At 49.0% G+C, this 144,179-nt stretch overlaps 2 protein-coding genes and 1 pseudogene across 2 annotated transcripts; 1 reads left to right on the top strand and 2 right to left on the bottom strand.

The window, feature by feature from the left end:
• Positions 1–10,065: 10,065 nt before the first annotated feature.
• On the bottom strand, positions 10,066–24,338 carry LOC131273556 (histone-binding protein RBBP4 pseudogene; annotated as a pseudogene).
• A 22,947-nt stretch (positions 24,339–47,285) lies between these two features.
• Positions 47,286–59,538, top strand: RFXAP (regulatory factor X associated protein). Its single transcript, XM_004453309.5, has 3 exons — positions 47,286–51,835; positions 56,028–56,135; positions 58,118–59,538. The coding sequence occupies exons 1-3, from the start codon at positions 51,452–51,454 to the stop codon at positions 58,226–58,228; spliced, it is 603 nt and encodes a 200-aa protein (XP_004453366.2). The 5' UTR covers positions 47,286–51,451; the 3' UTR covers positions 58,229–59,538.
• Positions 59,539–69,127: 9,589 nt separating this feature from the next.
• SMAD9 (SMAD family member 9) lies at positions 69,128–143,129 on the bottom strand. The gene is given in 7 exon segments (XM_058276939.1): positions 69,128–74,251; positions 77,976–78,232; positions 86,997–87,218; positions 90,770–90,909; positions 90,911–90,989; positions 96,418–96,954; positions 143,009–143,129. Coding segments are annotated over 6 exon segments (1,254 nt in total). The 5' UTR covers positions 96,830–96,954; positions 143,009–143,129; the 3' UTR covers positions 69,128–74,107.
• Between the last annotated feature and the right edge of the window lie 1,050 nt (positions 143,130–144,179).

Genomic DNA, 144,179 nt, shown 5'->3' with positions numbered 1-144,179 from the left:
TTCCTCAGAGTGCCCTGGGGGAAAGCTGCTTCCTTCTCCACCTGTGTGGGGAAAGGCTCCTTAGCATGGCCAGAACTCCTTAGGGGGGGTCACTGTCAGCAGCTCACAATACTTCAGGGCCTGTGACGAGGGACACAAAGTCCCCACTTCGCCTGGTCAACCTGCAGTCTCCTCCCTTAACCCCTGTCCCCACTGAGCCCCTACCCGGGCTCCCCCTGGGCGCGTGGCCGGGGCGCAGCCCCTGCCTGGAGGAGCCCGCCCTGCCCAGGGCCCCCGTGCCCGCCCGGCCTCACCTCTGCGCAGCGGGCTCTAAATGCCGCCAGCGGCCGCTGCAGGGTCACCTCGCCAAGGCAGGGGTACTGAAGGTCAGAGGCCTGGAGGGAGGGGGCCCTGGAGACACCTGCTCCCCCCGCCCCGAAACGCGCAGCCAGTTCAGGTCGCCAAGGGCGGGGCAGTGACCCGCTTCCTCATGGAAGGGAAGTTTTTGGGGCGAGGGGGTGCTGGTGCTGGGCTGCCCTGGCCATGCAGACACGGGAGGCATCTCCTCCCACAGCGTCTCCTCTTCCCCCAGCATCTCCTCCTCCTGCATCTCCTCCTCCTCCTGCATCTCCTCCTCCAGCATTTCCTCCTCCTCCAGCATCTCCTCCACTGCAGCATCTCCTCCTCCTCCAGCATCTCCTCTTCCAGCATCTCCTCCTCCACAGATTCTCCTCCTCCTCCAGCATCTCCTCTTCCAGCATCTCCTCCTCCACAGATTCTCCTCCTCCTGCAGCATCTCCTCCTGCAGCATCTCCTCCTCCACAGCATCTCCTCCTCCTCCAGGATCTCCTCCTCCTGCATCTCTTCCTCCTCCAGCATCTCCTCCTCCACAGCATCTCCTCTTCCAGCATCTCCTCCTTCACAGATTGTCCTCCTCCTGCAGCATCTCCTCCTCCACAGCATCTCCTCCTCCTCCAGGAGTTCCTCCTCCACAGCATCTCCTCCTCCTCCAGGATCTCCTCCTCCAGCATCTCCTCCTCCACGGCATCTCCTCCTCCCACAGGGCTCGTTCTCCTTTTAGTTCTGGTTTTCTGTTCCTGCTCTGTTCCCTGCCTCACAGTTGACTCCGGGAGAAGCTGATCTTCCTTGTAGAGATGCTTGGTGGGCAGTGCCAGCCCCTGCCAAGTGGGAGGCTGCACGTCGCACAGCAGGGCTGGCTGGCCCAAGGCCCTGGCTTCAGGACTTAGGAGCTGGGGTGCGGCGTGTACTGCACCCAGATGAGGCCCCTACCCTAAGGGGGAGCCGCCAGCTGCACCCCGTTCCCACAGGGCTGCAAACACCACTGCCACACCACTCTGCTCACATTCACCTGCGAGGCTGTGTGCAAAACTCACGATCACCAAGACGCAAGAAGAAAGAAGGGCAGTGATTTTCTGGAATCACAGACGACAAGGTCTGCTTTTCACTTGCTCACCTGGTGGATTTCACTTTTCCCCTTCAGCTTAATAGAATTCCAGAGTCAAATCTAAGAGTCGCCCTCGCCTCCGTGCCCTTCGCCCATCCACTCCACACGGCTCGTGGTGGTGGGAATCGGGCTCTCCGGCGTGGAGGCGGGACCTTCGGTGGGGTGCGAGCGCCTGCGCCATGTGCTTCCCTTCCCCAAGAGGATGCCACCCGCCTGGTCTGAGAGCCCGGAAGTGGAGAGCTAGGCCCTGGGCCAGGCCTGTCCTCCCCGAGAAGGCGGTCAGCTTTGGTGTTATGAGATATTATATTAATATTAAAAAGGCTCTTGCTGCTAAGAGCTTTACATATAGTATCTGATTAAATCCTTCAGCAACAACAAAAAAGTCCACGTTTCGCCCTCACTCCCCCCTACATGTACTCAGTTGCAGGAATCTGAAGGGGCTAGATACCTAAAGTGTGAAACAGTTTTGAAAAAGCAGACTACATCCCTGAGACTCAGCCTCTGCAGTTTTGCCTGAAGAGAGACGTGCTTTAATTACCTAGTGGCAAAGCAAGCCTCAAAAAGGTCTCGGCTTCATGAGATTACAATGAACGACCAAGACCAAACAAGAGAGTCTAAGAACATCTCTGAGTAAGGGTTCTTAAGAGCCATGAGTGATATTTTCAGTGAGGAATATTTCGGTTGCCTCAGGATAGGTAATAAAGAGAGAGCTAGTGCTAAACCAGTGCACAGGAAACCACTGTTCTGAGTGGTAACTGCATCGAGATCCAGCCCAGGCACTGTCTGCCTCTATTTCAGCACAAAATCGAACCAGACTTGCTTCTTTAAATCCAGTTTGGCTGCATTTTCCCAGGATGAGGCATGCTGGGGCCATTAATCCCAATTAATTCTACCTTGTTTGCAGAATGCTCTGATTTTGCCTCATTTTATTTTTAAGTGTTTCATCTTGTTAGGGTCAAGAACATCACTCTGTTCAGCCCACCACAGGTGTGGAGGGCTCACTCTGAGCAGAGCCCTGGGCTGGTGAAATGGACACCCAGGAAGACGCGGGTGTGCTGCCTTCCCTCCGAGGAGTCACGGGTGTGCCACGGCAGTAACTCAGGTCCGTAAAAACCGCCATGTAGGGCAGCAAACCATGAAGGCCAGAACCGCGCATGGAGTAGAGAGGGCAGAGGTTCCGGGGAGGGTTTGGAGGCAGTTAGCAGGGCCTGGAAGCACATTCCGAGACCAGAGAGAAGGCTGAGGAGCCGGAGGACACAGGCAGAGCTGAGGACCACCTGGGGCTCGAGTGGTGCTTGGGTGGGGGAGAACCAAGACTGGACAGGTGGACTGAGACCAGCTGGGATGGTCCTGAAAAGCACCCACGACTTGGACTTGACTCCCTCGGCCTCTGGGCTATTGATTAGGTGAGTGCCATGATTGGGCTACTCCTGGAAGTTGCTCTTGTGGAACCATGCCAGAAGTTCTGGACTAAGAGGTGAAGTAGTGATAACGGACCTCTTAGAAGAGAGTGGTTTAATTGTGCTGTACTAGGTAAGTGCCTAGACGAGTTAACTAACCGGAGAGATAGATGATTGAGAGGTCATCATAGATAGATCGGTAGGTAGACAGGTGGACGGAGAGATGATGGGAATGGAGAGGACAGGACAGGCACCAGGAGCCCTGGGGAGGTACTCTTGACTGGACTTGGCTGGCAGAGGGAGACTCCAAAGATGGGTCCAGGCCATGCGTGGCATGAAAGATGGTGGTGTTTGCGACAGAAATGAGGACCGGGGAGGGGGAACACATCTGGGAAAGGTAGGTACGGGCAGTTTTCAACCTACTGGATGTGATGTGCTGGAAGACCCATAAATGATGATGAAATTCAGGAAGCAAGAAATGGGGGGTGGGCCTCAGGAGAGAGGCCAGAGCTGTAGGTGATGGGCACCACAGATGCAAGGGCTGCAGCCGGGAGATGGCGGGAACCATGAGCGCATCGGCTGGTGGAGCAGCGTTCTCAAGCGGGAGGCAAAGTAGAGGGCATGTCCCTGTGGCGTCTAACAGAACCACCTAGAAGGAGTCCTCTAAGACATGCCTCTGGGAGTCGCTGGGTCACTGATGCCTCCTCAGTGTGTGGAGGGGGAAGACCGAGAAGGAACCGTGTAGGCAGGGACCCCAGGCTGCACGCCAGCGGCTCAGAGCCTTGAGGGGACTGCAGGCCCACCCAAGCTTCAGGAGAGACCAGTCACCAGCAGCTTCAGCTGCAGCTGCTTGGCGGGCGGCCCCACAGAGTGGGATCTGATGGTGTGCCCTGTGGAACGGAAGCCATGCGTTTCCATGGTGAACTTCAAGTATTTGAAGACACCATCATTTAAAATGTCTTGATTGGGAATTGCATATAGCCATTCAAGCATAAAACTTGCTATAAAGAAGTTATGTTCACAGAAGCAAACAAGCTTCTTAACAAAAAGTTTGATAAATGTTTATTTGGGAGCTCTTCATTTGATTTTTCTTGCTCTAGTTATATAACATGAAAACAGAAAACGTTTTTCACCAACTTCCCATATATTCACCCCCAAATCCTGTCTGGTTTACCCCCACTGAGTCTTATAATTTTTCTGTGTGTACCACGATATAAAAAGGTTGAGAGACACTGAGGTATTAGGTGGGCTACGAACAGATCTTTTTGCAGGATTGGAGGCAGTGAAGGAGAGGCAGAGAGGAAGAATCTGGCATTTGGAAGACATACAATGGAAAATTCCAAGTAAAGGAAGTGAGTTTAGATGCCGGGTAGCCAAAACAGATGGTAATTGTCTACCACAGGTGAATAGTGTCACATGATACAGAGAAACTGCCGGGGTTTGAAGCCGTAAGTGCCCCAGAAAGGCATTTAAATTTCACTTATTTCTGAGGTTATGGACACATTGTAACTAGGGCCTTTTGACAAGGTGACTTCACTTAAGGTGTGGCCCATCTCATTTAGAATGGTCTTAATCCTCTTACTGGAGTCCTTTATAAATGGAATGGAGAGAGAGAGAGAAAGAGAGAGAGCCACTAAAGCAAGACGCTGAGAGCAACAAAACCCAGGAAGAGAAGGGAGAGGCCAGCAGATGCCACCACGTACCTCGTCATGGGGCAGAGGAGTCAAGGATCGCTGGCAGCCAGTCTTTGGGGAGAAAGCATGGCCTTGATGATACCTTGATTTGGACATTTTTCTCAGCCTCCAAACTGTCAGCTAATAAATTCCCATTGTTAAACCATCCCATTTTGTGGTGTCTTAATTTGCCACGGGGCTGCAGGTGCAAAGTACCAGAAATGGGTTGGTTTCTGTAATGGAGATTTTATTTAGGAGAAGCTTACAGTTCCGAGGCCATGAAATGTCCCACTCAAAGCACCATCAGAGACGCTTTCTCACCAAAGTCAGCTACTGGTGACCCTGGGTCCTGCCGCACGGCGAAGGTGGCGGCCGATCTCCGCTGAGGTCCCTGCCTTCCCCTCCAGAAGCTCCCGTCTCCCGGAGCTCAGCTGTGGCACCCAGGCCCAGGGCTTGTCTCTTTCCAGGCCTCCTCTCTCAGTCTCTACTGCTCCACTACCTTCCCAAGCTCAGCTGAGGGCAATCAGGCACGAGGCTCGTCTCCTCAGCCTTGAGCTGCTCCAGGGCCCAGCCTCTTGGGGGCCTCAGGCTTCAGCTTTGGCTGCTAGTGATCCTCCAGTCCTCTCTCACATGGCAGGGTCAAAATCAGCACCTTCCAAAAGATGGAAACCACCCAGGGGTCCAATGATGAATGGATAAAAAAACTGTGGGGTGTAGATATGATGGACTATTATGCAGTGGTAAGAAGTGAAGTTGTGAAGCATAGGACAGCATGGATGAACCTGGAGGACACTATGTTGAGTGAAGCAAGCGGACACAGAGGGGCAAATGCTGTGTGACTGAGCTACTATGAGCTAAATATACTGTGCAAACTCATCGAGTTAATAACTAGAATACAGGCCACCAGAAAATAGAATGAGGGTAGAGAATGGACAGCCGAGGCTTACTCTGTGCAGAATTGGTAAAAAAGGTTGTTCATACTTCTTAGGAAATAAATAGAAATGGTGAAAGCACATAATGTTTATAACCAGGAGTGCTAATATATGGGTATGACAGTGGTTGAAAGGGAAGTCTAAGGTCATGTGTATTACTAGAAGGGAAGTTTTAAAAAGTAACATGGGACTGTATAACATAATGAAACCTCATGTGAAATATGAGTTTGGGTAATATTGCATATATAAGACTGTTTTTCTTTGAATGTGAACAACTGTATATCAATGTCAATTATCAGGCAAAAATACAAGCAAAGCAAACTATGGACAGTAGTGTATAGCAATATATTAATAACCTTCCATTAAGGGTTAAAAAAAGAAATACACTAAATGGAAAAAACTAGACAAAAGGTAATACATAGTGTTTGACTCCATCTATACAAAATACAAATGCAAATAAATCAGAGAGATATAAACAAAATAGCAGCTGGATGGAGGATAGAGATTGAGAGGTGATTATTAAGGGGTAGAGTATTTTTGTTTGCTTATTATTATTATTATTATTAGTGAAGAAATGAAAATATTCTAATGATTGAAGTGATGAATGCACAACTATGTGATTATACCAAACACCACTGATTGTACCTTTGAATGGGTTGTATGCTTTATGAACACGTATCAGTAAAATTGATTTAAAAAGGGGAAAAAAATGGCAGCTTCCTTTCCTCTGTGCATCTGTCTCCATTTATATGAAGCTCCAGTAAGAGGGCAGAGACCCTACCTGAATCTCACCTCCCTGCCACAGTCCAATCAAAAGGGCCCCACACCCACAGGGCCTGATTAGTTCAAGACCTGAATCTTTCTTTTTGGGATTCGTAAAAGAATTTCCAGTGGTCGTACGTGGTATCTGCTTTCAGCAGCCTGCGAAACTGAAACACACATGAAGACTGAAGGGCAGCCAGCGATCTGAGCATCAGTAATGCTCCCAAGAGCAGGAACAGAGGACCCCCAGGCACGCGTGAGCGGGAGGAGGAGTTGCTTTTTTGAGAAGGTCATACTGGTGGCAAAGAGAAAAACTACTGGAAAGTGGAGGGGACAAAGGGTCAGGAGACCTTTGCAGAGGTGTCATATTGAGTGAGTTTATACCTGTAAGGTAAGTAACCAGCGCAGGAGAGTTTGAGGATGCAGCACTGAAAACTGCAATTGAAGGCATACACTTGATGAAGAAAGTTGCTGAAGTAGCTGGAGGGGGAGACCGAGCCCAGGTGAAAAGCCTGGCCTTGGACAGGCATGCGGTTTAAAAAAAGCAGGCAAGGGTGGAGCAAATTATTTTACCAGCTGGAAACATGGAAGTTCAGGTGGCTCTTGCCTGGAGCGTCTCTTTTTTCTATTCCCCTGGGGTATAGACTGAGACATATTAGAAATGGCAAAAGGCCACTGGATCTGGCAAATGGAAGGTCATTTGTGACCTCCGCAAGGGCTGTTTCAGTGCTTCATTCGGTCAGCAGGTGTTTATCAGACTGGTGAATGGAACGCTCTTCAGAAGACTGAATTCTAGATTGAGCTCTGCACCAAATTAGCTCTGCCTGTGAAGGCACTTCTCTGGGCACATATTCCCCAAAAGTTAAGGAGTTGGATGAAATGATAGCCACGGCCACGTCCACCACTTAGATCTGTTATCTATAATGTCCAAGACAAAGAGTGCCATGAGAGGAAATAAAAGGTGTGATAAGAGGCTACTACTGGGACCTCAAGGAAATAACAGTCTCCATAAGCAACTGATTCCTGGTAAAAAGTTATGCTGGAGTGTTCCTTCCTGGGCCAAGGTCAATTGTCAGGGCAGAAAGTTGAAAATGTATATTTCAGGGGGAAGGTTCACCCATTTCTGGTAAAATTTGAGACACAATTCCTCAGTGTCAAATTTGAACTGACATTTTCAATCCTTTTGACAACTGAGAAATCTGAGAAAAGGATGTGCCACACATTTAGAGACTTATTGTGTTGACTCTTGTGGTGTTTTGTGAGTCTGTCCCTCGGGATGTTTATTACCACACACTAGGTGGAAAGTTATGACTGCACATATATTTTTTTAATAGAATTCACATTTTGCCAACTCGAGATAGATGAAAGGAAAATACAAGCACAGATAATGAAGACTGTAGAAATTTGACATAAAAAAGGCCTATTATGTTGTCTGATATATCTTCCCATCAAAATGTTCATTATAATGCATTCTTTTGTACTATGTTTTTCAAAATTTCTGTCTGTTTGACACTGATTTTACACCTCCCACTGCAAGGCTCTGAAACACTGACGAGCATCTTCCTGTCCTCTAGAGCGAAGCCGACTGAGGAGCGGGACACTTCCATGGCTTCGGTCTCGTGTAACTGCCCGCCTTGGAGTCCTGTCGCCCCTTTGAATATCCTGATGAGCGGGCTGGGCTCCGGCTCCTGAAAGGCATCCGTGGGGAGCTCTGACGAGGCTGCGCTCCTTGCAAGGAGGAGTTTGTTAGCAGGAGTGTGAACTGTTCATTCCAGAGGAGCGTGGACGCCGTTGCTGTCCACCGGCGAGTTCCTCTGCGGGCACTTCCCCTCTCATCCCAGGGCCCTGCCTCCGCCTCGGCCACCCTCTGCTCCTCTCCAAGGGGATGGACGGACGCTCGCTCCTTTAACTTCTCACGCTGACAGCACAGTGGGCGGCAGCACGCAGCCAGCTGGCCATGGGCCTTGGGGCTCAGAAGATGCGGCCACAGCCCTCCTGCCCTTTGTCAGCTGGGTGATGCTGCGCAGGCAGTCAGGTTCCTCTGGTAAAGAAAGAGAACCCGGCCTGCCCGCCTGCTCTCGGCAGGTGAGCAGAGGGCACTTTGCAGACCGCCCTGTGCCCTGGCAGCTGTGGAGGGGAGGCGGCAGGAGCAGCCCTCCTGCTGGGGCTGCAGCGCCCAGAGCCTGTGCGGGCAGCGGGAGCCCACGCCAGCCCTGCCTCTGCCCGGCCATCTGGACATTCTGGGGCGCAGAACGGGGCTCACTGATGCTCGGGCTCTTTTTAGGGCACGGCTCCAAACCACTGTTCTGGAGCCTTCCATTCCAGAATTATCGACTTTGGAACAATGGTCATTTTAAACAGACTTTTATCTTCTATCACAAGAAATCATGGGTGTTCAAATCCACCAAAAATATGACCTTTTACTATCTCCCTGCACGACCGAAAGACTCCCATGTCTGTCCATGTGCGTCTCTAGTGACCAGTGCACGATGCAGTCCCATCCTGGGAGCTGAGCTGAGGCCAGTCTGGTGGGAGCAGCACAGTGGAGCAGGACAGGCTATGATCCGGAAGGTTCCTGGCCGGATCAGTCTCTGCTGTTCCTCTGGGTAATCTGGGAAGCGTCCAGGAAAGCTCCTGCAGTCAAGCCTTGTGCCTTCTGGCCACGCCAGCCCTCCGCTCCGTCAGGACTCGCGCGTGGATTTCCCGCGCCAGCCACCACTGCTCTGACTGTGCGTCTGTCCCTGGAGGCTGGGATCGCGACCGCAGCTCCAGCACCCGAGCGCACTGCTGAGCTGTGGCTACACAGGGGAAGACCTCTCATCTCGGAAGCCAGCGTTTCTTTCTGTCAGGAACTAGCCTAACACTAACCTTTTCTCGTAAAAAATGAGCACCACTGTTGCCGCCTTTCTCCGCCCCTCCTCCCCTTTCAGCCCCCGCCGTCCTTCCCGCCAGTCCCGCCCTTATTGCCAACCTACAATCTGCCCTCTTCCCCAGTAACTGCTTACGGCAGACCACCACAGATCTGCCTGCCTGCCTCAGCCTATCTACAACCGCCCCGTAGCCTGCCCTCCCTTCATCACACTCCTCCCTCGACCCAACCCTATATAACTGAGTGTACTTCCGCAATAAAGCAGATCTGTTCTTGCGCTCAAGCGGTCTCCGTGGTTTTTCCTCAACCGCGCGTCCCCCACGCCTGGAGAACCGGTGCTCCTTCTTGGAGCACCCCCCGCCGGCTGCCTGGCAGGAGCAAGCCCCCCCGACTCTTGGGCCTGAGCGAGGACGAGACCCTCACGCTCAGCCGCACACCACATTGCAGGAGTCAGTTACCTCTGTTAAAAGCATTTTTATTTTCTCTCCATTTCACGTTCACCAGATGATTCAAAGTAAATGTCATTCGCGAGTAAAGTGTTGTCATCAGCTACCACTTCCTTTGAGTCTCAGATTCTGTCCCCGTCTTCTGTTGATTGACTGAATCAGCCAACAAATAAGCTTGAGGTGACTTGCCTGGGCTTGAAGGGCTGGAAGATGAGACTTCAGCCTGTGACTGCTCTCCCCTGCTCTCCCCTGCTCCCCACTGCTCAGAGCACAGGAGACGTTCAAGCTGCTGGTCACCTCCTTAGATTTGTAAGTGCACGATCACACTTCCTCTCAAGTGTGGAAATACCCATTCCAGATCCCCAGGAAGCGTTCATTACGATCAAAACCTAGGAACTCCTTTCTCTTTCTCCACGTATAAGCCAAAGAAGGTTTAAATTTTGTTTTATATAGACAAAAGAATTGACTGTTTTTATTTATATAAGAATTTTATTTATATAAAATATTTTATACAAACAAAAGAATTGTTGTTTCCTTGTTCCATTCCTGATGCTCAGCTTTGAGAATTCTAAGAAATCAGATGTAGGTGTGAGCTTGTGGGCTCAGCAAGGAGCAGAGCAGGGGACTGCAATCTCACACAACTAGTCTGAAGTCAATGCATTATGATATACAGATTGCACATCTTTTTTTCAGATCTAATGTAAGAGGGAAAATATGGTGACCACAGAGCAAAGAGGCGTCACTCTTCTTCCACGGAGAGAAGATGTAAGAAGTGCCGAGGAGCAGAAGGCCGGGCAAGGCCCAGGGCTCACATCTCCACCCCACTGCAGGTGCGATCGCTGCAGGCTCCGCGCACAGGCTCAAGTGGCAAGGCGCCCAGCCCTCCTCCCCATGGCCCTTCTCCCGCAGAATGAGGCCCCTTCTCCTCTGGTACTGAGGTCAGGAGAATCAGAAGGCAGTGCATTGCTGCTAAGCTGGCACCCAGAGCCGCACTTCATGCACACCTGTTTACTGATGGGCATTAGAAGCAGGTAAAAAGAAAAAGCAAAAAAAAAAAAGAGAAACACATACACACAAAAAGAAGCAGGTAAGCTTTTACCCTTTGACAGGAAAGACAATCTACAACTTGTTAAGCCAGCAGGCTGCTGAGACGGTTCTTGACTTCTGTGGCCCTGCTTCAGTGTGGCCTGTCCCCACAGCCACACCTGAGGATGGTGTGCAGAGCACGGGGACATGACAGACAGGTCTGGCCTTGCCCGGGTCCTCCAACCCCCCCACCTTTATGTAGTTCTTGTCACAAATCACATGGTAATGCATTATGAGTCCAAAACTGCCAATTATTATTATACTTTATGCATTTCCCTTTTAGATCCTGTAGGAAGTAAAAAGTGGAGTTACAAGGCAAAAATACACACTCCTGGCATTTATATTTACCCATGTCGTCTCCCTTCCTGGACAACCTCAGTTCTTCATGTGCCTTCAGTCTACTGCCTGGTGTCCTTTCCTTCCGACCTGCAGAACTCTCTTTAGCATCTCTTGTAGGACAGGTCTAGTGGTGACGAACTCCCTCAGTTTTTGTTTCTCTGGGAATGTCTTAATTTCTCCCTCATTTTTGAAAGCCAGTTTTGACAGATAGAGAATTCTTGGTTGGTGTGGGGACCCAGTGCCCCACAAGTCCTCAGCACAGAGCCGCCTGCATGACCTAGACATAAGTTAAAGGTTAACGACCTCCCCAGAACGGAGAGCGTGTATAGCTGGTATCAAAACTATAATCTTCCCAAAGCAGTGGCTGTCCTTCCTACGAGCACAGTGAGAACACCCTCAGACCCCACAGGTATGCTTCGTGGGGCCCGAGCAGGAGCTCTGTTCTCACACCCCGTGAAATGTCCTTGTTCTGACACCCCTTACGTCACACCTCATTTTCCCGCCTCTTTGTGGAGTGCTATCTTCACTCTTCAATCAGCCGTCATTGGAGATTCTCCCCTGTTCATAAGTCCCAATAAAGCTTATGCCTGACTCAGTGCCAGGTGCATTCTTTGATCCTGCAGCCACCCCAACTCCTGCCCTTCAGGAGTTGGCTTGGAACAGTTGGCAATTTTTTGCTTTCAATACTTTAAATATGCCTCTCCACTGTTTTCTTGCCTCCATGGTTTCTGATAAGAAAATGTTCCATAATATTCTTGAGGTGCCCTTTTACATAGCACATTGCTTCTTTCTTGTAGCTTTCAGATTTTATCTTTATCCCTGGCATTTGAGAGTTTGATTATGTTTCACAGTGTGGGTCTCTTTGGATTTATATATTTATATTTTTGGAGTTCATTGAGCATCTTGGATATGTATATTCATGTCTTTCATTAAGTTTGGGAAGTTTCAGCCATTATTTCTTTGAATATGCTCTCTGTTCCTTTCTCTCTTCTCCTTCTTAAACTCCCACAATGTGTATATTGGTGTGCTTGATGGTGTCTCTGCCTTTGTTCACTTTTCTTTACTTTTTCCCCTTTCTGCTCCTTAGACTGGATGAGTTCCATTTCAGTTGCCTTATCTTCAAGTTCTCTGACTCTTCTGCCAGCTCCAATCTGCTTTTTTTTTAAAGATTTATTTATTTATTTAATTCCCCCCCCTCCCCTGGTTGTCTGTTCTTGGTGTCTATTTGTTGCGTCTTGTTTCTTTGTCTGCTTTTGTTTCTTTGTCTGCTTCTGTTGTCATCAGCGCACGGGAAGTGTGGGCGGCGCCATTCCTGGGCAGGCTGCACTTTCTTTTCACGCTGGGCGGCTCTCCTCACGGGCGCACTCCTTGCGCGTGGGGCTCCCCCACGCGGGGGACACCCTTGCGTGGCACGGCACTCCTTGCGCGCATCAGCACTGCGCATGGCCAGCTCCACACGGGTCGAGGAGGCCCGGGGTTTGAACTGCGGACCTCCCATATGGTAGACGGACGCCCTAACCACTGGGCCAAAGTCCGTTTCCCTGTTTCCAATTTTACTTAAATCGCAGATGTAAATCTATGATCAGTACACTGGAAGCCAAAATAGTTTCATTGTGAGGTGACCACTGAGCCTGGAATACTTCATGCTTAGGTGATTCAAAGGAATGTAGCTTGAGTTTCAGATTTCTTGGGTTCCCAAAGGCAACAGTCTTGTCAGCCGATCCTGTGGCATTATAAAAACTGAAAGAGGGACAGCAGTATGAGCGCCAACTGCATGGTTTGGTTTCGAATTATTGTTTGAATGAATAGCCCAGATCCTAAGTTTCTGACCATTAGCAACTGACCCAAACAGAGATTCATGGAGCAGATGCCAGAAAACATCTTCTACTATTTTCCTTCCTTTGCAACAGCACTGATGTCCCATAAGCAGATGGTGTGGTCATCACAAGCACTAAGTGCCCACTGAGACTTGGGTTCCAAGAAAGTCACAGCAAGTCTGGGCTGCACTCTCCAGAAAGGTCTGCTTTAAAAGGGTGTCTCATGTGGTCAAAAACAAGAACATCATGGATGGAATCTTTGTTCCAACAATGCACAACGGTTCTAGGGTAGATAATGAGCCTGTTCACATCTCCTTCAGGATTTATTTTGATTTCCATTTCATCTTTTCCACCAACTGAACCAAAACTTCCAAATTCTCCTTTCTCGCTTCTCCTTTCTCGCCGTCATAGTGTGACACATCAAACTGAGCACCATCATTAGGGAGCTGCATGGTTTTGTTCATCCCACATATTGCCCCCAAGACAAGGTGATGAATGCCAAAATCTTTTCCTGCTAGTCTGGTTACAACAGGAAGCCACTATGCAGTGAGAATGGGCCACTCCAGGGCATGGTCGTCACCAAATTATAAAGAAAAGGAGTGTTCTTTTCCCATGTTTTATACCCCTTGTTGATCACACATTCTTCCACTGTGTCATCAGAGGTTGCTTCCTTGTCAGCCTTGGCAGACAGACAAGGGGGTCCTGGAATTGAACTATGGGAAGGGCAGGGAGGCTGTGGGCACCTGCTCAGAGCTCACAGCCTCAGCCTCCAAGAACTTTTGATGGGGATCTTAAATGTCATTGTGAGAGTTGTACCTTTTTCATTTATGACTATACTAAAGTCCCTTATACTACTCTAAAGTTCCTTCCAACTCTTAAAATTCTGAATATTTTAATATATTTGAAATTCAGCAAGTTTTCACACTAGTGAATAAAAGCCAACTGCATTACTATTTCATAATCTGAACAAATAGCAAAGAAAAGCTAATTCCAGTCCAAGAAAGGCATTGCATCTGACTTGCTTAGAGGATCCCTCACCCATACTTGTGAATCACGGATGCAAAAACATGGACACAAAACCTGTCAGAAAATGCAAACGTCTTTAAAAACACTTGCTATGTGAGAAATCATTAACATAAGATGGTGAGGCATGAAGCAAAAATGAATTGCATAGATAATAACACCAGCAGCGTTAGTCTTACAATATCTATCTAGGATTTTCATTTGTGTAAAAGAGGAATCATGGCTAACACAGAATTCTTGCTTTGTAGCAGTATAGTTAGAGCCATTCTACTTTTATAATTCACTTCATTCTTGCAACAACCCTGTAAATGAAGAGCATCTCCACTTCTACAGAGGCACAGGAAGATTAACGTGCCCAAGTTTCCCCAGGGGGAAAGTGGTTGGGCCGGGTTTACAGCCAGGGCCTCCGGCTTGAGAGGCCATGCTTTTAACCCCTTGATGAAAAGACTAGGACTTGTTAAGCCTGTGGTGTCCAGAAGCTGAGGTGGAACCACCAGCACAGGTGCGAGTCTCAGTCTAGTCACTGACTGGGTGACTCCTCCTCTTTCCTCTGAGCTTCAACAGGACAGAGAAGGATTTCTGCATTTGGTTACTTAACATCTGAGAAGAAGAGAAAGTGGGAGAGAATCTTTGTCCCACAGGGGGTTAAATTCTAGAAAGAACTTTAACACAGATCCTAGACCTCTCATTTTTTACAGGAAAAAAAAGGGGAAAGAGAGAATGAAGATGACTCTTTACAATTGGTAACTAACTTGGTTATGTTTTCAACAACCTAAAGTCGTCTTGAGGCAGAAGACAGCCACTGGTCCAGAATGCCGAGCTAATTCAGGTCTGGCTGAAATAAGAAAATGGTTAAACATGGCAAAGACCACATTCTCAAACTCATGCCTGCTTTACAGGAGCAAATTGACGGAGAAAAAGAAAAGTAAAAAATTGGTGGCACATTTTCCTTATAAAACCAAGCAGAAGATTAAAGGAGGAAAGATGTCAACAGCTAAACTTTTCCCAGGGCATGTGGTGCTTCCAGCTAGGACTGCAGTCATTTATAGCAGTGGTTCTCAAAGTGTAGCTCCCAGCCCAGGCAGCTTGTTAGAAATGCTAATTCTCACTTCCCGCCCCGGCCTCCTGAGTCAGAAGCAGCGCTGTGGGCAGGGCGGGAGCTCTGCTCCAAGGAGCCCTCCAGGAGTTCTGCACAGGCTGAAGGCCACGTTAGCATGCAGCTCTACTGACACGAAGGGCCCCACCTGATGGCCAGCTGGTACGTGAAGCTCAAAAAGCCCCTTACTGAACTAAAGCCTCCCCTACAAGCATTTGAGTATTTGAGTCTCAAAAGAAAACAAGTGGCCTTCTCCTTATGCCCAGGATTGAGTAGCAGGCACTGGATTCACACTCCACCTGAAAAAAACAAAACCAGACAAATCACAAAAGCAACAGACAAAAAACGTTTCCTTTAGACACTGGACGTCAGACAGGAAAGACGACGATTCCTGAGAGACAGCAAACAAGGAGAGCCTTCCGACTGCCCCAGCGTCCTTCCCTGGGGGCTTTTAGGCCCCGGTCAAGAAGAGGAAGCCAAGGCACAGCCCAGCACGCTGTGACCCAGAATATATTTTTAAAAACTCACAAAACTTATAAGAAAGCAAACAACCCAATAATAAAATGGGAAAAGATCTGAACAGACACTTCACCAAAGGAACATATACAGGTGGCAAATAAGCACAAGAAAAGATGCTCGAAAAACTAGTTATTATGCAAATGCAAATTAGAACCACCACGAAACGTTGCCACATACCTATGAGAATGGTTAAAATTTAAAAACGAGACCATGCCCCGTGATGGTGAAGAGGGAGACCCACTGGGATTCTCCTTCGCGGCTGGTGGGGATGGAAGACGCTACTACCATCATGTGGAAAAGCCTGGAAGCGTCTTAAAAAATTAAAACATACGCCAATCATAGAACGAAGCCCTTCTATTCCTAGGAATTTACCCAAGAGAAGTAAAGCCTGTGTCCATCGAAAGACCTGAATTCAAGTGTTGGTGGGAGCTTTCTTTATATAACCAGAAACTGGACGGTGAACTCCCGTGTCCACTGACGCTGAAGGAACTACTGCCACACACAACAGTATGGATGAATCTCAAAATAATGACGCTCAACAAAGGAAGGGTGGCACTGTGTAATTACATTTATGGAAAGCTCTAGCAGAAGAAAACCTGTCTACAGTGACAGAAAGCAGGCCGCGGACTGCCGGCGACTCGTGGCGACTCCAGAGCCCCCAGACAGGGACCGCCTCGCCCGGTGGGCTCGGGCCCCTTGCGCCGACGGTGGCCTCCAGGTCCGGGAGAGAACACTTCCCTGTGTTTTAAGCCGCCAGGACTTGGTTACTCAGTGCTGGGGACTGAGGCAGAGAATCCCCATCCAGGGCTCCTCCAAGCGCTGGCCGGGCGGGCACGACTTCACACACAGAACATGCAAACCTGTGCAGGCAGCGGCATTAAAACGCAGCCCCACTCTGGATGCGCTAAACCACTGTGCCTGTCCACTGGAAAAGCGTGTCCCCGTTGTATTTTAAAATAATTGGTGGGGTTACAGTCTGAGTTTGAAGCTTGTAACATTGATTTTAAATGTTCTTCTTTCCTAATACAGGCTTTGAAAGATAAAACTTTCTTTACAAGAAATGATTAGGCTGCATCCTACAAAATTTGATACATTGTTTATTCATTATCATATAGTCTGAAAATTTTCAATTACCCTTAGTTTACTTTTGATCTGTGGATATTTCATAATATATTGTTTAATTTCCAAATATTTAGAAATTTTCTGGCTTACTCATTGTTACTGATTTCTAATTTAAATCCATTGTGGTCAGAGAGCATACTGTTTAATTTCAATTTTTTAAAAAATTTATTGAGACTTGTTTTATGGCCCAGTATATGACCTGGAGAAGACACCATGCTTACCTAAAAGAAATGTGTATTCTGAATTCTGTATTCATTGTGTATAGTGTTCTATAAGTGTTCATTGAGGGCAAGGTAGTTGACGGTGCTATTCAAATTATTTATATTCTGGTTGATTCTTTTCTTTTAATTCGATCAGTTACTAGAGAAAGCAGTTAAATCTGCAACTTGCATGGTCAATTGTTTATTTCTCCCTTTATTTCTTTTAATGTTTGCTTCTTGTCTTTTGGGGGTTTATTATTAGGAATATACAAATTTATGAATGTTATGAATTGACTCTTTATCTTTATAATACTCTTTGTCTTAAGGTTTAATTTGCCTGATGTTAATATAGACATTCTAACATTCTTATGCATAGTGTTCGCATAGTGTATCTTTTTCCATTCTTTTCCTTTCATTTTATCTGTGTTTTATATGTAAGTTCTGTGATGACATGTTTGCTGTTTAATCTTGTACCCATAATGCCTTGCACAATGCTTGGCATACAGTAGAGAGCTGATAAATATTTGATTGTAAGTGAATTAATGAATGCATTTCTACTTGTGCCCCGTACTCTGCAATAGAATATCAAAGACAAATACAAGGATGGCAAAAAAAAAAAAGGACTCTGGATGATCTCCATATATTCTTCATTCTGGGATAAAGTGATATCACTTCCCAGAAAAGTCTGTGGCAGCTTCTGGCCACGGCACCCGCCGCCTTCACGCTGCCTTGCGAGGTGAGGACGGGCAGTGCCTTGCGAGGTGAGGATGGGCAGTGCTTTGCGAGGTGAGAATGGGCAGTGCCTTGCGAGGTGAGGATGGGCAGCGCTTTGCGAGGTGAGGATGGGCAGTGCGGCCCAGCCAGGGCTACCGCAGGCTTCCGTCCTCAGTCTGGCTGCCACAGGAAGAACAGCGTAGGCCAGTGGTTCTCAAACGTGAGCGTGCAGAGGAACTCCCTGGATAGCTTGTTAAAACAAAGATTGGGGAAGCAGATGTACTCAAGTGGTTGAGCTCCCGCCAACCACATGGGAGGACCTGGGTTTGGTTTCCAGTGTCCTAAAGAAGACAAGCTGATGTGGCGAGCTGACGCAACAAGATGACACAAGAAGAGACACAAGGAGGAAAAACACAATGAGAGATACAACAAAGCAGGGAGTCGAGGTGGCTCAAATGATTAGGTACTTCCCTTCCACATGGGAGGTCCTGGGTTCAGTTCCTGGTGCCTCCTGAAAAGATGAGCAGACAACTAACAGATACAGTAAGTGCAAACAACGAGAGGGTGGGGAGAAATAAAGTAATCTGAAAAAATAAAATAAAATGAAAATTTTAATTATTAAAAAAAAAAAAAGATTGCTGGTTCCCACCCAGAGGTTAGTCCCTAAGTCGCCACAGGATTTGCAGGTCTAACAAGTTTCCAGGGGACGGTACTGCTCCTGGTCCAGAGATCAAACATGGAGAACCACAGCCACAGGCAAATGCTCGTCAAGCAAAATGCATCCAAAGCCCCAATATTCCTGGCACAGTTCTAGAAAAGAGCAAGTGACTTGGGAAAAGAACCCATTTCAAAATCACATATCAACACAGACAAATGCCTGCCAGGCACCAGGAGACTTGAGAGAGAAATCCTGTCCAGACCTAAGTGCCCAAAGACACTTTGTCTGCTGGCAAACACTGTGCCTCAATAAATATTTCCTCAACCAGGGAAAGTAAAATCATAAACAAATAGGTCAATGGAAATATTCAAAGACTGAAGTAGCCTGAAAGCTCCAGGGCATGGCACACCTCCAGAAGTGGCTCTCTGCAGGAAGCAGTCATAAATTTAGGTCAAGAGCTGCTCAGGGTCTCAACATACAGAAAATATGACCTTTATGGAAACTGAGCAAGAACCGTGGGGAAAGATCAGACTGCAGTAAAGGCCCAGATGACGTAGAGAAGGTTGAATAAGAGAAAAGTAAATAAAACCAAGAAGAGCAAAAATTAGATCCACTTTGAGGATGATAAAGTTCAGCATTTACACTGCAGAAAACTAAAGGTTACATGAAAAACAAACTCAAGAATGTCTCAAAATGCCGAGGAAAAGTACAAGATAAAAATGATGAGAGAAGATGACAGATACGCGAGGTGGGGATGAACTTATGTTGGTAGGTACTGACAAAAATCAGAAGAGATGAAACGGAAACAATAATCAAAGACACAATAGTATATAACAGATAATAGAGATGTCTATTTCCAGCAATGTGGTGGACTGGGTTTCCTGAGAAAAAAACTCTCTATAGAATATCTAGATATACCAGGTAAAACATAATAACTCTCCTTTTAAATGCATATCTCACCTTCCAAGAAAGTAAAGGTTTTTTGAAAGACCCCAAGAATGAAACAAGCTACAATTCCTTTGAGGTGCTCACAATCTGTGACTAAAATGTTTGGGTTTTGCCAGTGCTGGGGGCAGAAGATAAGTCTTCATGCCCATTCAATGTGTAATAAGGGACTTAGAATTCAGATACCATGGTAATTCCAACAAGTCAAAGAGTTACACCCTCAGAAAATATAAGGGAAAAGCTGCCCATCAGCAGTAGAAATTGATGTGGAAATTTGTATGGCTTAGCCTCTGAGTAGAGGAAAAATGTCTTTCTTGTAAAGTCATAATCTTTAGCCTTCCCTGTTGGTTTGGTTTTATTCTGAGACTATTTTCAGTCAGTTGATAAGTGTGTATTTGCTTGAAACAGAAATGCTAAAATAAAACTTTTTGTAACATATTTATTTAGTGTGTTGGATAAAAAAAAACAAGCTGAAGAAAAAAGAAGTCATCTGAAAAGCTGTATAATTTTTCAAAGGTTGTTAGGGCAAAAAAGACATGTGAGGATTGCCAAAAGATGGAAATAACCCAAGTGTCCATCCACCAATGAATGAACAAAATGTGGTATATGCATATGGTGGAATGCTATGCTACAGTAAGAAGAAATGAAATTGGGACACATGTGACAACACGGATGAATCTTGAAGACATTATACTAAGCAAAGTAAGCCAGACATAAAAGGACAAATATGGCATAGTCTCATTAATATGAACTAAATACAAATAATAAACACATGGAATTAAAACCCAGAGTATAGGTTATTAGGAGATAAGAGGAGGGTTGAGAAGAACTATGGATGCTTAATGTATGTAGAAGCTTTAATTAACTTGACTGTATAAGTGTGGAGATGGATAGAGTTGATAGTAACACATTATAGTGAGTAGCAACTGGTTTATAAATGGGATTGTGGCTGGAAAAGGTAGTTTTGGAAAGTAAATGTCAATAGAAAGAAAGCTAAAAAATAATCTAGGGAATGAGTAACACAGTGAACCCAGAAGTGGATAAGGATAGTTGTTAAGGGTATAAATGCAAGAGAGTCCTTCTGTGAGCTAGAACAGATGTACATCACTATTGTAGGGTGATGGGAATATGTAGAAGCATGGGAAAACTACAACTGGTGTGACCTGTAGACTGTGGTTAACAGCAATACTATAATATTCTTGCATCAATGCCAAAGCAATACTGTGTCGATACTGGAGGTGTATGGAAAAAGTGCGCCCAATGTATGCTATGGACCATGATTGGTGGTAACAGTCTGATGACACTGTTTCATAAACTGTAAGAAATATTCCACCATGGTGTGGAGTTATATGGGAAATCTACACATCTGTATGATTGTTTTGCAAGTTCACAATATCTGTAACAAAAATATATTTTTAAAAAATAGTATGGGTTGGGGAAAAATACACCAAATATAAGATAAGAACTATAGTTGGTAGTTATATTTTGATGATCCTCTTGCATAGTTTGTAACAAATGTTTCACAACAATGCAAAGAGTTGGTGGAGGGGTGATGTATGAGACCCTTGTGTGATATTATGTATGTTTATTTTGTAAGTTCACAGTCTTTACTATCCACTTATTGTTTATACGTGTTCATGTATGAATGATATATTTCAATTAAAAATTAAAAGAAAAAAAAGACATGTGAGGTAAATAAGTACTTGAAGGGCTAATGACCAAGACTTTTTCAAAGGTGATAAAAGATATAAATCATTGGCTTGGAAACCACAGTGATTCTCAGGCAAGACAAATAAAGGTAATCTACACTCAGACATTTCATCAGGAAACTAAAAAACAACAAAGGCAAAGAGAAAGCTTTAAAAGCCACCACAGAGAAAAGACAGGTTACTTACAAAAGCTAGATTGGCAACTGACTTCTCAATGGCAATAATGAATCCAGAAAACAGCACAATAATATTTTCCCAAGTGCTGAGAGAAAATAATTGCTAACCTAAAATTATATGCCCAATGTAGCAATTTGATAGTTTATGAATTCCAAAAATAGATATTGGATTATATTTGTAAATTGGTCTGTTCCTCTGGGCATATTAGATAATATTGCATTCAGAGGTTTCACTTTTACTTGATTAAATAATGATTAAGGCTTTGATTGGGCCACATCAGTAGGATGTTGAGTCCCCACCCCCTCGGTGGGCAGGAACTCACAGAGTAAAAGACATGGCAGAAGATAAAGTTTTGAGCTGGACCCCCAGGAAGTGAATACACAGAGAAGCAAATATGTGAGAAAAGAGAGAAGGCTCCATTAGACGCAGCAGAGGCCATGGAAAGAGAGACGAGCCATTAGCCTGACAATTTACAGTTGGCTTTGTGGAGTGAACAGAGCAGCTGAGCCCAGAGAGAACTGAGCCCCTGGTAAGAGACAAGACTGTTCCTAGCCTACAGCTGAGATTGGAAGAAGCTGGGACCATGGAGCCTTAAGAGGAAGAGGAAGGCTGGACCCTTGCAGACGTCAGCCGCCATCTTGCCCCAACATGTGGCAATAGACTTTGGTGAGGGAAGTAACTTAGGCTTTATGGCTTGTAACTGTAAGCTTCTACCCCAAATAAATACCCTTTGTAAAAGCCAACAGATTTTTTTGCATCAGCACCCCTTTGGCTAATACACCCAGCTAAGTCATTTTTTAACAATATGTGTAAAATAAAGACATTTTCAGACAAACAAAAACTGAGATTATTTTCTATTTATTCTCAATTTTAAAACTTCTAAAAGATATACTCCCAAAAAAGGAATATGAAATGCATGAAGGAATATTTTAAGAATTAATTGAATTTTTTATTTCTTTTGTATTCTTTCAAACATATTCATGCATTCATGGGTTAATATATTATTTGCTATCCTTATTTAATATAATATAATATATTATTGCTATCCCTTTTTGGTCCATGGACCCCTTTGCCAGGCAGGTGAAAACCATGGACCACTTACTAAGTATATTTACTGTGTATTATTTAATAAATATTTCACACCTGCACCAACATGTCCCCACAAGAATAATGTGGTTTTTAAAAAATTTCAATTCAGGCTCATGGACTCCTGTTAAGAACTCCTGATATACATATTCTTCTCCACCCCACCTTATCTACTTAACATTTTAACCTGGTAGTATTTTCATAGCTGTGTAAAAAGTTACTTCACAAGCACTTTAAGTCTATGATTGTGTCACGTTTGCTATTGTCCTTTAAGCATAGCAAGTTTTGTGATCATGCTCAGACAGAGTGGGAAGATTCACTCACACTGGGTAAAGGAAGACATGGACAATTTGAGGGTCATTGCTGAAACATTCCTCTACACTGGGCAACTCTTTGAAGGCCGCTGCTGAAACAGTCCGTTAATATATTGTACAACTCAGATCCCGTGATCTTGTCTCAGATACTGGGGTTCTGCAGGATTTGGACCAAAGGTTTGGGCACACAGCTACCTCTAGTGTTGCCCCTTCATTCCGTAAGGGTTGAGACAGCCCAGCAATTTCAAAAACATTCCAGTCTCTCCGCATATAGCCATAATGGGATGAACTATGTCTTAAGCTATCTGAAGCCCTTGGAGAAAGGCGGACGGAGTCAGACATATGGGTAACAATTTCTCAAATCATTTATAATTGGGGAGGGGGTTGGTGGGAGAGTATATCATCTAATGATGCTAATTGAATAAAAAATATTTCATTCTTTAAGGATAAAAAAGTATTGTGGGTAGATAAGCAGGAACTGCATGTCCTAGATGTTCCTTCCCTGCCTAGTTCCACATTAACATGAGTTAGAGAGAATTAGAAAGCAGAAGCACCGGCTGTCTTCTATGCTTAGAAGGTTGGGGCAGGGCAAGAGGAGCTGCTGCGGCTCGGGCACATTGTCTCACCTGGCTGGAGGGCAGCAGGCAGGCCCACACTCTCCAGTCCAGCTGGATCCCGCCTCAGCGTCTCCAGCTCCTGAACCAGGTGTTTAGCTCCGTAACAAAGGGTGCCAGCACTTCCTACAGAACACAAGAGCGACACGATCAGAGGCTCGCAGAGGGGAGGCCAGCACTCTAGCCCAGCCCCGCAGGCTCCAGCTGACACCAAACTGCCCGCCCTGTGCCCTGGGGGTCCCACACCAGCTGCAGAACCACTGAGTGTACACAATCTAATGGGCTCCCACAAGTATGTCAGGTCAATAGATTAGTTATCTATGGCCGGGCAACAAATTTCCTCAAAACATCAGTAAACATTTATTATTTCACACAGTTTCTGTGGGTTAAGATGTTGGCAGGGGCTGCACCAGCTACAGAAGGGTCTGCAAACTTTATCTACAAAGGCCAGGTAGTGAGTGTTAGGCCTTGTGGGCCACACGGTCCCTGTGACAATGATTCAACTCTGCCATTCAGACGATGGTAAATGAACGGCTGTGCCTGGGCTCCAATAAAACTTTATTTACAGAAACAGGCCGAGGCCGGCTGGGTGCAGGAGGGGTTGTCAGTGCTGACCCGAGCTGAAGGCTGGGGGACACCGGAGGGCTGGTTTCTGAGACGGCGCCCTTACCCGGGAAGCTGTACTCCGGCAGGAGGCAGTTCCCCGCCACGGGGGCCCTTGACAGGGTGGCTCGAGTGTCCCCACCGTGCAGCAGCAGACTTCCCCCGGGTGGGCTCCCCAAGAGAGGAAGGCAGGCGCGGCAAGATCTCTCACGCCCAGCCTCAGAGTCACACGTCACTCCCCCACACTCCACTGTCACCTGGACCGAGACCAAGCCACTGGGGCGCGGCCTGCCCAAGGAGGGGGTCACTGCGGGCCACTGCCCTAGTCAGGTGATGAAGCAAACATCCCTATTGGTTTTGCTTCTCTTATCTGCCCTGACTGATACAGGAGATCAAATAAATTTTATACACTGAAAAAACATTCCATCTGGAGAAATGGCTGGTGAGAGTCCAAGCAAATTCTCCATTAAGCCTAGTGCACCTGCTTTAGCTTCCCGGCTGCTACGACAAATCCCTACGACAGGCTGGCTGCAGCCCAGGGCCTGGCGGGCTCCCAGCGCCAGGGCCCAGGAGGCCGCCTCCTCCCTGCGCCAGGGCCCCTGGTGCGGGCCAGCCTCCGGGCCTGCTTCTGCCCCAGGGCAATGCACACGGTGGTGTCTTCTTTCTCCTCCGCACTTCCAGTTTCTTGCTCTTCCCAGGCTTCTCTCTGCAGCCCACCCCGCAGAGCCTCCAGGAGCGGTCTGAGGACCACGCTGCATCGTGGGCCACACCCAAACCGCAGCGACCGCATCCTGAGGCCATCGGGTTTGCACCACAGGAATGGGTCATAAAGACAAAGAACATGCTTTTCTGGGGAATGTAACTCCACGCCCACCACACATAACCTGAGAAAAAAAGAATTTCAAGAATATTTATAAAATCCTACAAATATCTGAGCAGGGAAAGGGAAGAACAACTTTCCTTCAAAAAGACAAAAATTAAGCTGCTTTCCTCAGACTTTTTTGCAACACCAACTTCCTAAGGAAAATGGAAATTTGTAAATATCTGAAGAGGAAAATGTAATTTAAAAATTCCATTCCTAGCCAAAGTGTTGTTCATGTGTTCTTGTGTGAAGACAAAGAGTTAGAAAATAAACTACTTGTGTACTCGTCCTAAAAAAAATATATGCAAAGATGTATTTCCCTAACTCATAGGGATTTAAAATTAAGAACTAAAGAAGAGGAAATTCAAAATCAATTACGTGTAAGGACTTTAGCATAAATAACTGCTATAAATATATTTACAAAATTCAGTTTAACCCAAATTTAAAAAGAAACTGTTGAAAATAAGGAAACAGGCTAAAGGGAATGAATAAGAAAATTAAGGGAAGCGGACTTGGCCCAGTGGTTAGGGCGTCTGTCTACCACATGGGAGGTCCAAGGTTCAAGCCCCGGGCCTCCTTGACCCGTGTGGAGCTGGCCATGCGCAGTGCTGATGCGCGCAAGGAGTGCCGCGCCACGCAGGGGTGTCCCCCACGTAGGGGAGCCCCACGTGCAAGGAGTGCGCCCCGTAAGGAGAGCCGCCCAGCGCGAAAGAAAGTGCAGCCTGCCCAGGAATGGCGCCGCCCACACTTCCCGTGCCGCTGACGACAACGGAAGCGGACAAAGAAACAAGACGCAGCAAATGGACACAGAGAACAGACAACCGGGGGGAGGGGGGGAAGGAGGGGAATTAAATAAATAAATAAATCTTTAAAAGAAAAAAGAAAATTAATATTTGTATATGCGTATTAGTTTCCTGTCACAGCTTTAACAAATCACCACCAACTGAGTGGCTTAGAAACGACAGATAGTTATTCTCACAGACTGCCGGAGGCCAGAAGTCCAAAATCAGGATGTTTCTAGGACCAAGCTCCCTCCAAGATGCCAGCAGAGGGTCCTTCCTGGCTGCTCCAGCTCTGGGAGCCCCGGGCATTCCCTGGCTTGTGGCAGTGTCACTCCAAACCCTGCCCCTCTCCACATGGCCATCTTCTCCCTGTCTCTGAGTCTCTTCTCTTCTCACAAAGACACCATCGTAGTGGATCAAGGACACCATCAACACCGTCATCGTGGATCAAGGACCCCGTCAACACCGTCATCGTGGATCAAGGACCCCGTCAACACCCTCATCGTGGATCAAGGACACTGTCAACACCGTCATCGTGGATCAAGGACCCCGTCAACACCGTCATCGTGGATCAAGGACCCCGTCAACACCGTCATAGTGGATCAAGGACACCGTCAACACCATCATCGTGGATCAAGGACCCCGTCAACACCGTCATCGTGGATCAAAGACCCCGTCAACACCCTCATTGTGGATCAAGGACCCCGTCAACACCGTCATCGTGGATCAAGGACCCCGTCAACACCGTCATCGTGGATCAAGGACACCGTCAACACCGTCATAGTGGATCAAGGACCCCGTCAACACCGTCATAGTGGATCAAGGACCCCGTCAACACCGTCATCGTGGATCAAGGACCCCGTCAACACCCTCATCGTGGATCAAGGACCCCGTCAACACTGTCATAGTGGATCAAGGACCCCGTCAACACCGTCATAGTGGACAAGGGCCCTGTCAACACCGTCATCGTGGATCAAGGACCCCGTCAACACCCTCATCGTGGATCAAGGACCCCGTCAACACCGTCATAGTGGATCAAGGACCCCGTCAACACCGTCATAGTGGACAAGGGCCCTGTCAACACCGTCATCGTGGATCAAGGACCCCGTCAACACCCTCATCGTGGATCAAGGACCCCGTCAACACTGTCATAGTGGATCAAGGACCCCGTCAACACCGTCATAGTGGACAAGGGCCCTGTCAACACCGTCATCGTGGATCAAGGACCCCGTCAACACCGTCATAGTGGACAAGGGCCCTGTCAACACCGTCATCGTGGATCAAGGACCCTGTCAACACCCTCATCGTGGATCAAGGACCCCGTCAACACCGTCATAGTGGACAAGGGCCCTGTCAACACCGTCATCGTGGATCAAGGACCCCGTCAACACCGTCATAGTGGACAAGGGCCCCGTCAACACTGTCATCGTGGATCAAGGACCCCGTCAACACCCTCATCGTGGATCAAGGACCCCGTCAACACTGTCATAGTGGATCAAGGACCCCGTCAACACCGTCATAGTGGACAAGGGCCCTGTCAACACTGTCATCGTGGATCAAGGACCCCGTCAACACCGTCATATTGGATTAAGCACCACCTGAATTCAATATGGCCTCATCTTAACTCAGTTACATCTGCAAAGATGCAAGCTCCAAATAAGGCCACTTGCAGGACAGGGTTAGGGCCTGACCCGTCTTCTTAGGGACACAGCTGCCCCATCCCCGTCAGTGAGATGGTCTGCACCCCTGGCTGAGCCGCCCAGCCTGGGGTGCAGGGAAGATGGTGATGGAGGTAAAGCCACATGCAATTCTGTCTCCTGAACAGGACAGGATGAGAATCATGACCTCCACACCGAGGCCGACGAGCAGGAGGAGCCGGCCGGGAGAATGGAGGGCCTTCGGGAGGCTACAACAGGAGCCACTCTGGCTGGAGCAAGTGGAGGGCGGTGTGTGAGAAGGATGTCAGCAGTTCCTGGAAGTAGAAGGGCAAGGGGGCCAGAAAGGCAAGTCCGCTGGAGACCTCGCCACAAGGTCAGCTCCACGGCCTTGTCAGAGGTAGGTGAGCACTAACCATCTTCCTGCCTCAACACGCGAAGGCCCTGAAAAAGAGTCAGGTGGAATCAACTCCAGCTGCTGCTGGCTAGAGGGGAGACTTTAAGTGATAGCCACAAAGACAGCACATGGAGGTAAAAAAAAATGGAGCTGCCGTGACAATAGCAGGAGGGTGGGTACCAAGGGTCCAGACAGCCAGTGCTCACTACAGCGGGGGGAGGAGGTCTGAGACAGGAGAGGGGAGCAGAAGCCACCAAGGAGCCTCCTAAGTCAGGCTGAGAAGGCTGGACACCTCCCACACGAAAACCGGAACAGCCCGTCTCAGAGCAGAAGCATAACTGGAGCTCCATTCTAGAGATTGCTACGGCGACAATGAGGAGAGGAAGCCGGACAGAATGAGCGGAGACGGCTGCAGTGATCCAGGTGTAACAAGGTGTGGGCTGACCCAAAGTAACAGCTGTGGCTTCTGGGGAAACATGTGCAGCCTCAACAGAACAAAGGGCCGAGAGTCTGTGGATGTGGGAAGCTAGCTGTGGGCACGGGGTGAGAGAGCTGACATATCATTATAGTAAAAGGCAATTTGATAGTGGGAAGGCTTTGTTCCCCACCCTCCAAACTACAGAACTGCTCTCTGCTCTCCATTAAAGAGAACCTCACAGATGACCATTTGACGCCGGGGCCTCATTCACGTCTCAGTCACAGCCGCGGGGTGGACTCTTGCTGCTTTGCAGCCTTCTTCTCCTTGACCCTCATCTTAACCAGCTGTATCTGTTGTTATAAACCTGCGGAATCCTTCATTGGAAAGGTGCCTAAAGACTATAACATTAGAAAACCAACCAATTGAAAACTCGTCTCCAAGTCCTCTCTCAACCCCGTGTCCCTGCCTTCCTAACTCCTCGGTGGCATCGTTTCCACTGGGCCTAAACCTGGACCTCTGCCTGTCCAGTGCCTCTTCCCACCTTCCCCTCCACTGCCACCTGCACTCAGTCATGTCACAAGGTTCAGCTCTCTTCCTCTTGCTTAAACGTTCCATTAGCCTCCTGACTAGTTTCTCCACAACTTCTAACCATGCAGTAGTCACCTTAAGTTCTGATTATTTCACTCCTCTGCATTAGAACTCCAGTGACTCCTCAGTGTCTAATAAATTGGGTACAAACCTTCATCCCAGCATTAAAAATCTCCTGTCAGTGTATTATAACATGAAAAGCAAGGCACAATTTTAGAATCTTCTCAAAGTGAACTATGTATTGTTGGGGCTGGAAAGGCTCCTTTGCTTCACTTTATGTTCTTTCTAGGTGGGAGACACGCCCCTGGCCTCTCATGTGGAGGGGAGGAACAGGAGTGAACTCTCCGTGGGGCAGGACTGGGAGCTGCAGCTCAGTGCCTTCCTCTCCCGTCCTCATCCTCTCTGGCTCTCCCACTGAGAGCCTGTGCGTGGGCCTCTGGGAGCCTTGGCACTGCCCTGTGGAGGGGAAGGGGCGGGCAGGGCTGTGGCTATCAGTCTGGCCCCTGCCCAGATGGCAAGCCAGCCTAGCTCTGTGGCTTAGGAATGCTACTGGCGCTACACTCCTAAACGAATCTGGGGACCAAAACTAGAGCCCATGGGGATGGAGCTGTCTGGAGGCTGGAAGAGTTGGTTGGTGTCATTTAAGCTTTGTGAGGGCTACGCCAAGCTCGAGCCACGCAGAGATGTTAAACCTCAGCTGGCCCCAGCCAATGTAAAGCACCCTGTCCCTGTTTTCACGAGGCTGGCTTTTAAGTTCTTCAGCGTGGGAGAGTCCAGTTAAGCCTCAGGTCACCATGAGATTTTGACCTGGTGTTTGTCACTGGCAAGGGGCTCTTTCTAAATAGGCTACAAGTGCAGGCGCCCCAGAGGCCTTATCAAAACAGCCGCACGGCCCTTCACAAGCAAAACTGGGTTGAGGTAGAAAATAACTTAGTCTGCGGGCAGCTGCAGATGATCTTGAATGAGACATACAGCTAGTCCTGTGGTTACAGAACTGACGCAGAGCCTGAATCATCGGAAGAGAGTCTTGGAGGCCCAGTGGAGTCTTACTTTGAAAGAAGCAGAGTTGCAGCAACATAACTTTCTGCCTTGGCTGTGGCTTCCCCCAGGTGTGTGAAGACTGCCAAGTTCCATACACGGGGCACAGAGCAAGGGCGTGCAAGAGCCCAGCTTTAAACTGGGGGTCAGACTCCAATGGCAGCAGCACATCCTACTGAGCAAATGCCAGCCTACACTCAGAGCCTAGGGAAAGCTGTAGGGGGATTAATTTTAAAAGCATGTGGCTTGTCAACAGGTTTGAATCACCCCTAACTATGCAAACTCAAGTTGGTTCTGGATGTGTTATTCCATGACTCAAGCCAAAGTTTAGATTTCAGAATCAAATAGTGCACTTAACCATAAAAGGGTGGCAGATTTTGTTAATAAACCAGTAAGACCAGTCCCCGCCCTGGTCAAAAAGCTTTGGACAACAGGTAAGAAGTGGGAGAAAGCTCTTGTCACAGGAAGAGCTATGAACCAAAGGGTACTTAGCAGCGGCGATATCTCGTGGCACCCTGGTGCCCCCCTCCAGCAGCCTGGCACCAGCGTGGACCCCTGGTCCCTGTTCTAGAGGAGAGAGTAGCCTTGTGTGCATGTGGGAATGTGCTGTCTGGCCTAATCTTTCCAGGGGGGCGGAGCCCTGAACCTGCCCTGCCAGTAGGAGGGCCAGCCAGCTCTCCTACAAACCACTGGGCGCAGACCGCTGGGTACAGACCACTGGGTACAGAGGCTGGGTACAGACCGCTGGGTACGGACTGCTGGGTACAGAGGCTGGGTATAGACCACCAGGTACGGACCACTGGGTACAGAGGCGGGGTATGAACTGCTGGGGACAGACCGCTGGGTACAGACCACTGGGTACAGAGGCTGGGTGCAGAGGCTGGGTACAGACCGCTGGGTACGGACTGCTAGGTACAGAGGCTGGGTATAGACCGCCAGGTACGGACTGCTGGGTACAGAGGCTGGGTATGAACTGCTGGGTACAGAGGCTGGGGACAGACCGCTGGGGAAAGCAGTCAAGTCATACTGCCTGGGCCAAGGGGCTGCTGGCTGTGGGACAAGCTGGGCAGTGCCCGGACTGGGAGGAACCTGTTCCCTGGGGAAGAGAGGACACTCCTATCCGGGTAAAAGGGGAATTCCTAGGGCCACACCTGCATGACCAGGACAAGAGGCAAGGGCAGAAGGGCCAGGGCAGCCCTGTGCTGTGGCCGGAGATCTTCTCTAAACTCACCGTGTGGCTAAGCCCTGAAGGCGAGCACTCGCTAGACCAGTCACAAAGACTGGGAAAGAAGGTGCTTCCTGTAATCCCCCTCCCCCTCGCCCTCTCCCTTCCCCCCTCCTCCTTTTTTGGTTAGTTCCTGGCAATCAATGAAAACGAAAGGTCTAACAATAGCTGGACACAAGCTTAAGGAATAGATGCCTCAGAGTCTGAATTCCAGAAAAAAAAAAACTTTAAAGTATCAAAATTTCCAGGGTTCAACAAAAGGTTACAAAACATACAAAGAAATAGGAAGTGGTGCTCAGACAAAGGGCCAGGCCTGGGACATTCCAGAGACTTAAAAAATGATCCTAAATATGCTCAAAGAGCTAAAGGAAAACATGGACAAAGAACTAAAGGAAATCAGGAAAATGGTAGATGAACACAAAGAGACTATCAATAGGGAGATGGAAAAAGGAACTAAACAGAGTTCAAGGACACAGTAACAAAAATTAAAAATACCCTTGAGGCATTCAACAGCAGACACGAGCAGGCAAAAGAAAGGATCCATGAACTCAAAGATAAGGCAATTGAAATCACCCAGGCTGAGAAGCAGAATGAGGAAAGAATGAAGAAAAGTGAGCAGGGACTAACGAACCCATGACCACACCAAGCATACCAGTATATGCATTGTGGAAATTCCGGAAGGAGGAGAGAGAGAGAAAGAGGCAGAAGGGATATTCAAAGACATAATGGCTGAAAACTTCCCAAATTTAATGAAAGATTTGAATATACACATCTAAGAAGCCCAACGAACTCCAAAACAGGGCAAATCCAAACACGCAACAAATTATAACCAAACGTTGAATGCCAAAGAGAATTCTGAAAGCAGCAAGGCAGAAGCAACATACACATACAAGGAGCCTCATGAGATTAAGTGCCCATTTCTCATTGGAAACCATGGAGGCAAGAGGCAGCGGGTTGACATGTAAAGTGCTGAAAGTAAAAAATTCTCAACCAAGAATTCCAGATCTTGCAAAACTGTCTTTTGAAAACAAGGAAGAGATTAGACATTCCCGGAGAAACAAAAGCTGAGGGAGTTTCTCACACTAGACCAGCACAAGAGACTCTAAAAAACTTCTGCAGATAAAAAAAAAAAGGGGACATTAGACAATAAATCTAAGTCACATGAAGAAATAAAGATCTCCAGTGAGGAGAGACTCAATGGGGCATACAAAAAATTTGAAATATAGACAGCATGTTTTATCAATGTTACATTTTCTGAACTCGATAACTGTACTTAGTATGGTTATATAAAGGTGAATATCCTTGTTCTCAGGAAATGTACATGGTATTAATAGTGTTCAAGGAGCCTAATGTGTATAATCTATACTCGAGTATTCAGGAAATGGAGAGGTAGAAAGAAAAACAGAGAGGGGAAAGAAAGAATAATATGCAAATGTTAAATTGGTGGATCTGGGAGTATAGGGGTATGCTGGTGCTCTCCGTATGGGGTCTGTATTATCTTTGCAACTGTAACTTCGAAAATATTTCAAAATCAAAAGTAAAACAACAGTAACCAAAGGAGTCATTTATTGCAGAACATGCCATCTTCTTAGGTGAGACTAGAGAAATAACTCAAAAACATTATAGCTGACCCAAAGGCAATTACCAAGGCTTTCGTCTTTAGGAAACATGATTGCTCAAAAGATCACAGAAAAGCTAAAGTGGTATGAAAACATGTGTCAGTCTTAATATCAGAACATAAGCCAAGGAAAAGTGAGAACAAAGTTGAGGAAACAGGGTAAGCTGGAGGAAAAAGGATTCCCTGGGGAGAAAGGCTGAAATCTTAAGGAACATACTCAAGAGAAATTAAACTAAAATGAGAGCTCAGCAGCCTAGAGACAGACACAGGGAAGGAAAGGGCATGAGGTCTCACTGGTACTAAGGAGGGTCCCGGGGAGATGTTGTGGCTATTACTAGATCAGAAACAGTGATTCCAAAAAAATCGAAATCTTCAAAAACATCTAAGAAAAAAAAGACTTTGCTGAAATAATACGAGAGGGCTAGGATCCGGAAACTGTTAAAAGGTGGATTAGGGAAGCGGACTTGGCCCAGTCGTTAGGGCGTCCGTCTACCACATGGGAGGTCCACAGTTCAAGCCCCGGGCCTCCTTGACCCGTGTGGAGCTGGTTCATGCGCAGTGCTGATGCGCGCAAGGAGTGCCCTGCCACGCAGAGGTGTCCCCCACTTAGGGGAGCCCGATGCACAAGGAGTGTGCCCCATAAGGAGAGCCGCCCAGCGCAAAAGAAAGCACAGCCTGCCCAAGAATGGTGCCACACACACGGAGAGCTGACACAGCAAGATGATGCAACAAAAGGAAACATAGATTCCCGGTGCCGCTGATAAGGATAGAAGTGGTCACATAAGGATAGAAGCAGTCACAGAACACACAGCAAATGGACACAGAGAGCAGACAACCAGGGAGCGGGGTGAGAAAGAAATAAAAATAAATCTTGGGAAACGGACTTTGGCCCAGTGGTTAGGGCGTCCGTCTACCACATGGGAGGTCCGCGGTTCAAGCCCCGGGCCTCCTTGACCCGTGTGGAGCTGGTTCATGCACAGTGCTGATGAACTCAAGGAGTGCCCTGCCACGCAGAGGTGTCCCCCACTTAGGGGAGCCCGATGCACAAGGAGTGCGCCCCGTAAGGAGAGCCGCCCAGCGCAAAAGAAAGCACAGTCTGCCCAAGAATGGTGCTACACACACAGAGAGCTGACACAGCAAGATGATGCAACAAAAGGAAACATAGATTGCCGGTGCTGCTGATAAGGATAGAAGTGGTCACATAAGGATAGAAGCAGTCACAGAACACACAGCAAATGGACACAGAGACCAGACAACCGGGGGGTGGGGTGAGAAAGAAATAAAAATAAATCTTAAAAAAAAAAAAGTGGATTAGTCTGTAGTATAAGCAATAGGGAACACTCCCCACCATGTCCCTTATGTATTGGGACAGCTGGCTAAATGGTTACCAAACCTGTGGGCCTATTAGAGAGAAACCCAGAAGAACTCAGTGAAGATCAAGGACATGAACTCTGGAGGGTAGGCAGGAGGACTGCCCGTGCCTAAGGAAACACATCCAAGGAAGCTGTGGGCTCCAGGCAGTCAGAAGGCGCTGTACTAAACAGGAGGCAGGCCGGAACACAGGGGGCGCAGGCCCGGGGAAAACTGGTCTGATGGGAAACTAGCTCCTAGCTAGGACTATCCAACTCTGAAAGTGAAGATGAAGAAGATTAGTTGAGCAATTAGTGATTTTTGTCAGTTTCAGCATCTCCTGATTTCACATCTATCACTATGGGAACAAATAAACAAGAAAGGGACAAAAGGACAGGAATGCAGGCAATCAACTCCAGAAGAAAGTTCCAGCTGCATGTGCAGTTACGAGGGAAAGGAACCAATTTAAGAAGGTTTCATTTAAAAAAAGAAAACCTCAATGAAGCCTTCCTGAAAGGGAAACAACGCAAAACAAAATGAATCATCCCCCACTATCCGACAAAAAAGATAGAGCAAAAAGAAATGCTAATCAAGGCTTGAAACATTCAAAAGCTGCCAAAAGTGGCTGGGAGAGCAAAAAGACCCAATTTTCAGAAAAATCACTGTGCCTCCAGTTCAAGAATCTCCAGGGGCATCAAATGTGGGCAAGAGGGAGAAAGCTGCCACCAGGAGAAGGTCTCCCTAACCATCTTGAAGACACAGAGGAACCCACCGCTCCCGGGGGATGTGGAAACCAGGTCTAGATGAGATCTCACACTGCAGAAACAGAATGGGGGGGTGAAGAGATGAAATCACAGGGTTTTTAACCGTCTGGGAGGAAAGAAAGTTCCCTGATTTCCAATGTGGTGCGGAGGACACCACCACCACAAATCCCTCAACTCTGAAGAAGGCAGCACTATTTCAAATGCACTGAGCAGTTGAAACATATTGGCCCAAATGCATTGGGCAGTTGACACATATTTAACTTCCCAAAAGTTAAAATGAGTTTGGCATTTCAAGAAAAACTGAAAAGTATGTCAATGATAAAATCTAAGATTTCAGGTGAATATTAGACTTTTGGAGAACTTATATCTGCCACCATAAACTTGATAGCTTCACAAAAACTTAAAGACTTTTCCAATGAGGTCAGTGGTGATTTAAGTGAGGACCATTTTTAAAATATATTGTATTAAAAAAAGTATTAACATTTGAAACATCTGCTTAACTCAGGGAACCAGTATTTTCCAATGACCAATTCATGATATCACAAAACAATGCGTGGTTAAAATATCCATTCAAAATACAATATAAGCCAATGAATTTTAATGTAAGAGCACAAAAATTTAATTGACATGATTTCTGATTCCACTAACATAAAAGAAACTCGCACTGGCCAAGTGTTCATATAGTATCAGAGAAATAACTACAATTATCTGAAAAAGCTATGAAAACACTCCTCCCTTTTCCAACTACATATTTGTGTGAGGTTGTATCACAGTGCTTGGAGAAGGCCACCTGGCCCGCCGCAGCCCTGCTGCTGGCCTGAGGCACCACCCAGCACTCCTGCAGCGGTCTGCCTCTGAACCACAGCCTTCATGGGATTCCAAGTAAATGTGCAAACGAAAAAGATGAAAGGAAATCCAAATTAAATAATGTGTTCTATTTCATTGCGCAAGACTGCTTTAAGAAGGCATTGTGAAGTGGCAAAAGATGTTGAAAACTGCATAATGCAAATAAATTGTTATTACAGTGGATGAAAATGTCCTGATCATGAACCTTTACCTTTTGCATACATAAAGTGTGAATGGACATCAAAAGTTGTAAAGAAAATACTGTTTTCAAAATTACTGACAGGAACACAAAGGAATTATCAAAGGTCTTAAAATCACTTAAAAGAAAAAAAATTCCCATTTCCTACATCATTGCTTGTTCAGCAGACAGGGCACTAGCAATGTAAGTTTACAGCCAATTTTAAAAAAGAAGCACCAGGTGTTTTAACAAGCATTACTCATCAGTAACACTTAATTACTAAGAATCTCAGAGAAAGAGCCCACAGATCAATGAATATTTAAAAGTAACCCGTTCAACCACTGATTTTTCATAATCTATCAAATGTCAGTCAGGAAGAGAGTGAATGCCTTGTCCAACTCACAAAAATTAGATGATTCTCCAAGGGAATTTTAAAAATAAGATTTGGCTCCATATGGACCTTTATGGAATTTTTAATATAACTGATGAAAATATAAATATCAAATTTGAAAAACTGCAAAATGATGAGGAATGCCTTTCAAACATATTTGAAAGGGTCCTTCTCTTTATTTATTCCAATGATAATTATTTTAATTTACATTTTGTACATTATTATGCATATTCTCAAATATACAGTAAAGTTGAAAGATTAGGAAAATAAACACACCCATATACCCTCCACTTAGATTCAGCAATTCTAAGGATTTTGCCATAATTGTTTCTAATTTATGTCTATTTTAGATGACACATTCAAAGTAAAATGCAGCTATCATGCCCCTTCATCCCTACATTCTTAAGTATGAATCTCCTAAAAATAAGGAAAGTCATTATCACATCGAAAAAAACTCACAATTATCTTATGTCATCTAATACTCAGTTCATCTTCAGATATCTGATTGTCCCCCAAATGCCTCTTATAATTGTGTTTGTTGTTGTTTTTAACTAAGTTTCAATCAAGATCCACACAGAATTTTTGCTATGGCGCTTTAGTCTCTTTTAATCTATATAATTTATCTTTTTTGTAAGATTGACTTTTCTCTGCCAACCCAGTTGTCTTCTAAAATGTCATGTTTTGGATTTTTCTGATTGTTTCCTCATGTTATGGTTTCATTCATCCTTCCCCCTCATTCCTTTAAACAGGAAATTAGTCTGTAGGCTTAATTAAATTCAATCTAAACACTTCTGGCAAGAATAAATCATACGTAATGCTTGGATTTCAAATTGTCTCATATCAGGAGGATGTCTAGCTATTACTACGGCTATCATATAGATAAGGAGAAGGCAGTCTGATCTCTCCATGGTAAAGGAGCATTTATAGTATACTCTCTGGAGGGCTACTAAATGAGTTCTTTAAACAGTTAGGAAAGGCGAGGCAATCTCATTACAATGAAGGAAATTACACTGGTTTTATAAGCAAACATAATATTTTTAAATGTCCTTGTTCACTGAGGATTTTTATGGTTTCCACCTTTGTAGAACAACCTAACATTAAAAGATTACTTTTTTTTATTATAGATTAAAATATACTGACTCAGAAATAGACTGCTCTCATTTGGATGCAAGGATAATTAAATTTAAAGCCCAGTTAAAATTTTACAATACCAGATTGGGTGGTTTTAAACAGATGTGGAAAAGGTTAGCCAGCATTTTTAAGAAAAGTTAATTGAGCTTCAAAAAGACTTTAAATTTGTATTTAATTAGTCTAATTAAAAAGGATTTGGATCAACAAACCTATTGAGACAGGAACCAATTGAGCAGGAAAGAACCAGGCATGGGCCAACCAGGCACGAAACAACTGGGCATGGACCTACCAGGTCTGAGCCAAACAGGTGTGAGCAACCAGGCATGGACCTACCAGGTGAGAGCCAAACAGGTGTGAGCAACCAGGCATGGACCTACCAGGTGAGAGCCAAACAGGTGTGAGCAACCAAGCATGGACCTACGCCGTGTGAGCCAGCCAGGCATGGGCCAACAAGGCACAGGCCAGCCAGGTATGAGCAGGCCAGGCACAGGTCAGCCAGGCATAGATCAACCAGGCACAGGCCGGCCAGGCAAGGGCCAATCAGACGTAAATTCTTACAAGTGGAACCTACACAGGCTCAAAACTGCGCTGAAGTCCAGTGCCTGATTAAAGAATTGGCTGCCTGTGGAAACATGCCAGATGCAGTGAAGTTAACAGCAACAGATTTGCTCAGGGATGGCTTTGGGGACAATCCCCTCTTCTACTCTGACTGGGGAAATACACAATTAACATAAACCATCAGGCAGTGTGACCCCTGGATTGGCAAGTTGCTTTACCTAGAGGACTTACATGTCACACAAGCTTATTACCAAGGACTAAGTATTGGAGCTGAAATGCTAAGGCAAATGGCCATTAAACCCAATGACCAAGGACTAAGTATTGGAGCTGAAATGCTAAGGCAAACGGCCATTAAACCCAATGACTGCAGGCACTTGTCACCTGGAGCTTCTGCTGCCTCCCACCCCAGTCAAGGGGCTGCAGGCCTTTCCTCCAAGGGCAGGCACCTGTTCAGGTTTAGCAGGGAAGAACCGATGGATATGGCCGGGGAAGAGTCAGAGGGCTCCCAACAGCCATCTCAACACACATCCCAACATTTGAACGTCATACAATACAGCAAGTAAGGATTTTAAAATAATGCTTTGGATCCAGTTAAAACTTTCACACTCGAGCTTCTTTGAAAACCTAAGTTATGGCAGCATTTTCTATGACATATAAAGTTGAGAATGGAATCAACGTGCTTAACACAAAAGTCATGAAAAAGAATTGCAAATATATATGACAGGAGATTCTAAACTAACTTTGACTTCATGCAAAATACTACGGCATATATGAAGCACAAACATCACACTGAATTGCAATGAGAGATGTTTACAAATATTTCATATTATTATAGTGCATATTGTTTAGAAATGTAAAACACCATGATGAAATATACATACACAGTGCAAATTACTTTTTTTGCGGTACTGGGTTCGGGGGATTGAACCTAGGACTTCCTATATGGGAAACCAGTGCTCAACCACTGAGCCACATCGGCTCCGCTGAGTTTTTTTTTTTCCTGTTTGCTTGTTGTTTTTTATTTGTAGGAGGCACCAGGGTCTGAACCCAGGAACTCCCGTGTGGGAGGCAGGGGCTCAACCACTTGAGCCATATCAGCTTCCTGCAAATTACATTTTGAAATTATGTATTTATTTTTTGGGCTGTTTTTTTTCCCCATTTTGCTCTGATACCGAGGGTCCTCAGGGGTCTAACCTGACCTCTCCATAGCCTCTCGCCTATTTCTTTCTCCGTTTTTTTTTTAAAGACTTATTTTTATTTCTCTCCCCTTCCCTGCTCCACGTTGTCTGCTCTCATGTCCATTTGCTGTGTGTTCTTCTGTGTCTGCTTGTATTCTCATCAGGTGGCACCAGGAATCTGTCTTTTTGTTGTGTCATCTTGCTGCCTCAGCTCTCCATGTATGTGGTGCCACTCCTGGGTGGGCTGCATTTCTCGCACTGGGCGGCTCTCCTTGCGCATGGGGGTCCCCTATGTGTGGCATGGCACTCCTTGTGCATGGGCAAGCTCACCACATGGGCCAGGAGGCCCTGGGTTCAAACTCTGAACCTCCTATATGGTAAGCAGATGCTCTATCAGTTGAGCCACATCTGCTTCCCCATCTGTTTTTTTTTTTTTTAAGACTTTAACTTTGATGTTTCTTTTTTTGTTTTTTTTGTATTTTTTTAATATTACATTAAAAATATATGAGGTCCCCATTTCCCCCATCCCCCTCACCCTACTCCTCCCCCTTCACGATCATCTATTAAAGAGAACTGTGTTCCATGTATGTTTAAATTTTAGAGGCTGAATGTGTGACTTATTATGTTATGGAATGTTAAGATGGAAATGTTATGAGATACCCTTATCAGTATCCCCTCAGACTATAGAAAACTATCTTAATCTTCATTTATAAATGATGTCCAGCTCATTCTTCATTTTCTCCCTTCAACGGCCTAAATTTTGTCATGGTACATTATCCCTACCTCAATTAAATGTGTCCCTCTTTCTCTTATATACAAATTGGTTTGGTTTGCTTCAGCTAATCAAAAATGCTTTCTATTCTATGGTGTCCACACAGGCCTTTGCTCCTTCCTTGTCCTGTACTTCTAAGGAGAGACTTCTAAGCATCTGACTATGCCATTATATTTTCTAGCATAATAGCACCCAACACTTACCATGTTGGATACACACATTATTTGATTATAAATCACTTCTTTTCCTTTATATTACCTTAAACACAATATTGATTTTTTAAATTATGTGCATCCGATTACACTGAATTTTCTTTGGGGATAAAGGAATTTTGTAAAGTATTTGCTAAAAACAAGGACGAGAGGAAGAGGACCATCTTTGGGTCTAATAGGGTGGCAGACTACTACTCAAATCTCCTTGAAGGAAGAGACTTAAGCTCAGTAAGTTAACTGAAAGAATGAATGACTGGATGCTACGTAAAAGACAGTCACAAAAGACCACATGTTGTATGATACCATTTAATGAAACATCCACATCCAGAACAGGCAAATCTACACAGAAAGAAAGCAGATCAGGGGTTGCCTAGGGCTTGAAAGAGAGAGAAGGGGAGAAGAGGAATGGGGAGCGGCTGCTAAGTGGTACACAGTTTCTTTTTAAATCGATGAGTATGTTCTAAAATTAGATTTTGATGATGATTGCACAACTCTGTAAATTATACTAAAATACACTGAACTGCATACTTTGAATGGGTGAAATTTATGGTGTATAAACTCAATCTCATTAAAGCTATTTCAAAAAAGAATGAGGGGAAGCAGACTTGGCCCAGTGGTTAGGGCGTCCGTCTACCACATGGGAGGTCCGCGGTTCAAACCCCGGGCCTTCTGACCCGTGTGGAGGTAGCCCATGCGCAGTGCTGATGAGCACAAGGAGTGCCCTGCCACGCAGGGGTGTCCCCCGCGTAGGGGAGCCCCACGCGCAAGGAGTGCGCCCCGTAAGGTGAGCTGCCCAGTGCGAAAGAAGCAGCCTGCCCAAGAATGGCGCTGCACACAAGGAGAGCTGACGCAGCAAGATGACACAACAACAGAGACACAGATTCCCGTGCCACTGACAACAACAGAAGCGGACAAGAACACGCAGCAAATGGACACAGAGAACAGATAACTGGGGGTGGGGGGGTGGGGAGGAGAAATAAATAAAATAAATCTTTAAAAAATAAAGAATGATTGGGTGAGTCCTAAAAACCTGGGGAGTGGATACAGCTCAGCGGCTGACCACCTGCTTCCCATGTACAAGGTCCTCGGTTCAATCCCCAACACCACCTAAAAAACAAAACAAAACAAAAAGACCTGTAGCTCCCATACTGAGCAAATTATCTAGGACTTCATCAAAAGCTCAGCCAATTTTGATTTTATACTTTCACTGGAAATGCCAGTTATTTGCAGAATATCAGATATACAATTACATTTTATACCAAAGTAAAATATAAATTCCTATTTTATTTAATGATTCAGAACAAACTTTATTCAGTACACCAACTCAGCAACCTAGTGTAAATTTTAGAGAACGGACATGTGGACTCATTTCCTCCTATAAAGATAACTTAATTAAACTTAAGAGCTGGCCTCCTTCAACACTCCATGGAAACCTGTTACAGCCAAATGAGGAAGGAATCAACCCTGGTTGATGGCAAGGATTGGACTCCAGGCTTTTGATCTCACCCACTTCACCAGCCACGCATGCTACGAATGCTGAGCTGGCACACAGGGCTAGAGCCAAACTTGTGTCGAGTTGCCTTTCTATTGGAAATCATCTTTTATGCCAGGGCGGGGGCTGATGCTTTTCTATGCTTGCAGTTCAAAGCCCCACAGCTCAGGGTTTCCCTTAAGTTCCTCTCCCACAGTCTGACATCTGGCCCTGCCAGCCACCGGAGAGCTGCCTCAGACTGCACAGGGCAACAGGGCTTCACTCACTTGCCAGTCCCCCACCTCCCCCGGCTAACGCCTTCTGGAAGGCGTGGCATTTGACATTCTGATGAGTATGTCTCAGAGTTGGTCTATTCAGATTTTTTCGGATTAAAATATGTTGTGCTTCTTGGACATGGATATCTTCGTCCTTCAATAGGGCTGGGAAATTTTATACCACTATTTCTTCAAATATTCCTTCTGCCCCCTCTCCCTTCTCATCTCATTCATGGCACGTATGTTTGCATGCTTTTTGCTGTCATTTAGTTCCCTGAGACCTTGTTCAATTTTTTCCATTCTTTTCTTTATCTGTTGTTTTGTGTGTTTTCAGAAGCCATTTCAAGTTCACCAATCCTTTCTTCTGCCTCCTTAAATGTTATTTTATGATTCCAATGTTTTTTAATTTATTGCACCTTTCATTCCCTTAAAATCTGCTATTTTTCTATGTATATTTTCGAATCGTCTTTGTGCTCATCCAGTGTCTTAATATCCTTGTTAGCCATCTCATTGAATTTATTAAGGAGATTTGTTTGAACATCTATGATTAGTTGTCTCAACTTCTTTATGTCATCTGGAGGCTTATCTTGTTCCTATAACTGGGCCATAGCTTCCTGTTTCTTGGTGTGGCTTATAATTTTTTGTCGGTGTCTTGGCATCTGGCTTACTATTTATTCTGGGTGCAGTTTTTCTCTTTCTTTTAGGGCTTCCTGCCCTTTCTCCCTTGCTGGCTGTGCAGTAGGAGTCAAGTATTTAGTTGGTGCTGTAAGCTGTGGAGGCTCAAGCTGCCCTCATTGCCCCAGGGACTGATGAAGCTTCTTTCAACTTCCTCCGTTGCCAGGGGTAGGTACAGAATCATAGCTGTGTGTAATAATCCAAGTCGTGCAGGCCTAGACTGTAGTTGCCCAGTGAGCCTGATCAAGCTTCCCCGCCCTCCCCGCCCTTTCTCCCCTGCCTGGGGTGGGGATGGAGCTGCAGGTGTGGGCAGCAATCTATGCAGTATAGGTCCAAGATGACTGTAGTTGTTCTTGTAGACTTCTGATTTTCAGTCTGTGCCAGCCAAAGGTAGGCAGTTACCTGATGCAGGGCCTACCACGCTTCTCCCTGCAAAAGATGCAGCTGAAGCCTAGTCTAGGGTTGCAGGCTGATTTGGGTGAAAGAATCTCGTTTCTACCATCATTGTGATTTTTGGTCCTGGCTTCCTCTGAGGCTGGGGGCGGAGTCAAATGGCAGCAACTGACTTCTTTCTGACTTGGGCAGATTCACACCCCAGCTGTAACCGGGGTTATATCTTAGCCAACCAAGTCTACCAATCAGTAGCCGAAATTAGCAGCCAAACTTCTCCTCCTCCCCTGTTTTTGGGAAATGGAGCTTCTAATTCCAACCACAGAATAGCTCCTGGGGTGGCTTATGCCACCAGAGTAGGATAATGACCAGCCTCCATGGGTTGGCCGGTAATTTCCTGGAGAGGCTGGCACAGGTCCCCCAAGCTTCCTCCCTGCTGGAGGTGGCACTGGGGCCTAGGCTAGAGCTGCAGTCTGACCTGGATGGGAAGAAGCCGGTCCCCACCAGCACTGGGATTATCAGTCCACCCCCCTTCCCCTCGTGCCAGGCTTGAAGTTAAGATGGCAGCTACTGGCCTATATCTGACTTGAACAGGCTCAAACTTCAGCTGTTCTCAGGATTCCCCCCTTCCACCCCTGTCCCCCCAACCCATGCCCTGCTGTTCTTGCTGTGTCCATTCACTGTGTGATCTTCTGTATCTATTTCTCTTTTTCGTCTTCTCTCCTCTGGGATTCATCAGCACTGGCTTGCTACACAGGCACGCTTTTTCTTCTTCTCTTTCACCAGCAGGCCCCAGGGATGAAACCCAGGTCCTCCCGCATGGTAGGCAGAAGCCCTATCACTTGAGCCACGTCCACTTGCCCTAATAGTACTTTAAACATGGCCATGAAGCTATTGCCCAACTGGAACTACTGTGACATTACTTTCCCTAGTTGGGCTTTTTTTTCCTTTCAGAAAAATAAAGTACTTCTGTTACTGATACATGATTAATAAAACTGGTCCTTTGATTTAATTCTTCTGCTGAATTTCAGTAGCACTTAAAAGGGAATATTCTCAATTTATTTTTGTTGTTTGTCCAGAGGATATGGCCCTGAAGTTATATCATTTTCATTTTTTTCCTCCTGACAATGTGAGACAACCATTATTTGAATGACTCCTTGATTAATTCAACGTGCTTTTAATAAATTCCTGTTCTCTGGGACTGCATTACAATCAGCCTTGAAAACACTTATGAGACAGACACTAAAGCTAACCACATACAACAGGAGTCAAATCATTCTACTGGCCATGGTCCCTCACTGGCCATGGTCAAAATCAAACTTTCTTAAGAGTCAACCAGCCTTTGCCACCAGATCTAAAACGACTTCACGCAGAGCCAGGTAAAAACCTTGTGGGTAAGCATAAAGGTACTCTTCCATAGTAAAACAAAAAAAGTAGCATTCGGAAGCTGTACACTAAAGTTCTAGAAATGAACTAAGCATACCAGTCAGAAATGTATCCATAATCACAGGAGAGTTTGTTCTAGAAGACATAGAATGCAGTCAACTGTGTTGCATTCTGAACACTTCAAAGGACAAGGTGAACCACTGGGACGGGTTGAGGTTCATTTAAGGAGCCACTAGATATCAAAGAACCTCTCATATCCCTATCTGGGATGACCCAGACTCTGGCCACATAATTTGTCATACCCCAATGGTACAGCCATTCCCACACAAAATAGGTGACCCATTCTTTTTTTTTTTTTTTTTTTTTTTTTTTTTTTTTTTTTTTTAATTTTTTTTTTTTATTGACTTTGTAATAATATTACATTAAAAATATATATGTGAGGTCCCATTCAACCCCACCCCCCCACCCCCCCTCTCCCCCCCCCCCCCAACAACACTCGTTCCCATCATCATGACACATCCATTGGATTTGGTAAGTACATCTTTGGGCACCTCTGCACCTCATATACATTGGTTCACATCATGGCCCATACTCTCCTCTATTTATCATGTAGGCCCTGTGAGGATTTACAATGTCCGGTGATTACCTCTGAAGCACCATCCAGGGCAGCTCCATGTCCCGAAGACGCCTCCACCTCTCATCTCTTCCTGCCTTTCCCCATACCCTTTGTCCATTATGTCCACTTTTCCCAATCCAATGCCACCTCTTCTATGTGGACACTGGATTGGTTGTGTCCATTGCACCTTTATGTCAAGAGGAGGCTCAGATTCCACCTGGATGCTGGATGCAATCCTCCCATTTTCAGTTGTAATCACTCTAGGCTCCATGGTGTGGTGGTTGTCCTTCACCTCCATCTTAGCTGAGTGTGGTAAGTCCAATAAATCAGATTGTAGGTGCTGGAGTCTGTTGAGGCTCAGGATCTGGCTATCACATTGTCAGTCCAGAGATTCAAATCCCCTAAATATATCTTAAACCCCAACATTAACTGCACCTCCAGCACATTAGCATGAAAGTCTTATGAAGGGAGATCCCATCTGAGTCCAGATTCATCACACATAAACACCATTTCCAAAGAGGGGCCATCTGCCCTGGTAGTTAACCCCATCGGCCATGACCATAACTCCCATGGGTCTCTTTAGCCCTCAAAGGAACCAATATCTGGGGGTTGTATCTGCTTTATCTGTCTCTCTGACTCTGCTCAGTTGTGCATGAGGGCAAACCTTCTGCCAGCCTCCAGACTCTTTTTTAGAAACTCGTAGCCATATAAACTCATTTCTCCTTTCCATTTCCCCCTTACTTTAGGTCAAACAGCATTTTAAAGTCATGGTATTTTATGTAGACATGGATATTCTGCTGATCCGCATTGAACCTTCCGTATAAGGTCATTTTCCAGTTGCATCATCAGTTGGTAGTTGATAGTGGTCCCTCGTTGCCAGGGAGGCTCATCCCCGGGTGTCATGTCCCACGCTGGGGGGAAGGCATTGCATTTACATGCTGAGTTTGGCTTCGAGACTGGCCACATTTGAGTAACATGAAGGCTGACAGAAGGAAATTCCCAGGCACAAAGTTGCTCTAGGCCTTGTTATTATTTTGGGTTTATCAGCTCACAAGCATAGTCATTAGTATCAGGGGCTCACTGTTGAACCCTCACTCCCTCCCGGTCCCCACCACTGTACCTGGGAGACTGTCGCTGCTCCCCTAGGGACCACGACAGAGCACCACTGGCCGGGAACCCAGTACCCCCCCTACTGTGGTTTTTAATTGTTGCCACTATGAGTATATCCAAACATTACCATGCACCCTGGACATATGTTCTGTACAGCTCCCTGTCAGTCATATATCATCTGAGGTGACCCATTCTATCACTACACACATGACAGAGAGACAGAGAGGCACCAAAATATACACCTCAAGAGGACTAACACCACAGGCTCCAGCCAAGAGATAGCCACCAATTACTGGCTTGATCCACAAAGCACAGAGGTAATAATAGTGGCTTCTTAGAGTTATTTTGCTCAAGATAATTTAAAAAGACTAATGTATAAAGAAAAAAAAGGATAATGCTACAAAACAAACTAAAAACATCTTCATGATACCCTGAGATGACGACAGCAATGGTGAGCCAATATATAAACGTCATTTCCCAAATTCCAGGCATTTCCCAATCCATCATCCAAAGACATACTGGTACTGCTTAGCTGCTTGTCTCTGTCTTCTCTGCCGTTGACCCCCACCTAGTGAGCCACAGGATGAAGGGGTTTCCCATGCTTCACAGGAGCTTGTTGTATTGTATTGTTGTGTTGTATTGTATTGAGTTGTATTTAGACTGAACAGAGTCTTCAGTGGCCTAAAAACATTGATAGTATGGAATCAGTGTCCATTATTTTGGCTTGTGGAGTTCAAGACCCATTTCTGTTTTCGGACAGATTGCAGGAGATTGTCCTTCTCTTTGCTCTCCAGACAGGCATTACTTCAATGGCTTAATTCAAGCCCTGCTCAGTCTTCCAGAGTAATGATGATGGCTTCTTATACCCTTCACAAGTCATTATTTGCTTGTTCCTAGATTCCTGACAATTTCTGTAAGTGATCTTTAATTGCCTTCATCTAAAAGCATCCTCTAATGCTCAGATCTCCTGAGACTCTTCAGAGCATTCACTGCATTTCAGCCTTTTTTTGGTCACGTCTACCTCCAGGGGGGGCCCATTATTCAGAGTCAGGGGGTCCCACTCCTAGTTTCAATTTGTTTCAACTGTGTCTCCAATCCAATTGCATATTCTCAGTTTTCCTCTTGAAATCCTTGTATCCACCACAAACTGCTTATAAGTCATTGCAGAACTTTGTAAAAGATAACTTCTTCCTCCTTGGAGATAAAGTCCTCCTCTTATTAAAGTCCTCCAACATGTAAACAAGTGAAGACATCTGGTATCCTGTGATGTAGTTTCCACGCTTAGCAAGTGAGGACTCTGTAACGGCAATGAGGGGCCTGAAATATTTTATTATATATTTTTTTATAGTGGTAACATACCATTCATTATTTGCCATTTTAACTACTTTTAAGTGTACACTTCAGAAACAGTAATGTCATTTACAATGTTGTGCTACCATCACCACCATGATGGTTTGAAACTGTATGTAGACCAGAAAATCACGTTCTTAAAGTTAATCTAGGCCTGGGGGTGTGGTCCCATTGTTAAGTACGATGTTTTGGTGAATGTGACCCACCTCATTCAGGGTGCATCTTAATCCTCTTACTGGAGTCCTTTATAAATGGTATAAATACATAGAGAAGAGAAAGCCACAGAAGCAAGAAGCTGAAAGCAACGAAATCCAGAAAAGGAGGTAAAGACCAGCAGGTGCCGCAATGTGCCTTGCCATGTGTCAAAGGAGTCAAAGCACTGCCAAGTGCCTTGATTTGGACAATTTTCTCAGCCTTGAAACTAAGCCTGTAAGCTAACAGATTCCTGTATTAGTCAGCCAAAGGGGTGCTGATGCAAAATACCAGAAATCAGTTGGTTTTTATAAAGGGTATTTATTTGGGGTAGGAGCTTATAGATACCAGGCTATAAAGCATAAGTTGCTTCCCTCACCAAAGTCTATTTCCACATGTTGGAGCAAGATGGCTGCCAACGTCTGTCAGGGTTCAGGCTTCCTGGGTTCCTCTCTTCCCAGGTCTTGCTTCTCTCTGGGCTCAGGGTTCCTCTCTTCCAAGGGTCTGCTTCTCTTTCCTCTGTGTGCTTACTTCCCAGGGCTCCAGCTTAAGACTTCAGCATCAAACTCCAACATTGAAAAACCCAACATCAAAAACCCCCGACTCTGTCCTTTGCAATGCCTTTTATCTGTGAGTCCCCACCCACCGAGGGGTGGGGACTCAACACCCTACTGTTATGGGCCCAACGAAAGCCTTAACCATAATTTAATCACACCCAGGTACACACCAGTTTATAAACATAATCCAATATCTATTTTTGGAATTCATAACTATATCCAACTGCTACAATTCCCATAATTAAAAGCCAATCCATTTTATGGCATCTGCTTTGAACAGCTTTAGCAAACTAAAACAACCACCATCTATTACTAAAACTTTTTAAGCATGTAAAACATTCTGTACCCATTTCCCATGTTTCCATCCCCCTTTCCCCCATTCTCTACCCCTGGCATCTTCTAACCTACTATTTCTTGAATTTGTTTATTCTAGAAATTTCATAGAATTGAAATCATACAATATTTGTCCTTTTGTGCCTGGTTCAATTTTACTTAGCCTGTTTTCAAGGTTCATCCATGTTGTTGCAAGTGTCACAATTTCATCCTATTAGATTTAATACTTATTTTAAAAATACTCTATTGTGTGTATAAAACACATTTCATTACCCTTTCATCTGTCACGGACACTTGGCTTGTTCCACCTTCAACTACTGTGAATAATGCTGCCATGAACACTCATGTACACTTATCTTTTTGAGACCCTACTTTCAATTCTTTGGGGTATATACCTACAGTGGAATTGCCAGGTTATATGGTAATTGCTTAAATTTCTAAGGAATTATCCAACTGTTTTTCCAGAGCAGCTACAAGAGTTTGCATTCCCACAGGCAACGCACAAGGGTTCCAATTTCCCCACATTCTTGCCAACTCTTATTTTTTGTTTTTTAAATAATAGCCATCCTAGCTGATATGAAATGATATCTTATTGTAGCTTTTACTTGCATTTCCCTGATGACCAATGACAATCATCTTTTCATATGCTTATTGGTCATTTGTATATCTTCTTTGGAAAAATGCCAATGCAAGTTCTTTGTCCCTTTTAACTGAGTTGTCTTTTGTTGTTGAGTTACAGCAGCTCTTTTTATATTCTGGATATAAAATTATTAGATATATAATTTCCAAATAGTTCTCCCTTTCTGCAGGTTGTCTTTTCACTGCCTTGATACTGTATTTTGATGCACAAACTTTTTTTAAAATTTTTTTTGAGGTACCAGGGCTGGGGACTGAACCTGGGACTTCATATGCAGGAGGCCGGTGCTCAACAGCTGAGCCACTTTGGCTCTCCTGAGTTGCTCTCTTGTCTGTTTGCTTGCTGTTTTGCTTGTATGGTCATTGTTTTACTTGTTGTTTTGCTCAGTTTGTTTTCTTTAGTAGGCACCAGGACCTGAACCTGGGACCTCCCATGTGGAAGGCAGGCACTCAACCGCTTTAGCCACATCTGCTCCCCTAAATTTTTAGTTTTGATGAAGTCAATTTATCTATATATTCTTCTGTACCTTATGTTTTTGATATCATATCTAAGAGTCCACTGCCTAAACAAGATCCTACAGTTTTCTCTGCATTCTTCTAAGAGTTTTAGCTCTTATATTTAGGTTGCTAACCCATTTTATTTTTGTATATGGCTTGAGAAAGGGTTCTATTTCATTCTTTCTCATATGGATAGCCAGTTTTTGCAGCGCCATTTAGAAAAAAAACTATTCTTTCCCTACGTAGTGGACTTGCTACCTTTACAGAAAATCAATGTCCATAAATAATGTGGGTTTACTTCTTGAAACATTCAGTTCTATTCCACTAGTCTATCATTTCCAGTACCACTTTTGATTGTGGCTTTGTTTGCGTAAGTTTTGAAATTAGGACATGTAAGTCTCCCACCTATGTTCTTTTTCAAAATTGAGAACCACAGAACTCATTTATACTGTGATTTGACTTCTGGCCTTGCACTTGCTTTTTTTTTTTTTTAAGGGAAACAGGAAGGAGATGTGGCTCAAATGACAAGGCCTCCGCCTACTAAATGGGAGGACCCAGGTTCTACCCTGGGATCTCCTGGTGAAAAGGAAGAGAAAGTGTGCCAGTGAGGTGAGCCAGTCAGTGCCCATATGGTGAGCTGGTGCCCATGTGAGTGCCAGTGTGATGAGCCAAGTGCCCTTGTAAGTGCTCACAGGTGAGCCAGTGCCTGCACAAGTGATTCATGCAGCAAGACGATAATGCAAAAGAGAGACTAAGGGGAGAGTCAAAGCAAAGTGCGGCACAGACCAGGAACTGAGGTGGTGCAGTTGACAGGGAACCGCTCTCCACTTCAGAGGTCCCCAGGATCTAATCCCAGTAAATTCTAGAGGAGAAAGATGAGAAGACAAAGAAGGACAGATACAGAAGATCACACAGCGAATGCACACAGCAAAAAAAAGGGCAGGGTGGGGGAGGGGGATAAATAAATCTTAAAAAAAAAAAAGCCCAGTGAGTCAGCACAGTGCTTGGTAGGAATCTTCGTGAAAGCCAGGGCTACACAAGCGGGGAGAGTCTGCTAGCAATCTCTGAACCATAAACAGAAGTGGCTGTGAACCACATAATATATCTCACTACACCCAAAATAAAGATATTCCAGCTCACCTTCCCTCTAACCAGATCCCCAAATACCTAGGGTTTCCAACACAAGAAGGGATGTGGCAGAAAAGAAGCCAAAGAGGAATGAGACAGTGGTCTCCACCAATTAAGGTTAAATGAAATTCTTTTGCACACTTTACAAAACATACGACCATGTCAACACATTGCTCACCCCTCCTCGCCTTGGCCAAGGCTGTGAAAGTATAGGGCCCTGGACCGCAAGCTTGACTGATCCACCTCTGGTTACATGTACTGTTTCCAAGCAAGGCGGTAGTACTGAAGGCTGGCGCTAATACTGCCTCTCAAAGATGAAACACTATTTGAGTTTAAACATCCACGTAGGGGGCCTGGATTTGGAATTCTCTAAAGAATGGGCCGTTGTTCAATTATTGAAAACATGATTGCGTTGCGTCCTCCTCAACGGAACTCATCTTCACTAGTTCATTCTTCCTACTGGGAGAAGCTGGCGGGGCGGTGAGGCGGGAAGCTGGAGGCGGGGGAAGAGGCTGGAGAGGGGCAAGGGGCGGAGGACAGACCCTCTCGTGGAGGTGCTCGCACTCCGCGGGCTTCTTTCCGGCGTTCCGCGGCTGAAGAGCAGCTCCGACCCGCACAGCTCGGCCGCGTCGTCCTCACGGCGGCCTGAGGCCACACGTCACACGACCGCTCGACAACAGTCGCAACTTACAATGTGAAAGTCCTGGTCAAAAAGGCTCGGAAACGTTCTGGTAGGAGCAGGTTCCAGCGAAAAAAGCGTCGTCCCGCGGAGCGTTTCAAGTCGTCGCCCTCAGTAGGCACGAGGTCGCGGGAACCAGGGCCGCACAGGCGCAGTCGGGGCGACGATTCGCCGCTCAGCCCCGCCCTTCGAGAGCCGCCTCTCGTCGTCGCCCGCAGACGTATAGATGTTCTCGCGTGGGTTGCAGTCGCACAGGCGCAGTCGGCCCCGCCAAATCCCAGCTCAGCTCCGCCCCTCGGGAGCCGCCTCTCGTCGCCCTCTGACGTAGGACGTTCCGTGTGCGCTTCCTCTGCGCAGGCGCAGGTGGCGCCTCGCGTCCCAACAGCCCCGCCCTTCGGGGGGGGGGGACGCCTCTCGTCGCCCGAAGCCAAACAGATGCTCTCGCGTGAGTTGGCGACCGCGCGGGCGCGTCGGGGGCCTGTGTGCCGCCGGCGCCCTTCCTCTCGCGCTTCGGGTCCTCGGCGCGCAGGTGCCCGTTGAACCGTAAGCGCCGGAGTGCGGGTCGTGGGCCCCGCGCCCGTCACGGCAGCACGGAGGCGCAGGGGGCCGCCGAGGGGCCGGGCCCGCCGCTCGCCCTGCTCGTGATGAGGCCCTGCGAGGCCGCGGCGGGGGCCCCGTGCGACGGCGCGGGCGGCGAGGACGAGGCGGGCGAGGACGAGGCGGAGCCGCTGGACGGCTCGGACCCGCCGGGCGGCGAGGGCGCGGCCAGTGCGGAGGAGCTGGAGGACGAGGAGGCCCCGGCGAGCGGCGAAGGCGGCGCGGGCCGGCGGCGGGGCGGGGGCGGCGCGGCCAGCAAGACGTGCACCTACGAGGGCTGCCGCGAGACCACGAGCCAGGTGGCCAAGCAGCGCAAGCCGTGGATGTGCAAGAAGCACCGCAACAAGATGTACAAGGACAAGTACAAGAAGAAGAAGAGCGACCAGGCCCTGGGCGGCGGCGCGGCGGCGGCGGGCGGCCTCAAGCTGGAGGTGCGGCCCGGGGCGGGGAGGGAGGCCCGGCGGCACGCGGGCCCGGTGACGGCGCACCTGCCGTGTGAGCGCTGGGGGGACACGTAGCGGGTGAGGGCGGTGTGGTCGCCCAGGGGCAGCCGAGAGGCTTCCCTTCGGTGGAACTGGGGCTTTGGAGAAGGCCATCGCTTCCTGTTTTCAGCATTCTCTCCGTTCTCAACACCCCAATCCTGTTACCCTGCTCTCACTACTGCTTGTTTTTTCAGTGTCCTTAGAGGGAAAAATTGAATGGTAACAGGTTATTTTGGATTGTTTGATTTAAGCTGTGCTGAAAGCGAAAGCAGCCCTTGCCTTGCTGCCTTTGTGGCCTTTCACATGCTCAGACTGTCTGCTCTTCAGCTTCATCTGTGACGTAGGACGCGCCTATGTCATGGTGATGCAGTGAAAGAAGTGAGATAAGCCATCGTGAATGCTTGCCAGTGTCCAGTGGGTATAAAATTAAACCTTTGCGTTGTTATCCTCGTTATTGGCAGTGTATTTTGAGGTTGTTACACATCAGCAGATAGTTCATGCTCTGTCTGAAAAAAGCTGTAATCCCTCTGCAGAGAGAAACTGTTGAATTTTGTTAAAAGTGATCCAGAAAATCATTTTTAGAACTGAAAGGTGTCCAAGGATATGTTCTAAAGTTTTTAAACTTAGTTTCAAGTTGAACTTGAGCAGCTGCCCCATTGCTAAAATTTTAAATTTTGGAATTGCTTACAAATTCCAAATATTCCTAAAACCTATGGATCACCAACATCTCATACTTAATTCACACTGGTTAAGGTGATGAGTTACTTCTTATTCTCTTTTATTTCATTGAATGTGGATCTGTTTGGGGTAAAGGACTCATTTGAGAATCTGATGAAACCTGTTGAATTCTTTTCTTGGAAGAATGCATGCAGGAATGTGTGTGTAAATTTGCATACTAATTCATGATACTCAGAACCTCTGTAGGTCTTAAATGAAAATCCTTCTCTGCCCATATAACAGAAAATATCTTTGGTGCATCTCACACTGGAGCATGCCTCCTCTCAAACCTTGAGTTTTCCTGTTTCTCAATAAACCCTTTACTTGCCTGCTTAAAATAATAATAATAATTTTTTTACTAAATCTTGGCTTACAAGCAATTATAGAAATAAGCATCTCACTTAAAAGAGAAAGAAAGTTAGTAAAGATGATCAAGCGTGTCCCTCTGTGTTCTGAAGGTACCCATTTCATGTCTGAATTCTGTTCAGAGAGAGAAGGTAGTACTTCTGTTCAAGCAGGAAGTATTTTAATTATGACTACTTTAGGAAAATGTGTAAAAGGCAAATAGACAATGAATTACTTTCTCGCCCCCCCCAAGTGCCATAATAATTTTCCTAATTTAGGGAAGTGGATGTGGCTCAACCAACAGAGCATCCGCCTACCATATAAGAGGTCCAAGATTCAAACCCAGAGCCTCCTGGCCTATGTGGTGAGCTGGCCCACACGCACATAGCCACGTGCAAGGAGTGCTATGACACCCAGGGGTGTCTCCTGCATGTGGGAGCCCCACGTGCAAGGAGTGTGCCCTGCAAGGAGAGCTGTCCTACACGAAAAAAGTGCAGCCTGCCCAGGAGTAGCGCCGCACACATGGAGAGCTGACACAGCAAGATGACACAACAAAAAGAGATACAGATTCCCAGTGCCGCCGAGAATTTTTCTAATTTTAAATATCTGTATGATTTTTCTAAGGAAGAGAATCAATTGTATAAGCAACAAATAATAGCTTCCTGTATCATTTGTCTTATATCGTGGGGTGTTTTGCCGTTTTCTGAGGCGGTTACACAGAGCTGTAAGTCTTTATCTTTGTTGAATTGATCATAAATGACTAGTAGTGCCAGTTTGGATATAATAAGGTCCAGATATATAGTACTACTTTAGTAATTTGGGGGGTTGGATCATGTAGTCTGAGATGTTCTAGGAGGCTTTGCAGAGGATATATAACTCAGCGTAAGCCAGAAAGAATGGTCAAGAGTTTAATCAGCTGAGTTTCTAACATGCCAGTCAGTGTGATAAACTAAATGGATGCTCACAGCCTTTCAGCAATGAGATAGGTCCTATAGTTTACATATGTAGAAACCAGGGCACAGAGAGGCCAACTAGCTTGGCCTAGTGTCTATAGTAGCAAGGACTCAAACCCAAGAAATCTGATTCTGGAACCTTCTGTCTTTATCCCACACTATTCTGCTTCTCTAGAATTCTGGTAAGTAAAAGGAAAGAGAAGAACATCTCAGTAAAGAAAGAAGAAATAGGGATGCAGAATATAGGTTTGGGAAGATAGCAATTGGACTGTTCTAGCTAAAGTGGAATCTTTGTGTGGAAAATTCATGAATGATAAATTTGGAAAGATAAGTTGAAGCCAATATTTGCATGATAATGAGTTTGGGTTTGGAGTCTTTAAGGGAGGGCTCCTAATTAGGGAGTAATGAGATCCCGTGTTTTGGGAGTCCTTGTCTGATGGGATGGATTAAAGTAGAGGGGAGCTATGAATTTAGACTCCTTAGGAGAGTCTCATGGCAAGACTGGTAGGTGCCAGGGTGTGAGCAGTAGATTAGAAATTAAAGTACCTAAAATCTATGTTTCTTACATAGATCATGTTAAATAAGGAATAAGTATATAATATTTAGTCTCTGTGTCTAGGAACTGTGCTATATGCAGGACAGGTAAAGGAAGTAGGGATAAAAGAATTGACTTGTGCAGGTTGTGATAATTATCATGAAATATCTAAAAGGCTGTTACTTGGAAGAAGCAGATTTATTTCACACAGTTCTGAAAGAACTTAGGACTCCTAGGTGAAAATTATCAGGATATATTAATATATTTCAGCTCAAGTTCCTGAGGTGTCAGAGCTATTCACAACCAAAAAGGAATGCCTCCAAAGTTGATCAGTCCCCAGGACAAAATTTCAAAAGATTTTGAAAAGGAATTTTAACATTTGTAGAATATTTGACTGGATCAGTCAAGGTCAGTCACTCAAGGTCATTTCAACTACAGGCTTCTAAGACTTTGGAAATTAACCTCCTGAGTTTATGTGGTGATTTGCCCAGGGTCCTAAGGGTTGCGAGCACTTGGCCAGCAAGTCAGCTTCTGCATTCCATTTATTTGTGCAGGTGAAAATGAAACTGTCCCATCAGGAAGGTTAACCCTGTTGGGGGGAGGGGAGAAAGAAATAACTCCCATTTTCTCTGGGTATTAGAATCCTCTTCTTACAATTTTTTACATAGTGGGGCCTACACTATTTAGGGCGGGACGTGCTTTTCAGCATCGTGTTGGTAGCCTTGTGCCGAGGGCGGTATGGGGTGTTCTCATAGCTCAGAGGGAGCAGAGAGGCCAAGAGCAGGGGAAAAGCAGCGTAGGTAATACCCTAAGTGAAAAACAAGGCGAAGAGCGTAAACTCAGACAAGTCATTGCTTCCTGGTAAAACATCTATAATTAAAGTATTTATTATTTCTGTCAGGTAACAGGATATATATACCTCCTAGTAAGCGCTGTTGATCCTGTTAGGTGAATATTTCTCCGGGGAATGATGTCACTTAGGGCCTACCATACTTATCTGTCTATACTATTAGTGGATTATTTTTAACAGTGATTTCCAGGCTGTTATTTACTACAGAGCTAGTTTGTCTTTTTTCTCCTGGTGACATCCAAATGTTGGAAGCTTTGTCTGTCAATTGTTCTTTTAAACCATACTTTAATCCCCATCCCCCATTTTTTTTTTCTGTTTATTGGGCAAAAATATGAATTCTTGTCTCAGCAGTCCATTGTCACTGAGTTGATGAAGTCCACCCATAGGCTGTCAGACTCAACTTTACGGGAGGGAAATGTCCAGATTCCACTTGGCATTTTTGTAATATTGAAAGTAGCTCACAGGTAACTCTTCTTTTCTGCCCCCCCCCTTATCCTTGCGGGTCTTCAAACTGAAGCGCCCAGCTTGGAAATCCTGTACTGATGCTCACAGAGCAGAAGAGGGAGGGAAGGAGTTGTATAAAATTTAACTGCCAGTACCTTCCCTCTGATGAAGTCCCACCAGGAAAGGGCAAGAAAAAAGAGGAGAAGCAGAAGCCAGTGCCCTCCGTCCTGGAGATGCCTGTAATGTGGGGTCCTTCTGCCACCACTAACCCACCTACATGTCTCTCACTTACCCCAGGAGAGTGCAGACAGCATCCTCGCCATCGTGAAGCAGAGAACCGGCTCTTTCGGCGATCGCCCTGCAAGACCTACTCTTCTAGAGCAAGTGCTGAATCAGAAGAGACTGGTAAGTACATACTTGTAAAGTACTTATAAATCTGTTAACAAGAGTTTTTTTCCTACAAATGGAAGAAGTATTAAGTTTGGGACTTGAAAACATTTTATACTGGTCTTTAAAATTGAATCGTGCCTCTTTGCCAGTAAACACTGGAATCCCAGTGCCCTTCCAAGACTAGGTGAACAAAAATCCAATTTCTTCATGGATGAAACTTTGCATAACTGAACAACATGAGATTTTAAAACAGATTCTCCATGAACTGAATTCTGTGGTTTACTAAATAATGCTTTCATAGTATTGGGTTATATTTAGATAAATATTGAATAAAGGTCCCTTATAAATTTGATAGCAGACATCAGAATTCATTCAGGAAAGGAGAGACTTCCATGAATACTAAAATAATCGCATAATAATTTGAGGGAAAAAAATAATTCATCACATCACACTAATACATCAGAATAAATTCTGCTAAACTAAAGAGTTTTAAAACTTGTCCAAGAAAAAGAGAGAGAGAATTGGAGCTTTATCTCAAAAAAATGTGGAACAAGAACTTTGCAGCTCAGGAAAGCAGATGTGACTCAAGTGATTGAGCTCCCACCTACCACACAGGCAGTCCCGGGTTCAGTTCCCAGTGCCTCCTGGAGAAAATAAGCAAGACAGAGTGCTGGTGTGACAGGCAGGCGTGGCAAACTGATGTCATGAGATGAACCAATAAGGAGACACAGAGGAAACAATGAAACTATGCAAAAGTGATTAGTTTGTCAAAAATAAGAATGCAAAATAAAATGGAAATATTTGCCACAAATATAAAAAACTGGTAACTATGGTTGATATTTTTATTACATAAAACATTCCATATAAATTAATGAAGGAAAAGATTTTTACCTCAGTACATCACAGGAGCTATAAACATATTCCTATGAAATGATAAGAAAAGGTATTCAGTTATCAGTAACAACACGTGAAAATGGTTTAAGCGGTTTGCACAGCCATGAGGGTTGGGGGAAATGGGCACGCTCCTTTTGCAGATGACACACTATCTTGGTGTGGCCCTTTTTAAAGCAGTTCTGCAGTGGGCGTTAGGAGCCTTTAGGGTGGTCATCCTCCGACGGAGAAGCCACAGGTGATGACACGAAAATAAGTCCTCATATGGCTGAGCTGGGGGTAAGGATGTTCCCTTGCACGATAAGGAGCAAAGTAGTTGAATCAACCTAAATGCCCAACATCTCTTTGCAGTTAAGTAGACTGTTTTACATTTACTTAATAGAACTTGGGGCAGCCTTTAAAAACTATATTTGAAAAAAACTAATAAAATAGAAAATGTGCTATGTTATAATGCTAAATTTAAAAATCAGTATTTACTAGTATTTTTCCTTTATTTAGTCCATCTTTTTCAATTTATTGGGTCAAAGATTTTTTTCCCCTCATCAATTTATATAGACATTTTATGTACTAAAAAGTATTAACTGTAGTCTGTTTTATGATTAAAACTATTTTAAAATGTACAAATTTATTTACAGCAGCTGTATTTTTTCTTTTCTGGAGTTTGGTAATGTGCTAATAGTACTTTATATATCACACACATATATACGTGTGTGTTTATATATACATAAATGGTCCCTTTTCTCTTTTTTCTTTTTTCTAAATTTCTATAATCCTGGGCCAGTGCTATTCTTGGCTATTTGCTCTTGTATTTCAGAGAGAGTGTGTGTGTATCTGTAATGTGTGCTGGCCTATTGTGTAAAGCATTTTCCTTTGTGCAGAATCACCGATAACATCATTTCACCCAATGTTTTTAGGTTTTAGTATTTTGGTCTGTCCTGTCCAATGTAATCGTAATTACCAGGTGCAAAGGTGAATTCTGTGCGGGCGTGTTTCTTTCTGTAAGTGTACTGTGCTCTGTGTGAGGACACTTCAGAGCACTTCCACGACCCCTGTGCAACCTAATCACAGAAGTAAACACCTGCTCTTGTTTCTGTTTTCTCTTTAAGTCCTTGCTACGAAGTCCTGAAGTGGTGCAGTTTTTACAGAAACAGCAACAGCTATTGAACCAGCAAGTTCTGGAGCAAAGACAGCAGCAGTTTCCAGGAGCTCCCCTGTGAGGGGCTCCCCAAGAACGTCGGCGTGTGTCTTACCTTACTGTAGTAGATGAGCCTATTTTTGTACTAAAGATAAATGGGGTAAGATGCCAATAGAACATAGTCATTTTCCTGTAAATGTATGTGTGCATTTGGGGATAAGTAAGTATTGCACTTTGTGCGTTAAGCATTTCACATCACCATGCGTTTAAAGAAATTGGCTTATCTTTCCAAAATGACATCTAGTTACAATGGTTTTTTAACAAAATGTTCCCCTTCAGTCATCGTTACTGAAGATAATGAAGCAGTTACTTTCTGTGGAAGTCATGAAGTTAATAGATACTAATCTTAAATCATCTGATTCGGTAGTTCTCGTCAAGGGGCAGTTGGAAATGTCTGGGCATGTTTTTTGATTGTCTCGGTGACCTTGACGACTGCTGGATTCTAGTGGGTGGGCCATCGACGGTGTCCGGGATAGTCGGGACAGCTCAGGGCCACCCGCGCTGGAGAGCACTGGCAGCTGCCTGTTGCAGTGGTGTGGAGCTGGGGCACCTAGACCTGGTTACAGTAACAACTTTTTCTTTGCAGTTAAGACTGGAGCTGTGGAGAGGTAAGCATATTTTCTATCTAAGGGAAGTGATCATTGTTAAATCTGTGAAATTAGGATTTGCTGGTAAAACTTAACAAGGATTAAGTCAGTGCACTGGAGTGAACACATCACCTAAAATTGAACCCTCTACTTCATGCTACTCACTAGTCTTTATTTCTCTTAAAGTAGACTCTCTTCTTTGCTGAATTTGTGAACAGTATAGATGTGCCTCAGTTATCCCTCCAATGCCAGATCAAAATTGTTTTTCTTAAAGTCATTTCCTTTTCAGAAAGAGATCCTGAAAATAAGGACAACACTTCAGCATTTTGTCAGTATTTTTCAGACTTGAGAAATTTTAAGACTGTGCTCTTCCTAAGTAACGTTCAAAGAATGATGGATGATCTAGAGAGATATGGTACCTTTTTCCTGTATTTTCTTCTAGGAAAACTTTAAAAAGGCAAATCTACCAATAAGCATAACACATAAATGTTAGGAGAGTAGTTCCAATATTAGATAATAAGCATTTGTGTCTTGAGTTTAACTATGCAGATACTTAAAAATTTGTTAGTTTCTTATAAATGGTTTTTAAGCCCTGAGTGTATTTATCAAGTTAAACTTCAGTGTGTCTGTTCGAAGAATTTACTTAAAGAAAGAATGTTCTTGTTCATTTTTTATGTGTGTTTTGAATGTCTGTGCAAAAACACTTTTACCCAAATTAATCATTAAAGTCCATTTGTTCACCCTTTGAGTTGCCTAATTCACTTACTCTTGTCTTCAGTTGCTTTCCTGCTCGAGGCCGTTCATTTACATTTGTTGTTAGTTTGTTCTCTTCCCATGTTGGCAGCATTTTGACCAAAGTTTATTGACTCCTTAGAGCTTTATACCTCTTTCTAGCCAGGGGCTGTCACCTTGTGCTTCTCGGAATGGCTGCAAGAGGACTGGGAAGGGAGCGCCAGCAGTGGGCGCTGAAGAAGAGAAGGGACTGAGTTACAGGTTCAGAAGAACTGGGTGAGGACTGTGGTTGCTGCACACTAGGGCGGGTAGCAGAGAGGCTCGGGGTCTTTTCCCAGGACACTAGACTGGTGCAGCTGACCCCGGGGACTTGGCCCGGAGGAAGAGCGCAGTTCTCCGCAGAACTGAACTACTCTCTGCCTTAGTCCTTTTTTTTTAATTTTTAAGACTGTCAATAAAATAATAAGGTCCTTGTTTATTTTGGGTAGATTTATTGCAGCGAGCCCAATTTTTCATCCCTCCACATAGTCCTGACTTTTCAGTGTAACTTTGCGGCAACTCTCGCCAGGAGGTTGTTTTTCTACCTACTCCTTAGATCTGGACGGGCCTTGTGGCTCGTTCGGGCGGGTAGAATGCTGGGAGGTAAGGTGCCAGTTCTGGGTAGACTGAGGTTCTGAACGCTTCGCTGGTTCTCTCGGAACGCTGCCCATCTACGCGATGGAGTGGGCCTGGGCTGCTGCTGACGAGCCGCCAGCACACAGCAGGGCACGGGAGCCAGCTGCGCTAGGCCACTGCCCCTTGCCAGCCTCCCGCTGCCGGCTGGAGTGTGGCCCCAGCTCGTGAGCAGCACGGGGCGGTCAGCCGCACCTGGTGAGGTGGTGCTGCGTGGCGCGTCACCAGGAGACTGAGGCTGAAGCAGCCACTGGCTGCTGCTTCTCCAGCTCAGGTGCGGCTGGGCTCGGGCGCTGCGCGTGCTCGGGCCAGCGTGGGCTGCGCTCAGTCATCGGAAAGGCCCACCCAGCCGGCTGGGGGCTGGGCTGGGGCAGCTGACCCAAGTGCCCCTGTGTGCTCCTGGTTTCCAAGAGGGCACATCCCAGGAGCAAGTGTTTCAAGAGGCAGAAGCTGCCAGCCAGGCGGAGGCGACACCGGGAATGGGGCAGCACCACTCGGGCTGTATTCTGCTAGAGCAGGCACAGCCTGCCGGGTGGAAGGGGCGGGACCGCGAGCTCCATTCCTCGGGTCACGAGCAGAGGAGCCGCCGCCTGCCACACCTCGCCTGGAAGCATCTGCACAGTGACTTAAAGTCACGGTGCTGTGTACAGTGTCCACCGTTAGCGTGAATCGTTCCACCTTGGAAGTTGATGTTCTAGAACATGGTTTAAACTCCACAAATTCAAGTAACGAGAACAAGGGTAAGGTTTAGGCTACAGGTGAGGTGGAGGCAAGCGAGGTTTGGAAAGGATGAATCCAGGAGTTCGTTAGGGAGGTGTGAAGGCCCGGGGGCACGAAACAGCTGTGGAGTTTGGGACTGCACTGAAGGCTGGGAACTGGCTAGGGAGGAGAGCCACTCAGGTGCTAGGTGTAAGCTTCCAGCCACTTCAGCGGAAGCAGAACACTAGTCCTTGGTGACTCTGCTACGCGCGCTGCATTTAGTGTGCAGTGTGGTCACAGCAGTCCTCAGGGGAGGGTATCTCACTTGGCATGTGAAGGAACACGGTACCCTCTTGGTCATAACCACCTGCAACTTAAGTGTCTTGCTATAAGAAGCTTAAATTTTTGTGTGTGCATAAAATTCTCTTGGGGAGCTTGTTTAAAAATATAGATTCCTGGAGAGCAGAGGTAGGTCGGTGGTAGAGTGCCTGCTTTCCACATATGAGGTTCCCAGATCAATCACCAGGATCTAAAAAAAAAGCACCCTGAGCGCAGCCCAGGCCTACGAATGAGAACGTAAGGACTGTGTTGTGACCCGGGATCTCACCTTCAGGAAGTTCCCTGAAAGGAGTCTCGGCCTCCAGCCACTGCAAAGCCTGCTCTCGGCCAGTGGCAGGCGGCACAAAACATGGTAACGGGCAGCCTCTCGGGTGGACACACTGTCTAGTAGGACACGGGTGCACCGTACACACTGGTCTGGGTGCCGTCAGTGTGATAGAGGATGTGGGTGCACCGTACACACCAGTCCACACGCCATCGCTGTCCTACAGGGTGTGGGCGCACCGCACACGCCAGTCCATACGTTACCCTGTTATAAAGCATGGTGCACCACACACGCCAGTCCATACACTTACCACTTTCTTATAGGACATGGGTGTACCATACACACCAGTCTACACTATCACTGTCTTATCACACATGGGCACATTGTGCATACCAGTCAGTACACTATCAGTCCTTTTTTTTTAAAGATTTACTTTATTTCTTTCTCCTCCCCCTCCCCCCGGCCCCAGTTATCTGCTGTGTCCATTCGCTGTGTGTTCTGTGGCCGCTTGCATTCTTGGTGGCACCGGAAATCTGTCTTACTCTTCTGTTGCATCATCTTGCTGTGTCAGCTGTGTGTGTGTGTGGCCCCACTCACGCTGGGCGGTTCTCCTTACAGGGTGCACTCCTTGCGCGGGGAGTCCGGGGACACCCCTGTGTGGCACTGCACTCCTTGCACGCATCAGCACTGCGCATGGGCCAGCTCCCCGGGTCAGGAGGCCTGGGGTTTGAACCGCGGACCTCCCATGTGGTAGACGGACGCCCTAACCACTGGGCCAAGTCCGCCTCCCTATTGCTGTCTTCTAAGATGTGCAGGTTACGCCCCCGTAGGTACGGTGCCTTTTCGGGCAGCAGGGCGGTGCTACAGCCTCTGCGCCGCTCCCATGGCTCCAACTCCTTCCTTCTCAGATGGCTGCAGGGCCCTCGTGATGTGGCTGCGTTGCCACTCAGCCAATCCTTCCCCTGCTCGCCCTGTGCCCCGATGTTCCAGCACGTTCTGGCAGATCCGTGGCTGTCTTAGTTTACCACAGGGCTGCTGGCACGTCCTGAAGTGGCTCGGCTTGTTAATGAGGTCAGGCCTTGGAGCTCGAGGCCATGGAATGTCCACATGGAGCTCCGTCAGCGATGCTTCCCCCCAGAGTCGGCTCTGGCGGTCCTGGGTCTTGCCACGTGGCCTCCGCCTGGCAGGGCTCGTTTCCCCCAGCCTTGAGCTGCTCCCTGGGCCCAGCCTCTTGGGGGCTTCATCCTTAAGCTCTGGCTGCTGGGGGTCCTCAAGTCCTCCCACGTGGCAAAGGCAAAAACGGCGGCTGCCTTTCTCTGAGTCTCTGTGTCTCCGTTTATTTTATAGCAGCTCTGGCAAGAGCGTGGAGACCTGACCTGGTCTCGCCTCCCTCACATAGTCCAGTCGTAGGGCCATGCCCGCAGGAACAGGTTAGTCCAAGAACATCTTTCTCTTTTTGGAATTCATAAAAGAACTTCAAATTGTCACAAATGGCCGGGAGAAATTCTCAGAAATGAGACGTCTGGGTGGGTGGGTAAATATTTGGTTTTTAGTAGGTGTTGCTATATTCCTTCCCTCCCCCCCACCCCCCCCCACCCGCCCAAAAAAAAAACAGGTGGTGACACTTCACCAGCAATGAGGGAGAAGGTGGTTTCCCCACACCTCTGCTGGCAGCCGGAGGGTCTGCTCTTATCAGCGTGCACCCTTCTGATGGGTGAATTCTGACGGTCCTTGATCTTTACCAGCGTCTCCTGAGCACCTTTTCACACGGTGCTGGCTGCCGAGAGCTGCTTCTCTGTGAAATTCCTAGTTCTGTCTTTTGGCCATTTTCCCATCTACTCAGCGTGTAAATGCCTGTGACTGTCAGGAAAAACAGCACTGTCTTTTTGACCCATTTTTCCCAATTCTGAAATGTCCTTTTACTATGTTTATCATACACGCTTTTAAATGTTGTATATTCCAACATCTGACATTTCTTTGATAGTTTCTGGGTTTCCAGTCTTGATTTTAAAAGTCTCAATTTGGGGTCTTTCAAATGACTGCTGATTCTTTTTCTAGAATTATAAAATATAATTGGCACATATATTATTTAATAATCCGATGCTCATTTCATTTCTGTAACTTCTTGACAAGGCAATTTCAGTATTTTTTATCATTCTTATTTCCATCAGTTTTAAACTTTCTTTAGCCAGGTAAATGCATTTAAAAATCATGCCAGTGATTACACACTTTGGATTGATGGTATGGTATGTGAATATATCTCAGTAAAACTGCTTAATAAATTTTTAAAATGTCATGATAATAGGTGCAATTGAACCATAGATAAACCTGTGTTCAGGTAGCAATTTATTTGGAAATGGGCTGAACTGTCATTTTAGCACACTTGCCTAACCAGAGAAAAAAAATCTGATTAAATACTCTTGCTTTTATTGAGCTGAAAGTTGACAAGTGAAGTGGTTTTTAAACATTTTACTGAAAATGTCTGACATGTTTAGAAATTAGGTGACTTGCTCTCACCTTGCAATCAGGAGATGGGCTACTTCCCCTTGTATCCTGCAGCGGTGTTTCTCCACCTCCAAATAGGCTGGCATTGTTGTCAAACATTGGAGATTAACTTTTTTGTTGTTTACTGCAGCAAAAAAAGTCTTTCCCCATCCGGCTTTCCCCAGGAACGCAGAGGAGCCCCCGCCCTTTAGGGACGTTTCCAGGGAGACAGAGGCGGGGAGCGCCGCTTGCGTCCCCTCCGAATGACCCCTTTTAGTGTCGCCGTCCCCTCCGAATGACCCCTCGTAGTGTTGCTTTCCCCGCGCTGGAGACGGGTCAGCACAGTGAGGGTGTGTGCTTTGTCCTGGGAACTGAGGAGGAGGCAGCAGGTGACCCGGTCGCACCCCGTACCCCACCTCTGCGGTCGCTGATCCCGCGGGCGGCCGCCACTCGCCCCGGGCACGCTGCGTCCCGCCTGGGGCTGGGCTCGAGGGCCCCCGGGGAACGGCGTGGCTGGGGAAGGTGTCCCGGGAGAAGCACCTGCTGGCCTTGGCGGGAAGCCCCTGCGCAGCTCCCACCCGCGGGCCACGCCGCGTGGTCTCCCCGACCGCCCTTCCCGCTGGCGCCCGGCTCCCGGCGGCCGCGGCCCGCAGCTTCTCTCTCTTGGTCGCCCTTCAGCGCCAACGAGCGCGCTCCAAGGCCGCCTCTGCTCGCAGGTCCCGGACACCTGCTCCTTCCCTGGGCGCGAGGCCCACCCGCAAAGTCCTTTCCCGAAGGCTCCCCGCTCGGCCAGCACCACAGGGCAGGGCCGAGCGCAGGGCCAGCAGGTGCCCCCCGCGAGGGGCGCCCTGGGTGCGGCCGTCCTGGGGGCCTGGCGGGGCCCCCACGCCGGCCCGGCCTGCGAGCAGGACTTGGGGAGCCCTGGCCATGGCCAGAGCCGGCCCCGCCTGCTCCACGGCCTCCGCGAGCTGAGGCCTGTCCACACTTCTTAATGGTTGGGGAAAAATCAAAAGGGAAATATTCTGTGATGTGCAAAAATTACCTGAAATCCACCTCTCAGGGCCCAAGAGCTTTCCCGGAGCCCAGCCCCGGCCTCCGCTTGGGCGCTTCCCCTGCTGCGCCTGCACGGCCAGAGCCCCGGCCCGCAGAGCCCAGGGCCGCCCCGGGGCCCGCAGGGCCCGCCCTCGGCGCTCTCCAGGCGCCGCCTCCCACTCGAGGCTTCGTCCCAGGAGCGGGGCTCTGCTGCCTCCCGTTGCACACCGCTGTCCACGCCGCCACGTGGCCGCAGGGTGCTGCGTCCAGAGCGACCGCCACAGCCCCCAGGCCAGTAGGTGGAATTCTTGGCTTACTCGATGGCCGATGTCTGTGAGAAGGACCCCAGGTCGAGGGCAATGGGGCCCAGTGAAGGGCCTTCACACGACGCGCGCAGACCATGGTTCTCACCAGGGACCCAGACAAACCAGCCGGGTCCCAGCCCCAAGGAGGGCCACGGACTAATTCCGGGAACTTGAACATCAGCTCATGTGGCAAAAGCGCTCTGTGTCACACCCTGCGGTTAGACTGAGGACGTGCAGATGGGGGGTGGCCCTAGATGCTCCTACAAGAGGGTGGCAGAGGGAAATCCACATGGAAGCAAGACTTTGGAGTGATGGGGAGGAGGGCCAGGAGCAAGGAATGCAGGCAGTGACCACAGCTGGAAGAGAAGGACGGATGCTCCCTGGACTCCAGAAGCTTCCAGCCTGCCCAAACCGGGACTGCAGGCCAGGCCTCGAGCACCTGACGAGAACACGACGTGTGCCACTTTAAAGCACAAAGGCTGCGGCCATGGCTTACAGCACCAGTAGGAGACGCACCTCTTCCAGGGGGGTGAAACGAAGCAAGCACTGCCTGAGACCCTTGCTCTTCTTATTTAAAAGGGAAACGTAGCTAATATAAGCAGTCGACTAGATTGTATGCTATAATTTGGAATTAAATGTCAGGGCCGTGATAGATAACCCGTTCAATCTAAAGAGCATGTCCTCCAAGGGAGTGCCCTCCACTCCTTACCCAAAGCTTTGCAACCCCCAACCAAAGTCTTAGCTGCAAAGCTGACACGCAGCACAGCGATTTGGAGCCTTAAACTCCCAAGTGTGAGTCGATGTTTTCCGGGGCAATCCGTAGCGTACCGGGGCGATCATGACTCGAGCTCCAAGGAGATCCCATCATGGTGGCAACACTGGCTTTTGAACGGACTAGCAGCGAAGCTCCTTGACATTGAAGGGTCTGGCTGGTGGAGATACCTGCACGGAGCACACAAAACCGTCCTCAAGCTCCTGCCTTGTTCCTCTGCCTCCAGCGGCACCACTGTACCTCTCGCCTTCGTGTGTCATCTGCATGACGCAATGCTAACGGGTCCTTCTGTTTCAGCCCAAGCTGACGTTAACTCCTCTAGCCCTTCGCAACGAAACTTTATATTTCCCTTTTATGCCAGGGTAGGAGAAACAAATATCAGCTTTCCCAACTTTTGTTTGCAAACCCCGTTCATTGTTCTGTCCTTACCAACTCCCTTCAACGAAAAATGTAATCAATTCAACATTTTCTCATCGTGTATGAAGAATAAGTGGTGTTAAGTGAAAAATCTTTTCGTGTACACCAGCATGATTTAAACATTGCACTATAACTCACTTTAATATACTTTCAAATATTTATAATATTAGGACAAATTTCAAAACTTCAAACTCACTTAATGGTGGGCTATATTTAATTTGTTTAAAAACAATAATGTCAGGAACAGCAGAATTTGTTAACAAATAAATTGTAAAGTGGCATTGCCATGTTTAGCCTGAAGACTGAATGCACAAGAAAATACAGATTAAACTGTGTTACGGCATCAAAATAGACAAAATGCTTTTACAACATGGTGTTTGCAATTTTTGAAATTGTATTCAAACATCAGTGCATTGTTTTTATGATCTTCAGGGCTTTTTCCTCTTCTATATGATGGGATTAGAGAGAAATTAGCCTGCAGCTTGCAAACTACTTGGGAGCTCAGTCCCAAGTAACACATTGCAGGTGCAAATTAGTCTTTTGCTTAGCCAAGCTGAATCGACTTATCATTGTATTTTCTCCACTGAACATCAGTTTCAATAGATTATACTAGAGTAATCCTCAGGCATTACCAAAAATTCTCATCAGAGACAAATAAGGAAACCATTGATGATCACTCAGTGATAAAATATGAGAACTGTTTTTTATCCTCCTTGTCAACTGGTTTTGCAAATCAGAACTCCTTATGCTTCTTGCCTGTGGCAGTTAAAAGCTTTTATGGACCCAAGAAAATCCTGTTCTTAAATCTAATCCACTGTTTGTACAAGTAAACCCACTGTGGCTGGGACCTTTTGCTTAAACTATTCCAGTTTGAGTAGACTGCGTGACCCAGGGCTTACTGGAGCCATTTATAAACAGAGGAATAAAAAGCTGGAGACACAGTAAAAAGCTGGAGGCAGAGGAACCCAGGAGGAGGAGGCTGCAGGAACCAGATGCTGAAATCAGTGGAACCCAGCAGCTGAGAGGAGCCGCTTTAGCCAGAAGCTGAAGCAACGAGGCCCGGAGGAGAGAGAGACCAGCGGGTGCCACCACGTGCCTGTCACCCACAGCTGGGCTCGGGGAGAACTCCAGTCCTGCTGACGCCTTGATGTGGCCACTTCGCAGCCTCTGGCCTTTAACCTAATAAAGCCCTGGAGTAAAAGCCAACCCATTTCTGGTGTATTGCTTTGGCAGTATTTGGTAAACTAAATCATTGTCTTTACTCAAATTTGCATTTCAAAAAGAAAGTGCTTAGAATAAAAACAACTTTAAACAGGGAACTGTCTAAACTAGCTTTCCTTGCTGCGCTCTACAGTGCAATAACTCACTTCCAAGTGCAAACCAAGCATGCTTCGCTGGGCCCACCAGCCACACCAGGGCCACTTGAGGTGCAGCTGGAGGCGCGCAGTGACTTTTATTTTAGTGAATTTTAAACAGATTTCAAAACAAACACCACTTCTGCCCTTACAACAGGAATGCTGTATGTCTTCTAAACAAACAACTGAGTTGGAACACGGCGCCATGACTAGATCCATGTAAAATGCCTTACGGAGCGCCCAGCCTGGGGTGAGATGACCAGCAAACCTTCAGGAGAGGAAGGGATAATGGGCAACCAGGAGCACAGGCGGCCGTGGGAGCAGAGAACGGGCCCCTGACCTCATCTAGGAAAGTCTGGGCTGGCTTGCCAAGTGAACAACTTCTGGTGGGCCCAGAAACCCCCCTCATGGCTGCCCAGGGCCTGTGTCACATCCAAAAGCACACTGGCCCTCACTGGGTACTTGCTCATCTTCCTCCACAAACTGGTAAGCTCCTTAGAGGCAGACACGGGCAACAGGGTGTTATGTGCCATTGTACTGCCATGCACCTGCCAGCAGCCGATGCATGAGAACCATCTGGTAAATGACTGTGGAAGTTTCTAGGATGCTTAAAATATTCCTTCCCTAAGATAGCTAATGATGTTCAAAGCCAAGATTTTACCTCCATATCATGACACATTCAAAAACCTGTACTCGTTAGTGTTTGAAATGCCAACACGAAGCCCTAGGAGCAAGAGCAAGGTCAGCTGCACGGCAGGGGCAGACAAACCACAAAACCCCTCCTCTCCAGAAGCCGCCAGCCAGGCGGGGACCTCGGAATTCCCCTCGGACCTGAACCAGCATGGCTGCTCTTTCACTGTTGACATTTCAGAATTCCACAAAATATCTCTTTTGGATAATGGGCTCTGTTGCTTAAAAAAAGAAAGAAAACCTTGATGGAGTTCCTAAGAAGGCTAATTTTTCAGGGAGTATTTAAGAATCCTTTCTCCCTCCATTTTAAGCCTGGAAGAACATTTAAATGCAGGGAGTTGCGAATTTGTATTTCTAGATGTTTTTATATTCCTCCTGAACTCCACCTTCGTTTTTCCTCACTTGCCTTCTTTGGCATCTTCCTGATAGCTAATATATAGCAATGTACAGGTGTTTACAATGATAAAATTGTTCATTTTTCCTATACACTGCAAGATAACTTTTGCTACTCCAGAAAAAAAGCTTCTCTGCTATGCCTTCTAAAGTTGCTGTGAAGTATTTTCAAAATTTGATTTTTTCAATTAATTTTTTATCTTTATTAAGCTTTAGATTACATAATTGTTACATAAAAAACATAATAGATTCCCATATGCCCCCTCCCCTCCATCCTTCATTATTGTGGTACAATAAGTACAATTGATGAACACATGTTGAAGCATTGCTACAATCCATGGACTACAGTTTACATTATAGTTCACATTCTGTCCCACACAATTTTGTAAGTTTTGACAAAATATACAATGGCCTGTTTCTATCCCTGCAATGTCATGTGGGACAAATCCCGTGTTCTAAAAATGCCCCCATATTACACCTGTTCTTCCCTCTCCCTCCCCTCAGAACCTCTGGTGGCCACTGCCTTTACATCAATGATAAGAGTTTTTCCATTGCTGGAATAATAATAAACCTGTAGTAGATAAGAGTAAGTCTACTTTAGTCCATTGTTCATCCCCCAATCTTGAAGATTTTGGGATGGTGATGCCCACTCTGCTTCTGAGAAGGGGCTTAGATCCCACGGGACAGATGGATGGGACGATCTTGCTTGCAGTTGCAGGCACTGTTCCTCAGGATGGGCATTGTTCATCATCATCTCCTTGTTAGTTGTCCTAGGTGAGTCCAGTGAACTGGAGAGGAGGTGTTGCAACTCTGCTGAGATTCAGGGCTCAACTGGCACAGGGACAGACCAAAGATTTCAGTCTCTGGGACATGTATTTAACAAGTATAGTGTCAATGATGGGTTCAAATAAAAACGGCAGAAGAGCCATGTGTAGAGAACCTAAAAATGAGTCTAAATCTGCTACACTGGGGAGCGTAAATTCCAGAGTAAGGCCCACTGGCAGGATGCTGAATTCCTGAGGTGTCTGCCCTGCTCGTAGCTTCTGGATATCTCTAGAGCCCTCAGGAGCCCTGCTATTTGAGTCACCAGCCAAGCAAAGAGATCCTGCTGAGACTTGCTTAAGTGTGACTTCTGGACTGACTTCCCGACTCATTTTGAAATCTCTTAGACATAAAATCTCATTTATAGTAACCATTTCCCCTTTTGGTCTAGGTCTTTTTCCAGATACATTGCTAGTGGGTGCTTGGTAATAATCCCCCAGCGCCATGGAGCTTATCACCGGGAGTCATGTCCCATGCCAGGGGAAGGTTATTATGATTACATGCTGAGTTTGGCTTAGAGAGAGGCCACATTAAGCAACAAGGAGGCTCTCAGGAAATAACTCTGAGGCAGTATATAATACTAGGCTAAGTTTTAATTACACAAGAAAAGGTCTGAAGTACAACAAGATTTGATTCTTAAAGCCAGTTATTCCAAGATGTTTAATTCAAAATCACTACCTAAGTTCTCTGAGCATGTCAGATTTTAAAACATCCCATTTTCAAAGTAGGATGTGTTTTAGCTTGATTGTCCAATCTTGCAGTGAATCTTTAATAAGGTCTGTAGAAAAAATGAGCCAAAAGACAAACAAGTTACAGCATTTTTTATTATAAACAATCAGATAACCGTGTAAGTATGCAGTGGAGAGATAACTGGTGCCTAGTTATTATAATCAAAACGTTGCCTCACTCAAATAGAAACCATTTTTTGGTTACATTAATTTGAATTTATCTTTAATATATGCCAGAGCCACTAAATCTTGACACACAGTTCAGTTGTTACATCATAATAGGGAGAGACAATTTGGAATGTACATTATATTTCACTTTGCTTATTGAATATATATATATACATACACACCAAGTATTGGGGATAAATCAAAGTAAAGTCTAGTAAGATATTTATAATGCCATTATAAAATGCTTCTGTGATGTATTCTGGTTGTTATGGTGGTAACCGATTCCTTAGAAAACAATGAATAGGGGAATTCTAAATGTAGGTTGTTGGCCAACTTTTCCTGATTTTTATAACAAGTGTAAAAAAAAGGAAGAAAAGAAAGAAACGGAAAGTAAATGCATTGAAAAGTGACATCTTCATAGTTCCAAAGCATAGGTGGCTATTAAAATATAGCTACCTAAAACAAACTTTTCTCATTCCTTTAACAAGAAACAAAAACAAAAAAACAAACCAAAAACCTGGCTCAAACAACATGAAAAATGCCCTGGGGTGTGATCAGGCCAAAATACTCTTCTTCTCTCTTGGTTCATGTGCCTTTTTCCAGGGTGACCCTAAACATGCTTTGAATTGCTGACACATGGAAATGCTTCCTGTGTCCACCCTGCTAGGATCCTGTCAAACAATGTTATGAATTTTCTAGAATTGTCAGCCTCAAAGAATGCATGTTTAGGAGTGGATGTGGCTCAGCTGATTAGAGCGTTGGCCTACTGCATGGAGGGCCCAGGGTTCCTGACCCGTGTGGTGAGCTGGCCCACACGCAGTGCTGCCGTGCACAAGGAGTGCCATGCCACGCAGGGGCGCCGCCGTGTAGGGGAGCCCCACGTGCAAGGAGTGCACCCCGCAAGGAGAGCTGCTCCATGTGAAAAAAAGCGCAGCCTGCCCAGGAGTGGTGCTGCACACACAGACAGCTGACACAGCAAGATGACAAAAAAGAGACACAGTGTCCCAGTGCCACCTGATAATACAAGCGGATGCAGAAGAACACACGGCGAATGGACAGAGAGCAGACAACTGGGGGGGAGGGGGGGAGAAATAAATAAAATCTTAAAAAAAAGAATGAATGAGTGTTAAATGAGCACATTTAGAAGTCCAAAATGAAATACCGCATTACAATTTTTGACAACACACTGCACCAAGAGAAAAAAAAGCTGAAATCAGGAACGCGACTATGTCACAGGACTAAGGAGTTACCTGCTCAATTAATTCCAATCCCCTGCATCTCATACCTATCCTAACAAAGGCTTTTGGTGAGTCAGGGCTGGTGATGATACATATCTATCAACTTAATAATTTATTTTTCTCAAATAATTGGGTTCACTGCAATATTTTGTCCTGATTTCCCAAAGCTGCATGAAAACCCAAGGTTTGTTTTCTTAATGCTTTTTCATAAGCAGCAGTTCAGGTTAATTCTGGAGGGTGAGTTCGGGGACCCCCCGTGGGCTCTTTGGTCTTGCTCCCCTGGCTGGAAATCGTGGCGAGGAACCATCACCACACGAATGCCTTTTCCAAGACGGGGGAGTGGGGGGTGAGAGTTATCAGAAAATGGGAAAGCAAGGGGAAGACCCAGCAATGTTGAGACAGAGAAGGAGCATTTGCCCAGCAAAGTCTCCATCCATTACCCGACTGCTCAGAAGGGAAGGGAAATAACAGTTCCAATGTCGAAATAATTAAGGAACCAATGACCTGTTTTTCAAGGAAAAGAAAGGTCACACATCTTGACTTATTTTGAAGATGCCTATTCAAGCAGATTTACTCAGCCCATCAGCTCCAAGGCGGCTGTGCCTCCACAGCACCGGACCTGGCGGGCTGTGCACACACCTGGTCACTAACGGCACCCCGGCGTCTCGTGAAACGTTGGCACTTACTTTCTAGTACAGACGACAGTGTCCACGGATAGCAGCCACGACAGTGCAGCTCACGCATGCATCTTCCCACGTGACTGCTTCTACCTTGAACATACTGTAATGAAGTAACTGCCGTGGCACTAATGCTAGAAAGAGTGACACAGGTGTGCAAATGAAGAAAGTCACCTGGGCCAACGAGGTACCATCTGTCACAAGCGTAACTGCCACCTTAAAGTGCACATTTCTAAGAGTGTAACTAGTTCTCCACGCAATGCAGTGCTTTGTGGACGCAAATTACATAGCTACATTAAAGTACATAGAAATTTGGGGCGGTCCTATCTTTATCATTCAAGGGGAAAATAGGAACAGGTTTTTAATATTGTATATGGGTATTCAGTGTTATAAGAGTTATGGCATTTTATCATTTTACTAGAGGAGTAATTTCCAGGTATGAGACTTTCCCTTTATTTGGGGCTACCAGATCTGACCAGTAGACAATTTAATCAGTAGAGACACCGAGTTAAACATGGGGAAAATCTGATGCAACAATGCGTCTAGCTTTTCTCAAAGCCTTCCCCGTTGCCTTTGTTACCTGCAGACAGCATTTGCCAACAGACAAGGAAAACGTGGCCTCTGGGCTGCCTTCTCCTAGAGACGTGAGCGTCAGGATAGAAGGCGGTGGGAACTCGGGGCGCTTGGGGCAGCCCTTCCTCCTTCCTGCTCCTTCCACGGGACGTGAGCACGACGGTCCCTCACCCCGAGTGGACGAGGCGCCTGCGAGACGACCGCGTGCGACAGGCCTGGGAAGCAGCACCCCCGTGGCAGCAGGGCTCTCCAGCTGATTCCTGAACTAAGCCTGGTCTCATCCTGCACGTTGAGAACGTAACTCGTTGCATTCTACTTTCATACACGTCTCCCCACATGAGCCTCACTCTTTCCCCCCACAATGGTAGGGTATGAGGCAACAAGGCTCTAAGCATCACAGTTCCTTTTCCAATCACAGTTTAAATCTGTTTAAAATGTACCATTAATATCAGCACAATGGCCCGACTGTAGGTATTTCAACTTCAGATACACAATCACTGGTTTATCTCACGTAATTGACTTATAGGCTTGTTTTTTTTAAGCCAACAAGGCTAAAAGTGAGATTAACCAAGCTACGTGGGATGACTGTTTGGTCTGCCTTGCCCTCGTGCTGCTTGTAACCGGTCTCCACGAGCTGAGGTTCTCTCCTTTCCCTGGGAGGCCACGCGGCACGTCACGAGGACCCGCATGAGGCTGGCCCGCGCGGCCATCCCCTCCCCGCGCTGGCACGGCCGCCCCCGCAGCGGCTCTCTCCCTGGACAGCCGCACCATAGCTGCTCCTGCAGCCACACTGTACCGGCATCGGGCTACCAAGAAAGCGTGAAACGGACGGTGGTGAAACCACGGAGGGCACGTGACACGTGTTTGCGCAGGTGTGTAGAAACCTCAGGTAACGGCGAATCTGCAGCGGGAAGAGCCTGCCCACGACGGCGTCTTCTCCAGAGGAGGGCGGCCTACGACACGGACGAGATGGGGTTGTGCGGCGAGCCCATCTGCGTCAGCACCTTGTCCAGCCACTGCAGCGGTCCGTGCAGGTGCACCTCGATCCAGCAGGGGGTGCTCGTGACGTCCTGGCGGTGGTACTCGGCGCCCCAGCCCTGTAAGCAGGGGCAGACGAATCAGTTATTGGCAACAGTGATTCTCTGCAGCGTTTTAAAAAACAGGCTATAAAGACGTTTTCCGTTTCCAGTGATGTCCATGGAACATGTTGCCTGGTGGCTCTGGACACACGTGGACACGTGTTGGCAGGTCCTCAAGGCCGCCTGGCAGCTCTGGACACATGTGTACCCGCGTGGGCAGGCCCTCAAGGCCGCCCGGCGGCTCTGGACGCACGTGGCACGCGTGCAACACCTCCCGGGGCATTTCCCCTCGCCCACCTGCTCCCTGCTCCGCTCCATCCTCACTTGCAGCCGATGACAATGACCTTTTCCATCTGGCGAGTGAGGGACGCCATCAGGCGGGCTCCCCCCAGCCCCGCCTCCGCGCACTCCTGTTCCAGGGAAGCCCCGGCGCCTCGCCCACCCCGCCCAGCACCGCCCGGCCGGGAAGCTCGCCTCCTCCCGGTCTCCTCCGCCCCACTCAACGTGCCGAAACGCCCCCACCTCCAAAGCCTGCCGTGGACCCCGCCTCTCCGCTCCTGGAGCCCCTTCTAGGGCACCCCGCTGAGAGGCACCCACGCGGGCCGCTCCGGCCAGCCCGGCCCTCCGGAGCAGCGGCCGCGGTGCTGCTGAGCCCTGGGTGTGCAGTGCCTGCTCCGGGCAGAGCTGGTCTGGCCCCGCCTGCAGCTCGGGGCTCCGTCTCCTCCGGGCCCCCAGGCCCCCCACTTTCTGGTTCCCCTGCAGCCCCCGGTGGCACGGGCTAGCACTCGCTGCGGTTCCTTCCTCCACCCCTGCTTCATGTTGAAGAGCCCGGGGGCTCAGTGGACCCCGCACACTTCAACCAGTCCCACGAGGCTCCGCCCTGCCCCGTGCTGACCCTTCCCAGGGTCCTGACTCAGCCAGCCCTGCCTCTCCGGGCCCAGACTCGCCCAGTTGGCGTGGCCGGCAGCAGCGTCAGCTTAGCACCCCCGACCCCCAGGCCGAGGCCCGGCCCCCGCGGCTCCTCATTCCTGATGGACGTCATCTTCCCAGCCCGCCAGGCCAGAGCCACGCAGCCGGCCTCAGCGACCCCCTCCCCGCACCCCCCGCCACCCTGCGGAATCCTCCCGCTGCTCCCAGCTCCTCCAGGACCCCCATTGGTCCCCACGTCCGCCCCGGCCGCACAGCAGAAGGCCCCTCCGCACGGCCGGCGGGGGCAGCTCAGGCAGATGGTCCGCCAAGGCCGGCAGAGGCCCCCCTCTTCAGGTCAAAGATCCTCGGAGCGGCCACGCAGCGGCTTGGCCACGTGCCTCCCGCTTTCCTCGGAGCTCCCGGTACGCCGGCCACAGGGCCTTGGGACCTGCTGTCCCCCCGGCCCTCCTGCTCTCCCCGAAACCAGACGCCCCGATCCCTCGTCTCCTGCAAGACCCGTCACCTCCCCAGCCCAGCCCTGCCCTTCTAGTCTTTAGACTCTTACACTAAAAGGATTTAGTTTTATAATGCGTGAGTATGGTCAAGCATTTTATAATTGTTTTCACTTTCCTCATTAACGAGGAGACCTTGGTCACGTCATTTAACCAAATCTGGGCTCATCCGTTCACCTTTGTGAACACCAGAGAAACGACGGAGTTTGCTTTTAGGGTTGAATAAGGCCAGTGTGCCCGGGCGGGATTTTTTGAGTAATGCTGCCACAATCTGTTAAGCTGCCTTTTGTTCATGTTATCTGTTGAAGTCGAAATAAGTTTTAAAAGGGAAAAAAAAAGTGACCACCGGCCCGCGGCCCGCACCCCGGTGCCCTTGCCCGCGCCACGCTCTCCGCTCTGTCAGCTAGTCCGCGGCGCTGTCGGTGAGCGCCAGGGGCCTGTCGGCTCTGCGAGGCAGGGGTCCCTGCCTGTCGCCGGTGAACCCCAGCCCCGAGGAGCCTGGTGCGTGGAAGGCGCTCGGGGACTCCTGGCTGACCGGCTGGCGGCGGCGGCAGAGCTGGGAGGGCCCTGGGCACCGCCCGAGAGCAGCCACAGGCTGTCACCTACACTTCCCCTTAAACTGATCTTCGGAGGTTCCATTTGCTCACAATTTATTTTTTAAAAATCCCTGCAATAGTCCTAAGTTTTTCTGTGAGTGGTACAGCTTTGTGGTTCTAAATATTGCGTATTTGAGAAATACATCTAGCTGATCTTAGGAAAACCAGATTTTTATGCAAGCTTACATTACAGTGAAATAATTACCTATGAGATACTGGTATTTCGTCCTAATTTTAAAAATACCAACTTGGACGAAAATAACTAGGCAAACGATGGTTCATCCATGGCAGTCCAGCGCCCTCTGGTGGCACTAATGCAACAGAACAAGTGAAGAGACGCCCAGGTATTTATCATTTACCGGTACATAAAAACGTTTACCAGTTTAACAGTAAACTTAAAAAAACAGCTTTCCCATGAAAGAGAAATGGCTTCAAGAAGCCATTTTGTAAAATCAGGAACTATATTCTTGGTTCTTATTTTTAAAATAATTACTAAAACTGTAATTACACTAAAAATATAATTTAAGTATAGAAAAATAGGACAATGATTTTTTGTGGTAACTTTAAAGGATCAATAAAATTTACTTTGAAGAAAATCTGGAACAAGCCACACTACCTGGACAGTCATGTGACAGTGTGAAAATTATGTCACATGACCCAGGTAGTTTCATAAACAAATGCAGATTTTAAAATACTATAATCATTTGCAGGTAGTGTTTGTAACAGAAAAAACAAACAATGATGAAACTGAGGCCTTCAGCTTCAATTTGCAAATCCAATTGTTTTTCCTTCCCACTAAGTAACTGGTTTGCTTCTCCAACTTCTATGTCAACCTTAATGAGATTTAACTGGAGAAATTGAAAAGATATTCCTAAACAGAACAACTATTCCTATCAGATTTAATCACACCCGCCTTGATGTTTCCAGTGTGTTTTTATCTTCAGAATTGCAATTAAGACACACTGCCTGATGCGGGGGCGTTTTAGGGACTTGGAGTTGTCCTGAATGATACTGCAGGGCCTGATGCTGGACATTATACATCCTGTCATACCCCACTGGGTAGACTAGGGGAGTGCAAAACTACAATGTAAGCTACTATCCATGTGGTGCAGCAGTGCTCCAAAATGTATTCACCAAATGCAGTGAATGTGCCACGATGATTAAAGAGGTCGTTGAAGTGGGAGGAGTGGGTGGTGTGGGGAGTGGGGTATATGGGAAGCTCTTATATTTTTTAATGTAATGTTTTGTGTGATCTATGTATGTTTAAAAAAAAAAAAAAAAAAGACGCCCTGCCTTGCATCAGAGCAGTTCTGCCCATTTTGCAGCTTTCCTGTAAATATCCTCCAACTGTCTCCATGCTTCTGAGAGTGAGGTCAGTGGCTTCATTTAACCCAAGTCAATTCACCAAGTATTTGCCAAGTGAAGTGGCAAGAGCGCTCAGTAGTGAGAGTGATGGAAAAATCTCCTCTCCAGCAAATCCAACGCATCAGTGCTTTCACTTTGTCTGAGTTTAAAAAATGATTTTTTTTGTTGTTTTTCTCTCTAAAGTAATATGCTTAAGAATTTTCACACCTTTGCTAAACAAGACAGCCTCCTGCTCACGCAGGAGCATGACATACCACCCGTTACTCGCGTCGACGCAATGGGCCGCCAGCCTCCACGCCACGCGTGCCTGGGGCCGCTGCGCCGCGTGCTCCGTCGCGGAGCCCACGGCCGGCGCCTCACCTTGACAAAGCTCATGCGGATGGTACACATCTTGGTCAGCTCGTAGACGACCTCGAAGCCGTGGTGGACCGACTGGGCCAGCAGCTGGGCGAAGAGCTGGTTGTTGAAGACCTTGAGGCTGCAGCCGCTGGGGATCTTGCAGACCGTGGCCGGGTGGAAGCCGTGCTGGTAGTTGCAGTTCCGGCTCTGGACGAAGACGCTGCTGTCGCTGACGCACTCGACGTAGACTTCTCCCCCCACGTAGTACAGGTGGACGCCTGTGGAGGCAAGGACGCCGTCACCCAGCAGGCAGCCCAGGGCCACATGCTCCCGGTGGCTGACCACAGGGCCTTCGATGGGGAGTGGGCAGGGGGGTGACCCAGGCACTGGCCCGCTTTCATCTTAACCCCTTGCGGCAGGTCAAATTGTGGGAATCCCAGAAAAACGTTACGGTCTTGAACTGATCCATCCCTGGGATTGCATTGAATCCGAGTAAGGGGACTTGGATTAGATCACTTGGTAGGGTCGTTAGGGGTTCTGATTGGATGGCGTCGGTGAGGTGTGAGCAGCTGCATCTCTTCCCTCTTTGCTGGGTCTGATAGAAATGGAGACACAGAGAGAAAGAGAGAAAAAGGGAGCTCTGCCGTTTTTACCCTGCTACACGAGAGCTGACTGCAGGAAAACAGAGAAGCCCAAGGGCTGAGAGGTCCCAGAGCCTGGAATCAGCGGAGCACAGAGGCACGAGCGAGGCCCTGGGGGCTGGGCCCAGGAGCAGCCCCAGCTCAGGAGACGAGCCCTGCCTGGCCCCAGGGCCACGTGGCAGGACCCAGGACCACCAGAGCTGACGCTGGGGAGAAAGCATCGCTGACGGTGCCTGCATGTGGACATGTCACCGCCCGGAACTGTCAGCTCTTAGCCCAGCAAGTCCCCCTTCATAAAAGCCAAGCCATTTCTGGTACTTCCCATCGGCAGCCTCGTGGCAAGCTGACGCCCGCGTTTTCACCATGGGCTCATTTAAAAGTGGGTGCAATGGTGTCTGCAATCACCCAAGAACAGGTGGGAAGGCTGTCACGGGCACGCAACCTTGCAACCTGCCAAGTTCTCCTGAAGTTAGACGCAAAACAAGCAGATGCTGCGCTAGACCCTGAACCGCCCTTCCCGTGCAGACATGAATAAAATTCCACACTTGGACTGGACGAGATCACGACGACGTTACTTGTGCACATTCACTAAACCCTCCTTGGAGGAAAGAATACACGAAGCTTCACGTTTATTTTACCAGCTGCTAGAATTCCATTTTTATTACCAACTCAGAGACCTATTTCATTTTCAAGTGACTTGCCTCCTGTTACAATTCATATACTGCCTTTTTTTAAAACCTATGAACAATGAAATTCTTGCCACATTTTCAGATACAATTATATGAAGACCCACTACCCACACACAGCGGGTTTCACGCGACTGGGCAGCCTTGGAACTCACAGGCCAAACAGCATCCTGCCACTGTGGCTGCTCCGGCTCCTCGTCCTTCCAAACTAAACTGCAGGCGATTCTTTCTCTCCAAAGGTCTGGGTTTCAGGTCCAACATAAATGTGCAGCAAGGGACTGGGGTTCAAGAAAATGATGTTTCTAGCCTTGTGCATATTAAGTTCCAGAACAATTTTTCTCCAACTTTTAACACCAACCACTGGTGCAGAATCAGGCGTCCGTGTACTGGAAATACAGCTGTGCCGCAAACAGGTGGCCAGGGGACAACCCAGTATGTCCTGTCAGTCCCTTACCGCGGTTTTTCTCAAAACGGAGCTCAAGATTCTTGAACAGGATGACTTACAGGCCTCTGGGGTCCCCACCCCAAAGCTCAAGGGGTCTTTAGAAACCTGGGAGAACGGCTCAGAAACCAGCCCTTGAGGCAATTCTGGGTTCAAGTGCTGACCTCCCACCACTCCTGTCTCCCCCACCCCCCGCTGCCTTTTAGAAGCTGCTGGAGAAGCATCACTGAGGAGAGGAACAGTCGCACTCAGCGCTCCTCCGGGGTCCCAGGCCGGGCCCTGCCTCCCCCCTTCCTTCTCCTTCCTTCTCCTCCTCGTCTCACACCAGGCAGGGCAAGGCGCTGGAGTTCCTCCTCACTTCCTCTAACAAGTGAGATTTGCGAGGTTTTGAAAAGCTGAGTGGCCCTTAGAAGGGGGGACACTGTCAAATAATTCAGGGTCGAATTCTGAGCAAGTACCTGTCATAACCTGGCGGGAAACATGTTCCAGATTTTAAATATTTTTATTTTTGAAACTATTTATTCATGAAATTCAATGAAGACGTAACGGGCTTTGTTTATTGAAAAAACCATTCTTTGAGACGTGTCAATGAAAACGGGGCAAAGTTTCTTTCCACTGTCAGAGATAAGCTGATAGTAAACCCAGGCTACTGCTACAAAACCAACAGGTAAAACACGGTCTAATGCTCCATCTCAGTCGAGTCCACACACCCACATTTGTAAGCAAATTCCAACACAGAAACGCTGAACCTTTTGATTGCAATGTGGAGAATGTAAGTGGGCGCGGAAGGGCCTGCCCCAGAGAGGGCTGGGCGGCTCAGGAGGGCAAGCAGGACAAGGGCGCGGCAGGGCGGCTCGGGGGTCAGTGCGCATCTGGACCGAGTGACCTTCCGAAGCGTAATCCTCCCGGGCCCGCTGAGCCGGCGGGGAGGCTGGTGCTATCTGACCCTGGTCCTCACGCGGCGCCGGTTTCCGATCCTATTAGTCTCGCTGGTAAGCCCGGCTCAGGCTGGCAGCCAGGAGGCCGCGCGGCGCCCGGCGCGGGCAGCGGCCAGCACCCGAGGAGGGGCCGCTTGGGGGCCGCCTGCTCTGGACAGCGAGGGAAGACGGGCTGGGGTGCAAGCCCCGGGAAGGGCGGGCTGGCTGCAGAGAGCTCACCCGAGAAGAGCCGGCCGTCTGCTTCCTGTGGACCCACAGGGGGCTTGAAGCAGGGGCGGCGGGCAGGACCGGGAGGACGGGCCGCACCTCACCTGCCGCAGCAGGAAGCCCCCGCCCAGCGCTCGCAGCTCGGGAGGCGGCCGAGAAGCTGCCTCCTCACCGCTCCCGAGTCCCCGTTGGCGGTGACGCTGAGCGGGCAGCACTCAGAGGCGCGGTCAGCTCGCGGCCAGCCGGGAAGGGGACGGCGGGGATCCCCGTGTGAGAGGCACTGGGCCGCCCCTTCGGGCAGCAGCGTCCTGGAACCCGTGGTCCCACTGCAGCCAGGATATTAGCAGGCTCTGTCCTTGTGTGCTTTTATACTTATTTCAGGATTTCACCTCGTGGAAGGTCATTATTTGTGAGCTCCATCGTAGGTGACGTTCCTTCAACACGGTCCAGAAGCGAACGTTCGCGCCGATTATCGCGGCTCACATCGTGGCAGGCATCCCCTTACGAGACGCTGAGAGGTGACACCATACATTACTGCTGCAACAAAGATGCCACTAAAATGGCTAATGACTAAGAAGCTTCCGATGAAGAGGCGGGAAACAAAGCTCTTGCTGCCACCGTAGTTTGTTCCAACTCCTCGCAATGATAAAAGCCCAAAGAAAGTACTTCTGGGACTGCAGGAAACCGAGGACCCCGCCCCGGGCAAGGCTGGTCCCGGCCCCGGCTTCGCTCGCTGCGGCGTCCACGCCGGCCCCCCCCCCCCCCCCCGCTTCCGCGTGAGCTCCACGCGCCGGCAGCCTGAGCCGTGCGGCCTGTGTCACTGTCCCCGGGGCCTGAAGGTCCGCGTGGCCCGCGGTCAGCCGGAAGGGCCCTCTCCTCCTCTTCTGCAGACTCGAGGGGCCCAGGGAAGGTGACCGAGGGCGGAGCGGGCCCCGCAGGCTGGCGAGCGCTTCGGCGCTGCTGGGACCTCGTGGTCAGCGGGGGATGCGCTGTGTGGCCCTGTCCTGACGGGGAGGGAGGCCAAGCGGGCGGCGGGGGGCGGGCCTCCCAGCCGGTGTCCTCGGAGTAGACCCTCCCCGGCCGGCCGGCTCGGCCCCTGCCGCGCTGCAGCCGCCGGCCCCTGCCCTCCCGGCCTTCACCGCCGCACGGGGGCTTTAAAGTCTGGAGATGATCGTGGGCAGCCGGCACCTTTTAAGGTACCTGCTTCTGGGTGTGAAAATGGTGTGGCTGTTTTTAATCCTTGTATCGTCAGGTAAACGTGGCTACATGGGCCAATAAATAGGAAGCCAGTGATTAGCTTTAAAGTACCCTAGTGACAAAAATTGTGGAGGCGTAATGGAAAAGAGTGAAAAAGAACGGCCTGGAATGGTGACTCATGCCTGAAGATACATTACACTTCTTTCTCTACTTCTGTGGATAAGTGCAATTTTGCACACTAGAAATTTTTATAATGCACGACCAGAAAAAACATGCGAAAATCCAGATTTCCAGATCCGGCAGGCCTCGGCTCCATGCCCAGAGGCGGGTGGTTGCTGGCTGTGCTCCACTGCACTGGGGGTGCCCCCAGGCTCCCCAGCAGCCGGCTCTGTGTCCTGATGCAGCCCTCTCCCCGCAGATGGCAGAGTTCTCTAACGAAGAGGAGCAGCTCTTGCTAATTTACACAAAGTCGCGTCCAGGCCGGGGGAGGTCGGCACTGAGCCGCCAAGTCCCTCTGGACAGCAGATGGACATACAGCTTTGGGTACAACTGCACTGCCGGCGCGTCCTGCGAGCAGGGCTGCCCCAGCCTGTGCGGGGTGCTCCTCTCGCTCCGCAGGGCCCCTCAACGAGCCGCGAGCCTCAGCCGAGCAGCCAGCGGGGACCACGGAGGCTGAGCAGCCACAGGCAGAGCCACACCTTCTTTCCTTTATGTGCATTTTTAAAACATGCAGAAGGATGCCGTAGAACTTCTTTTAACAAAATATTGTGAACGTTTTCTCACGGCGCTGACTGTTCTGCAGCATCAGGTTAGTGGCCGTGACGGCATTTCATTCCACATTAAAACAAATTTTAGGATTTCCTTGTCACAGACGAGAAGCCCTAAGTGTGCTCCGAGGCAGGCCGGAGGGGGCATTTTGGGATGGGAAGGGAGGAAGTGACCCACACAGCTCCGCACGTGGGGGCCTTCTCTCCACATCCTTCATCATAAACTTACAGAGTTTACTGAAACACTACGCGCCTTGAGACACGCAGGAGAACAAACATTCATAAAATGGTGAAAACCAAGTCCAGAAACGATGAGTTTGGAATATGTGATCGTTATTTTCAGGACGGTCTTGGCTCAGCTCAGGAGGTTCCGTCACTGGGGTCAGCAGTGGAGGAATTGTCTCAATGACCTGACTTCCATCCCACCAGGGGAAGGACAGACACCAGGCGGACAAACGCAGGGCCTCCAAGGAGGCACGAGCGCATTGTGCTCAGGGCTCAGCTCACACCGAGGGCAGCGAGGCTCGTGGACAGGTCACCTGGGCTTGCTTATGTGACCACGCTGTTGGCTACGGCCGTGCTCACAGGCTGCTAAGAAACATACCCTCACCTCAATTACGCTCCTTACCTGGAAATTGGGGCCATCCTAGAAGCCACCTGCGACCGTTTGAAATTCTTTTATGAATCCCAAAAAGAGGAAAAGTCTGTTCTTGAACTAACCCACCCTGTGGCTGTGGATGCTTCTGACTGGACCGTGCCAAGGAGGCGTGAGCCAACTAGGGTCTCCGCCCGCTCACCGGGTCTGACATAAACAGAGACGCAGAGAGACACACAGAGGAAGAGGGAGCCGCCGTGTTTTATATCGATCCTGCCACGTGAGAGAGGACTGCCCGAGATGAGAAGGCCCGGAGGCTCGAGAGGGGAGAGGCGAGCCATCTGCCTCATCTCCCACAGCCGAACTCGGGAAGAAAGCGGAGCAGCCGAGACTGGGAGAGAAGGACTGGAGAGCACGAGCCCTGGCCTGGAGCCACAGCTGAGGGGGCAGGAGGCGGAGGGGAAGGCAGGGACCTCGGCAGAATCAGCCGCCACCTTCGCCGCGTGGCAGGGTCTCCAGGAGCTGAGAAGTACCTCTGAAGGTGCCTTGATTTGGACCTCTCGTGGCTTTGGAACTGTAAACTTTTAACCTAAATAAAATTCCCAGTATAAAAGCCAACCCATTTCTGGTACTTTGCAGGGGCAGCCTAGTGGCAAACTAAAACACCACCCTGGAAAGAGCGGGCAAGTGTTATTTTCGAACTTCTAGACTGACTATCACGGCATTGCCAAGTTTTGTGCAGCCACACACAGGCCTCTATGCTGTTGGGTCTGCTTTCTCTAAGGACCACCACGAGAGGTCCATTCTCTCATGGAGCCCTTGGGGCTTCAGGAAGGCCCCCTAAAGGACACGTTTCATAAGGAAAACCTAAAATCTCTGATTACATTTTAAAAGTAAGTGTGTCAGTCAGCCGAAGGGGCGCCGACGCACAGTACCAGAAATCTATTGGCTTTTATATGGTATTTATCTGAGATAGAAGCTCACAGTTACAAGGCCCTAAAGAGTCCAGCTCAAGGCTGCTTTCACACCAAGTCAGCTGCCCCGCGTTGAAGGATAGCGGGCGGCCTCTGCGAGGTCCAGCCTCCCCCTGGACTTCCTCTCCCAGCTGCAGCTGGCACAGGGCTCGTCTCGGGGTCCCTCTCTCCTGGCCTGGGGCTCGTTTCTTTCTGGACCTTCTTTATCAGTCTTGGCTCTCTTCCCAAGGTCAGCTGCAGCTTATCAGGCGAATGGCTCATCTCTCCCTGGTCTCCAGGATCAAACATGACAGTTTTCTCTCCCTTCCCGTGAGTCTTCTTGTGTCTCTTGAGTGAGTGCCCGTATCAGCCCACCAAAGGGGCGGAGAGTCAACCTGAGTCATGCCCTACGATGTGGCTGAATCCGAACCCGAGCCTTTAACAGGGAATTCAATCAAGGGCCCCTCAACTGAATCCAATAATCCAAAGGTATCACACCCAGAATAGATCAGTCTACAAACATAATCATTTTTGGGGATTCACAAAAATACGCTCAAACTGTCACAGTAAGTCACTGTAACATGCCAGTGCTTGCTGATGTGTAAGGGCCTAGTGCAGCAGCGCAGAGCTGCCTGGACACACGCTGCTGCAGCGGACGACAGAGATCCTCATTCCATACAGAAGGAGTCGAGCCTAGTCCAACGTGGCACGAGGGGAGCCAAGGAAAGAGAGCAGAAGGGGCCCTCCCGCCAGCAACGGGACCCGAGACAGGCGAGGGTGTGAGCAGGCGCGGGTGTGACCCCGACAGCACCTGCATTGGGGCAAATCCCGACCACTCTGGCATCCCCTCATCACACGGCCACTCGGGCCTGGGGACACCACCGTGTGGGCGTGCAACACGATTAAGCAGCAGGGTGCCTCTGAACCTAGCCAGGGCCGGCTCACTGTTCGCAGCCACTGAACGCGCTCTGCTAGTGCGGGCAGGACAGCAGGGCTGCTCCCCCTGCACCAGCTACCGGCCTGGCTACAAGTACTTGCCGGTGCCCACCTCCCCGGGTGTCACTGCAGGGGGCCGGTGGGCGTACACCCCCACCCCGAGAAAGCGCGAGGCTGCGCACAGCCCCCCAGGGCTTCGGCAGCCAGGACCCCCGGCCAGGAGCGGCGCACAGCTCCCTGGAGTCTACCAGCAGGAGCTCAAAAAAAGAGGCGATTTTTTGTAGATGTCTTGGTGGAGCAGCCAGCGGATCTTTCCAAGCCTGAGAGGTCAAGTAAACTCCTTAATCTGGGCAGGGCTCCTCTTCTGAGAAGACCTCCAGGTCTGCAGGCCGGCTGCGCCCCACTCCACCTGCCCCAGGAGGCCTCAGGTGCCTGTCCCTGCTGCTCCCCGGCTGGAGAGGGTCCCCGCCTGGCACCGGGCAGAGGGTCTCCGCATGGCACCCGGGCAGAGGGTCCCCGCCTGGCACCGGGCAGAGGGTCTCCGCATGGCACCCGGGCAGAGGGTCCCCGCCTGGCACCGGGCAGAGGGTCTCCGCCTGGCACTGGGCAGAGGGTCCCCGCCTGCACTGGCTCCCTCGCCAGCCAGGCCCTGCCTGCTCCTGTTCTACCTCACAGCACGCGCTCCCACCCCCAGGCTGCTTCTCTGTTTCCCCGTCTGGTGCACCACGGCCCTCACGCAGCATCGTCTGCGTCCCCGGCAGCACGGAATCCGAGCGGGCAGGGTTTCCCATGCTCCTCTGGTGCGCACAGCAGTGGCTGAGAGCGGGGGCTCAGTAACACTCGTGGGGTGAATGAGGGTCTCTCACGTCCAGTTGTCCATGTTAGTTAACTCCCCAGAGCGAGTCCTACCCACTGACCTAGGAGGACACGTGGCAGCAAACCTACCCAGGCTGCCACGCCAACCCAGGAGCGCTGGGGTCAGCTCCTCCCGTGGGAGCCCAGAGGCACCTGCTTTCAAATACTCCCAGCCCACCTTTCCCTGCCTGCTCTACGCTGACCCGGGGCCCTCCTAAATTTCTTTTGTCACATCAGAGCAGCCTCAGGAGTCCACAGGAATCGGTGACTTTCCCGGGCAGCAGGTGAGGGGCGCCTCCTGCCAGGTGAGCCCCCCAGGCTCTTGTTCTCATTATTTCATGGCCAAGGGGTAGAGCCAGGGAGGCCACCAGCGAGGTCACCAGCAGGCGCCCCAGCGGGCCGCCCTCCTCGTCCGGGCGGAGCGTTCCTGCAGGGGGGGCTAGGGAGCGCCTCGGAGAAACGGGGCGCGGGCCGCCGCCCCGGGACCGCGCCTCGGAAAAGGGGCGCTGCCCCCGGGCTCGCACCCCGCACCGGGGCCTGTTACCCCGCGCCCGCTCCTCCGCCCCGCGCCCACGCCCCACGCGCCCCCACCCCGCGCGCCCGCACCCCGCGCCCCCCTCCGCCCCGCGCCCCGGCCCCGCACCCCGCGCCCCCTCCGCCCGCGCCCCAGCCCCGCACCCCGCGCCCCCTCCGCCCCGCGCCCCGCGCCCCCTCCGCCCGCGCCCCTGCCCCGCACCCCGCGCCCCTTCCGCCCCGCACCCCGCGCCCCCCTCCGCCCGCGCCCCCTCCGCCCGCGCCCCGGCCCCGCGCCGGCCCGGCCCTCACCCTTGCCGATGTGGCGCCGCGCGCTCTCCACCGTGGGGTTGCGGTGCACGTTGGACAGCAGCCCCAGGCAGAAGCGGCTCCGGTTGGTGGCGGGGTCGGTGAAGCCGTCCACCAGCACGCTGCGCGACGACGCCTGGAAGGTCTCCCCGACGCGGTGGTTGAGCTCGTAGTAGGCGACCGAGCACCAGTGCTGCGGCTCCTCGTAGCACACGGGCCGCCGGTCTGCGGGACGGCCGGGTCAGCGCCTGCGGGCCCCGGGGCGCCGGGCGGGAGGGGGACCCCGGGGAGGGAGGCTGGGCCGGGAGGCGGGAGGGGCAGGCCTGGGGGGAGGCGGGGGGAGGTCAGGTGGGGAGACTGGGGGTGGAGGCTGGGGAAGAGGGGCTGAGCGGGGAGCGCCAGCACCGCACCCGCACCGCGCCCGCACCACACCAGCACCGCACCCGCGCCGCGCCGGCCGCGGAGGCCTTGCCAGCCCCCGAAGCGCATCTGTCGCAGCTCGCTGGCCCGAGGGGCAGGCGCAGGCCGCACGACCACCCGGGCCTAAGGAGAAGCAGCGCCGAGGGGCCGACTGCCGGCCTGTGCCACACCCGCAGCCACAGTGTCCTTTTCTGACAACCGGAGATAAAAGCGAAATGATTTGGATATGATGAAAACCAAACTGAATACCCTGATTCGACTTCAAATTAGTTAAACAGGGAAAGAAGCCCCTGGAGGGACGCCCCTCCTTGGTGCTGGCCGGGATGCCCGTGACGGGGGCACAGGGAGGCGTTAGAGTTAAGAGCTCCTCGGACAACACCGTCCATGCGCCATATGTTTCCACCCCAAACTGTGAAAAGGAAAAGCAGTTCCCAGCAGCCACCTGGGCGGCCGAGTCTCAGAGCTCTTTCTTCCCCCCAGCCTTAGGATGCCTTTCCATGGGTGGCAGAACTTTCTTCGGGAACATCGTAATGACCCGTATCCAGAATATGTCCACATCATCAAAACCCAGATGCAAAAAAGTATTAACTTATGGAACTGACCACTTAGGGGGCTCTTTGAATCCTGCCTTCCGAGGCTGACCCAAACCTGCCGCCTCTGTCACCCGGGAGCTGGTGAGGAAAGCAGGTGCTGGGCCCCGCCCCGTATCTACTGAATTAAAACCTGCATTTACAGGTTAGGGTGAGGGTGATCTGTGTGGACGCTAAAATGGAGTGGCATACACATAAAATTTAGCAAGAACCCAATTTACTACACTAATGCAAAAAGAAAACAGAAAACTTGGGGGGGGGGCATATATGGGAACACTGTACTTGCTGCATGATTTTTCCATAAAACTCCAGCTTCTCTAATTAAAAAAAAAAACGCAACTTACACATATTTCGAAGTGCAACCTCTAGCCAAACAAAAGACACTACCATAAACCCCTGGTCTTCACCAGTGATTTTCAGTAAAAACTAAAGGGGGGCAAGCTCTCCAGCCTGCCCAAGTCCCCAGTCCCACACTAAACGTCCACTACAAATGTCTAAACGCTACGTCAAAAGAAAACACTGACTTTCTCTAGTAGCCAGAATGGTAAATAAAACATGCCCTCCACGGCACTGGGCGCCGCCCAAGTGAAAACGCAGAGCCAGGCTATCTGCCCCTTAAATGTGCGTGGAACACTTGTTTTGTGTACTCTGGGGCTGACGGGATAGTCTCGGAAAATAGCGACATCCACTGTTCACCTGGAAACGTCCCCCCGCTGGGCACTGAAAGCAGGAAGTGGCCATCGCCGCGGTGCCCGCAGGCCGGCTGGGCCCCTGAGCGTCTGTGCTTGACAAGGGTGGGTGGTGCCCCAAGTAAAAGGAAGCAGCAAACAAGGATTCCGCGGGCGCTTTTCAAAAATGCAGGTTCCCGGCCCCGCCCCAGAAGCGCGGGTTCCGTGCTGTGACCCCTGCACTGCGGCTACCGCAGCGGCCGACGGAACCCCGGGAAACCTCAGCGAGGCTTCCCTGGCCCGGGCGGGGAGGTCCCAACGCCAGGATGCTCTCTGGGAGGGTCCTAAGAAAATCGGTTGATGGAATTCAGGGGCTGAACCAGTTCGCCGCCAAGTCCCTGTAGTCCTGTGTGCTGTGGCCTGTCTTCAGGCTGCCCTTGGCTGCGTCTTCCAGCATGGAGGTCCCCCCCTTGTCACGAGAAGGGCGAGTCCCTCCGCGAGAAACTACCGGCCTCTGCGCACCTGCTGGGCCCTGCCCTTCCACGGGACGAGGGGAAGCGCGCCAGCTGCTGGCTTCCCTGGCGCAGGAGCCCAGGCCGGACCAGGACACCTGCCCAGCCCAGGTGGCGACGCCAACGCCTGTCCTGCAGCACGCCCTCCTCGGGGACCTCGAGTGGCGGTCCCCAGACGCCCACCTGCTGCCGCGGCTCTGGTGCAGCGAGCTCGGCCACTGTGAGACCTCGACTGTCCTCAGCTGGAGGGAGGACCCTGCGCTTCCAGTGCCCACCGCCTCCCCTGGGCTTCCAGCACCCAGCGCCCCTGTGCCTCCCCCAGGCTTCCTCCCAGCACCCAGCGCCCCTGTGCCTCCCCAGGGCTTCCCCCCAGCGCCCCCGCACCTCCCCCGGTGCCGCAGGCCCAAGTCACTGCCCATGCAGCTGAGCTCGGCGGTCACTGCCTCTCCCAGGGCAGGGGACCCCCTGCCCATCTCTGTACCCCGGCCCTGAAGCAGGGAGCCTGGCTTTCGAGGGGCCCAGCGTGCCTGTGAGTGAAAGCACAGCTGTGTGCCAAGCGCCGGCCCTGCCAGGTGCCTGTTCCAGAAGCCACAGAGGAGCCGCGCTGGGCTCGGCCGCGGGGGCAGGGAGGGGCTCCGGGTGCCAGTCACCCCCCACTGTTACGTCCTAGCACTTCCATGGTGTGGTTCACTTGTTAGCGCCGACGAAAGCACATTGTTATGACCGTACACTAACCACAGCCATGGTTTAACTTAGGGCGGGCTGTGCTGTGGGTCTTTCAAAATGCTTTATTCTAGGGACATATATATGACCTAAAATTTCCACTTGTAGCACACGTTGTTCAGGGCAGAGCTCACCACTTAACTGGTGAAGGGCACGGGGAAAGGTCCCAGGGTGAGCGCAGGGTGGGTGGCAGCTGGGGAGGGGCAGGAGCGGGAGGGGCAGCTCCCCCCGGTTTTCCCCGCGTGAACAATTCTAATCGGCCTTTGGGTCCCCGTTTGGAACCTAAGGCGGCGCCTGCCTCCCAAGCACCCACTAACCGCCCTTAGACAGGCCGAAGGACCGCGGGGACCCAGGGAGGGGGCGGACTGGGAGCGGGCACCCAGGGCCTTGGGAGCCGCTGGCCCGTCGTGCGCCCGCCAGGGTGCGTGAGAGCCGCAGCCCGCCTGCAGGCGCCGCAGCAACGGGGGACCCCCAGTGGCCCTGCCGGCCACGGGGAAGCCCCCGCCCCCCTGCTTTTCCCGCAGCTCTTCCCCAGCCCCCCGGGGCCACGTGGGCAGGGGCCTGGACTGTCCCGAGGAAGGGGCCGGGGCCCCGAGGCCCAGCCTCCCGCGGGGTCTGCCGCTTCCACCCCCTTCTATCCCTTTTCAAAGTGCCCCCAGGAGTGCTGCTGCCCTGAGGCCCTGTGAGCCGCGGGGACGGCCCGCAGCAGGCGGGAGACTTTGGCCGCACCCCGGCCTCGCCCCCCCGGCCCGCAGCGCGGGAGACCTGGAGACGCTGCAGTGCGGGGCCGGGGGGCGGGGCGGGCCCGGGCGGGCACCGGGGTACCGCGGGGTCTGCCGCGGGGCGGGCTGGGCCTGACTCACCTGCGTGCTGAAACGGACCCCCGGCCTCCGAGCTGGCTGGCGGCGGCGGGAAGGCGAGGCCGGGCGGGGGCGCGGGGCCCGGCGGCTGCTGGAAGGAGTCGGGGAAGGTGGCGTTGAGCGGCATGCGGGGCTCGCCGTGCGGGGGGGGCGCGGAAGCGGGCCAGCAGGCTGAGCTGCGCGTCGAACTCGCTGTGCCTGGGCACCAGCACAGGCGGCAGCACTAGGGCCGGAAGGACACGAGTCAGCGCCCGCCCGGGCCCGGCCCCTCACCAGGACCCCCGCCCCCGGCCACCGGCCCCCGGCCCCGCACCAGGACCCCTGCACCCAGACCCCAGCCCCTCACCAGGACCCCCGCCCCGGGACCCGGGACCACCACACCGGGCACCTGGACCCCCGCCCCCAGACCCCGGGCCCCGCAGCCGGATCCCTGCACCCAGACCCCAGGCCCCACACCAGGACCCCCGCCCCCAGACCCGGGACCACCACACTGGGCACCTGACCTCTGCCCTCAGACCCCGGCCCCTCACCAGGACCCCTGCCCCTGGGCCCTGGACCACCACACCCAGACCCCAGCCCCTCACCAGGACCCCTGCCCCCAGACTCCAGACCACCACACCCAGCACCTGGACCCCAGACCCCGGGCCCCACAGCTGGACCCCCACACGCAGATCCCGGGCCCCACAGACCCCCGCACCCAGACCCTGGACCACTGCACCCGGCACCTGGACACCCGCCCCCAAACCAGGACCCCCACACCCAGACCCCGGGCCACGCAGCTGGACCCCTGCACCCAGATCCCGTCCCCCGCACTCATATCCGAACCCCCGGCACCCAGCCCCTGACGCCCTGCACCTGGCTCCCAGCCCCCTCCACGGACCCCCACCCCTGGCACCCTGCACCCGGCCCCCACACCTGGCCCCCAGGACCCCAGCACCCGGTACCGACACCCCACACCACCACCAGGCCCTCTCCTGGGGCCAGGCTTTTCCCACCACCCCGCGGGCAGACAGCACTGCACCCCATCTCCTGCCAAACAGGATATTGGGCAGAAGGTGACAATCGAGGAACAAGAGAGGGAGGGCGTCAGCACCCTAAAGAGACGCCCAGGTTCATTCTCCTCCAGAAATGGCCAGAGCGGCCCTCAGACCTGACCTCCAGCCAGAATCTGCTTCTGCTGCTTGAAACAGCCCTAAGTGGGCCCAGAACCGCCGTCCCTCCCGAGACCACAGCGGAGGGTTAGAGTCGAGCCTAACTGCAGGCTCGGTGGGGCCGGTGGGGCCGCTGCGGTAAAACCATTTTATCTGTCCTCAGCAGGAAGATTTAAAAGTGAGTAAGAGGGGGAAGCGGCTGTGGCTCCATCAGGTGGGCTCCCGTCTACCATATGGGAGGCCCTGGGAGGGCCTCCCTGTGAAGGCAGGCTCCCCTGCGCACCGTGGAGCGCTGCCCGGCCTGCAGACGCAACGGAGGGCCAACCCAGCAAGGTGACACAACAAAAAGAAGGGAGACGAGCAAAAACACAGAAGAGCCCACAGCGAATGAACACTGAGAGCAGACAGCAAGCAAGCCACAAGGGGGGAGGGGAAATAAAAAATAAATAAATACAGACACAGAAGAACGCACAGCAAAAGGACACAGAGAGCAGATGGCACGCAAAAAGCCAAAAGGGGGGGGGGATTAAAAAAAAAAGTGAGTAAGAGTTACTAATGGAAGGATAAGCGACGAAAGTGCCTGCGTGAAAAATAAACAGCAAAAAGAAAACCCATAAACCAAGTGAGTTCATTTTAGCACGTCCCTTCTGGGGTCCATTCTTGAAAAAGAGTGTGCATGTTCTCCATCCTGATTTCATTCAGAATTTAGAAATGGGTTCAATCTCCCAAAGGCAGGCATCTCCAGGCACTGCAGGCCCCTGCTGGCTCCTAAAGGTCCTTATAGGGGCACCCTGAGGCCACGTAAGTTCCAGAAAGAGGGGCAGAGAAAAAGGAGGGAGGAAATGACCAAAGAAATAACAGAAGAAAATTCCCCAGGGCTGAAGAGGGTTCTGTGTCATCATATTCAAGAGCCCCAAGTACACAACCCAGTGAAGGAAAAAAGATCCAGAGCAAGTCACCTATCTCGAATTTCAAGTATCTGAGCATAAGGGGGCAAGTCCCCACAATGGAAGGAGAACCCCAGGGGCTCTGACTTCTCACCACTTCTGGGCTCTAGAAGACAAGGTGCCAGGGGACTTCAGAGGGAAAATCATTTTACCCCCAAAGTCCAAAACAGTAGCCAACAGAATAACCAAACGACAATATAAACTGTCAAGTAAAATTTAGACATGAAGGTTTGAGAAGTGGGAGGAAGTGGATATGAATGAGCTAAATCCTCATCCTTCATGAGTCAAGTGAAATGATCTAAAGGTGATAAATGTGGAAGCAGATGCACAAGCATCTCCAGAGTTACTCCGCAATTCCTCGGCAGAAGACCCGAAAGCCAGGAGGGGTCACCAGAGGTCGTTTCCAGGGACGGAAGGGGTGGCTCTTGTGTTTTTTTAATCACACTACTGATTTGTTACCACATGCATGTGTCATTTGATTTTAAAAACGTTCATAAAAATATGTGTTGGAATGAACAGACAACAGCAGCAATAACATCAAAACAAAGCCCGCCGTTTGCCCTTGAACTCTTTCTTAACAAGCAAAAATTTTCAGTTCTATGGGTAGAAAATAAATAGGTAAATGAAAGCTTTTATATATGCCGAGAAGCAAATGATTTCCCCCTTTAGAACGGCAGACACTCAACGTGCAAAAAGGACAGCGGGAGAACCCAGTTTCCTTCTGTGCAGCCGTGAACGTGCAGGGGTCTTAGCTGACCGGCCAGGGACGTGCAGCTTCTTCAAGCAACTTCCCCAGGGCCGTGGTAACAAAGTGCAATAGCGCGTTTTTGTTTTGGCTACAGAAGAATTTGCTGTGCGGTGTCTATGTTGTGCTCCTAGCACTGGCAGACACATTGCCCCTCTCTCCTGAAAGCCACCAAGAGAGATGTAGTTTCCTCTGCTGACAAACATCTTGATAACACATTCTTCCCATCTGGGTAAAACCACAGGCAGTGAGTGTTTGTAACGAAAATTAATGTTGTCATCTGGTCGTTATTTGGCCTGCCCTGCCCTGATCATATTTTTAAATACTTTCGCTCAAAACGTAGCTGTTTGCAATGACTAGATTCTACTGTCACATCTCACCTGCAGCCTGCAGACTGAAGAGCGAGCTCCAGGCACCCGTCCCTCCTGTGCGCACCGTTTAAGGGCCGCTCTCCCTTGGCCCCCACGTGCCATGCAGGGCCCGGGTGGAAGGGGCTGCCGTGTACACACACGAGGGTGTAGGGCAGAGTCGCGGAATAGTGGCACTTCTTCTAAAGTCGCGGGGTTTAGATAGGGGATGGGTGTTTTATGGAGAGGAGAAATTATACTCCTGAAATCACCTCCAGGCTCATGGAGTAAATTGTTGACTTTTTATCTTTACAGGTCTTTACACGATCTGTGTTGCACAAAGCATGTTCTGTGCACTGGTGACAATTCCCAAACTATGGGATGCCAATCCGTGGAGAGATAAGTACTGAAATTCAAAGTGTTCAGAAACTCGAAAGGTGACTTGACAGAGAAATTTTTATCTGTTGAAATGAAAAAATTTTTAAATGTTTTTTTATTTAAAAGTCTTTTTAAAATTTCATTTGTCTAGTAATTAATTCATTTGTACTATGAAAGTATTCATTTTTGGAGGATTGATCATTTTTAAACACTGGTCCTTTACCACAGATGTTTGGAAAGCCCTGAAATAAATTACTCAAGTGATCATGGGAAAGGAAAGCAAATAGGATGCTGTCTTCAGTGTCTTTCAAAATAAAACTTAAGTGTAATGATAATTAGGGATTGAATTCATACAAATTGAGCAAACTTGCTTAACATTAACATTTTCATTGTCCTCAAAATATTGACTTTGAACTTGGCTAGATATAAAATCTGCCTTTTGCAAAAAGGAAAAAAGTTGGGAGTAAAATTACTGTAAATTATATTACAGTAAAAACAAACATAATCTTCACCCATCTTTGATTTTGGAAATGCGAATCTAAAATGGGACGATATGAGATCTAGATGCCCTGTGTAAAACATTCGTGCTACTGTTCCTTTAAAAACTTACATAATATGAAAAGCAAAAATATCAAATATTACTTTAAAACATTGGCTTTCAAGTATTCAAAAGAAAAGCAGATACATTTTACAAGGTATATTTTATAGCTGCCTTACTCAGAAAGAGAGAAAATGTTTCCTAATGAACACTTTTTCATCCGGTGTATTTTGCATGAGTCATACAATGCACAGCTTTGAAACCAGAAGTCACTTCTGCGAAAGCTCCGGCGGCGCGGCTGACCCTCCTTCCGGAAGCCCCTTGGAGAGTCGAGGGAGGCAGGGCAGAAGAGAGCGGGGACCTCCACCACCTGGGGACAGCCGCCCGTCTCGGGGACGCGGGCTGTGGTCACGGGCTCCCCTTGTGCTCGCGGGGCCTCCCCGAGGAGGGGGCCATGGCCCCCAGGGCAGGGCAGGCGTCTGACAACCGTGCGAGCCCTGGGGTGGCTGGGAGCTGCCAGTGCTCGCAGTGCGCGCGCTCCCCCACAGCTGCTGCCCCAGGGCCAGCTCCCGGGAGGACAGCCCCCCACCCCGGGGATGTGGGGGGAAAGAAAGGACGGCCCGTCCAGGGGAGGGGGCTCCCGCAGAAACCACATTCCTGACCCGAATGCCACGGGACACTGGAGGCAAAGAGCGAAACGCAGGTGGTGGGGAGGGACCGAGATGACCACCAGACACCCCCCACGCCTACACTCACACTCACACACTCACATCCATACACCCACACCCTTCACACACACACATTCACATGCTCACATACACACCCTCACATTCACACTCACACACTTACACATACACATTCACACATTCACACTTGTACACATTCACACACTCACATTCACTCACACGCATTCACATACTCACATACACACGCTCACATTCACACTCACACACATACACCCACACTTATACATACTCACATATTCACACATTCACACTCACATTCACACACGCTCACTCATATACACACTCACACACTTGCACACCCGTTCACACACTCATATACACATACACCTACATGCACTCGCACACACATTCACACACACGCCCCTGCTGCTGCCAGTCCAGGAACGACTGCGCGCGGCCCGGCCCGGCCCTCTGGGCCTGCTCTAAGCGCCGTCCCTGCCGGCGGCCCCGCGGCTGGCGGGCAGGCAGAGCCTCTGGGCCAGTCCAGGGACGGTCCCTGGGGACGGAGGAAGCTGGTTCACCGTCGTCACATGTCACCCGCCTCTCAAGGCCTCGGAGCCGTGAGAAGACGACGACGACTCCTCCCCAACCCAGCCAAAGAAACCGTGCTTCCCAAACCACACAAATCACACGTAGGCCGAAACCAAACAGCTTCTTTCTAGGTTTGTCCCACGACGATGCTCTGGGTCATTTCCTCCAGACCGCACCTCCCTCTTGCCTCTTTTCCCTCCTTCTGGGGTGCCCGCCCCTGGTGCCCCCTCGCCCCCGCCGGCGCGGCCTGTGCGCGGCGGGCGCTCACCTGGACTCTCCACGCGGCGGTAGTGGTAGGGGTTGATGCACACCTCCTTCTGCTTGGAGCCGAACGGGAACTCGCAGCAGTCCAGGGCCCTCAGCTCGTGGTGGGACTGCAGGTCGGGCCAGCGCCACACGCGGCAGTAGATGACGTGCGGCAGGCCCTTGCGGTGCGAGACCTGCAGCCGCCCGTCTAGCGAGCGCGGGATGGTGACGCACCTGCTGGGCTGGCCCGGGCAGCTGAGCGCGCGCTCCAGCTCGTCCATGGCGCCTTTCCTCTTCTTCAGCTTCTTCACCAGCGAGTCCACCGCCTTCTCGGCCCACTTCTCCTCCTCATCTCCTTGCTTCCAGCCCAGCAGCCTCTTCACCGCCGGGCTGGTGAAGGAGAAGAGGGAGCCGAGGGCTGCGCTGGGGTGCATGGGTGCTGGGCGGCCCGGCCGGGAGGCAGCAGCTCTGCGGGGTCAGGGCACGGCCTTCCCGGCGGCGACCCGTAACAGCCAGGACACGCTGCCCGTCTCCGAGGGCCTCGGGCCGGCCGGCGGCTCTGAAAAGCAAGGGCAGACCTCGGTTAGCCTAGCCAGGCGGCCCGGGAAGGTCAAGGTGGTAAGGAAGGAAGCGCTCGCCCAGCGTCAGACCCGAGCGCTCTTTGTCGTCTTTGACTCTCGCCCTCCTGCACCCAAGTCTTGGCAATTCTGCCTTCAGGACGTCTTTCAGAGCTCGTCCCTTTTCCTCCACGTTCGCCAGCACCCGCTCACCGCTCACCTTCACGCCGCAGCGGCCTCGGAAGCAGCTTCTCCCTGTTCTTTCCGGGTTCTAATCCACGAAACCCAACAACGTTGTATTAAGCTACTCTCCTACTCAAGAAACCCCAGTGGCTCCTTGTGGCCACGTTTCCCCAGCGGCGCCTTCTCTGTCTGGGTTTCTAGAATCTTCCCTCAACCCATTCTTTTCTTTCTCATTTCGAGGCTGCACATGTAATCCATCTTCACTGTAGAAAGTAGACACAAGTGGAAAGGAAGCAGCCAGGGTCACGAGTAATCTCGCCCCTCAGGCGGGGCTGCCCTTAGCGTGCACTTTCCTTCCTGGGCCTGCGGTTCTCGCAGCGTGGCCGAGGGTCCCCGGGGTTCCCGAGACCCTGTCCATGGAGGGAGGGGCTGTGAGAGCCTCTGCTTTCCCAACGAATCTGAATAAGTTTAGGTTTTCCTGTACTTCAGTCAAAACAACATTTTACAGAAGACGGTATGCACAAGCAAACCTGCAAGTCCAGGCGTCCTCTATTAAATGACATTTTTCTCACTAATTTTTTTAAGTATAGGTTTTTTTCCCATAAAAATATGTTATTTATTTTACTATATAATGGCTATATTATTGTTTTTCAAAGAGCCAATAAATACTTTAATTATATGTTTTAATTTCTAAAATGGTAAAAATTTATATATATATATATATATATATATATATATAGCCCACATAAGCAAAGCTATTTGTCATTCTCAATCTACTTGTAAAATAGAAAGCAGTCATGAGACCAAAAGTTTTAGAACTACTTTTCTAGAAGCCACACAGTCCTAAATGCTCACAGATATAGTATGGCTGTCGCATCTGCTATTCTGCCTGAAAATCGGCTAAACTCTTCTTTGCCTTCTCATCCAAAGGAAACCTTCTTTTCCAGTTTTCGACAGTTCTTTTTAAATTTCCTGAGATAGAACTGCCTTTTCTCTTCTGTGAACTAGGTGGCTTAAACAGAACCTTCTCCTCCTTCTGGATTTTTAAGAACCAGTTATCCCATGAAGGTTTTACCAGCTGTTAGCAACATTTTGGAGCAGGCTGACTCATTTTAGTGTCCTGGAATCCATCAAGTTTATAATCTCCAATATTCACCTTTTAATAGGCATTAAATGTAATTTCTTCCTTTGCTTCCCTGGAAGGAAAGCTGTACCTTTCTGAGCCCAATAATTACTTAAACTTCTGTGAACAAAGGGGTGTTATGAGAGCCCTGCCATCACTGCCACGGTCAGGCCCAGTTACACAAACACTGACGGCGTTTATTAAATAGTAAGCAGCACTGATACCACTCTCTCGCCCCTACTCACTTTTCTTGATGGCCAGGAGAGCTGAGGGCCGGCGGCTGTTTTCCTTCACCTGGCAGGCTGACGGGCATTCAGTTTTATGGGTAAGGGTTGATTTTGTGGCTTAACAATCATGAATTCATGAAGCGTAGTTAAGACACTGAGTTCGAGTTTTGTTTACTTAATCTAGACAGGCTGTTTTAAGCAATACTTGAAGGAAGTTAGGGAGTTTTAAGGAGGAGAATCACATGACACAAAAAATCTGAATCCCAAAATCTTTGAACTCTGCCTAGTTTTACGTGGGATCTGTTACTAGTGAATTGTGGCATAAATCTTTAAGCTGGGAGATAAAAAGTAGTAGGAAAATGCTCTTGATAAAAATATTTAGCAGAGTTAAATAAACATACCACTAAAAAAACAAAACGTTGCTCCGTGACAAACGACAGCTCTCTAAGCCAGGATATTTTAAACTGCGGGTTCCTATCAATTAATTTATTGGGGCAAAACTAGCTTTTGTAAAACCAACAAAACCTAACGGACGGTACTGCCGGGCAGCTGACGTGAAGGAGTGAGCCTCGTCTCACTACCCTTTGCACTCGGAGCTGCGCCTCAGCGTGAGGAGCTGAGTGTGCACGCAGGCGTGTCCAGATCATGGGCAGCATCTACGCATTGTGCGTCTGTCATGGATAGTAAACAAGAAACACAGAGCGTGCCCCTTGTAAAGCCTTCGCTTCCTGGGGCCCTGCCTGACCGGCCTTCACGAGGGACGTGCCCCCCGCCCTTGGGACACCCAACTGCGCCCGAATCCGGGCCGAGCAGCCTCCGCTCTCTGCAGTGGGACTCACAGCTGCGTCCTGAAGTCTTCTAAGGGGCTCACGGGGCCTCCAAAACTAGATTTTATTGCCGCAAGATACAGCCAAGGCCCCATTGAACAGAGGCTATTGGATGGGGGGTGGTGTGAGAGGAAGATTTAATCTCAGAGGAATAAACGAACAGTTCATGACCGTGGCCTCCAAGTAGGGAAGATGGAGGATGGGAAATATTAGAAGTGAAGATTCAGTAAAAGCTGGCCGTGGGTACAGGGATGTCCCACTTGTCACCCTCTCTACTTGCCTATATGCTGTTTTTCATGAAAAAAGTAAGAGTGAAAAAAAGACTCAGACTTGGAGTCTGCACAGCGGAGGCTGCAGGCCCTCGGGGACGTGTCCAGCATCTGTCCGTCCTGTCAGCGCGCTGAGGGGGCACAAGGTCATCCGGCTCGAGTCCTACAATGCGTTAGCCACCAGCAGGACAAAGGCCCCTTGTCGCTCCCCAGTGCCGTGGGGGGTCCTCTGCCCCGGCCCGTGGGTCCCCCAGCGCCAGCCTGGCGCAGAGCAGGCTCCACCATCACGTAATTCAGACGCCCGGAGCCACGCTCCTCCAGCGCCACCCAGCGCGGGCTCACCTGGTGGTGCCCGGGGCCCTCGGGGCCGCCCAGGAAGGCCCTGGTACGGACGCGTGCGAGGGGCGGGGCGGGGGCGTGCTCCTCCACCCGGGCCAGACACCCAAGGACAAAGTAAGACAAGCAGCGCCGGCAAGGAGGGCTCGGGGAGCCACGGGCTCCTCAGGGCGGCCTGGCCCGCGCCCTGCCTGGGACTGCCTTCCCGGAAGGTCTTCGAAGCTGTGGTCGGACGAGATGAGGGACAGCGAGGAGGGCGGGCGCCACAGGAAATAGGGGAACGGACTGGGGACACCCGGGCGGCCAGGGAGCGAGCGCCTGGGAGGACCCCCTGCGGGCTGCAGGGGCTGGGCCCTCCACGCCCCGCTTTCGGCTCCGGCTCCGAGACTCTGACCTGTGCGACACGAGTCTCTGCTCTTTCAAGCCCAGTGCGCTTGACAGGCACCTTCCAAAGATGAGTGTCCTCGACGGTTTAACACCAGACACCTACTGGACGGTGTCTACAAAACACGCGAGAACTCTGGAAGACAGGTGCAAGAGGACAGAGCCCTCGGTCCAGCCTGGTTCTGGAAGATTCCTGGAGATGGCACCTGGGCTGCATTAAGCACGATTTAAATCCCAGGCACAAAGTAAACGGACATCACGGTTCATTTTCTAAGAAGTGTTTCTATGATTAAGGTCTCGCTTCTGTAAGAAATTTTCGTGTCCTGTCCCTGGTCGATCGCGTGGCCTCAGGCCCGGCCTGTGGTCTCCCCGCGTGCAGAACCGGAGGGCGCTCAGCCCCCGCTGGTGGCTGCAGCTGGAGGGCCGCGTGGCGCCGGGTGGCACGCGGCTGCTGCGGATGTCGCGCTGTCCCAGTCAGCGGCCCCGACTCGTGACGCTGTACGGCGCAGGGCAGGGAAAACACTTCATTTTCCACGGTTGTCAAATTGACCCTTTTAATAACAACACCAAACGATCTCCACTTTTCTTTCCAGTCGTCTGTTTCTTTCCAGCATTACTTGTTATTGCCACAAGGGAGTTAAGAGCAAAAATGTAAACCTGGGGCCACCGTGTTTGAAAGCTCGGGCTGGGGCACAGGGCGCGCCGCTGGCTTACATAACCCGGACCTCCGTAAATGCCAACTGCGCACTGCTAGAACTTTCCTTCTTTGGGCAAAGGAGAAAAGCACGCCACGACTGTCCCCCTCCCAGCTCACTCGGGACCCACTTCACGCACTCGCTGTACAAAAACACAACTTCTTTCAACTTCTGAGTCCTACAATAAAGCCCACCTGAGGAGCAAAACCCCCTCTCCCTTGCAAGTCTTTTAAGTGAACAAGCCCACGCAAAGGAGCGCAGCTGAGCGCGGCCCACGTCAGATGGAAATGTACATGATTCTACCCCAAAATGCAAGTCACCAGGCTGCGTGACTGTTCCGGACACACGAGCCTTTTCTTCTTCAGGGGGCACTTTAAATCCAACTCCCATGAGTAGTTGCTCAAGATTTTTCCAGCTTCTTGGTGTCAGGGACGAATCAGCCCCACAGAGCCGGGCTCCAGTCCCGGGGCCATGGACTCATCTGTAAGTAGGATCTTTGAAGATGCAGTTACACTGAGCCCGCACTGAAAAGGTGAGCCTTACCCAGAAGGGCCCAGAGCCCTGGATGCGGAGTCTACCGGCGGCATGTGGGCAAGGGCCGAGTCGCGGGGTGCAGGTGCCACCCCCAGAACACCACAGCCTGCGGAGAAGGCACGGCCCTGCCGGCACCTTGGCCCAAACCCTGAGCCAATAAATGCCTCGTCTTTCTAGCCAGGCAGCCTGTGGGATTCGCTATAGCAACCCTGGCAAAGTAAGATACTTGGCTCCCCGGGAGATTCAGTGGGAAGCTTCACCCCAATGCCGAAAAGGTGGCATGAGCTGGCTGTGCTGGGGCACGGGGAGCCCCGGCCACCTGAGACCACGGGCAGTGCTTCTTTTCTTGGTCAACGTGGTCAAGCAAAGTCTCCACCACCCACCTGGGGGGCAGGTAGCCAGGGGCCCCATCCAGAAGCTGCCACCAGGACAGAGCACTTTCGCTGTTCTATCTGTCTTTGTTTTATAATTGTCCAATCTCATCCATTCTGACCCTCGCATCCATGGCCAGGATTCCATATTCCTCGCTGTCACCTCTATAAAGTGCTTTACTAATGACATTTAGACCTTGAGCGAACCTGCCAAAGGAACGTTGAACCCCCTTAAGAAAACAGTGTTTTCTTGACAACTTTTCAGCACTTTTTATCCACTAACAATTAATATGGCAATACTATGTCCTTTGAAAATGTCAACACAGGTGTCAGTTATCACTGTTGGCACAGGTCAATCACTTCTTGCTGTACCTACTCGATAAGAGCTGGTCTTTAAACATACACACACAAACACATGCATGTGGATTTAACTAACTCAACTCTGTCCTCACTGACACTGTCCCCACATTCCGCAAGCGGCAACCGTAAGTTTCTGTTAAAATACACGAACGCCTCCCACGTGTGCCCACGTGCCTGTGCAGCCGGGTCGCCATGGCAACAGGCGCGGTCTGCAGGCGCTGTGTGTCGGGCTGTGCTTGGGTGTCCGACACATCCGAGGTGCGGTCCTGCTCTCCAGTCTCCTAACGACCACCCTGCCGTGGGACAGACAGCCTTCTGGCCCAGGCGCCAAGGGCAAAGCGAGGCACCGCTCATTACACGGGGCTCTGGGCTCCACAGACCTCTGGCTCATCCGCTCATCGCGGGGACTGAGTGTCGAGGGATTTTTCTATAATAGGGAGTCAGTCCATAGTTTTGGGCTTTTTTTAAAATGATTCTCAAAAGAACCTATGACTCCAAAAGGCTAAAAAATAACCTAATGAGTTTGAGGAAAGGAGAGAAGGGTAAGTGAGGAAGAGAACAAGCCGAACGGGCTGAGGAGAAGAGCTGACTATTCTCACAAACTGCATTTAGCTGGGTGCCAGGAAGAGCCTTAAAAGATGAGTCAGCTGAGCAATGAGCTGGAGAAGAGCACAGAGGAGCTTACAGGTGCCACAGCCGGTTCATCCCGCTCAAGGTGGCAAAGGGAAGGGCTTTGAACAACCAGCAAGAAGGGACAGAAGCATTTCTCGAAGCTGCAGAAAACAGTTAAAGGGGCTGGAGTAACAGGGTAAGCACCAGATCAAGAAAAAAAGCAACTTAAAAGTGGTAGGATGTCAGGGCACCCTGGCTGGCTGCTCCCCCAGGGCACTGCGAGGGGATGGCCCAGCTGTGCTCCCAGTGTGGACCCCTGGTCCCAGTTCCAGACGGAGCAGAGAACGCACGTGCACACGCGCCGAGTTGCGCTCTCCTACAGAGCTGTGGAAGAGCAGCCAGGTTGGGGCTGCCTGGGCTAGGGGCTGCAGGACACAGCACAGTGCCTGGGGCTGTGGGGAGACTGTTGCCCAGGGAAGAGAGGAGACTCAGCACCACGGAAACGAGGGCATTCCTAAGGTCACAGGTGCATGCCCAAAACGATACGCAGGTGCAGAAAGGGTCAAGGAGACCCTGCACTTTGGCCAGGAGCGATTCTCTAAACACGATGTATGGATAAACCCTGAGGAGAAAGAAGACACTGAGAAAGCAAAAAGAAGTATTTGAAATCCTGAGCAGAAAAGTAACAGAACTTGTGGGAATAAAACACACAATAGGTGAGATCAAAAATATATCTGCGGCATACAACAGGAGACTCAAAATGACATAAGAAAAAATACATGATACCAAAAGACAGAACAGCTAAAATTGAAGGAAGAAAAGAATGAAAAAAAATTGAGCAGGGGCTCAGAGAGTTGAATGACAACAGAAAATGCAACAACATAGTTGTCATGGGAGTTCTAGAAGGAGAAGAGATGGGAAAAGGGGCAGAAAGAATATTTGAGGAAATCATAGCTGAAAATTTCCCAGCTCTCACAAAAGAAATGAACATAAATGTCCAAGAAGCACAAGGTACCAAAATCAGAATAAACCCAAATAGACCTTCTCCAAGACACATACTACTCAGAGAGTCAAATGTTAAAGATAAAGAGAAAGTTCTCAGAGCAGCAAGAGAGAAGCAAACCATCACATACAAGGGATGTCCAATAAGACTTAGCACAGATTTCGCTTCAAAAACCACAGAGGCAAGAAGACAGTGATAAGATACAATTAAGATAATGAAAGGGAAAAACTGCCAGCCGAGAATTCCTTATCCACCAAAATTGTCCTTCAAATAAAAAGGTGAGTATAAAATACACACAAACAAACAGAAACTAAGAGAGTTTGCAAAAAAGAATCCCCCCTTGCAGAAAATATTAAAAGAAGCCTTAGAACCTGAAAGAAAAAGACAGGAAGGACAGGCTTGGAGGAGAGTACAGAAGAAAGAATAGCAACAAAAGATAATCAAAAGAAAAAAAAGACAAAAATAAGATATGACATATGAAAAACAAAGAATAAAATGGAGGAAGTAAATCGTGCATTTACAGTAATATCATTGAATGTGTATGGATTAAATTCCCCAGTCAAAAGATAGAGGCTGAGGGAAGCAGCTTGGCCAAATGGATAGGGCGTCTGCCTACCACATAGGAGGTCCACAGTTCAAACCCTGGGCCTCCTTGACCCGTGTGGAGCTGGCCCACACACAGCACTGATGCACGCAAGGAGTGCCCTGCCAGGCAGGGGTGTCCCCCACATACGGGAGCCCCAAGTGCAAGGAGTGTACCCTGTAAGGAGAGCTGCTCAGCATGAAAGAAAGTGCAGCCTGCCCAAAGAATGGCACCACACACATGGAGAGCTGACACAGCAAGATGACGCAACAAAAAGAAATGCAGATTCCCGGTTCCGCTGATAAGGATAGAAGCAGTCACAGAAGAACACACAATGAATGAACACAGAGAGCAGACAACTGGGCCGGGGGGCGGGGAGAAAAAAATAAAAATAAATAAACCTTTAAAAAAATAATAAAAAGATACAGGCTGACAGAATGGATAAAAATCATGAGCCACAACCAGGAAGATGGTGGCAGAATAAAGAGCTCCTAGAGTCAGCTCCAGCTACAGGGCAGTTAGTAAACACCCAGAGCTAGCTGAACAACCTCTCTTGGGGCTCCAGGAGACCAGAAGAGCATCCTGCAGCATTCTTAAAGGAACAGAAGGAGGAGACTGCCCATCCGCAGAGAAGATTTGTGGGTAGAGCGCGCCACACCATGGAGGCCAGTGCCCATCCTCCATGAGAGGCACAAGCTGCCTGGTGAGCTGTTCTCTGGCTGGAATTGGAAGCTCCACTTCCCCAAAACCAGGGAGGAAGAGATGGTTGGGCACCAATTTCAGCCACTGAGGACTAAATTCAGCGGGCTACAGTATAATCCTAAGAACAGTTAAAGTTTGAAACTGTCCAAATCAGAAAGAGGCCAGGAGCCACCATCTTAACTCCACACCTGGCATGAGCAGAAGCGAGGCAGACTGAAAATCACAGTGCTGGTGGAGACCAGCTTCTTTCCATCCAGATCAGACTGCAAGTCTAGCCTAGGCCCAGGCTCCACCTGCCACAGGGAGAAAGGACCCATGCCAGGCTCTCCAGGAAATTACTGGACAAGCTGTGGAGGCTGGTGATTATCCTATTCTGGCAGCACAGGTCATCCAGCACAGCCACTCTGTGCCTTGAACTGGAAGCTCCATTTCCCAAAAACAGGGGAGGAGGAGACGGTTGGCCACCAATTTCAGTTACCAGTTGGTAGACTCGGCTGGCTAAGGTATGACCCTGGGAACACCTGGGGTGTGAATCTGCCCAAGTCAGAAAGAGGCTGGTGGCCGCCATTCTGACTCTGTCCCCAGCCTGAGGGGAAGCTGGGCTGACTGAAAATCACAGTGATGGTAGGAAACAGTTTCTTTCACCCAGACTGGCCTGAAGACCTAGACTAAGCTTCAGCCCCAACTCTGGCAGGGAGAAGGCTGGCAGGACCTGCACTAGCCTATCCAGGTAACTGCAGGCACATTTGACTGGCACAGACTGAATAATCAGAAGCCTACCAGGGCAACTGCGGTCATCTTGGACTCACACTGTATAGACTGCTGCCCACACCTGCAGCTCCATTCCTGCCCCAGGCAGGGGAGAAAGGGATGTGAAGCTTCATCAGTCTCTTTGGGCATCTATAGCCTAGGCCTGCACGACTTGGATTATTCCATACAGCAGGAACTCTGTACCTACCCCTGGCAAAGGAGAAAGTTGGGAGAAGCTTCATTGGTCCCTGGGGCAATGAGGGAAGCTTGAGCCTCCACAGCTTATAGCACCAACTACATGCTTGACTCCTATCGCACAACCAGCAAGGCAGAAATGACAGGAAGCCCTAAACTAGAGAGAAAAACTGCACCCAGAAAAAACACTCTAGTAAGCCAGATGCCAAGACACCAACAAAAAATTACAATCCACACCAAGAAACAGGAAGCTATGGCCCAGTTAAAGGAACAAGATAAGCATCCAGATGACATAAAGGAGTTGAGACAACTAATCATAGATGGTCAAACAAATCTCCTTAATAAATTCAATGAGATGGCTAAAGAGATTAAGGATATTAAGAAGACACTGGGGAAACGGACTTTGGCCCAGTGGTTAGGGCGTCCGTCTACCATATGGGAGGTCCGCGGTTCAAACCCCGGGCCTCCTTGACCCATGTGGAGCTGGCCATGCACAGTGCTGATGCGCGCAAGGAGTGCCGTGCCACGCAAGGGTGTCCCCCGCGTGGGGGAGCCCCACGCGCAAGGAGTCCGCCCATGAGGAAAGCCGCCCAGCGTGAAAAGAAAGAGCAGCCTGCCCAGGAATGGCGCCGCCCACACTTCCCGTGCCGCTGATGACAACAGAAGCGGACAAAGAAACAAGACACAGCAAATAGACACCAAGAACAGACAACCAGGGGAGGGGGGGAAATTAAATAAATAAATAAATCTTTAAAAAAAAAAAAAAAAAAGAAGACACTGGATGAGCACTAAGAATTTGAAAGCATACATAGAAAAACAGCAGATCTTATAGGAATGAAAGGTGCAATAAATGAAATTAAAAAATACACTGTAATCATATAATAGCAGATATGAGGAGGGAAAAGAAAGGATTGGTGAGGTTGAAGAAATGGCCTCTGAAAGTGAAAATATAAAAAGAACAGATGAAGAAAAGAATGGAAAAAATTGAACAAGGTCTCAGGAAACTAAATGACAACAAAAAACATGCAAACATAAATGGCACTGGTGTTCCAGAAGGAGAAGAGAAGGGAAAAGGGGCAGAAGGAATATTTGAAGAAATAATAGTAAAAAATTTCCCGACCCTATTAAAGGACATAGATATCCTAGTCTGAAAATTCCTGAATAGACCTACTCCAAGACAGATACTCATCAGAATGTCAAATGCTAAAGACAAAGAGAGAATTCTGAGAGCAGCAAGAGAAAAGCAATGCATAACATATAAGGATATCCAATAAGATTAACTGCTGATTTCTCACCAGAAATCATGGAGGTAAGAAGACAGTGGTATGATATATTTAAGATACTACAAGAGAAAAACTTCCAGCCAAGAATCTTATATCTGGCAAGATTGTCTTTCAAAAATGAGGGCAAGATTAGAATATTCACAGATAAACAGAAACTGAGAGAATTTCTAAGCAAGAGACCAGATTTTCAGGAAATACTAAAGGGTATGGTAGAGCCTGAAAAGACAGGAGAGAGAGGCCTAGAAGAGTCTAGAAATGAAAATTATATCAATAAGAGTAAATAAAAGTGAAAATGAAATATGACAGATAAAACTCAGTCAGGAATAAACTTAACCAATGATGTAAAGCACTTGTATTCAGAAAACTGCAACTCAATGTTAAAAAAAATCAAAAAACGTCTAAATAACTGGAATAATATTCCATGCTCACAGACTGGAAAATTAAATATCATTAAGATGTCAGTTCTACTCAAATTGACATATTCAATGCAACCCTGATAAAAAATTCCACCAGCATTGTTTTTTTTTAATTGAAAACACAATTATCAAATTTATTTGGAAGGGTAAGGGGTCCTGTTTAGCCAGAAGCATCTTTAAAAAGAAAAGTGAATCCTTGTCTCCAGACTTAAAATCATATTACCTAGTTATAGTGGTAAAACAGCAACTGATGCTTCAGAAACAGACCTTCACATGTATGGTCAAGTGATTCTTGACTAGCCTGTCAAACCCACACAGCTCGGGCAGAACAGTCCATTCAACAAATGGTGCTGAGAGAACTGGATATCCATAGCCAAAGGAAGAAAAGAGGACCCATATCTCACACCATGTCCAAAAATAAATTCAAAACGGATCAAAAACCTAAAAATAAAAGCAAAAACCATAAAACTTCTAGAAGAAATTATTGGAAAATTTCTTCATGATCTGGTGGTTAAGTGTGGATTCTTAAAGGAGATAGGAGGAGGGCTGAGTAGACTACTGATATTTAATGTATGTAGAAGTTTTAATCAGCTTTACTGTAAAAGTGTGGAAATGTATAGAGTGGATGATAACAAATAGTGATTAACAGCTACTTTATAAATGGGGATGTGGCTGAAAATGGTAGTCTAGGTATGTAAATGCCAGTTGATAGAATGATAGAGAATAATCTAGGAACTGAATAGCACAGTAAACCAAGAGATGGATGAGAATGGTGGTTGATGGTACAGATTCAAGGGTGTCCTTTGTGAGCTGGCGCAGATGTACATCACTACTGCAGGGTATTGGGAATGTGGAGAAGCATGGGAAAGATACAATTGGAGTGACCTATGGACTGTAGTTAGCAGTAGTAATATAATATTCTGGCATCTATGCCAAAGATGTACTGAGTTGATAATGGGACAGTATGGAAAACATGAGCCAAATGTACACTATGGACATGGTAACAATCAGATGATCTTATCTTATCTGTAATAAATGTTCCATCACAATGTGGTGTGTTGATGGAGGGGTGTTGTTTGGGAATTCTGCACATGGGCATGTACGTTTTACAACTTCTGTCATAAAAAATATATTTAAAAAATAATAATAGGGTGGGTTGGGGGAAAAATACAACAAATGTAAGATAAGGACTATAATTAGTACTAAGATTTTGACAATATTCTTTCATAATTTGTTAACAAACATCTCACAACAATGCAAGGCGTTGGTGGAGGGTTGATGTATGGGACCCCTGTATGATGTTATGCCTGTTTGCTTTGTAAGTTCACAACTTTTACTATATAATTATTGTTTATGTATGTTTATATATAAATGATATAAAATAATAATAAGAGGGTAGGTTGGGGGAAAAATACTTTGGTTAGCAGTAATATTTTCACAATGCTCTTTAAAAACAATGCAAGGTGTTGGTGGTAGGGTGAGTTATGAGAGTCCTGTATGATGTTATATACGTTTGTTTTGTAACTTCACAACTATTACTATACACTTATTGTTTATGTATGTTTATGTATGAGTGATACACTTCAATAAATTTTTCAATTAAAAAAAATTTTTTTTTTTAAATCATGAGCCATCCATATGCTGCTTACAAGAAACTCACCTTAGACCCAGGAATAAGAAATGACTGAAAGTGAAAGGTTGGGAAAAGATACTCCATGTGAATAACAACCAGAAAAGAGCAGGGGTAGCGATACTCATATCAGTCGAAACAGACTTTAAATGCAAAAAAGTTATGAGATACAGAAGGCCATTATATATTAATAATACAAAAGGCCATTACATATTAATAAAATGGACAATCCACCAGGAAGATAAAACAGTCATGAATATCTATGTACCTAACCAGGATGCCCCAAAATACAAGAGACAAACTCTGGGGGAACTGAAGTGAGAAATAGACATCTCTACAATAATTGAGACTTCAACACCCTACTCACATCATTAGACAGAACAACTAGGTGGAAGATCAACAAGGAAAAAGAGAAGTTGAAAAATATGATAAATGGGAAACAGATTAGGCCCAGTGGTTAGGGCGTCCGTCTACCACATGGAAGGTCCACGGTTCAAACCCCGGGCCTCCTTGAACCGTGTGGAGCAGTGCTGATGCGCGCAAGGAGTGCCATGCCTCGCAGGGGTGTCCCCTGTGCAGGGGTGTCTCCCGCGTAGGGGAGCCCCACGTACAAGGAGTGCACCCCGTAAGGAAAGCCACCCAGCGCGAAAGAAAGTGCAGCCTGCCCAGGAGTGGCACCACCCACACGGAGAGCTGACACAACAAGATGATACAACAAAAAGAAACACAGATTCCCATGCTGCTGACAACAACAGAAGCAGACAAAGAAGATGACGCAGCAAATAGACACAGAGAACAGACAACCGGGGTGGGGGGGAGGGGAGATAAATAAATAAATAAATCTTTAAAAAATATATATGATAAATGAGTTAGACCTAACTGACATGTATAGAACACTGCATCCAAACTCAGCGGGTTATAAATTCTTATCAAGTGCCCATGGATCTTTCTCCAGGATAGACCACATGTTAGGGCACAATGCAGCTCTGAAAAAATATAAAAAGACTGAAATTATACAAAGCACCTTCTCAGATCATAATGGAATGAAACTGGAAATCAATAATAGGAAAAAAGTAAATTTGCAAATGTGTGGAGGCTGAACAACACACTCCTAAATAATCAGTGGGTCATAAAAGAAATTGCAAGTGAAATCAGTAAATATATTGAGATAAATGAAAACAAGAACACAATGTGTCAAAACTTACAGGATACAGCGGAGGCAGTCTTAAGAGGGAAATTTATGGCCCTGAATGCCTATATTAAAAAAGAAAGAGCTGAACTCAAATATTTAACTGACCAACTAGAGAAACTCAAAAGAGAACAGCAAAGCAATCCCAAAGCAAGCAGAAGGAAAAAAAAAATAATAAAGATGATAGCAGAAATAAATGAAATTGAGAACAACAACAACAAAAACAATAGACAAAATCAACAAAACTAAAAGCTGGATCTTTGAGAAGGTCAATAAAATTGACAAACCCCTAGCTAGACTAACAAAGAAAAAAAGAGAAAAGATGCAAATAAATCCAATCACAAATGGGGGGGAGGGGAAGTTACAACTGACACCATAGAAATAAAAAGAATCATAAGAGAATATTATGAGAGACTGTATGCCAACACACTAGACAACTGAGATGAAATGGACAAATTCCTAGAAATGCAAAACTTACCTACACTGATGCTACAAGAAATAAAAGAACCTAACAAAGCAATCACATTTAAGAAAATTGAGTCCATCATCAAAAATCTCCCTGCATGTTGGTGGAAATGTAGACTGGTACAGCCACTGTAGAGGGCTGTTTGTCAGTTCCTAAAGAAGTTGAATATAGATTTGCCATGTGACCTGGCAATACCATTGCTAGATATATACCCAGAATAACTGAAAGCAGTGACACAAACAGACATTTGTATATGATGTTCACAGCGGCATTACTCACAATTGCAAAAACATGAAAACAACCCAGGTGTCCATCAACCAGTAAATGGATAATCAAATTGTGTATACACACAATGGAATATTATGCAGATTTAAGAATTGAAGTCGTGAAGCATATGACAACACGGATGAACCTGGAGGACGTTACGATAAGTAAAACAAGCCAGACAATAAAGGACAAATGTTGTACAGTTGCACTATTATGAACTAAATATATTGTATGAAGTCATGGAGCTAATAATTAGAATACAGGTCACCAGAAAATAGAATAAGGGTAGGGGAGAGAATGGAAAGCTGAGGGTTAATCCATGCAGAATTGGCTAAAAAAAAAGGTGGTTTGTAAACATTTGGAGATGAATAGAAATGGTGAAAGCATATTTTAGTGTTTGTAACTAGCAGAGCTATTATAGGGGTATGACAGTGGTTGAAAGGGAAAAATCTAAGGAAATGAGTTACTATAAGAAAAGCTAAAAAATGTACATTAGACTGTACAACATAGTGAAACTTCATGTAAAATACGAATAGAGGTAATATATATAATTATAGATAATAATATATAAGACTGTTTTTACAAAATATAAACACAAACAAGAAAGACAGAAAAAAAAAATCTTCTGGCAAAGAAAAGTCCAGGACCAGATGGCTTCACAGGTGAATTCTACCAAGCATTTCAGAAAGAACTAACACCAACCCTGTTTAAACTCTTCCAAAAAATTGAAGAGAAGGGAAAAATACCCAACACATTCATGAAGCCAACATCACCCTAATACCAAAGCCAGATAAAGATTCTACAAGAAAAGAAAATTACAGACCAATCTCTCTAATGAACATAGATACAAAAATTCTCAACAAAATATTTGGAAATTGACTCTAACAGCATATCAAAAGGCTTATACATCAGGACCAACTGGGATTTATTCCTGATAAGCCAGGCTGGTTCAACATAAGAAAATCAATCAACGTAATACACCACATTAACAAAAAGAAGGGAAAAAAATATATGATAATCTCTATTGATGCAGAAAAGGCATTTGACAAAATCCAGCATCCTTTTTTGATAAAAACACTTCAAAAGATAGGAACAGAATGAAAATTTCTCAATATGATAAAAGGCATATATGAAAAACCCACAGCCTACATCATCCTCATTGGGAAAGGCTGAAAGCTTTCCCTCTAAGATCTGGAACAAGACAATGATGCCCACTGTCACCACTGTTATTCAATATTGTACTAGAAGTTCTAGCTAGGGTAATTAGACAAGAAAAGAAATTAAAGGCATACAAATAGGAAAAAAGGAAGTAAAACTCTGTTTGCAGATGACATGATCCTGTGCTTAGAAAATCCTGAAATATCCACAACAAAGCTACTTGAGCTAATAAATGAGTTTAGCAAAGTGGCAGGATACAAGATCAACATGCAAAAATCAGTAATGTTTTTGTACACTAGTACTGAACATTCTAAGGAGGAAATCAGAGGGAAAATTCCATTTTCAATAGCAACAAAAAGACCCAAATACCTAGGAATTAATTTAACCAAAGAAGTATAGGACCTATATGCAGAAAACTACAAAACAATGCTAAAAGAAATTTTAAAAGACCCAAACAAATGGAAAGATATTCCATGTTCATGGATTGGAAGAATAAATATCATGAAAATGTCACTCTTACCCAAACTGATTTATAGATTCAATGCAATACCAATCAAAATCGCAACAGCTTACTTTACAGAATTAGAAAAGGCAATTGCCAAATTCATTTAGAAGGGAAAATGCACCAGGATAGGCAAACACATTCTAAAAAAGAAGAGTGATGTGGGAGGAATTTCACCGCCTGACCTTGAAACATATTATGAAGCTACAGTGGTCAAAACAGCATGGTACTGATCTAAAGATAGATACATCGATCAGTGGAATAGAATTGAGAGTCCAGAAATAAACCCTCACTTCTACAGTAAACTGTTTTCTAACAAACCTACCAAGTTAATGTTAACGGGACAAAAACTGTCTCTTCAACAAATGGTGCTGGGACAACTAGATACCTATAACCAAAAGAATGAAAGAGAACCCCTATCTCACTCCCTATATGAGAATCAATGCAAAATGAATCAAAGACCTACATATAAAAATCAGGACCATAAAACTACTAGAAGAAAACATAGGGAAACATCTTCAAGACCTTCTAGTAGGTGGTGGTTTCTTGGACCTTAAATCCAAAGCACGTGCAACAAAAGAAAAAGTAGATAAATGGGACCTCCTCAAAATTAAACCCTTTCACACCTCACAGAACTTTGTCAAAAGGGTGAAAAGGCAGCCAACTCAATGGGAGAAAATATTTGGAAATCACATATCCAATAAGGGTTTAATATCCAGGATATATAAAGAGATGTTACAACTGAACAATAAAATGACAAATGACCCAGTTAGAAAATGGGCAAAAGACTTGAACAGATGTTTGTCCAAAGAAGAAATACAAATGGCAAAAAAAAAAGCACAAAACACATGAAGATATGCTCAACATCACCAATGATTAGGGAAATGCAAATCAAAACTATAATGGGATATCATTTCACATCTATCAGAATGGCCAACATTAAAAAGACAGAGAACTACAAGTGTTGGAGAGGATGTTGAGAGACAGGAACACTTATTCACTGTTGGTGGGAATGCAGAATGGTGCAGCCACTATGGAGGACTGTTTGGCACTTCCTAAAGAAGTTGCCAAGTGACCCTGCAATACCACACTGCATATATACCCAGAAGAACTGAGAGCAGTGACATAAACAGACATCTGCACACCGATATTCATAGCGACAATATTCACAATTACCAAAAGCTGGAAACCCAGGTGTCCATCAACAGAAGAATGGATAAACAAACTGTGGTCTAGTCACATGATAGAATATTATGCAGCTGTAAGAAGAAATGAAGTTGTGAAGCACATGACAACATGGACGAACATGGAGGACATTCTGTTGAGCGAAGCAAGCCAGACACAAAGGACAAATACTGTATGATTGCATTAGTATGAACCACATACACTGTGTAACATAGTGTAGGATTTTTTAAAAACTTGATAGGTATCCAGGTACATTTAATTGAGAAATGTACGTTTTTATTCAACTGTGTTTTCTTTTTAGTTTTTAATTGTTTATATTTTCAATTATTAAATGTACAAAATAAAGTAAAAATAACAACAACACAAAAAAACCTGAAGGAGAGCTCTCCCACAGGTCAATCTGCAAAGACTAGAAAAGGTGTTCTGTCATTTTTTTCCTTCTTTTTTTGTTAGCTTCTCGCAATCAAGAAAAGCTCTAGCAAATATTGGCTGGATATAAGCTTAAGGAACTGACACCTCACAGTCTAAATTTCAGGGGACCAAATTAAAATATCAGAATGTCCAGGTTTCAACAAAGGATCACAAAACGTAAAAAGAAGCAACTGAAAATGCTTCCCAAATCAGAAAAATCACAATAGAAAGCTGAGAAGACAAAAACTGCAGAAAAGTGGGAAAAGTTTTGCTCATTGTTTTCCCAAGCAGTGATTCTTGTTCACAGGAAAACTCATGGCTGGATAAAGACTGATGTTTTCCTGTCCTGACTCAACACCTGTGAACCCGTGCCAGGGGCTCGGCGCTGCGGGGCGCCCACATACCGTGCTCGGGCATGTGGGCAAGACTCGGGCAGGCACCCCCACACCCATCAGAAAGCAGCGCTCTCCACTTGGGGCGGCCCCAGGTCTCCTTCACCCCAAGACACGCTGCCAACCACAAGCACAGGGCGGGCCCCCCACAAAAGCATGCCGCGCTCCAGGGAGCTCTGGCGTGTCCTGAAACTCCAACGGCCAGAATCGGACGGTTCGTAGAGCCGGCCAGACCTTCAGCTCACACTGGAACCAGAACTAGTGTCCTTCTTAGGCCAACTTACTCCCGATCGTGGCCCAATTCTAACACGCTTATTGCAGTACGTGGATCGAAATGCCCTGTCTGCACAAATTCAAGTCACGTGACCAACAGAGCAATTCTTTCTTTCTTCGCTTGTATATCCGTAACTCTAAATGTGTTTATAAAACAGTCCATGTTCTCAAGAAGAGCAGGAATCGAGGGGGAAAATGTCAATATGAATCCTTTATCAATTACAAATTGAAGATCCTAAGAAATCTCGTTTTACTGAATTGCTTTTTAAGTAGTGATTAACAGTTGTCCTTTGGGGCTAAAAATCGAACTTTCTGTAAGTTAACAACATAGAAAAGAATCAGATCTTACACAACATCAGACCTCTTCAAGGGGCCCTCATACCAAGCAATTCTGACCCCTGAAAGCCTGGGTTTACCACAAATATAAACTTGGAGACATTATTTGTATTATTAAGTGTGTCAGAATTCATACAAAAGGATGATTCAATTTACAAAAATCTGATTCATACACAGCTTTTTCAGGAACAAGTATCCTTCCATTCAAAAACTATTTACCAATCCTTTCTGTGTTGCAGCTCCTAGAGTGAACTGCTAAACTTCATAAATTTTACTTCCAAAGATATACCTAATTCTTCTCTCAGAAACAATCCAGACTCTTGAGTGGAATGAAGAGATCTCGCTTCACATGTTAACCTCCGAAATACAACTCTAACTTTACAATTGTATTGTGCCCATCTTCTCACTTAAGTGTTTTTTGTTCAGTGCTGAAGAGTATCCTTGTCAGCAAACTGTGGAACTAATTAAGTTAGTTTGGGGGACACTTTGTCTTATAAAAGCCCTGCCCATCAGAACACCAAACATCTTTAAAACTTGAAGAATTTTACATCTGTTCCAGCTTTTGGGGTAAGCAATACAATATTATTTTACTGATGTTGTCAACGAGCTACTTTAAAAAATGCCCCCAGCATGTCCTTCAGAAAACAGATAAGCCACAGGATTCTAAATATCAGATATTAGCCATATAGACTAGCTTGGCACAGATATGGAAAAGGGTTCTTTCTCTTTTAGTAAATAGGTCTAAGGTGGTTTTGTAGATAACTTAGGTATATTTGCCTTCCTTCTCACTGCTGTAAAGTCACCTTGGGACAACTTGGAGGCCTGCACCTGAGCTGCTCCCAGCTTGCTCTCCAGATGGACCCTGAAAACGGCGACGAGGGGCAGGGAGAAGGCCCGAGAGCCGCAGTGGCCGCGCTGCACGTTCATCTGGTCTCCCACCCGGCTGGGCGTCAGCTCCCTGCTGGCTTCCCCTGCACAGGTGCAGCTTCTTTGGCCCTGCAGTCTGGATGTTCAGTCTCATGAAAGAATTCCAGAAACTAAAATAAAAACAAAACTGAACTCACTGACTGTCCTGGGCTGGACGAGCTCCCCCACAGGGCCAGGCTCCTGGGCTTGGTATGTCTCAAGCCAGGAGAGCACGTCCTGGAGCAAGGCCACGCTGGAAGGGTTTCTGTCAACAAGGATGACCAAACCGGCGACGCATAAAATTAAAATGTGGTGGCTTTATCGGGTGATTAAGCCTGATGGTACCACTGACCCAGAAGGTCAAGCTGGAGGGAAGTTTAGCTCCTGCCGGGGCCGCCCAGGTCAGGGACACTAGACAGAAGAGCCAGACAAAGGTCACCCACTGACCGGGCAGCGGCCACCAACTCCGGAGGCAGGCACCGCGCGGAGCAGGTGGGTTTGCACCCACCAAGGCGCCCCGGGAAGGGAGCACGGCCACCGGAAGCACTACCCTGGCCCCAGGAAGGCCGTTCTGTGCCCTAAGACTGATGCCCAGGCCCACAAACCACGAGCCCGAGTTTATCAGAATCATTTGTTCTTACCACGGAGCCTCGGCTGTAAGGCTGGGTCTACAAAGGACCACATTTTGACAAAATCAGCCAATTCTTTCTATCAGACAGCCTGCTTATATAGGTTTATCCAGTCCTTTGAGCCTTCCACTGACATCACTAATTGCCCATAAAAATTCCAGTCTTTTAAAAAGAGAAAATATAACAGGGACAACATGTTAATAGCTGTTTTCTCATAGGTTTAAGTTTTAAAGAGCAGACAGTTTCTCAGTGATGCTTAACTTTAAAATATCAAGCACGGAGCCACAATTGAGCTGGATCAACAACTGCATACTTGAGCTGCAAAGCAAACAGAATAATAAACAAGATGTAAACTTAAGTTAGAAGAATGTGATTCCTTGAATTCCTATTCAAGATCTCAAACCAAATATAGGACAACTCACTGCTCTCCAGCCTTCCAGAAATGCTGGAACTTGATTTGGCTAAGCAGTTTCAGTTGTGAGAGTAGGATAATTAGCGAGCATTAATAAGTCCTCGTTCGATTTACTAAATTAATAGAATCCTTATTGAAAACCTAATTTAGTCTGAAATACCACATATGAGTAAAAATGTGATTAACTAGAATTGGTAAGAATAGTTGGGTCAAGCACTTTGGAAACAATATGCTGTCATCTCATAAGGTGGAAATTTGTATATCATAAGGCCTACCAATTTCACAACCTGGTATGTATCCTAGCTTTTTTTTAATTAAAATTTTTTTTATTGAAGTATATCATGTACACATGAACACGCATAAACTTAAACGTATAGCAAATGTTGTGAACCTATAAATCATTTAAACTTCAGGTAGAAATGTTAAAGAAAACAATTAAGTTGGTCTCTTCCAGCACTTTGTTTAAATGTACTAAATCTGATCAGAATCATTGCTTACAGTAGAGAACTGTATTATTTCCTGAAACATTTTAAGGATGGATGGGTAGATAGATGGCTGGTGAGTTTGACACTATTTTATGCATCCCCCAAAAAATAAATATTTTGCTTGTAAGGGTGTGAGACCCTTTGATTGCATTAAATTCAGCTGAGGGGGCCTTTGATTAGATCACCTGTTAAGATTGCTGTAGGGCTTTTGATTCCATTATGTCAGTAAATCATAACTCAGCTAAAGTCCCACCCCCTTGCTGGGTCTGATATAAACAGACTGACACGGCAGTCAGACACAGAGAGAGAGGGCTCTGTCATTTTTTGATCCTGCCATGTGACAAAAAGAAAAAATGTCAACCAGCTAGGCTTGGGAGTGGGGAGGGGGGGAGATGAGCCATTTGCCTGATAGCTTACGACTAAAATTGGGAAGAGAGTGGAACAGGCAAGACTGACATAGGAGACTCTGACAGAGACAAGCCCTGTGACAGGTGGTAGCTGAAATCTGGAAGAAAGCAGAGCAGCCGAGCCTGAAAGAGGACACTCTGAGGGGAAGGCAGAGACCAGCCAGCGATCTCCCGCCATCTTGCTTCAACAGGTGGCAGGTGACTTTGGTGAGAAAGCACCTCTTATGGTGCCTCAAGTTGGATTTTACACAGCCTGGGAACTGTAAGCTTTTACTCCAAATAAATGCCTTTTATAAAAGCCAACAGATTTTTGGTACTTTGCATCAGCAGCCCTTTGGCAAACTAATACAGACAGACAAATGATAGATATATTCTATATCTTGTTGGATTGTATTAAAAAAAAAAAACAGTTTTAAAGACACTGCCTTAAAGCAACTACTGCACATATTATAATACTCAAAGCAGCACTATTTATAATAGCAAAAATCTGGAAATAATCCAAATATACATCAACTGGAGAAAGAAAAGATAAATGATGGTGTGGTCTTACAATAGAACCTTGTATAGGAATAAAAATATATGAAAAATGAAAAATATGACCTTGTGAATGTAATAAATACCACTGGACTGTATATTTGAAAGTGGATAAAATGGGAAATGATAGGTTGTTTGTATGTATGTATGTTAATAGAATATTTTTGAAAATTGTAGGATTTGAATAAAAAAATTATAGGACTATACAAACAGTGAACCCTTATGTAAGCTATGGACTAAAGTTAATATTATCATTATAATAATATTGTTCCATCAATCATAACAAAGTTACCCTACTACCACAAAATGTTAATAGGGAAAATTGGATGGGTGGGGAGGTTTAAGGAAACTCTGTATTTTCTGCATGATTTTCTTGTAAATCTACAACTTCTCTATTAAAAAAAAAATTTAAAGAAACATATCAACAACTAGTAAAGATTAATCTTAGAAACATAATATTGAGTGAAAAAAAATCAGAGGCTGAAGACCACACAGTGTATGAAATCATTTTTATAAAGTGTAAAAACCAAAAAATTAAGTGATCTATTATTCAGAGATAAACACATATGTTATTGAATTATATTTCTAAAAGACAAGGCAATGAAAAGACAAAATCCACGACATCAGTACTTCTGGGTGGGAGACAGAGGAACAGCAGGAAGGCGTGGCATTAGCAACATTCTGGTGGTGGGTTCACCGGGCTTCATCTCACATTATGCAGCACAGCCTTTATGAATGTTCCATACATTCTTTTGAATTCATCACACATAAAATATTTTAATTAATTTAAAGCAGTATCTCTGAGGACATGTATGACATTCTCCCTACTGTTAATTAGCAATGGTAGTTTAAGAATCAAAATCCAATCACAGATTGGACAAAAAAATAAGAATCCTACTCTATATTTAGAAAAGCCTCAGAATGAGTAAGAAGGGTAAGGATGGCAAGCTGTTGTTGAGCATGCACAATTAACGAGTTTAAAGTTATAAAATGGACACAGGCAGCAGGCAGGGGGCAGACCGGAAGGTAAATTCCATGCGTCCTTTCCTGGCTCTGCCTCTTGGCCCCTCCCTGTCCTTTCCTGACCTTCATCCATCCTTTTCAAGGTCCACAAAGTCTCCCCTGACCCTAAATTGAGAGTGGACTCTGCCAGGATGCTCTGTATGCCTCATATGACCCTCTCTGATTTGGGTCCCAGTGGAGACCTCACCTCCCCTGAGGCTGCGGTGCCTTTGACCCCCCAAGTGAAGTCTCCTGGAAATCCTGAGCTACCCCATTAAAAACACAGCAGTGACCACAAGCCTTGTTAATGTATTACTGCCCAAAGAACACTCCTTGACTATGACTTATGGCGAAGATGGCCATCAGCTGCCCGAATGGACTGAGCAGTGCGGACTGCCACACGGCTCAACCCCAATCCCCTCCAACCCATCCCAGCCGCACTCATTACCCTTAGGTTGGATCAACTGGTGAGACTCCTCCACCACTCTGTCAACCTTAAATCCTCATATCTAAGTCTTCCTCAATTTTTCCAGGTCATCTCTTTATCAATGAGCCCCAACTCTCTACACCCATATGTACAGGCCTTTCCTTTACTGTAAGTAATATTCGAATTATCTGGATATATCCCCCTTACTGGCCCAGGGCAAGAAACTGGAGAAAATGTTTCTTTTTTGGGAGGACAAAGTAGGACACCCAGGAACATTTGCACATACTGGGAAATTTTTCAGAGCTACTAGATATTCCCAGGGCAAGATATTCATGTAGGAACACCTGAGAAGAATCTACCTGCTCACTGCAGGCTGGTCTTTAAACTCAGTATAAACTGGTCTAAGCACTAAAAATAACAGCCTTGATGCAGGAATAATCTATATAACAGTTCTTAATAATCAAAGAAAACCCCAGCAAACAATGGGGATAGGAAAAATTTGACTTCCGGAGTACATCAAAATAGTCCAATCCAGACTTCAACAGAAAATCTCAAGGCAAACTAAGAAAGAGGAAGAGATGGCCCTTTCAAAGGAACAAAATAAAGCAACATAAACTATTCCTGAGGAAGCCACACCATTGGAACAACCAATCAAAGATAAGTCAACTCTCCTAAATAAATTCAATGAGCTAAAGGAAAATACAGACAAAAAAACTACAGGAAAGCAGGAAAGTGATAAATGAAAAACAGAGGAACCAGACATTTTAAAAAGGAACCAAACAGGAATTCTGGAGATGACAAGCACAAGAACTGAAATTAAAAATTCTCTAGAGGAGTTCAACAGCAGATGTGAATAAGCAAAAGAAAGAAACACTGAACTTGAATATAGGATAATCGAAATTATTCAGTCTTTGGAGCAGGAAAGAAAAATGAAAAAAGTGAACAGAGGCTGAGGAACCTATGGGGCCCCACAAAGCATGCCAACATATGCATTATGGGAGTCTCAGAAAAAAAGAAGGAAATGGGCAGAAAGAATAATTGAAGAAATGCCTGAAAACTTAGCACATTTGATGAAGGACATGAATATACACATCCAAGAAGCTAATGATCTACAAATAGAACAAATTCAATGAGATCCCCATTAGAGTCAAACTATCGAAGACCAAAGACAGAGAAAGAATCCTAAAAGCAGCAAGGGAGAAGTGACTCATCACAAGCAAGGGACTGTCGATAAGATTAACTGTGATTTCTCATCAGAAACCATAGAGGCTGGGCAGCAGTGGTACGACCTATTTAAAACGCTGAAGAAAAAAGCTGTCAACCAACAATTGGGTTTATGCCAAACTGCCCTTCAAAAGTGAACATAGCAGAGCATTCCCAGATGAACAAAAGCTAAGGAATTTTTTTCAGCCCTACAAGCAATGAAGAAAGGAGAATTTCAGAGTGAAAGGAAAAGGCACCCGGCAGTATTGTGAAGCCAAATGAAAAAATAAGGATCCACAATAAAGGTCATGACACAGATAAATATAAATACCAGGATTATTGTAATCTTGGTTTATAATAATACTACTTTTTATTTCTTACATAATATAAAAAGCAGTTCATAAAAATATACATAGGGGAAGCAGATGTGGCTCAAGTGGTAGAGCTTCCACCTACCATATGGGAGGACCTGGGTCCGATCCCTGGGGCCTCCTGGTGAAAAAGGAGAAGAGAAAGCGTGCCCATGCGATGAGCCAGTGCCTGCACGAGTGTGGCGTGGTGAGCGCAAGGGCCCATGTGCTGAGCCAGTGCCCGTGCAAGTGAGTCACACAGCAAGATGATGACACATCACAAGAGAGACAAGGGGAGAGTCAAGGTGAAGAGCAGCAGAGACCAGGAACTAAGGTGGCGCAATTGACAGGGAACCTCTCTCCCTATTAGAGGTCTCCAGGATCGAATCCCAGTGAATCATAGAGGAAAGAAAATGAGAAAAGAAGACAATACAAACTGCAAAAACAGCAGGGTGGGAGGAGGGGAAGGGGTAAAAATAAATAAATCTTTAAAAAGTACATATGTGTAGGTCTATGCTACTGGTCACACAGTATAAATATGTACTTTGTGATGAAAACAACATAAAGAGGTGAGTCAGGAGTCAGAAGAGTATAGGGAGAAGTGGGTGTGGCTCAAGCAATCGGGCTCCCATCTACCATACAGGAGGTCCAGGGTTCGATGCCCAGGGCCTCCTGGTGAGGGCAAGCTGGCCTGCATGGCAAGTTGACCCATGCAGAGTGCTGGCCCATGCGGGTGTGCCGACCTGTGCAGGAGTGCCGGCTGATGCGGAGAGCTGGCACAGTGAGATGATACAAGAGACACAGAGGAAAGAAAATAAGATGTAGTAGACCAGGGAGCTGAGGGGGCGCAAGAGAGCGATTGTCTCTCTCCCACTCTGGAGGTCCCAAGATCGCTTCCTGGAGCTGCCTGATAAGAAGACAAGCAGACACAGAAGAACACACAGCGAGTGGACACAGAGAGCAGACAAACGAGGTGGTGGGGGGAGAAATAAATAAATAAATCTTTTTTTTTAAAAAAGAAGGGATTTGGAACAGAAATTATCTATGCTATTGAAGTTAAATCTGTTATCAATTCAAACTAGATTGTTATAGATTTGGAGAGTTACATATAAACTCCATGGTAACCACAAAAAACAATATACAGAAAACGAAATGTGAAGCTGTTTCACTACAAAAGATTACACACAAAAGAATGTAGCAATGAAGGAAATGGATGAAAAAGGTATGACACATGAAAAACAAATGGCAAAATGGCTAAAATAAGTCCTGCCTTACCAGTAATTATTTTAAACATATTAATAAATAGATTAAAGTCTAAAATCAAAAGGCAAAGATAGGAAGAATGGATTTTTTTAAAGGCATGATCCAACTTTATGGTGCATACAATAGATTCACCTTAACCAAAAGCCACACAAAAGGTTAGAAGTGAAAAAACATTCCATACAGATAGTAACCAAAAGCAAGTCAAGTTGCCTAGATCAGACAAAATAGACTTTAAGTCAAAAATTGTTACAAGAGAAACTAGGGTGGCTATTATTTTTAAAAATGGAAAATAGCAAGTGCTGACAAGTCAAAAACTGTGACAAGAGAAACTAGGATGGCTATTATTTTTAAAAATGGAAAACAGCAAGTGCTGATAAGGAACACTTCAATATTGTTGGCTGGACTGTAAAATGGTGTAACCTTGGGGAAAACAGTTCATTGGTTCTTTGGGGAGCTAAACATAGAGCCACCATATGACCCAGCCATCCCACTTCTTCATATACACACCAAAGAACTGAAAGCAAGGACTTGAACAGGTACAGTTCACCAACGGTCACAGCAGCATTGCTGTCTGTGGCCAAAGGGTGGAAGCAGCACAAGTGCGCGCCAGCAGAGAGGTGGATAAACAAAATGCGCTCTGTTCATAGAGCAGACAATCACTCAGCCGTAGAAAGAAATGAAGTTCTACTGCATGCTCTGACATCGAGGAGCTTAAAGACTCTTAAAGACATCATGTCGAGTAAAAGAGATCAGGTACTAAAGGAGAAATATTGGAAGATTCCACTTACATGAAATATCTAGAATATGCAAATTCATAGAGAAAGTATGTTACACCACAATAAAAAGTTAAAACACACACGCTCTACCCAGACTCCCTGTTACACGGATGTAATGCTAAAACATTCTCTTTTCCTGCCCTTGCTCCATTTCTTTCTTTCTGCCTTTTTTTTTAAAGATTTTCTTTCTTTCTCCCCACCCCCTCATTGTTTGTACTTGCTGTGTCTGTTGTCTTCCTTGTTTCTTTAGGAGGCACCAAGAGCTGATCCTGGGACCACCAATGTGGGAGGGAGGTGCTAATCACTTGAGCCACCTCCGTTCCCTGCTTTGCTGTGTTTCTCATTATGTTTGTTCATCTTGTGTCTCCTGCTCTGTCAGTTTGTTGTGTCAGCTCACCATGTCTGCAATGTTTCTGTAAAACATTGCAGAAAGAAACTAACTGGAGAGCTATACCATCCTCATGGATTTGTAGACTCAATATTGTGAAGATTTCTGTTCTCCTCAAACCAATCTACAGATTACTTGCCATTTCAATCAAATTCCCAGCAGTCTTTTTTGTAAAAGCTGAAAAGATGTTTCTAAAATTTTATTACGAAAATATACAGGAATAGAATAACAAAGCAATCTTGATTGCATGACCAAGAGAATAGCAAGAGTTCAGACTTATTGAGCACTGAGTGATAGCATGTCATTCACCCAGATGGCAAATTCTGGAGGAACTACTTGAACGGGGGGGTGAAGTGGAGAAGCTCGGGACCATCTTGGACGTATCAAGTGTGAAATGCTGAGATCTGTCAACATCGAGTGGAACCCACGGTCCTGATCAGAACTTTGTGACAGTGTTCCTGTTAGCCTGACAGATATTCTGCAGGCACCTTTGAGTCTCTGGAACGCACTCTTAAACGTTTTGAATAGACAGAGGCTCACATGTCTGAAGTTAAGGCGTCATTTTTAAGAAAGCTGACCACTGGACAGTCCCACTTCATGTCCCCTGTAGCACCTTGGGAACATTTTTGCCACAATTAGTAAAGGAAGGTTGAATCAGTGGCACCACCATTCTTCACTGCGGCACAGATTATAAACTTAAGTGGCATTTACCAGCAGTATCTATTATTTTAGCCTTAAAAAAATAAAAGTAGGGTATAAGTGGCACGGTTAGTTCTAGGAGCCATGTTGTTGCCACAAAGTGCCTCGTTTACCTCTAGACACCGACGTGTGCCACGCACGCAGGTGGGAGGGACGGGCTGAGCGCTAGGTGGGGGCTTCAGCCACGGTGTTCAAATTTCCATATAGAACATAATTAAAAGTGTCAGCGTGGTGGGCAGCTCTTCCACGCTCTTGTGCCGCGCAGCAGCGGCTCTGTGTACACCTGCACCCGGGAGGCACAAAGCCCCCGCCGACCCGACAGTCACAGGACACTGCCTCCTACCACCCGATGGCCTTGTGTTACGTGGTGGCTAACAACCCTTTATCTCGCGGTGTTATAAAGACATTAAAACACTAAGACTGTTGTCGGCCACTTAAAATGAGTTAGTCTCATTCTGGCGGGGAACAAAGTGGCCTCCAGGAGACAGACGCCGGGGCTGGGGCTCAGGGGCAGGGCTGGCCAGGCTCGCCCGGCACGAAGCGGGAGGGACGACGGTCTGTGAGGTCGCGTCAGGCGCCGGACCGAAGCGGAGCGTTTGGCGGCCGCTCCCACGGCCTCGGACCGGCCGGGCTGCGTCCCCGCTGCCCTCTCCACTCGGAACACAGCAGCCAGCGCGAGGCTTTCAAACCCTGCTGGGCCACAGGCCCCTCTGGTCAAAAGCCTCCCGGGTGTGCCGTCCCGGCCTGCCCCTCGCGGCCCCTGCTTCCCTCCTGCCTCACCCCCGTCTGCCCTCCCCCTTGTCCACTCTGCTCCCTCCATGGGGCCAGGCGAGCAGCTGCCCCGGGGCCTTTGCACTTGCCCGTTCTGCACTGGCCTCCCCGTGGGGACAGACGGCCGCCTCTCGGCCCCCTCAAACCTTTACACACTTGTCCACGCAACGACGCCTTCCCCGACCACCGTGATTTAAACTGCAACGGCCCCGCCACCTTCCTGCCCCCCTTTCCCACCTCGGCTTCCCCCAGAGGGCTTGCCGCTATCGCACGCTCTACATATGAACGCCTTGTTTTTGCTCACTGTGTTTTGCTCCAGCAGGACACAGGCCTTGCTGAGGGAGAGGGCTTTGTCCATCCGGTTCACAGCTGTACGGGTGCCAAGAACAGGGCTCGGCACCAAGGAAGCGGTCGTTGCTTGCTGGATGAAGGGACGGGAGGGCACGGCGGACGCGGCCCGCAGATGGACACACGGTCCCTGCCAGGAAGGGGCAGCGGCCCAGGCTCCAGCCTGCGGCCAGGGACCCTCAAGCCAGCACCGCAGAGGGCCAGCGGCGCGGGGCTCCCAGGGGCAGCGGGCGAGTGGGCCGACGCGGATGGTTCCTTAGCCCCGTACCCTCGCCAGGGCCTCAAATGTACAACGTCAGACAGGATGGAGCGGGGCCAGCGCCCGGCAGCATCCTCCCGGACTGAGAGGGAAAGTGGCTTTCCCGTCTTATCTCGCGTCCCCATAGCTTTTAGTGTCTGTAAATAATCATTCTTGATAAGTTAATGTAATTTTGCTATTGTATCAGAAAACATACCCTGCAACGAATGCCACAGGACCATGCTGACCTTTTAGAAACATTCCAAACCAGATTTTAAGCAAACGCATTTATCACTTTCAGTCAAATTAAATAGCTGGGCAACGACCTCGGAAAGTCTGAGCGCGCTTGTTGCTAATGGGGAAGAAGCCGGCCAAGGACAGAGCGCCCCTCGCGGGCTCGGAGGCGGTGCAGGCAAACGCGCTGCAGTTTCCTTTGGCACTCATTGCTTTCTTTTTCAAAGTAAAGGTTTTAAATGTAAATAATTACGGAAGTCCGAAGGGCACCTCCACTGTTAAATCCCTATCATGTAAACTGCCACTTAATAACGGTTTTTATTTTCCTGCCATCAGCCAAAGGGGTGCTGACGCAAAATACCAGAATTGATAAAGGGCATTTATTTGGGGCAGGAGCTTACAGACACCAGGCCATAAAGCGTAAGTTGCTTCCCTCACCAAAGTCTACTGCCACGTGCTGGAGCAAGACGGCTGCCCACGTCTGTGGGGGCTCAGGCTTCCCGGGTTCCTCTCCTCCCGGGGCTGGCTTCTCTTTCCTCTGTGTACTTATTTCCCAGGACTCCAGCTTAAGACTTCAGCATCAAACTCCAACATTAAGAACCCTCAGCTCTGTCCTTTGCCATGCCTTTTATCTTTGAGTCCCCACTCAACGCGCTAATGATGTGACCCAATCAAAGCCCTAATCATAACTCAGTCACACCCAGGTACAGACCAGATGACAAACATAATCCAATATCTATTTTTGGAATTCACAACCATATCAAACTGCCACAGTACCTAATAGCAAATCCTGCTGCTATGAGCTCAAGCAGCACATCACCCCTCCACAAAGGAAGCCACATGCTCCCACCTGCCTCTAGGTCCATGACTGGCCGGTTAACAAAGTGACGGGAATGTGCTTCTTAGTCAACGCTCTCAAAATCAGGGAAGGAGAGTGGTCAGGCTATTGGCAGGGAGGCTGACTTACTGCACTGCGGGTATCCGTGGCGCCTCCTGCGGGGTGTTTGAAGCAGGGGTGCGGTAAGTAAGCGGTCACTGGAATTGCACAGCCCTGGGAAATGTGCAACCACCCCGCAACCATCCCAGGTTTACACAGGGCCCTTTACCTCCCAGCAGAGGTGACAGCCTGGAGACAGCGGTGCCCACGCCTGCCCTTCAACATGCCGCTGCCCCCTGGAAGCCAAAAGGCTGAGGGCAGTTTATCCCTCAGCTGCAAAACACACAGAGGGGCCACAATGCTTGGCCCCTTCAAGCCCAGCTCAGGCCCCGCCTTCCCAAATCTTGGGCCGTGTACTCACTTCCCCACTCCCTGAGACTGGAATGTGTTTGTTCACGGGCCTCTCAGTTAAACTGCCAAGTCTCGAAGGGCAGTGATTTTTTTAAAAGGTTTATTTATTTATTTATTTATCTCCCCTTCCCCGCCCCACCCCGGTTGTCTGTTCTCTGTCTATTTGCTGCGTCTTCTTTGTCCGCTTCCGTTGTTGTCAGCGGCACAGGATTCTGTGTTTCTTTTTGTTGTGTCATCTTGTTGTGTCAGCTCTCCATGTGTGTGTGGCACCATTCCTGGGCAGGCTGCACTTTCTTTCGCACTGGGCGGCTCTCCTTACGGGGTGCACTCCTTGCACATGGGGTTCCCCTACGCAGGGACACCCCTGCGTGGCACGGCACTCCTTGCGCGCATCAGCACTGCGCGTGGGCCAGCTCCACACGGGTCAAGGAGGCCTGGGGTTTGAACCGCGGACCTCCCATGTGGTAGACGGACGCCCCAACCACTGGGCCAAGTCCGCTTCCCTGGGCAGTGATCGATTTCTTGTTCATCTTCAGCTCCGATTCCTCACATAAATAAATACTTATTATTATTGATGCTAGATGACTAATGTCACCTAGTGCTGACGCACAGACTATAGCAGATGCTTAATGAATGTTAACCACTGCTCCTTTTCCTTTTCCTTTTTCTTCTCTCAAATGCTGTCGTTTTCATCCTTGCATCCTCATTCTGGTGTGAGAAACCAGCTCAGGCTCTCCTCTTGCTAGCCCAGTGATTCTTGGAGACCTGGGGGGGGCTAGGTATCTGTCCCCCAGGAGACATCTGGAAATGTCTGGAGACATTTTCGGTTGTCCCTTCTTAGGGATAAGTACAGCAGAGCCCAGGGACCTGCTGGGCACCCTGCGGGAAGCCCCACCAAAGGCAGAGGTAGTGGCCCCACTCCCCTCCACTCCTAAATGCTGGGCGACCCAGGGACCCACCACCACCACTGCCCCTCTCCTAAGCACTGTCCTGCACCTTGATCATTTCTGCGCCTTGATGGTTACGACAGCCCCTCCCACATCTGCCCCTGAGAAGGACGCACACCTGGCTGGCGCACCTGGCTGGCACACCTGGCTGGCGCAGACTCCACGAGCGCCTCTCCACGCCCCCTCTTCCTGTGTTGGATCATCACCCTGAAGGACCCATGTCACAGCAGCCCAGGCCACCCCTGCAGACGGTGCTGGCCATGGCCGCCCCCACTTCCGGTCACTGGGTCCTGTGACTTTACCTCCGAGGCATCCCCCAGCCCCACTCACCCCCGCCCACGGCCAGGTCAGGACGTTGTCTGCAGGAGCTTCTGCGTGACAGGTCTTGTGTCCACGTGGCCCAAGTCCCAGCCACCAACCGCAGTGCGGCCGGACGACCCGGGAAGGAAACCGCGCTGGAGAGACCCTCCTGTCAGAGACCCCGAGCAAAGCCAAGGCCACAGTGGCCCCTGCCGCCCTCCCCACCCACCAGCTGGCAACCCCGTGGGCCCCGCTCTGCGCCGCGCCTGGAACACCTGGAACACCAGGCAACCACGTCTTGGCGCTGCGGGGGCGCTCAGGGAGGGGACCCCCGGCTCAGCCCCCACCCCCCCTGGGCTCAGCTCCCCCGGCTCAGCCCCCCAGCTCACCACCACCGCACCCCCCCTCAGCTCAGCCCAACACAGCACCCCCAGCTCAGGTCCCCCCAGTTCAGGTCCCCTCCGGTTTTGCCTGCCCTCCGGCTTGCCCCCTCCTGGGCTCGGGCGCCCTTGCCTGGGCCACGAGCACCCGCAGCTGCAAGGCGTCGTCTCCCCATGATGCCAAAGTCCGTGTTCTTGCGCATCGGGGTCCTGCCAGGTGGTGCGGCAAGTGCTCACGACTGAGCATTCGGAGCAGCGGCTCAGGCCCAGGAAGCGCACACAGTACTGGATGCCCGGTCACTCCTACATGCTCGTGCCTGGAGCAGGTACAAAGGCCCAAAGCGTGATGCCGACTGGACTTTGGCAATTGGAGGGATGCTGAACCCAGGAATTATGAAAAAAGTGTTTTCACAAAAGCATTAAATTTAATTTTTCAAAAAATATAATTTAAAATTCAGCTTCAAGTCATCCTTACTTAAATCTTTATATTATTGATTTGTATTTTGCCTTCAACTTTTTTTTAATTGTGGTAACAAAATTGACCATTTTAACCATTTTAAGTGTATAATTTTGCCTTTTCCTTTTAATTGGTAATTTCAAATTTTTTAGAATTTGGAAAACTTTTTAAAAGCATATGAAAAATAATTTTAATTGCTTAAGTTACCTAGTTTATTGTAAATGAAAATATACTTTAAATGTTTCTACTTTTGAGTATTATTACAACTTTTTTAATCCATTAGGTCATTTTATGCTGAAAGAACACAAAATGATTGGCAAATAATAATTTTGCTGAGATGAAGCCAAGAAAAATAAACTTTTTGAAATATATGAATTATATATGTTGTCAATTATTACTCAGCCAAACATATCTAGACCATCAAAAAAAAAATCCAAACATGTACAATAAAATAATTTCCACCTTTCAGTTAAACTTTTTATACTCAGTTTTTTAAAAACTCCTGACATTATGAAAGTGTACTTGGCAAGGTAGGAGGACAGAACAGACTGGAACCATTCACTGGCTTCCTTGGCGCCTTTTCACCGCTCTGCAGAGCTCCTGGGTTCTGTGGGGTGGCTCAAGGCCATGCCAGCTCCTGAAGCAAATCAGGGTCCCTGGGGCCTCAGGACCTGCCCACACCTCCCGCTCTGAGCCGAATACTCATTCTCCTCCCTCCTCCCCTCCCTGGCTCATCCTTGGCTCAGAAATGCAATTCTTCCTGGAAGCATTTCATGCCAGTCTTCTGTGCTCTCCAGCTGCCCTTCTGAATTCCGTGAGGGAAGGCTGAACTTGAGCTGTGGTCAAGAGTGCACACTGACTTCCCAGGCAGGGGGCCCTGGAGGGTCGGGCAGCACCTCCTGCCCCCTGGAAGGCATTCCCGTGAAAGACCAGCGTGCTCAAGACAGCAGCCGGCCTCTGGAAGCTAAAGCACAGGGGCTCGCTCCCCGGGGACCAGCTGCTGACCCGTTCTGAGCCCTAGCTTTCTCCTTGGTAAATTGGGGCTAAAATCACCCATGTCACAAGATTGTTTTGAGGAGTAAAGGAGATACTGTAAATGCTTATTAGCACCACAGTGCCTAGCAAAGGGCTCAAGACATCTAAGCTCTCCATGTCCTTCTGCACGTGCCGTGGCTTTTTCCAGGTGTTCTCCACTCACCCCAGACCAGGCTAATTAAACTTGCAATAATGTCCAGGCCATAGTGATCTTCCACATCTATGAACTCCATTTGCATACAGTCAATAAATTTAATAGCTTCATGTATGCAAATTCTAACTCCCTAGCTAAACTGTAAGCTCAGTAAACTATTGTGAACTTAAGATCTTGTACTTCTTGTGAAATGTGCATTTTTTTTAAGTTAGGGTTGCTGCTAGATTTTCAATAAACTGATCAACACATCAAAAGCAAAACTAGAGTCAAGCCTCTAAAGATCCTATTCTAATCTACTTGCTTTCCAACTCTTTTTTAACTCAAATGCAAGATTTTAAAATGTGGGCACCAAGAAAATTAAATAAAGACTCTAGGGAATGGCAGCTAATTTTTTTCAATGATCCAAATTTCTAGAGCTACAAAGGCCAAATGGTCCTTTTAGTTCATGTGAGGAATAAATGCTGTCACTGAAAGTTCTGTCACACACCGCATTGTTACCGCATACACTGGACAGAAAGCCCTTAATCTAACTATGATTCGTTTAAAATTAATGTGACCTAAGATTGGTAGGTTTTAGAAACACAGAATTTTTTCCTAATGATTGATTCTTTTTATCTACGTCACCTTTTCTTATGAAAATCTACATAATTAATTCTTTTTAAAAATTTTATGGTAACATACACACAACATGAAATTTCCCATTTAAACCACTTTCCAGAATTCATTCTTATAAGTGAAAAGCTGTGTACAAATACACTTGAAAAACAATTGAAAAACTTTCCATTAAGAATCCCGCCCAATTAGTGGCCTCTAATTTTTAGATCAAAAGCCTCTGATTTTAATTAGCAGATCTCGTCCCCTGCTGCGTGGAGGCCTCGAGGAACCACGGGCTCCTGCGCAGGGGCGGCTGCCCCGCGCCCCGCGCCTCCTCCTCCCCGCCACGCAGTCCTGCGCTCCCGCCTCCGCTTTCTTCACTTAGTGCAGATTCATGTAAACATATCAGTTTTCTCTCATGGTGGTGGTTTGGGGGCAGGAGGGATGTACTGTTTTAAAAATAACATTGGCTTCTACACTATGGAAAGAAGAATATTCAACAATCGCTGGAGAGATTATTTTAAAAAATAAGACCTATTATCTACCTCAGAACCAGCCACTGCAATTTGACATGCCATTAATCCATGTTACGCAGCTTTATTTTCTCGGAATCAGCTATTCTCACAATGCAAACTACAAAACTCTTTCAGGTACAACAAACAATTAAGTTCGCTGGATTCGATAACTCTGAGTCTTCTGAAAGCAGAAATATCAATTTCTTTTCATGTAACAACACATCTGGTATCTAACCTTGGGTTAAAAACCTACTCATGTCCCAGACTGTGTGACTTTAAATACTTGGGAAATTTCACACAATCTGGAGCTCATTCCTGCCTACAAGTGACTTCCCGTGATCCCCCTGGGATAGGGACAGAGCAGAAGCTACTGCACGACAAGATCATCATGGGGTTAAATCGCAAACTCGCCGCAGGATACAAAACTGAGCGCAGGATACAAAACTGAGCTCGACAGGACTTGAAGCCGCTTTGGTAACTACCGGTGTTGCACCTTCACTGCTGGATTTGGGTGTCACGTGGCTGAAGAAGAGCCAAACGATCTGGGACTCCTCCAATAACAGCCCGCAAGTCCGCACAGCGCAAAAGGCACACACGATCTCGCGCCAAGTGGAAACCCTCCCACGACGGCCGGGGGCCTTTTATACTAACCCTGCCTTCCACATCAAGCCGGCCGCCTGCCTGGGGGTGGAGGCTCTGCCCAACACAGTCGGGCAGCTGAGGCAAGGCTGGAGCTGGCAGCGGGCAGTCGTGCCCCTCGGCGCGGGCGCTGCTGAGCTCGGGCCGTCCTGTCCACTCGCAGGCTCTGACAGTGGGGCTGCCCTGTCGGCGTGGAGGAGACACGGCGTCTCAAGGCTCAGGGGGATTTAAAATTACTATTTTGAAATGAAGAGTCGAGATATACTTTTGCTTTTTTGTTTTTTTTTTTTGTTTTACCTTTTTTATTGTATTTTTTTGAAGATACACAGATCACAAAAATGTTACATTAAAAAATATAAGAAGTCCCCATCTACCCCACACCCCACCCCACTCCTCCCACATCAACAACCTCTTTCATCATCGTGGCACATTCACTGCATTTGGTAAATACATCTTGGAGCACTGCTGCTCCACGTGGATAATAGTTTAGTGTAGTTTACACTCTCCCCCAGTCCATTCAGTGGGTTATGGCAGGATATATTATGTCCAGCATCTGTCCCTGCAATATTATTTAGGACAATTCCAAGTCCTGAAAATGTCCCCACATCACATCTCTTCTTCCCTCTCCCTGCCCTCAGCAACTACTGTGGCCACTTTCTCCACATCAGTGACACCGTTTCTTCCATTACTAGTCACAATAGTTCCATAGCAGAACACCAGTCAGTCCACTCTAATCCATATTTTATTCCTCCATCCTGTGGACCCTGGAATGTGCTGTCCACTCCACCTCTAAGTCAAGAGGGGGCTTAGATCCCACATGGATGCTGGATGCGGTTCTCCTGCTTGCAGTTGTAGGCACTCTTGGCTCCCTGGTGTGGGGGTTGACCATCCTCACCTCCCTCTTAACTGACCTGGAGACATACCTTTGTTGCTGCTGGTTTCCACTCCTTTGGGAGACAATTATTATTCATTGCCTGTTTGGTATTTATTTATGATGGTACTTAGTAAAAGGAAGTAGCCTAGGCTCAAGGGCAGTAACAGATGAGAGGCAACGGAGTGAAACAAACCGAAAAAGGCTAAATGTTCACATCAAAAAACCAATTTCTCAACATGCCATCTCGTTAGGAACTAAACTTATGACATCACCGCCACTAAAAGCTGTTCCCACTCACTCATTAGGGCTGGTGACAAATTTCTCAGTCAATAATCTATACTATCTGTGACGGTTGGAGATGATTTTTGTGAATCCCAAAAAGAGAAAGATTATGTTTGTAAGTTAAGCTGTTCTTCTGGGTGTGAGGCCCTTTGATTGCATTAAATCCAGAGAGCGGCCTCTGATTAAGTTGCGTGATAAAATCAGTTCAGGGTTTCTGATTGGGCTTCGGCATAAGGCGTGACTCGGCTCGAGCCCCCGCCCGCTTGGTGGCCCATATAAAAGGACACTCGCTCAGGACACAGGGCAGAGCTTGACCGCGCTGAGGAGGCAGAGGCTTCCTCAGCTGAGGCCCCGGGCGGCGAGCCGGGCTCTGCGCGCTGACGGCCGAGATGGAGAGAGTCGAGAGGCATGGAGGAAGTGCTGGGATTCGAGCCTTGTGCCAGCTGCAGCCGAGCTGGGAAGAAGCAGGGCCCACGGAGCCCCCGAGAAGAGGAGGCCGAGGGTCCGGCCAAGGCCGCCCGCCATCTGGCTTCAACGCGGGGCGGCCGGCTTTGGCGAGGACGCGGCGGTGAGCCGGGCCGTTGAGGGCCCTGTGACTGGGAGCTTCCACCCCCAGTAAACGCCCTTACAAAAGCCAGCAGAACAACGAGCAGCAAAGCAGCGGCTACCTGCCAAAACCCACGCTCACAGGCTGTACAGAAAAGATCACGCCACACCAACTGTCATTACGTCAGACGCCTGGTGGCAAACTCCCCGCGAGCCGCCACCGCGCGTGGGAAGCCCCGGCCCCCTGTGCTCCGGGCCTGAGGGCCAAGGGCGAGTCGCGCGGATTCCAACGGGGCCCTTGGGGCTCTGGAGACACCGAGGGGCCCGAGAGCCCAGGGTGGGGACGGGGACAGAGCTGGGCCAGGGAGGGCAACGAGGCGCGCCTGCCCCCCGCCCTGGCCTGCCCCCCCCAGAGCAGCCCTGGCCCTTCTGCTCTACCTCAGGGGCCTCCTTGGAGGAAAGAGCCCGATGGTTAAAGCTTTTTAGAATTAAAATCTGCCTCCACTGACCTCCACACTGCAGCACCCGCAAATGCAGCATGTCCCAGCCTGCGGACGGAGACCACCAGCTCGCTGCGCGTTAGCCAGGGGTGGCCGGCTCCGCCCTCGCGCCACTGGCTGCACCGCCATGTGACCACCGGTGACCAGGGGGCTCTGCCGTGTGACCACCAGTGTCCAGGCGGCTATGCCATCTAACCACTGGTGACCAGGGGGCTCTGCCCTCTAACCACCGGTGACCAGGGGGCTCTGCCCTCTAACCACCGGTGACCAGGGGGCTCTGCCGTGTGACCACTGGTGACCAGGCAGCTCCCTCTCACCTCCGGTGACCAGGCGGCTCCCTCTAACGGCTGGAAGCAGCAGTCACGCCGCCCTGGGCACGAGAAAAGCCCCTCCCCCTCGACCCTCACCCACCAGGAGCCGCGGCCATGAGGGGCAGAGCCAGGGAGAGGGGACAAGTTGCCGTCCACCTTCTCGGGACCCGCTCGGGCCCTGACTGGGTGGCAGCGTCCAGCCCCGGCCCTGCAGCCCCTGCTCTGCTGACGGCCCGCAGGGAAGCCGTCGAGGGCCCCGTGTCCCGCACAGCAGAGGCCCCCGAGAGGGCGCTGGCAGCACCCCCCCACCAGCCCTGCACAGCGCTGGGCGGCCAGAGAGAGCCCTCGAGGGGCGCTGGAGGCGGCGGTCACCAAGGGGCAGGCGTCTGTGCGGCGGGGGCGCCGTCCCGGCCACCGCTGCCGGGGGGTGGAGCCGAGAACCTGGCAGGCAAAGGCCCAGCGCCGGGGGCGGGCGGCAGCTGGCAGAGGCTCAGGTCTCCCCTCCACGGGCAGGTCGAGGGCAGCGGCACCCCGGCTCCACGGGCAGCCCCCCGCCTTCACTCTCCTCCAGGGGCTGCCCTGCTCGTGTGGCTTTCTGCGCAGAGCCTTCCGTCCTCTTGCCCATGGGTGACCCCTCACGGTTCTCCTCTGCCTCTGGATTAAAACCCAGCTTCCCTCTCCTTCCCTCTGCCCCTAAACCCCCACCCTGCCTTACAGAAGAGGGGTGGGGTCACAGGACAAAACGAAGTTATCAGGAACGGACCAGGGAAGCAGACTTGGCCCAGTGGTTAGGGCGTCCGTCTACCACATGGGAGGTCCGCGGTTCAAACCCTGGGCCTCCTTGACCCGTGTGGAGCTGGCCCATGCGCAGTGCTGATGTGCGCAAGGAGCGCCCTGCCACGCAGGGGAGTCCCCTGCGTAGGGGAGCCCCACACGCAAGGAGTGTGCCCCATAAGGAGAGCCGCCCAGCGCGAAAGAAAGTGCAGCCTGCCCAGGAATGGTGCTGCACACATGGAGAGCTGACACAGCTAGATGATGCAACAAAAAGAGACACAGATTCCCGTGCCGCTGATAAGGATAGAAGCGGTCACAGAGGAACACATAGCGAATGGACACAGAGAGCAGACAACTGGGAGCAGGGAGAGAAATAAATAAAAAAATAAATAAATAAACAAAATCTTTAAAAAGAAACAGACCAGACCCCAGGCTGATGCTGGGTGCTGCCCGGGCAGTGAGACACATGGCAACGCATCACAGCAGGTGCCCTAGAAAGGGAGCCCCACGGCCAGCGAGAGGGCGGGAGGTCTGCAGAGGGGGGCCGGGCAGCCCCTCTTGCGCAGGAGGGGCTACCTGGGAAACTAAGAGAAGGCCACGAACCTTCCCTTACCCCCAGTAGACTCGGGGTGCAATTCTGAGGCCGTAAGTTCCCCCAAGAACTTGCGAGAGTCTCTGCTCCTGCTCCGCCTTCTGCTTCACCAGTTTCCAGGCCCAAACCCCATGGAGACCCCACGGAGGAGCACGTTCTAGCTATACTCGTCAGGAGGCGCAGGGGACCCTCTGCAGGGAGGCCTTTTGCTCGGGGAAGGGCTCTGACCCGGGGCAGCGGGGCTCCCGCCTCCCTGGCTGCTCCCCGGGTGGGCCGGGCAAGCCCGGGCCCGGGCCCCTGCATTCGCTGCAGCACGCAGGGCTGGCTGGGGCCTCCCGGGCAGAAGCCCCAGGAGGACCCCAAAGTCCTGGACATCTACAAGGCCCCCTCTAAAGCAATTACCTCCACACAGGCCAACGTCTGAAACCCTGAAACAGCTGTGTTTGGGGGGAAAAATTGAAAGTATGCGTTGAAAATCTTGCAATAAATTCCGACACGGTGAGCAACAGGACCGCCTTGGCACTGCCCGCGTGGCCGACGCCTGCCGCGGGCCCAGCACACGCCCCGTGAGCGGAGAAGCTCCCTGTGAGCCAACTTCTGCCCCTGAAAATGGAACCTGCTGCGCAGGACACCAGGGCGGACCGGCAGCACCAGCACGAAACCCCAGGCCCGAAGCCGCGCCGGCTGGCATCTCGGTGGCCAGGAGCACTCTGGCCGCGCACGTCCTGTCCACGTGGAGACGGGACTCCTTTCCCGCAGAAGCAGCGTCACGTGTGTCATGGACCCCAGCTTCCGCTGGGCCATCACAGCGCGGGTGGGCCCTGGTCCTGGCCCGAGCCAGGGGGTCTGCACGGGGCGGCCAGCGCTCTCTGCAGCCCCCGCCCGGCCCACGGGTAGGGTCCCCGAGCCCCCCGGCCACCCCAGGGCCCTGCTCTAAAGCCACCTGGTCCTCTCCTATCCCAGCCAGCTCCGATTCTCTCACAGGTGATTCACAGCAAAGACGAAAAAGCAAGATGACTAAATGGACTTAGAACCAGGGGTGAGTCGCAGGAGAAACCAGATAAAACGCCCGACGGGGAGCTGGAAGACCGACGCGGCTGCGAGTCCTTTTCTGGGTTGCCGTTATTTTCTGAACTCCGATGTTACTCAGTGAATCCACGAGGTCAGAAAGCAGGCCCTGCACTTCAGCTGACCTCCGCCACCCACCAAACTCTCCTGGAAAACGCCTGCACCTCGCTCGCCCCCTCCCACAGCGCCCGGGGAGGGCGCAGCGCTGGAGGCTCCGGTAACCGCGCCTCTTGTCGCGGGTCTCCCCCTACCTAACGCCGAGCTCCCCACCTCGACCATCAACGCACCCACGCGCCATTCTACGTTACACGGCCTGAACTGCAGTCACTGGGTCACCCGACACGCGCATGTGCACACACACTGCCCAAAGCACGGCCGTAACGGGCAGGCTTCCGGGCATGTGCACACACGTGTGCCCAGGAGCTGGCCTTGGGCTGCGCGTGGCTCCCCATGCAAGGAGCTCCCGGGATCCCATGCTCAACCTCCTTCCAGGCCTGGCTTCTCTCTGAGGGTCTCAGAACACGGCCCCGAGGTCCCCCACACACCGGGGGCCCCGAGCACGTTTGCCCGTGGCGGAGACGCGGGGGCTGGCCTCGCGGCGCGCGCCATCGCCCTGGCGGGATCGAACACGGCTTTCCACCCCGCAGCTCTGAAGCCACCGCGTGAGCGAGGACACACGCCTCCACGACCAAGTCCCTCAAAATTAAGTGTGAAAAAGGGAAGAGGAAATGGTCACACACTAAATATTACATTTCCCCAAAGGGAAATTCACATAGAAAAACTACACCACTACCAGTGATGAAGAAGTCCTAACGACGGACGGTGGGCGATTCCAGCCAATGCGCCTCGCTAGGGAAGGTGGCTGATGATGTGGGAAAGCGTGGGAGAGGGGGAAGGTGGCATATGGGCATTCCCTATTTTTTATGTAACATTTATGTAATCTAAACTGCTTTAAAAATTAAAATAAGCAAAAAGTTAAAATTAAAATAATGGATGGTGATAGTAGCACAACACTTTAAAAGTCACTAAGGTACTGAGTTGTACACTTAAGAATAGTTAGGATGGCAACTTTTAAGTTACATCTGCTACCACAATAAAATAAGAAAAGCAAAACCAAAACAATACCCACCAGTGACATCAGCTAATCAGAATACCAAAAAATATGAGAAAACAATTTTTGAAAGATTTTGGTATTTGATATTTCCCCCCAAAATGAAATCAAAATAGCATCACCGGGAAGCAATCAGAACTCTACAGGTCCTTAACACTTGCTTCATGGGCTAACTTTTTACTTTCAGTTGCATTTGGGTTGGGAGGGAAGAAAATGTTTTCAGTGCTCACGACTTCTCAAGAACAACACACACATGTAATCTGTTTTGAGTTAAGTCGTTCACTTAATTTTAAATTTACACTATAGCAGACTTCTTCTGAGTCTTGGAAAGTTGGTTTTGAATTGGTTACAGCTTCCCAATTAAAACTGCCTAATTCAGGAATGAAATTCTACCTGCATGACTTCTATACACAAATTACATGTTTACATTCCTTTCATTGTTACTACTGAACCCTCCGATAGGACGCGTCCTTTCAGACGGGATTTAGAAACGTTAGTAACCTGACAAGGAAGCACAAAGGGAGAGCCAGCTAAGCAGGCACAGCCGAGACCCGACCAAAGCAGAGCTCCTCTCAGGCGCGGTCTGGTTTGCCCCTTTTCTGAGCACAGTTTGGAACATATCCATGAACACCAGTATTAGTTTTTCTGTGGCTCCTGGGGGCAGAGCGGCGTCGGCATCATCGTGTTAGCAGTGTCCTGCGGCATTGCATCGCATTAGAGCCTGTCCTTCTGCCAAAGGGCTTCCATTGGGTACCTGGTGAATGATGTGGGACACTGCGGACGCAACGAGGAGCATTCCGCTTTCCCGGCGGAAAGCTCAGCCGCCAGGTTCAGGAGGGGGGGGGGCTCGGCTGGAGGCTCCAGAGCTCAGAAGCCAACGCTGGCGTCTGGACAGATGGACCTTCCAGGCTGACGCATGGGGGAAGCCTCTCCGATGGATTTCAGCAGGCCCTGGGCTCGGAGGGGACGTGACCACTTCCCGACCAGGTTCCGTGCGGCCGCTGGGCTGGGCGTAAAGTCAAACCGCCTGTGGCCCCTTCCCTCCCGGGCCTTCGAGTCCAAGGGGAAGGGGACAGGCCAGCGACAAGACGGGATGCCAGAGAGCAGCGTCCGTGGGCTCGGGGGGGCCCTCGGGGGCAGAAAGGGGTGTGGGGGCAGCACCCGAACCGGAGGACAGAGGAGGGAGCCGAGGACGCGCACAGCCCAGAGGAAGGCGGGCCCCAGTGAGCGCGGCGCAGCACGGAGCCGGGCCAGGCGGCCTGAGCGGCCAGGGCGCAGACCCCCGCGCAGGGCACCCGCGCCCGCAGGGATCCACTTCAACGCCGACGAGACCTCCGGAATCTTAGGAACTTCAGCCGGAGCACGTTTCCAAGGAGACGTCATCTACTGGGATATTTATTTTAAAAGTTCGTTTATGGCTGGGTGTGTTTATTTTTTGTGTCCGTGCTCATGATATGGACATTCTCTATGTTAACAGGAAAGTGTCACTAAAGCACACACAGTTGAAAAGAACTGTTTATGAATTTACTGTTTGCTTTTTTGCGTTAAAATAACTTTTCAACTCACTAGCAACAGTAACCAAGGAAATATAAATCCAACAGCCTAGAATTACGACAATTTGAGAAGATTCACGCTTTCAATGTACAGCTATAAATGTAACTATACTGCTTATCCTGGGCCCGCCACTGTTTCTGAATTCCTCTCTAAATGACGGGAATAAACAGAAAGACTGCACTAAGCTTCACTAAAGCTTTCCAGTGTAATGCAGTATGATTTCAGATTATATCATGTGGATGGGTATTATTTCCAAAACATTAAAGCAGAATAGGATGACACTGCGTTTTATTTATTATAGAGGGGATGTCAGGCATAAACCAGATACCACTCACTAAACACCATCTCTCCAAGCTGGCAAAGGAAACTGAAATCTCATTCACCAGAATTAAACTGTTCCCCAAACTGCCACTGGATACTTTAATCTTTTAAAAATAATTTCCTTGCAGAGTTTTGTCTCTTTCAGCTGACCACACAATTAGGAAGTTTAAATTGGCCAGTTATTGCTTTCCTTAGTAATGTTTCATTAAAAAACAAAAACAAACGAAGGAATGAAAACCTCATCTTTCTAATGCCATGCATTGAGATGCAGTAGATACCCGTGAATATTTTCTGATTACTCACGTGATGAAGATATAGAAGTAAAAGATAAAGATTTTCCGAGGAGACAAGTCAAATAGCTCAGGCTGACCTTAAAAGAGTAGTGACAAGATGTGAGAATTGTAAAGCACTGAGGGTTTAACGTGAAACTGGCTCGTACCTTTGACTCTCAGGGTCTGCTTCGCCAAGAGCATGCCCAGCATGCGAGGCGCAACCCCAAGTGTCCCTACACCCCCGTCTTACCCCTTCTCTGCACAACTAGCAGTGGGAGGGGGTGTAAACTACAGTGTAAACTGTCATCCCTGCGCTGGCAGTGCTCCAAAACGGGTGCATCAATTGCAATGAACGAACCACACTAATGAAAGACGTTGTTAACGTGGGAAAGTGGGGGGTGTGGGGAGAGGGATATATGGGAATCCCTTATTTTTTTGTTAACATTTTATGTAATCTAAGTTTCTTTTAAAAACATATATTTTTTAAAAAGGAACATGTTGGTATTCTCTTAAACTGCCTGAAACTCCGAGGCCAAGCATGAAGCAGCGCTGACAAGGATAGCCAGTGGAGCATAAACACGGGGGTCCCGGGCCAGGGGGACTGGGAGGCCCCAGGCTGCCGACAAAGGCAGCCACTCGCCCTCGACGGAGGCGTTTGTTCCCACGAAAAGCGGATTTTCTGGCATTTTCTTGGAAACCTCTGAGGTCTGATATGTAACATGCTGTTTCTCAGCATCCCTTCGCGTGCTCATCTGCAGCACCCTTCTTGGAAACCCACAAACTTGCAGGGGCCCCGAGGCCTGTCCCCGGCCCCCCCCACCCCCCGCAGGCAGGGGCCCCTCCCTCCCTTTAACTCAAGATCACTTTCTAAAACCTGAGGTCCCTGCCTTCGCTCGCGCGGGACCGGTCCTGAGCGGGGGCCCGCGGGGCGGGGGGGGGGGGGGGGGCGGCTGTCGCGCCAGGGACCCCGCGGGGTCGCCGCCCCGGCCGCGGGGACCCAAGGTGCCGGGAGCCGCGCGCACCGGCCCGCACCGGCCCCGCGGGCTCCCGCACCTGCCGCCCAGGCCGGCCCACTCCGGGGTTCTCAGGAGCGCCACCCCCGCCAGCTGGGCGTCGCGTTCCGTGTCCCCCCGCCGGCATTTCCAGGTCCCCCGCGAAGGACGAGGCCAGAGGAGCGCCGGGAGCCCCCGGGAGGCCGCCCCGCGCCCCTGGCCTCTGCGGGGAGCCCCCGGGAGGCCGCCCCGCGCCCCTGGCCTCTGCGGGGAGCCCCCGGGAAGTCGCCCCGCGCCCCTGCCCTCTGCCGGGGAGCCCCCGAGAGGCCGCCCCGCGCCCCTGTCCTCTGCGGGGAGCCCCCGAGAGGCCGCCCCGCGCCCCTGTCCTCTGGCGGGGGCCCCCGGGAAGTCGCCCCGCGCCCCTGCCCTCTGCCGGGGAGCCCCCGGGAGGCCGCCCCGCGCCCCTGGCCTCTGCGGGGAGCCCCCGGGAAGTCGCCCCGCGCCCCCGCCCTCTGCGAGGAGTCGGTGCCAGGTCCAGGAGCTCGGGGCGCCAACTTGGCGCGCCCCGCCGGTGAGCGCCCCCCGCCCCCAGGCACCCCCGCCGGCCACGCCGCGCGCCCCCGCTCCCCGCCGGCGCCCCTGCCCAGCCCCGGCCCCCGCCGCCCGCCAGGCGCGCGTTCCCCGCCGGAACCCCGCGCCCCCATCCCTGACGGGCCCCGCCGGGAGGGCGGAGTGACGACGACGAGCCCGCCAAGCCCGGGAGGGGGACCCCAGGACGCCCCGGCCCGAGCCCCGCGCGCCCGGGTCGTCTCCTACCTGTCGGCTCGGGCCGCCGCGTCCCAGCGCGGCCGCCGGCTCCGGGCACCGCGCGCCCACCCACCACGGGCTGCGGGACCGAGACGGCGGCGGCCCCGCGGGCGTCAGCCAGGCTGGAGCCGCCGAGCGCAGCCCGGGGCGCGCCCGCCCCGCCCCGCCGCCCCCGCCGCCTGGCCCGGGGGGACCCGGAGGAGGAGCGAGGGGGAGCGGGGGAGCCGGGGGGGTGCCCGGGGGAGGCGGGGGAGGGGAGAGCGGGCGGGGGAGCCCCGGGGCGGCGCGGGGAAGGGGCGGCCGGGGAGCCGCCTTCGGGGCGCTGGAGGCCTGGCGCCGCCGCGGTTTTCGCGGGGAGGGCCCCGCGCCCAGGGCCCCCCTCCCAGGGTCCCCCTCCCAGGTCCCCGCGCCCAGGGGCGCGCGCGGCCGCCCGCCTCTTCCCACCCGGGCCCGGCCTTCGCCCGCGGGGAGCCCGCTCTGTGAGGCGGCCCCCCCCCTCCTGCAGCTCCCCTGGGTGCCTGGGTCCCCTGGCCCCTCGCAGGGGCCGAGGACGCGGCACCGGGCAGGGCCCAGCCCGCAGAGCCGCCCCCACCTGCCGCGGGCCGGGCGGGCACCGCCCCTGCACCCCTGCCCGCGCCTCTTCCCGGCGTCGCGCGCTGCCTCTGAGCAAGTGTCTTCTTCAAAACGGCCTTTGTCGCAGGACCAAGGGCCAGGCTTGGCCCCAGACCCCAGGCGGCTTCCCCGCGCGCCCCTGCCCGCTGGGGCGCGGGGCGGGGGCTGCTGGCAGCTGGGGGGGCCGCCGGGCCTGCGGGGGGGCCCGTGCCCGGAGCTGGGGGGCCGGGAAAGCTGGCTCTTCAGTGGGACCCAGGCCCAGGGCGTGGCCCCTCTGTCCCGGGAGCTGGGCTGAGGCCACTGAGGGAAGGTGTGCGCAGCCCAGGCGGGTGGTCGTCCTGCCGCAGGGGCCCTCGTGAGCGGGAGGAAGTGCAGACAGAGACAGGCCTCGGGAAGCAAAGGCTGGACGCCGGGAACTGCACAAGAGGGCAGCGAGCAAGGAGCCCGCGACCTTGCCATGGGACAGGCTCAGGACAGGGATGTCCAGGGCCATCTCAGCCAGAAAGCCAGAAAGCCTCTTGGCATGCCTCCACTTGGACTTTCTTGGAGCCTCAAAACCATGAGCTAA

Source organism: Dasypus novemcinctus, chromosome 15, assembly GCF_030445035.2.
Source record: "Dasypus novemcinctus isolate mDasNov1 chromosome 15, mDasNov1.1.hap2, whole genome shotgun sequence".
Taxonomy (NCBI): domain Eukaryota; kingdom Metazoa; phylum Chordata; class Mammalia; order Cingulata; family Dasypodidae; genus Dasypus; species Dasypus novemcinctus.
This window is presented reverse-complemented; position numbering and strand designations above follow the sequence as displayed.

Bases quoted from the DNA above. Each gene is read 5' to 3' on its own strand.
- RFXAP (XM_004453309.5), top strand. From the start codon at position 51,452: ATGAGGCCCTGCGAGGCCGCGGCGGGGGCCCCGTGCGACGGCGCGGGC. The intron at 51,836-56,027 runs GTGCGGCCCGGG...CACTTACCCCAG, and splicing joins CGGGCGGCCTCAAGCTGGAG to GAGAGTGCAGACAGCATCCT. The intron at 56,136-58,117 runs GTAAGTACATAC...TTTCTCTTTAAG, and splicing joins TGCTGAATCAGAAGAGACTG to TCCTTGCTACGAAGTCCTGA.